This window comes from Cryptomeria japonica, chromosome 11, assembly GCF_030272615.1.
Source record: "Cryptomeria japonica chromosome 11, Sugi_1.0, whole genome shotgun sequence".
NCBI classification, from domain to species: Eukaryota; Viridiplantae; Streptophyta; class Pinopsida; order Cupressales; family Cupressaceae; genus Cryptomeria; species Cryptomeria japonica.
This window is the reverse complement of record NC_081415.1, coordinates 545,939,180-546,083,358: the sequence shown is the minus strand read 5'-3', so window position 1 is coordinate 546,083,358 and position 144,179 is coordinate 545,939,180. Positions and strand designations below refer to the sequence as shown.

General features: G+C 35.4%; 1 protein-coding gene across 3 annotated transcripts; it reads right to left on the bottom strand.

Moving 5' to 3' along the window:
- Positions 1-66,376: 66,376 nt before the first annotated feature.
- LOC131051515 (cold-responsive protein kinase 1) lies at positions 66,377-112,321 on the bottom strand. 3 transcript variants are annotated; one of them, XM_057986081.2, is made up of 8 exons: positions 111,409-111,534; positions 111,177-111,322; positions 110,896-111,011; positions 109,824-110,034; positions 109,327-109,564; positions 108,801-108,951; positions 88,487-88,530; positions 66,805-66,942 (listed from the first exon to the last, which is right to left on the bottom strand). In XM_057986081.2, the coding sequence occupies exons 2-7, from the start codon at positions 111,256-111,258 to the stop codon at positions 88,507-88,509; spliced, it is 822 nt and encodes a 273-aa protein (XP_057842064.1). In that variant the 5' UTR covers positions 111,259-111,322; positions 111,409-111,534; the 3' UTR covers positions 66,805-66,942; positions 88,487-88,506. The 3 variants fall into 3 exon arrangements, with proteins under 3 accessions (XP_057842063.1, XP_057842062.1, XP_057842064.1); XM_057986080.2 differs by lacking the exons at positions 88,487-88,530; positions 111,409-111,534 and adding an exon at positions 111,900-112,321 and having other exon boundaries at positions 66,377-66,942; XM_057986079.2 differs by lacking the exon at positions 88,487-88,530 and having other exon boundaries at positions 66,377-66,942; positions 111,409-111,533.
- Between the last annotated feature and the right edge of the window lie 31,858 nt (positions 112,322-144,179).

Genomic DNA, 144,179 nt, shown 5'->3' with positions numbered 1-144,179 from the left:
GGGAGGTTGTGATAGAATGTTGACATAATTTTTTGTATGAAGTTGAATGTTGAAATGAATCTCCTCTTCAATGGTTGAATCCTTGACTTGAATGCAACACCTAGCCTTGAAAGGAGACTTGAGAATGTTCAATGCTGGAAAAGAATGCTTGAATGCTCTCGAATGCTTGAATGTGTGATCTCATGTATCTATCTTATGCCAAAATGGAAGGGGAAATGTGACTTATATACCTGTCAATTAGGGATAATTGACTAATTTTTCATCGCAGGCTGACACTAGGGGAGTTTTCCTGCTCAATGCACAACCACCAAAGCACAATTGGAAAGGGTCCTGCCCCAAAATGGGGCAGGGAAAGGGGTTCCACACCCCTATCCTTCCCTTTTTTCTAGGACAGGATGCAATTTAGGCAATGTGGAGGGCAAGAGAGATTCAATTCTCAGGTGTCGAGCAAGTCTCTGGTCTCCTATCAGGCTTAGGGATTCGAATCGCATGCATGAGGACCCTAAAGTGGTCGACAATTGAAAGGGTCACAATTTCATGACACTATATTTAGCCCCCACTTTAGCGGGAGTATAAATGTATGCCAATACTTCGGTAAAGTACAAGGAAACAAGATTGAAAGACTTCTACCACGTCAAGGAGGCAAGATGCACCAAGGCCCCAGTGGACTTAGGATCTTACAACTTTGATTGACAAAGTAAAAGGGAAGATCGAGAAGGGAAAAACCATGACTACAAGTAGCAAGGTTCCGCTCACTATGAGTCACGAAAAAAGAGACCAAAATTATGAAGCAAATCCAAGTTCACTAAATAATTCTAAGTATCGAAAAGGAAAATATGAGTGGAGTGTATGCCCCCACATTAAAGCGATCGCACACGCCTTATCGGGAGCGATTTCTTTAAGGTAGGATACACTCAAGAGAGAGAGAAGAGAGGGAGCACGCTATCGCAAGGATTTAGCCCCCAATTGAGGAATAAACCCAAGGATAATGAACACAAAACATGAGGTAGTTTCACTTTCCTTGGGGTTAGTATGTTGTATTATATCTCATATATATCATATATGTATATGCATATAATAATCGTCATTCCCCAAAGAAAGGACACTACCTTAGAAGAAATGGAAGAGAGGATGTCATTTGATTCAACATGAAAGAGACCAAGAAAATATCTCAATGCTTTGCATCATCCCCAAGTAGACATTAAGAGAACAATAGAAGAATAGGGATACACATAGAAGATTAATCACAAAAGAGAAAGAAAGGAGAAAGAGAGAAGATCTACAGTGCTAATATTGCTAATCTAGCACAACATCCACCTCCCAATCTTGATGATCACTATTTCGGAAAGGGTAGCAACATGCCAGAGGAGCGACAATGAGCACAAAAGATGGAGCTATCACAAGATCCAAACAAGGACTATGATCATGTGGTAAGTCACTTTGTTCGATTATAGGAGCTCGGATTAGGGTTTTTGAAAATTCAGTTGATAAATTCTTGTCTACATCACTGTATTCATAATCACTATCAGAAGCATTAGGACTTATATTGCCATCATGAATAACATTTTCACTCATTTCTTCATCAAAATTTAGAGAAAGAGGAGCACGAACACGAATAGGAGTAAAACCATCACATGTTTTGTGCAACTTATGATTTGGAGATGTAGGTTGAACATCTTGCTTAGGAGAAAAGGGAATAATGCCAATTGTTGGAGTCTTGGGAGATGTAATAGTTTAATGGAGAAATACACGAGCTCTTGCATGACGTCTTTGTCGGCATTCTCTCGCACAACGATTTCATCAAGTCTTGGTAGAAGGTTCAGGAGGAGGAGGAACATTTGAAAAAGTATGAATGTTTTCCTCTTTGATAGTTGAAGGTTTAGGTTGAAGTCTTTTAGGTTGGAAAAGAGGAGAAGCATACCTCTTCTCTCTAGAAGAGTAACGAGGTGGAACTATGCCATATAAAGGAGGAATATTAAGTGTAGGAAGAAGACCAAGGTGATCATGAGGAGGAGGTATAGGTCTAACCTTAGGAGGAATAGTGTTATTCTTCTTAGGAGAAGGTATAGTCACATCCATAGGAATAGATTGAAAATATTCGTTAGGAGGGAGATTAGTTCTATCCGTGAGGGGAAGAACTTCATCTTCAAGTATGATAGGAATGTCAAGTGTTGGGGATCTAGGTTGACTTAAGGATAAGATCATATCTTTCTTCCATTTTATGATAAGATTGAAAAAGAGCATTGCTCCTTGATGGAAGAGATTGAAATTTCTTAGGCCAAAAGAAATCAATAGGAATGTGAGGGCTTCTTTCGGATGGAGGAAATAAGCTATGGTTCACAGTTATGATTTTTCCATTGTGAGGAAATTTCAAACACTTATGGATTGGAGAATCAATAGACTTCATGGAAGATAGCCAAGGATATCCCAACTTCACACGGAATTTCTCAGAAGAGGGTATGATAACAAAGTCAACATCCATAAATTTAATATGAACTTCAATAGGAAGGGTAATAGAGCCAATGGTAGGACAAGAGAATCCATAAAATAACTTCACAACTACGTTAGAGGCATCATATATTGGTTTATGTAATCGTAAAGTGAAAAGATACTCCTCAGTGATGATATTAACCATGCAAGAGGGATCAACAAGAGTGCCACGACAAGGGATATCTTTAACATTCACAACTATGTATAAAGGGCCATCGAGTGCTCTAATGGTCTCATTAGGGTCAAATGTGATACAAGAATCCTTAGGCGTAACTTGTTTTTCTACCATATTTACCATGCTCGGAGCCATAGAAGTGAATTCCTCAGAGGAGAAAGAAGTATACTCAGTCTCAATCACATTAGAGGTATGAGAAGGAAAAGTATCAGTAAAAATTTTAAGATTTTGATTAGGAGGAGCTCTTGATTTATTTCCCTTATCATTCACACCTACCATAGATATAGTATTGCTATCAATCAAATCTTGAATCTCATTTTCAATGTGAAACATTTCTTAGTATCATGACCAAGCTGACGATGAAATCAACAAAAGGAATTGTTATCAAAATAAGGGGATGAAAGTTAAGAAGGATCAACTTGTTTTATAGGAGTAAGATTGATAACATTTCTTTGCAACAACTGAGACATAATACTATGTAAAGATTCATTCAAAGGAGTAAATTGTCTTTCTCTTTTGAAAAATTTTGAAATAGAAGGCACACCTGTTGTAGCATTCACATTGTTGTTGTTGATTGTATCATTGAACTTGATGAATATTTTTGTTGGTTTGAACTTTGTAAATAGTTTTTGAACACTCTCCCCCTTATCACTCGAATCCATTGGAGTAGATTACTCCATTTGACTCACAGCCAATTGATAATTGTGGAGTGTTGCGCACAACTACGGAAAGGAAGTAAACTCAGACAAAAGAAGCTTTTCCTTGATATCTTTTTGCAAATTAGAAATGAAAATTCATTTAATATCATTATTAGGTATATGAAAAGAAATTTGAGCACACAAATGCTTGTATCTACCAATGAAATTGGTCAGTTTTTCTTTAACACCTTGTTTACAATGCAATAAATCAATAAAACTGATTTTAGGACCAATGTTATTTTGAAATCGTTGAATGAAAGAATTTGCTAATTGTTGAAAAGAATTGATGGAATAAGAAGGCAAAGAGCAATACCATTGTAAAGCCTTATCTCTTAATGTTCTTGTAAACAGTTTGCGAGCAATCTTCGATCATAAGCAAAATCGGTACACAAGGTTTGAAATATTTTGACATGTGTGAGAGGATCACCTTTTCCAGTATAAAGTTCTAATTGAGGGACCTCAACATGCTTAGGTGGCACAACTTTAACGATATCAAGAGAAAGTGGGATCACAACATCAAAGGTGGGCACACTAAACTTGGATTGACTCATAGAAGCAATTTGTTGTTGTAAGGAAGACATGGTTTAAGCAAGATTGTTAATGGTTGCTTCGGTAGAAGAATTGATGTTAGACATTGTTGATTGAGAAGGTGTTGTGATGTTATTGAAGGAAGGCATGTATTGAGAATAAGGTGGTGGGATATTATTATAAGTAGGCATAGGTGATGATTGTGTAGGAAACGAGACACTTAAAGGAGGAACAAAATTATTGAATGAATTTCCCCCTTGTGTCACATTGATTGGTTGAGGGATAATAGGAATACTTATGAAAGACATAGGTAAAGATGGAGGATTAAACAAAGAAGATGGATTTCCCCCATGACCAATGGTTGTAGGAATGACATTTTGAGTTGATGTAGCCATGATGTGTTGAAGTGAAAGTAGGAATACTAGCCATTGGAGTGGTCAAATGAATAGAAGGTTGTGAATAACCTAAGTTCTCAGCATAACTCATGATAGGCATGACATTAGAATCAACAATATGAGTAATGCCACACAATATATCAATTACATTCTTCTCACTTTGAATCACGTGTTTAAGGCCTTCAATTAATGGAAGAGCTTCACTATTAGGGTACTCTTAGGACATCCATCATTGAAAGTTATCAAATTGATTGTCCAATTTTGAAATTTGATCAATGGAAACTCTAGTCAAAGCTTCTTCTTCATCATGGGATAAATGGGCTCATGATTAGGATGTGAAGCATTAGCATTATCCTCATTAAAGAAGTCACCTAAATTAGGCTCCATGTCCTTGGTAATTAAACCTGGGGAGGCCTTAATTCTAATGCTTCATCTAACAAGGATAGTGTAGGTAGGACTCATAGTGGTAAAACTCATGCACTAGAGGGAAAATTTAAATTTTGAATTTTGAACAAAGCTTACAAAATTGAGAAATGCAAATTTTAAGAAAATAATGATTAAAAAAATTGCACTTTGTTGGAAGAAGAAAATGACGCAATTTCCAAAATAATAAATCAAAGGAAATTGGAATTTTAAAATTAGGGCCAAGGGGATACCACTTAATTTTAAAATCAGGGCAGATTAGAATTAACCTTTTAATTTTAAAAAAATTCTTGAAATTTAAAATGTTGAATTTCGGAGGTATTTTTTATGTTAGAGGGATCAAAAATTGACAAAAGTAACAAATCTTCTGGATTTAGGCGATTAAATACAGTCATAACAGTCTCCTAAAATTTCGAGAAAAAAGCCAAGGACCGTGGTAGGAATGTACATGGTCTGACCAACTTTTTTCAAAAATTTTGGGGAAGAATATTACGATGATTTTAATGCTAACCCCAAAAACTGGTGAATTTTATGATTCTGAGATAGGCGAAATTAAGGTTCAAATGTGAGAATACGACCCTATTAGGGTTTCAAAGAAAAAGAGGAATTGAATTGAAAATTTGAAAAGGGTCACACCTAAAGGGGAGGGACACCTTGGAGAATGTTTTAAAAATCTGAATTTGAATGAAATTGATTGAAATTTGTACAAAATCCAATTAATTTTGAAAATTAGGGTTTTATGGCCTAACCACTTAATTTTTGAAATTTTAAATTTTGAAAAAGGAGGGAAATTGGAAATTTGAATTGTAGGTTAGAAGATAAGTCTGAAAACAGTCACAAATCTGAAAATTAAATGGAAATTCAATTTTTGTGCAATTTCAAGATGATTTTTAAAAATTAGGGTTTTGACAATTAACCTCTTAATTTTGTGAATTTGATTTGCAAATTGAACAATGCAATGAAGAAATTGAATTTGACAAACAAAGCAATTTTTACAAAACACAAGTTCAATTTCAATTTTAAAAACTAGGGTTTTGAATGAATTAACCACTAAGTTTGCATAAAAATTAAACTTGCAAATGAAAAATATGCAATGATTTTCAGAATAAAGCATGTAAGACGTCGGGTTCACCAAAATGTAATGTTGAAAAAGGGTGAATGATGGAGATCTAGAGGAAAGCTTTTCTTCCCTCTAATGAGAGATGAAAGTTTCACTTCGGATTTCCCTTCAAACATTTTTCACGCATTACATTAGAAGAGGGTTAAAATACACTAGATTCAACCTCTGGAAAAGGAGATTGAATTTTGAGTGATATAAGAATGGTAAGTTAATCCCCTCTTCTCGAATGAGATTTGAATTGAATTGTGTACTTATAACCAAGTGAAAAAGTGACAAAGATCTAATTATAACTCAATATAGAAGCATAGGATGAAGTTGTGCACCCGGATCTGGCAATAATCTGTCGAGACGAATCTGCCCTATGAATTTGAGAAAAAGTTGTCTAGACCGTGGCAGGATGTCATGAACCATATTTATCTTTAATTATTTATTAGGAAAATAATGCTTTTTTCATTTATGAAATTGAAATGAAATGGAAATGGATTTTTTAGTGAAATAGATGATAATGAAATAAGAGTTCAAATGCAATTAAATGATCGGTATTATTTTTTATGAAATTGGGATCATCATTGCTAATGAGCAATTGAGTGCAACAGAATGCAGGAACAGGTGAATGTGAATGAAGGAGAGAACATGGTTCAAGTAGAGTTGTTTTAGCTCTTAGACTTCGTTAGAATGAATCAGAATCTCACACACCACATTAGAATTTATAATCTTCATCTAGCAAAGATGGATGATTTAAATGACTTCATTTGAGTGTTTGTTTAAATAGGAATGATGAATTTGGAATGAGTAGTTTTAATTAATAGATTGATTTAATATTTGTACATGTATTTTGATGTTTGTATGTGTATCTTATGAATTAGATTAAATATCGCACTTATATTTCCACTTCTTGATTTATGATAATGATGTTTATAAACATATATATACATATATGAATTATATGATGTCTTGAAAAGAAGAAAAGATAATTAAATTTGAATTTATTTATTACTATAGTTATATTTTTATATATAATTATATGTATTATATATACATGAGTTTGAATAAAAATTCGATCATAAACATATATATATATATACATACGTAATTATTATATATGTAAATATATTGTTGAAATTAAATTGTCTTATCTTATGATAAATCATTACTTGTATATATAAATATAAATATATGCATGATAGCGACTTAATTGAAAGCCACATATATGATATGTTGGCGGGTTTTAATGCAAGTCATAGTTGACAAAGTATGTTATAGGTTATGAGGGAAGTCGATTCTAGTAAGGTCGACTTGGCATAGACTTAAAATGCCACTAAGACTTCGGAAACCATTTGCAAGGGGGAGTAGATAAGAATATCGACCGTGCAACTTATATATATTAGGGTGGCAGACTAATTTTATAGCAAATCACATCGCATAGTGGGAGACGATGATATAACCGACAAACCCACATAGCATACTAATTGGCAAAGGATTGGGGGTCGATTACAAACACCGACTACCCCATGTAACCTTATTTGTAGCAGAAGGAAGTCGACAAGTGTATCGACTCTGCAAAATAGCAACATTGTTTATAATTGCAGCGAACTCATTGAGTTCGAATGGGAGACAAATTTGGTGTTCATAGTGTTTGAATATATCACGACTTTGTCCTACAAATAACCACACCTACGTGCTTTCACATTTACCATATAATGTGGCATGGTCAAAAAGTAACCTGGGTAACCAACCCACATGAAATCATCAATAATTATGAACTTAACGACTTTAGTAGTTTGGTGTCACGTAGTAGATAACAAATATCATTGCATGCAGAACACATAAGTGTTTGAAACCATTTAAGACTGAGATGTAAACAATATGTGGTGTCACTTATATATCAACAAATCAATCCATCACTATGAGATATTTACTCAAAAATAGGAATTAATATAGATTTTATCACTATATATATAGACTGCTGGTTTTATAGGAGAGACACGAGGGAGAAATATGTAGAAAATATAGATGAAAGAATAGAGAATAGAGATGATAGAATAAAGCATAGAGATGATAGAACAGAGAATGGAGATGAAAAGAACACAACAAAAGGAATTGTAAAACATAGAGGAAGAAAAGCATTGCAAATCTAGAAGTGTTGGGGTCAGATTTAGAAGAAGAATTAGTGTTGAACATCATAGTTTTGGTATCGAATTTCAGAGGTAGGCTCTTATTCGAGCAATGGTTTATTATATATTTATAGAATAAGAATAGAATTATCTTGAGAATTGTTTATTTTAGATCACTAATGAAGAAAGAGTTAAACTTTGAATTAGTTTATGCATTAGAAGACATGATGATTTATTTTGAGATTTCTTTTGAAGAAGAAATATAGGTATGTGCATTATGAAATGTCATCTTATTTAAATACTCGTGGTAGAAAATTTACTGAATATAGATAGTTGAATTCGTAAATCATAGAAAACACATGTTAGTATCAAATTTAATATGTTGTTTGAAGAAAGAATGTGTAATCATATTCTATTCACTTATATGTAAATATGCATACATGTGTTACACCTTCTTATTGTAATTCTTGTCTTTGATTTACTTGAAAAGATAGAAGTGAAAGATTGTTCTCTTTTCGGATATATATTTTTTTGTCCATGAAAGATTATTTTCTTGTCAGATATAAATGGTTGTAAATGAAATATTATTTCCTTCTATATCTATTTAACGAAAGATTTTCTTCTTTAACATTGTATTTTTCATCCTGCGAGAAATAGAAATCTAGAATTGAAAAATGAAAGATTGTCTTCTATATATTTATTATAAGTTTCATATGAACATTAGAAAAGCTAAGATATGCTTGTGCTTCTGGGAAAGTTACCTTCCGGGATGGGTGCTGAATGTGGAATCATAGAGAGAATAGTTTGATTTTCCAAACTATCTTTTATTGCTATGCATAACATTATACTCGGTCGAGTAACTAATTGAACATTGAAATAGATGGGTTTTTTTATGCTCTCTACCATATCCTTGATTGATCTTTCTTGTTTCTTAATGGAATTAGAAAATTTAAAATGCATGTATCATTCTAGGCAAGCACCAGATTCCATCTTGTCTATCGAATTCTTTTTGCCAAGCAATTCATGCAGGGTCGGGTATTCTTGATTAACCAAGAATTCTAGGGAACTGTAAACTTCAAGGTTGGGTGGAAAAAGCACCTGAATCATGTCCACGTCTTCATTCTAAAGATTGCATTGAAGATAGCTTGAATTGCATATCAAAGGATGCATCTCATCGTTTACTTAGTATTTATCTTGTTATATGAACTTAAGGCATTTGAAAGGCCTAAGTATTGTATGTAAATATGATTGAGATACTACTTATATATTCTTATTGAATAAAGAATCTTTATCTCTTTAAGAAATCTCTTGTTTATTGTGATATCATTGGAATGATCATTTAGACTTAAGGATGGAATAGTGGAAGTAAATAGACTTATTAAGGGAATTATGAGTTTATTTAAGAACAAAGGGTATTTTGTTTTATTATGGAATTTAGAACGTTTTACATCTTTACATGGGAATATACATGGTCCTCCGAAAAATCCACGAAATGAAAAAAAAAATTCTGCCTCTACAAATGGAGGCCAAATATAAAAGTACAACTGTGCACCTGCAACCTACATACAGAAAAGAGAGGAAAAGGGGTTGGGATTGGCGGTTGGCCTTCAGGTCAAACCCCAGTTTTGGAATTAACCAAATGATGAAAGAGAGTACTTGCAAGTAAATGTAAATGAAATACTGAAATGTAAATCATCTCAAGGGAGGTTGTGATAGAAATAGTGATTGAATTTTTTGTATGAAGTTGAATGTTGGAATGAATCTCCTCTGCAATGGTTGAATCCTTGACTTGAATGCAACACCTAGCCTTGAAAGGAGACTTGAGAATGCTCAATGCTGGAAAAGAATGCTTGAATGCTCTTGAATGCTTGAATGTGTTATCTCATGTATTTTTTTAATGCCAAAATGGAAGGGGAAATGTGACTTATATACTTGTTAATTAGGGCTAATTGACTAATTTTCCATCACAGGTCGACATTGGGGGAGTTTTCCTGCTCAATGCACAACCACCAAAGCACAATTAGAAAGGGTCCTACCCTAAAATGGGGTAGGGACAGGGGCACCATGCCCCTTTCCTATGGGGATAGGGGTGTTGTGTCCCTATCTTGCCCTTTTTTTGAAGACAGAAAGCAATTTAGGCAATGCGGAGGGCAAGAGAGACGCGGTTCTCAAGTGTCGAGCAAGTCTTTGGTCTCTGATCAAGCTTAGGGATTCGAATCACGTGCGTGAGGACCCTAATGTGATCAGCAATTACAAGGGTCACAATTTCATGACACTACAAGACCAATGTTATTTTGATTGTTGAATGAAAGTATTAGCTAATTATTGGAAAGAAGTAATAGATTAAGGAAACAAAGAACACTACCATTGCAAGGTTTTATTTCTAAAGGTTCTAGTAAATAGTTTAGCCATCATCTTTGTTTATAAGAAAAATCACTACACAAAGTTTGAAATGTCTTCACATGAGTCAAGGGGTCACCTTTTCCATTATACAACTCTAATTGAGGAACTTCCATATGCTTAGGGGGAACCGCACGAACAATGACATTGACTAGTGGGATCACTACATCAAATGTGGGTACATTGAACTTGGATTGAGTTATGGAAGCTAATTGGTGTTGTAAGGATATAATCATTTGAGCTAGGTTATTAATGGTTGCTTTGGTGGATGGATTGAAATTGAACATATTGGATTGTGATGGAGGAGTAACATTGTTGTAAGTAGGTGGAGGTTGAGAATAAGGAGGGGGAACATTATGGTATGTTGATATGGGATATGGTTGTGAAAAAAATGGAAGAAAGAATATTGATTAATAGGATTTCCCCCATGACTAACATGTGTAAAATTAACATTCTATGTGGAAGTAGTCATGATAGAAGATCTAAATGTAGGCACCCTAGGCAAGGATGTAGACATAGGAATGGAATGGTTAACTTGGCTAGTGGGTTGAGAATAACCAAAGACTTAGACACGGATTTTGATTGGCATAATAATAGTGTCAACAATATGAGCAAGGCCACACAAAAAATCCACACCTCTCTTATCATTTTACACCATTCTTTTCAATCCTTCAATAAGATGATTGCCTCACTGTGCAAGTATTGTTGATCCATACATTGTTGAATATTTTCAAATTCATTATCAATCTTCTCCAATTGAACAATTGTAACCCTAGTTAGTGATTCATCCACATCATGAAAAGTGTGAGGAGAATGGGGATAAGTGATATTATTTGTTGGGTTAGACGAAGCACCAACATTCACATGGAATAAGTTATCCAATTGAGGCTTCATATCCTTAGTTTTTAAACCTTGGGAAGCCTTAAGTATACAACTTCTTCTCATTAGAATATTGTATGTAGGACTAATGGTAACAAAACTCATGCTCAATGGAGGGAAATTATGAAAACTATGATTAAACAATGCAATTCTTTATAAAAATGATTCATTAACCAATAAATTAAATAATATGAATCGTGATATTGAATATTATATGCATCTAAATCTAAAAATAACATGTCATAACAATCAGATTTGAAAATGTAATTGAAGAATTATCCAACCCACAAGTCAATTTTAGAATAATAAATTAGGGTTTTTGTGAATTTAACCTCTAAATTTATACAAGTCAATTGCAAATATGCTTTGCAAGTGCAAAAATTAATGTTAAAGTGCATACAAATCATATCTGAGATAATAAATCAGAAACAAGCATGAAAGAAGTCGAGTTCACCAAAAATGTATTGGGTGTAATTTGGAATTAGGGTTTCAATTAAGATAATAAAATTGCTAACAAGACAAATTAGAAAACATGTTGAAAGAGGGGCGAATCCAATAGATTTAGCCACAATCCAAATAGGGAAAGGGCTAAAATTTTGATTAGATTAATTGGTTATTGTTAGTTACCCTCTTTCTTAGTTGAAATTAGAAGATAATTGTGAAATTAGGGTAAAACAATAAATAATTGAAGTGACTTGGAGAAAATAGATTGTTATGGATATCTCATGTAGCCACAAACTGAGATTTGGGCAATGGAAGATGTTTAGGACCTATTCCCAAAAGTTTGGCCTAATTTTTCGTGACTAGGTAGTACAAATTTTCCCCAGTGCTCTAAATTTTTCTCTGTCGAAAGTTGAACCTATCCATCTGTTGGATTGTGACAACAATAAAATAATAAAACAAGGAAAAAAATAAGAAAACAAATCATATCTCAGTTTTTTAGAAAGAAAACAGTTTTATCTTTTAAAAGGAAATTTTTAATTTCTTTAAAAGGAATAAAACAAGTTTTTTCTTTGTTAAGTGATGATTGTTATCTTGAAGATATTATTTATATCTTAGTTGTCTTGAAGGCAAAGTAAGAGTTGAGGATTGCAAATGTTATTGTAAATTGCAAGAGCAATAGGTGAGATTTGTAAAATTGCAAGAGTAAATTGGCCTAATTTTTCATGACTAGGTAGTACAAATTTTCCCCAGTGCTCTAAATTTTTCTCTATCGAAAGTTAAACCTGTCCATCTGTTGGATTGTGACAACAATAAAATAATAAAACAAGGAAAAAAATAAGAAAACAAATCATATCTCATTTTTTTAGAAAGAAAACAGTTTTATCTTTTAAAAGGAAATTTCTAATTTCTTTAAAAGGAATAAAACAAGTTTTTTCTTTGTTAAGTGATGATTGTTATCTTGAAGATATTATTTATATCTTAGTTGTCTTGAAGGCAAAGCAAGAGTTGAGGATTGCAGATGTTATTGTAAATTGCAAGAGCAATTGTTGAGATTTGTAAAATTGCAAGAGTAATTATGATAGCAGCGATTGTAAAGCTTGTAATTTTTTTCTTTGAGCAATAAAATTACCGATACCTTGCCCCGTGGATGTTTCCTTGATGTTTTGTCAAGGTTTTACCATGTAAATCAACTTCTTATGTGTTGTTCTCTTTTTATTTAATTCTTTGTATTATTTCTTTGCAACTAATTTGTGCTACAATATTTAATCTTCTGGGTTTATGCTTTCGCTTTCATAACAAGTGGTATCAAAGCGATTATTTTTCCAGCGACTTTATTAGGATTTGGTGTTGAGTTTTGCAACATCAAATGATGAAGGTTTCGAACGCAAAGTTCGAGGTGAAAAAATTTAATGGAAATAATATCTGAGTCATGAAAGCTTAAGATGCATGATTTGTTAGTGCAACAGGTGTAATAACCCACCATAATTAACTCAACAAAATTGACCATTCTTTTTTTTGTGTGTTTAATTTAATCATTATGTTTGATTCAATTGCATACTCTAGGCATCCATCCATTTGGATTAGGCATTCATCCATCTGAGATGAGCATCTAATCATATGGGTTAGGTATTTGTCCATAAGGGACATAAGATTTCATCTACCCAATACGGGATAGGCATCTACCCATGCAGGGTAGGCATCTACCCATACAGGATAGGAGGTGCTCTGGCCAGAGACTTAGACTCATCAGGACCATTCGGGTCCTGAGCCACTCACTAAGTACTACACTCTTCTAACAGAAGTGCACCGAGGTCACCGTCCTTAGGAGTAATTAATAACATAATACAAGCTTGAATTCCGCCTCGGAATTTGGCTTAAAGCATCAAGAAGTCAAGCGAATCCATACGGGATTCCTTCCGAGTATGCATTGAATTACTTTTTCCAATTTAATTATCTTATCTTTCAAAATAGGATTCTTACTCAACCTTTCTATACCAAGCTTAGACCCCACCCACGAACGCCTAAGTACGAGGGACAACTCCGTCCCAAGACTGCCTACATACCCGCTTCGGCACGGGATCAAGACGTAAAGTATGTAGTTCTATTTTCTACTCTATGGTTTGATGTAAACTGATTAGTGGGTACGCAACCCTTTTCTAGGGTCAATGTCCCAAACAGTTTCTTTGTGGTTGCTACCCACGATGGTAGCACTTAAACAAAGGCTCAAGATGGCCTATTGTTTGTGGCCTAACAACTACATCCTAACACCTATCATGAGCGTCGCCCTTGGCCAAATTGTCAATCACCAATATCTCTTCAAGATAAAGAAATCAATTTCATAAAAGCATTTTACTTAACCAACCCTAAAGGGGTTTTACTATGGTTTATCTCAACGGATGTAAAATCATTTAAAAATTATCTTATTAGATTATCAATCCAAGAGGGATTACCCGCCCCTTGGATTTTAACTTCCAAGTGTCCCTTATTACTCCCCGATGATTTATAGGGACAATGCCACATACGTCGTTGATGTAGCTTTATTCGGCGTTAAGTGCAGTAGTTCAACACGACGACATTACCCGTAAGCATGACCCAGAGGCACCGTATATACCGAACGCTACTAGGTTTTGGTTTCCATCTTCCTTTATTTAGTTTTCTAACTAAGAGCTATGAAAACATCATGCTTGAAAATAATCACGAAATGAAAGCGTAAAATTTAATTAATTGAAATAACTACTTGGAATATAACTTGCATAATAATGACCATCATGAAACTTGCATAATAGTAATTACATGTGTACTTGCATGAAAACGTCATTAAATGTAATTAATCCATAAGTAATTTGCATGCTATGAAATGTCAATAAGTGTAATTAATCTATAAGTAATTTGCATGCTATAAGAATAGTGCAACCTGCATGATTTAGCAAATCCAAAAATAGCGATTAAATTTAGGCATTTGATTCAAATCATATTAATGTAAATTATTTGCTTAAGGCCAACTAAGTGCCGAATGGATCTTACATGGAATGAATGATTCTAATTAAAAGAATTGATCCAATATAATTTACGAATATAAAATTTACCAAGGATACTTTAATCATGAATTCACTGCACAATAATCCCAATATTTATAAACTTTTCTAAGTTAAATTCAACAACTTAAAATTTATACTAAAGAAAGAATTCAATATTTCCTAAATTGCAATTATTAACAATTAAATTTAAAATTTAAGCAATTAACTTTAATCCCAAAGTAATTACTAAAAAAATTCTAATTTGCAAATTAAAAAGATTATATAAAAAAAACTATTTACAAAAATAAAATAAAAAAGCGAATTCCCTTTTTCTTTTATTGTTTTATTTGCAAATGGGGGAGTGGGGACCACAGGTCCCATCACCCCCCTGCGGTCCTGTATGTGCAGGCCCGTGGGGTTGAGGGGGCCTCATGGTCCCCTCCACTCCCCTGCGGCCACTAACAGTGACCGCAGGGTAGTGGGGGGTACCGCTACCCCCGGCGGTTTCAATACCCGCCGCCCCTGCACGCTGCCATCATGCCTTCGAACATTTTTTGAAGACCGTGCCGTAATCATTAATATATTTTGACATTTGAATGCAATTTAATATAATGAAAACATGACATTAATTTATATTAATATTTGCAATAAAATTTTTATATATATATATGGTTTCACATTCCCTTACTCAATGATATATATATATATATATATATATATATATATATATATATATAAAAAGAGAAGTTATTTAGGAAGTAAGAATATGGACAAAATAGATGAACAAATAATTGTTTTAAATTGATTTTCACAGTAACAGGAGGTTAACATTTACACACACACACACACACACACACACACACACACACAGCTTATTCCAGCATTCACAGGGAGGAAGTCTATTTCCAGATTTCACAGGGAAATCGTTTATTTCCAGGATTCGTCTCCACTATTCACGGGAGGATTTTAATCAACTGATAAGCACAGGGGTTCAACTAATATTCGCAGAGAGATTTTTATTCAACTCATTTCACAGAGATTTTGTTCAACTCATTCACAGAGATCTTATTCTAATTATTATTCACAGAGAGATTTGCTTAACTAATAATCATAGGAAAGAATTGTTTAATAATCTCAGAGGGATTAAAGGATGAGATTCAGATTTTTATTCGAAGAACCAGGGGATTGAAATAAAGATTCAAATCACACAGGAAAGAATTAACCAAATAAAAGAATATGATTTTCTTTTTGCTAAAAAATCTAAAAAAACAAAAAAACAAGATCATGTGCATATCTTCTTAAGGAAATAAAATAAATAAATAATTATCCTTTGCATGCACTACATGAAAGCATTATCAATATTGTTTATCTCAAAAGAAAAAAAGAAAAAAAAAAAAAAAAGATTTTAAAATCTAATAAAAGGATTTCTTTATATAAAGGAAGATCTATAACCATTTCTGATATTATGAATTCCTCATAAATAAATGTAAAGATAAACAACAACGAGAGAACCTGGTTTATCGAGCTTGATGTTGAATCCACTAGCTACCCTTATGATCCTTCCTTTCAACTTGAGGAAAATCCTTCCAACCACAACTTAAAATTCCTGCAACGAAAATAAGACTACCAAAAAGATCTACTTACAAGACTTGGGAAATTTTCTTCACAACATGATCAACTCCCTTCTTTGAAACTTGTATATAATTTTATAAGAAAATTCCCTCCATTCCACTATCTAGAAAATTTAATTAAAAAGGAGATTCTTTCCCAATTTTGGACTTCATGCAAATTGATTAGACTTAGTGGAGGAGTTACATGCAAGGTGGTGGAGAATCCTCTAGAAGCTTCTTATTCTTCCTACAACATGTGCCATAATTCAATGTGGAAAATAAATAAATAAGAATAATGTATATTTTCCATGTGTGTGTGTGTGTTATTTTTTATTCTTTTTATAATATTTATTCAATCATTTAAATAGCTTATCCAAAGATAAAAATAAAATTGTAATTTAAATCCAAAAGTGATAAAGGAGGGTTGTGACATCCACCCCCCCTTAATTTGTGCAACGTCTCGATGCACTTATTGAACGCATCCAAAAGAGTATATAGTTCATGATTAAAACAAAAAAGGAAATAGTTGCTGCATTTCCTTAGTATCTTCCCACGTGGCATTCTTTTCATCAAACTGGTCCCATTGCACTTTGCACTGATCAACCTCTCTGTTGCACAACTGGCACTAGCACCTCTCCAAGATTATGAATGGCTCTATCATTATTCCTCCCATTTCTTGGACCTGTAAGGCATCCCAATTCAAAATGTGTTTCTCATCAGGTACATACTTCTTAAGAAGAGATACATGGAAGACATCATGGATTCGGCTCAACTAGGGAGGTAAGGCCAACCGGTATGCAACTGGATTAATCCTTCCCAATATTTCAAAGGGTCCAACATAACGAGGTGCAAGCTTAGTCTTTTTCCCAAATCTTATGGAACTCTTGTGTGGCCTAACCCTTAGGAAGACTTTCTCTCCCACCTCAAACTCCCTTGGTGTCCTGTTTTTGTCTGCATAACTTTTCTGCCTATCTGAGGCTTCCTTCAATCTTTGCCTAATTTCCTTAGTTTTCCTCTCCATCTCTTTCAACATATCCGGTCCAATAATCACTCTATCTTCAAGACTATCCCAACTCAAAGGTGTTCAACATGGTCTACCATATAAAGCTTTGAAAGGTGTCATTCCCAAAGATGTTTGATATGTATTATTGTAAGCAAATTCTACTAGAGGTAGGTATTCTTCTCATTTCGTTTGTTGGTCCATGCAATACATGCGAAGTAGGTCTTCCATAATCTGATTTTTCCTTTATGTCTAACCATTGGTTTCAGGATGGTATGCGGTGCTAAAATTTAGTTGAGTTCCTAGAGTTGATTGAAGAGTGGTCCAAAACCTTGAAGTGAATATAGCATCTCTATCTGATATGATTTTCTCTGGTATTCCATGCAACCTAAATATTTCCTTAACAAAGCACCTAGCCAAGGTAGGTGCATCATCTATTAGGTTCCCTGGTATAAAGTGTGCCACATTAGTGAGTTTGTCAATTACCACCATTATTGCATCATGCCTAGAAGGTGACATGGGTAACCCTTGTACAAAATCCATGCTAATAACTTGCCACTTGTGTTGAGGTACATCGTGCAATTGTAACAATCCAGCTGGATGTCTATGTTCTACCTTTACCCTTTGACACTCCAAACATTTAGCCACATACTTGACATTGTCATTCTTGATCCCTTGCCAAAAGTATAACTTCTTTAGATTTGCATAAAGTTTGTTAACTCCTGGGTGCCCTGAATAAGGGGCCTTGTGAGCCTCTGACAAGACTACTTCCCTTAAGTTCCCTGAATTAGGAATATAGATTCTATTATTCTATCTGAGCAACCCATCTTCGTCTAATGTATACCCTTCAATCTTAGGGTCGGTTGGATCATATTCTAAAGTCAATTTGACTTGCTCATACCATGGGTCATGTCCTTGTTCATCCATTACTTTCCTTTTGAAAGAAGTTTTGAATGTTGTTATAGTCACCAAGTGTCTCCTCCTACTTAAGGCATCTACCACCCTATTTTCCTTCCCTTTAATATATTCAATTTCAAAATCATATTCACTTAGAAACTCTAACCACCTTCTTTGTCTGGCATTTAAGTGGGGTTGGGTAAAGATGTACTTTAGTCCTTGGTTATCTGACTTCAATTCAAAGGGCTTCCCTAGCAAGAAATGTCTCCATTTTTGTAGGGCATGCACAATCGTTGCCAACTCTAAGTCATGGGGTGCATAATTGACTTCATGAGTCTTTATCTTTCTGGATTCGTAAGCTACTACCCCTTCATCTTGGACAAGTACTCCTCCTAACCCTTCAATAGAAGCATCAGTTACAACTGTGAAGTGTCCATTCAGATCTGGTACCTTTAGAATGGGTGCTGAAGTTAGTTTCCCTTTCAAAATTTGGAATGCCTTATCACTTTGTTCTATCCACACAAACCTTTTACCCTTCCTTTGTAATGAGGTGATGGGGTTTGCTATCTTAGAAAATCCTTCCACAAACCTCCTATAGTAACCTGCTAGCCCCATAAAGCTTCTTACCTCTGAAACATTTTTAGGGATCGGCCATTCTACTATTGCCTTTATTTTATCCGGATCAACTGCTATTCCTTCCTTTGATATTATATGCCTAAGGTAGTGAATCTTTTCCTCGAAGAAGACACATTTTGACAATTTCCCATATAACTTATGTTCTCTCAACCTTTGCAAAACAATTTGTAGGTGTACTAAATGTTCCTGCTCATTCCTAGAGTAAATCAATATGTCATCCAGAAATATCAAAACAAATTTATCCAAGTAGTCATGGAGTACACTATTCATTAAGTTCATAAATGTGGTTGGGGCATTGGTTACACCAAAAGGAACTACTATGAATTCATAATGCCCATATCTAGTCCTGAAAGTTGTCTTCGAAATGTCTTCCTCCTTAATTCTGAGTTGATGGTACCCTGACCGGAGGTTTATCTTTGAGAAAAATGTTGCTCCTTTCATTTGGTCAAAAAGATCCTCTATACGAGGTAAGGGATACCTATTCTTTATTGTGACCTTGTTCAACATCCTATAGTCGATGCATAGCCTTAAGGTTCCATCCTTCTTCTTAACAAACAAAACTAGCGCTCCCCATGGTGATACACTTGGCCTTATTAATCCCTTAGCTAAGAGTTCCTCTAATTGCATTTTGAGCTCTTGTAATTCAGTCGTGTTCATTCGGTAAGGTGCCCTTGATACTGGTTCAGCTCCTAGTAGTACTTCAATAGAAAAGTCAAACTTCCTTTTAGGGGGTAAGCTGGGTAATTCTTCTGGAAAAACATCCTTGAATTCTTTTAAGAAAGGGGTATTTTCAAAGGTTGGTGTATTTTCCTCTTTTCCTTCATCAATTTCAACCATATAGATTTGGCCTCCTCTTCTTCTTTCCTTCTTTAATTGCATGGCTGAGATGGTTTCTATATTAATGGGTTTAAACTTCCCTTGGATTTTGACCTTCTTCCCCCCATCATCCAAACATTCAACAACTTTGTTATAGCAATCTACATTAGCTTGATGGTCGGTTAACCAACTCATTCCAATAATTACATCATATAATCCTTGGGGTGCCACATAGAGATCTACCCTTGTTTCAAACTCAGGAAATTGAACCCTTGCCCTCGGCAAACACTTAGTTACTTCCCTAGTTGCCTTATCCCCATATTCAACCATTCATGATGACTCCATTTGATTAACTTTTAATGCATATTTTCTTACTAATTCAGGGGAGATGAAACATTCAGATGATCCAATATCAATTAGAATTGAAATTGGTTGTTCAAATAGTGTACTTGTAGTTTCCATGGGGACATTCTGGTATCTTCCTCTTTGGTTCCTAATTGCTGCATGAATCCTTTGTTGGGGCCCTTGTTGGGGTTGGTTGGCCCTAATCTATCCTTGCATCCTAGGGCACTCTCTAGCAAAATGGTTTTCCCCACACATAAAGCATCCACCTGGAGGACCCCTCCTGCCTTGATTCCTAAGGGGATCATTTCTTGTTTCATTGGCCCTAGGTGGATAAGTTATCCTGTTTTGCTGGTCATTCCTATTATAGTTGCCTCTGTTATTATTGCCCCTGTTATTATTATTATTTCCATTCCTCTGATATTGATTAGGAGGTGGCCTTCTCTTGGAAGAATTATTCCTTTGACCTTTGTTGAAATTAGTGTTCCCATTGAATTCCTGCTTCCTTTTAAATGAGTGGTTCCCATTATAGTTCCACCCTGCTAGTGTTTGAATCTTCCTCTCTTGCCTTAGGGATTTTTCAAGTACTTCATTCATGTTTTTGGGTCCATGCATGTCAACCTCTGCCCCTATGTTGGTATTTAGCCCCAAAATGAACTTCCTTGCTTGGCCCTCTTCATCTTTCTGGTACATAGGTACGTATTTAAGCAACTTGGCGAACTTATCCCAATATTGTTGAATGGATATGGGCCCTTAACGTAGATTATGGAATTCCGTCACCTTCTCATCAAAGAACAATTGAGGGAGCCACCTATCTCGGAAGTGGTGAACAAATTGATCCCATGTGACCGTATCCCTACTATACCCATTTTGTTCCTTGGTGTTGGTCCACCAACTAGCTGCCTCCCCTGTGAGTTGATAGGGACCCCATAAAGCCTTGGTTGTTTCGCTAAAATCTCTTAGTTCAAAATACTTTTCCATTTCGTTTAACCAATTCTCGGCTCCTTAACCAATTTGCCTCCCATCGAACTTAGGAGGGGTGATTTTCTTTAAGTCCTTGGAGAGTTCCAATATGTTATTTTCCTTTCTATTACCCATCATATTCCCTTGATTGCTACCAGGGTTTCCATTTTTGGTACCACTTCTATTTTCAAATTCATTCTGCCTTTCCCTAAGGCCATGCATTGATTGTTCCAGGAAGTTGATTTTATCTCTTTGTTCGGTTAGAAGGTCGATTATAGCTTGGACCCCATCTTCGTTATTCCTAGGTTGTGTCGATCCTCTTCATGGTCTTCCTCATGGTTTTCTTCATGGTTTTCCTCATGGTTTTCCTCATGGTTTTCTTCCCTTTGACTCCTAGTACGTCTTCCTCTTCCTCTTCCTCTTCATCTTCCTCTTCCTCTTCCTCATCCTCTTCCTCTTCCTCTTCCTCTAGCCATTCTAGGTTTTTTACCTAAAAGTTATATTATGTAGTTAGTTCTTGGTTTAGGATTTTAAAATTTAATTTCTACCATTGCAAAACATTCCCTTAGTTGAAAAAATTGAAGTGAGCACAAGGCCTAGATTTGAACCTTTTCTCTGATACCACATGTAATAACCCACCATAATTAACTCAACAAAATTGACCATTCCTTTTTTTGTGTGTTTAATTTAATCATTATGTTTGATTCAATTGTATACTCGGGGCATCCATCCATTTGGATTAGGCATTCATCCATCCGAGATGAGCATCTAACCATACAGGTTAGGCATTTGACCATACGGGACATAAGATTTCATCTACCCATGCGGGGTAGGCATCTACCCATACGGGGTAGGCATCTACCCATACGAGATAGGAGGTGCTCTGGCCAGAGACTTAGACTCATCGGGACCATTCGGGTCCTGAGCCACTCACTAAGTACTACACTCTTCTAACAGAAGTGCACCGAAGTCACCGTCCTTAGGAGTAATTAATAACATAATACAAGCTTGAATTCCGCCTCGGAATTTGGCTTAAAGCATCAGGAAGTCAAGCGAATCCATACGGGATTCCTTCCGAGTATGCATTGAATTACTTTTTCCGATTTAATTATTTTATCTTTCAAAATAGGATTCTTACTCAACCTTTCTATACCAAGCTTAGACCCCACCCACGAACGCCTAAGTACGAGGGACAACTCCATCCCAAGACTGCCTACATACCCGCTTCGGCACGGGATCAAGGCGTAAAGTATGTAGTTTTATTTTCTACTCTATGGTTTGATGTAAACTGATTAGTGGGCACACAACCCTTTCTAGGGTCAATGTCCTAGACAGTTTCTCTGCGGTTGCTACCCACGATGGTAGCACTTAAACAAAGGCTCAGGATGGCCTATTGTTTGTGGCCTAACAACTACATCCTAACACCTATCATGAGTGTCACCCTTGGCCAAATTGTCAATCACCAATATCTCTTCAAGATAAAGAAATCAATTTCATATAAGCATTTTACTTAACCAACCCTAAAGGGGTTTTACTATGGTTTATCTCAACGGATGTAAAATCATTTAAAAATTATCTTATTAGATTATCGATACAAGAGGGATTACCCGCCCCTTGGATTTTAACTTCCAAGTGTCCCTTATTACTCCCCGATGATTTATAGGGACGATGCCACAGACGTTGTTGATGTAGCTTTATTAGGCGTTAAGTGCAGTAGTTCAACATGACGACATTACCCGTAAGCGTGACCCAGAGGCACCGTATATACCGAACGCTACTAGGTTTTGGTTTCCATCTTCCTTTATTTAGTTTTCTAACTAAGAGCTATGAAAACATCATGCTTGAAAATAATCACGAAATGAAAGTGTAAAATTTAATTAATTGAAATAACTACTTGGAATATAACTTGCATAATAATGACCATCATGAAACTTGCATAATAGTAATTACATGTGTACTTGCATGAAAACGTCATTAAATGTAATTAATCCATAAGTAATTTGCATGCTATGAAACGTCAATAAGTGTAATTAATCTATAAGTAATTTGCATGCTATAACAATAGTGCAACTTGCATGATTTAGCAAATCCAAAAATAGCGATTAAATTTAGGCATTTGATTCAAATCATATTAATGTAAATTATTTGCTTAATGCCAACTAAGTGCCGAATGGATCTTACATGGAATGAATGATTCTAATTAAAAGAATTGATCCAATATAATTTACGAATATAAAATTTACCAAGGATACTTTAATCATGAATTCACTACACAATAATCCCAATATTTATAAACTTTTCTAAGTTAAATTCAACAACTTAAAATTTATACTAAAGAAAGAATTTAATATTTCCTAAATTGCATTTATTAACAATTAAAATTAAAATTTACCAAGGATACTTTGGGAGGTTAACATTTACACACACACACACACACACACACACACACACATAGAGAGCTTATTCCAGCATTCACAGGAGGGTGTCTATTTCTAGATTTCACAGGGAAATCATTTATTTCCAAAATTCATTTCCAGTATTCACAGGAGGATTTTAATCAACTGATAATCATAGGGGTTCAACTAATATTCACAGAGAGATTTTTATTCAACTCATTTCACGGAGATTTTGTTCAACTCATTCACAGAGATCTTATTCTAATTATTATTCACAGAGAGATTTGTTTAACTAATAATCACGGGAAAGAATTGTTTAATAATCTCAGAGGGATTAAAGGATGAGATTCAGATTTTTATTCGAAGAACCAGAGGATTGAAAAAAAGATTCAAATCACACAGGAAAGAATTAAACAAATAAAAGAATATGATTTTCTTTTTGCTAAAAAATCTAAAAAAAACAAAAAAACAAGATCATGTGCATATCTTCTTAAGGAAATAAAATAAATAAATAATTATCCTTTGTATGCACTATATGAAAGCATTATCAATATTGTTTATCTCAAAAGAAAAAAAGAAAAAAAAAAAGATTTTAAAATCTAATAAAAGGATTTCTTTATATAAAGGAAGATCTATAACCATTTCTGATATTATGAATTCCTCATAAATAAATGTAAAGATAAACAACAACGAGAGAACCTGGTTTATCGAGCTTGATGTTGAATCCACTAGCTACCCTTATGATCCTTCCTTGCAACTTGAGGAAAATCCTTCCAACCACAACTTAAAATTCTTGCAATGAAAATAAGACTACCAAAAAGATCTACTTACAAGACTTGGGAAATTTTCTTCACAACATGATCAACTCCCTTCTTTGAAACTTGTATATAATTTTATAAGAAAATTCCCTCCATTCCACTATCTAGAAAATTTAATTAAAAAGGAGATTCTTTCCCAATTTTGGACTTCATGCAAATTGATTAGACTTAGTGGAGGAGTTACATGCAAGGTGGTGGAGAATCCTCTAGAAGCTTCTTATTCTTCCTACAACATGTGCCATAATTGAATGTGGAAAACAAATAAATAAGAATAATGTATATTTTCCATGTGTGTGTGTGTGTTATTTTTCGTTCTTTTTATAACATTTATTCAATCATTTAAATAGCTTATCCAAAGATAAAAATAAAATTGTAATTTAAATCCAAAAGTGATAAAGGAGGGTTGTGACAATAAGGATTGCACAATGCATTGGTAGGAAAGTTAAAGAAACCCACAGATATGTCTGATGAAGACTAGGAAGATCTGGATATGAGAGCTCTTAGCACAATTCGGTTGTGTTTAGCAGATGAGGTTCTTTTCAATATTGCTAGAGAGGTAACAACAACAGGCTTGTGGAGCAAGATGGAGAGTCTTTACATGACAAAATCCTTGACAAATCGAATCTACTTGAAGAGGAAACTGTATAGTTTGGGAATGAGGGAAGGTATAAAAATTATCGATTAATTAAATGTTTTCAATACTCTTATTTGTCAATTAACTAGTATGGGTGTAAAAATCAAAGAGGAAGACAAGGTGGTTACCCTATTGTGTTCATTGCCTAAATCATGGAATCACTTAGTCACTTGTATTAGCTTTAGCACAACTGACACCCTTGAATTTGATTCTATTGTGGGGGCTTTATTGTCAGAAGAGGTGTGGAGGATGTATAATACACAAATATCCACACCAAAAGCAATGGTGGCTAGAGGGCAGCCCATAGAAAAAGGCAAAAAGGGTAGAGGAAGATGTTGGTATTGCAGTAAATCAAGACATCTAAAGAAAAATTGTTGGAAGTGGAAAGAAGATAATAATGAATCAAAAAATGAAACAATTTTTGCTGAGACAAGTTCAGAAATGGCTGATGAAGTTTTGTTTTTTGTGATCTTACAAAATCATGATGGATGGTTGTTTGATTATGGTGCTTCTAATCACATACGTCCACATAGGAGTTGGTTTTCTACTTACCAACCTATTGATGGTGTGGTTCTTATGGGAAAAATACATCTTGTAAGATTGTTGGGATTGGAAATATTAAAATTAAAATGTTTGATGGTGTTGTAAAGATGTTAACAGGGGTTAGACATGTACCAGAACTGAAAAAGAATTTAGTTTCTCTAGGAGTTTTGGATTTTAATGGTTATAACTTCTCTAGTCAAGGTGGAGTACTAAAAGTGTCAAAGGGTAGTTTATTTGTCATGGAGGCTACAAAAGTTGGAAACCTTTAAAGGCTAAAAGGGAGTACTGAGTTAAATAAAGCAATGGTAGTATCTGATGAGCCTACTTGTTTATGGAAATTGGGTCATATGAGTGTGGAATGGCTAAAGATATTGTTAGAGAAGTTGAGGTGGAGTTTGACTTCTCTTGGCTTGCAGAAAAGGTTGTGAGTGGGCATGAACATGTATCGAGTAAATTGTTGTCAAGATGGAGATTGTTGGATTGTGGCAACAATAAAACAAGGGAAAAAGAAAAGAAAACAAATCATATCTCAAGTTTTTTAGAAAGAAAATAGTTTTATTATTTAAAAGGAAATTTCTAATTTCTTTAAAGGAATAAAACAAGTTTTTTCTATGTTAAGTGATGATTGTTATCTTGAAGATATTATTTATATCTTGGTTGCCTTGAAGGCAAAATAAGAGTTGAGGATTGCAGATGTTATTGTAAATTGAAAGAGCAATTATTGAGATTTGTAAAATTGCAAGAGTAATTATGATAGCAGCAACTGTGAAGCTTGTAATTGTTTTCTCTGAGCAATAAAATTATGGATACCTTTCCCCGTGGATGTTTTTGATTAATTAAAAACAGGTTTTAAGGGACCCGAAACCCAAATACATAAGAAAGATATTCAAAATAGCAACAAAATACAACAACAGCAAAACACCAGCAAAAAGACCAGCAACAAAGGAAAGGACAGCAAAAGGCCAGCAAGAAATTGGCCTCAAGCCCAACAAAAGACAACAATTAGAAATTCTTCATGGTTTCTTCTGCATCCTGTACCAAAAGCATCATAGCTTTTGCCGCTTCCCTCAAATCAGTGTTCTCCTGAGCAGTCTGGCTATCTTTCATCTTCATTTCCTTCTCCGTCGTAGTCTGCCTGGTTCTACGCCTAGAGGTCTGGTGTTTTAGGCTGGAAGTAGGAGCATCTTCAATAACCACAAGGTCCTTCTCCTAGTTTTTCTTTTCCAGGTGGTTCACCAACGCATTCATGTTCTGGGAGGAGACTTTTAGAACCTGGAGGCTATGATCCATAAGGCTTTTCAGGGCTTTCTCATTTCTAGCCATCTGGGCATTGACATTGTCCTTATCCTCCTCCACCTGTTCCTTCAGAATTTTGATGACGTCCTCCAGGTGTTTTAGGTTGCCTTTAATCAAGTCTTTCTCCTGCCAGTCTTCCATTTCCATTTCTTCCTCCGCTCCACTATTCTCCATCTCCTCATGCTACTTCCCAGAATCAGACATGTTGATCAACTTGTTGATCTTAACTTCCAATTCCCTCTGTTTACCCTGCATGCTGGTAATGTTTTCCACCACCCACTTCTGAAAGTTGAAGAATTCAAGGGTGCAATTGCGGGCAGTATTCAGTATGGTTTCCACAGAATCCTTGCTTTGTTTCGTCTCCTCCTCATTAGGGTTTTCACCCTTAGGCTTCAGAGCCTCTCTCTCAATTTCTGAGCCGACAATATTATGTTGATAGTTCTCGGAATTGCCCCCTTCCTCTCCTTCCCCATACTCCTCCTCCTTATTGATCTCCTTTTCAGAAATTTCTTCATTATTTTTTCCTTCTTCTTCCTCACAAAGCACATTCGTTTCTTCTTGCACATTAATCTTCCTTTTTTTATGGGAAGGGGTTTTGGTCTCCTCAGTCGAACCAGAGTCTAATCTTTTCTTAGAAGTCTGAGCATTGAGAATTAAAGGGTCATCCTTTGTTTCCCTAGTCTTATTCTTCATATATTCATAAATCAGCAGGATGAGACCCTGGTGCGCAAGAGGGTAGGAGCTGGGTTTTTTAATGTGGTCAGCCAAACTCTCATTCAAAGAAGAAGCAAGATAGAAGGGAAAAGAAATTTTCACCCCATGGCAGAAGTGGTTCAGTATGGCAAAGTGATAATTGTAAATTTTCGTAAACCTACCATCCACAGTTAAATATTCCATTAATGCCCTAAGAATTTTTTGCCAGAAAGGTTTTACCTGTTGGGGGGTGAAGTAAGAGATATTATCCTTCTTCTCCAGGTTGCTCTTCTCATCCTCCGTCTTAGGGAAGTTTTTGAAGGCCTCAGTGGTGTACTTTCTATCCCTATAAAATTTGGTCCCCTCCATCTTGAGCCCCGTTACCTCTGAGATCGGGCTTTCATCAATGTGCCAGATTTCCCCAAACAGGGTAGCCCTGTTATTGCTCAAGCTTTTTGCGAACCCCTGAGAAACAGAGCTTCTACTACCATGGAGCTTCTCCATGTAATCTGTGAACCCATGTCGGTGGAGCCTTCTCCACACCTTCCTTTCGCTCTTCCAGTGCTCACACCCGGACGGTTCATTCCTATTAAGGCTGCCTCCCATTCTGCTTTTCAGGTCACAATCACCTCTGTTACAGCTCTCGGCCCGCAAGCAACACTCTGTGTTTCTAGTTTCTCCTTGAAAAGATACTTTCACAATTTTGAAATTGTCTTTCATGTTCATACGAACCTGGTTATTATTACAATTACCTCTCGCACACATGTGTTCTTGGTAATGATGCCTAGAAGCACTCATCGACTGGCAGTTCATCCACCTCCATACTCTGTCATTGGTACTCATTTCCCAGAATTCAATCATAATATTTACTTGCTCCGTTAAGGTGATCAAAAAATAATTGTTCCTTAATCTCCCACTTAATGTGATCTTCCCCTATATATTTGATCCCCTTTTCCAAATTAACCCCTTCATTAGCAAGGATATCCGCTACCTTGTTACCCTCTCTAAAAGTGTGGGTTAAAATAATGCTAACATAGTTATTAAGGATAGTCTTAGCATTTTTAATAATATTAGCAATATTCCAGGAGACTGAACTAATCCCTTTGAGGGCTTGTATAATATTTAAGGAATCCCCTTCAAGCCAGATTTTTTTAATTTTGAATTCCTGGGCTAACTGGAGGCTCTTAAGCATGGCCATAGCTTTAGCCACATGGTTGTTTTGGATTCCAAAAGGGGAAGCAAAAGTAGCAATACACCTTCCTTGAGCATTTCTGATAACTCCACCTCCACCAGCCTTTCCAGGGTTCCCTTTAGCGGAAAATCGCGATCGAACCCTAGTTGCTCTCCCCTCTTCCAACTCCAAGGAGAGAGAAGGGAGATTCACTAGGGTTGATGGTTTTCACTTAGGGAAGAGACTTTACATTCAAAAGAGGGGTTGAAACCCACAAGATCCAATCCCACACAATGCAAGATTGGATGCTAAATGTGTTTCAAGGGTTAAGAAAGCAAGGCTACCCTCTTTTGTAAAGAATGTTGATAAGGGAATTAAGCTAGGAATACATAGAAAGTGAGAAAGATTCGCTTATAAACTGAGATAGGAATACAGTATGAAGCTGCGGACCTGGAATTAGCAGTAAAATGTCGATACGGCGCTGTCCTACAAATTTGAGCAAAAGTTGTCAGGACGATGGCGCCCGACGCCACGGTCCTCCGAAAAATCTGCGAAACGAAGGGGGATCTGTTCATCTCTGCACAAGGATCCCAGATCTTCAATTTCAGCCGCGTACCTGCAACCTACACACAGAAAAGGGAAGACGATTGGGGGGGTTAGGGATTAGGGGTTTGCCTTTAGGTCAAACCCCGGTTTTGGAATTAACCAAGAAATGAGCAAGTGCTGTAAATGTAAATGTCTGTAATGTAAAACAAGTACTAATACCTTGTTGTAAGGATGTTTGTATCCTTATGTGCGAAGGTATAGATGTTGTATGTTGTATGTTGTAGCATGTAGTATGTGATCTCCTCTTCAATGGTTGAATCCTTGTCTTGAATGCAACACTTAGCCTTGAATGGAGACTTGAAATAATCAATTGCTTGAAGGAATGCTTGAATGCTTGAATGCTTGAGTATAGTTTCCACGCCTTTTCCATCATATCGAATGAAAGAGGAAAATGTAGTTTATATACTTGTCAATTAGGGCTAATAGACTGATTTTCCCAACCTTAGGCCGACCAGGAAAGATAATTTCCAATTTGCAAACATAAAGACCCGAAATCCAAAAGAGACCGGGCCCAAAATAGGACCCAGGGACCAGGGCGCTGGGCACCATGGTCCTGGGGGACCAGGGCGCTGGGCGCCATGGTCCTGGGGGACCAGGACGTTGGGCGCTCTGGTCCCACCTCCCGGGACAGCAAGGTGCAAGAAAATGCAGTTTTTGGTGTCATAATCAGGTTTCGGGGTCTCCATTCAGGTTGCGTGTTGCATCGCCATCGTGAAGACCGAAATGCAGTCGAAATTGCAAGTGTCACAATTTTAGGACGCTACATTTAGCCCCCACTTTAGCGGGAGTATGTATGCTCATATTTCTGGTAAAGTACAAGGAAACAATATTGAAAGACTTTCACCACGTCAAGGAGGCAAGACACACCAAGCCCCCAGTGGACTAAGGATCTTACGACTTCGATTGACAAAGTAAAAGGGAAGATCACGAGGGAGAACCATGACTGTCAGTAGTAAGGTTCCCTCACTATGAGTCATGCAAGAAAGATATCAAAAATTTTCAAGGCAAGGTTAAATTTGCCAAGAAATTTTCAAGTATCTTGAAAAGATATGAACGGGATGTATGCCCCCCTACGTTAAAGCGATCGCACACGCCTCACCGGGGGTGATTTCTTTAAGGTAGTGATACATATAAGAAATGAGAAAGGAGCACGTTATCAGGATTTAGCCCCCAAGTGTGAGATAAGCCCAAGGATAATAGACACAAAACACAAAGCACAAGGTGACTTCACTTTCCTCGGGATCAGTATGATGTATGATAATTCATGTATATCATATGTATGTATGCATAATTGTTCTTCATTCCCCAATCAAGGAAAGTCACCTAGAACAAGGGAACACATGTGTCTTTTGAGTCAACATGAGAGAGATCGAGAGATCTCAATGCTTTGCATCGTCCTCAAGTAGACAACACTAAGGACAACAAATAGAAGAATGAGAATAACATATAGAAGAAGTAACACAAGAGAGGAGGAGAGAATCTACTATGCTAATGTAACTAGTCTAGCACGTCATCTACCTCCCGATCTTGCTGATCAATGTTTCGGGAAGGTAGGGAACACACTAGAGGAGGAACATCCAACACAGAAGATGGAGCTATCACAAGATCCAAACAAGGGCTATGTTCATATCCCAAGCCACGGTGTTCTTGTCTAGGAGCTAGGATAAGTGCTTTAGAAAATTCATTAGATAAATGGTTATCAATATCAACAAGTTCATATTCACTATCAGAATGAACAGGAGTAACATTTGCATCATGAATAACATTTTCATCTATAGCATCATCAAGATTTATAAAAATAGGGTCTTTAAATCGCACAAGATCAAGACCATCATGCATCTTATGTTTAGGAGATTTAGGCTCAATGTCCGGCTGAGGAGAAAATGGAATAATGCTTGTTGAAGGTGTTTTTGGAGATTGCAAAGTTTGAGAAGCAGCTGCTTGAGCTCTAAGACGACGCTTTCGCCGGCATTCACGTGCCGAACGATTTCATCTAGTCTTAGTAGGAAGTTGAGAAGATTGAGGAGGAGGAATGTTCTCATCCTTATCACTTGGGTGTTTAGGTTGTGGTCTCTTAGGCTGGATAATAGGAGAAGAAGAAGGTCTCTTCTCTCTATAAAAAGAAGGAGGAGGAACTACTCCATATAAAGGAGGAATTTTTGGTTTAGGAAGAAGACCAAGTCCATCATGACGAGGAGGTATAGGTCTACTTTTAGGAAGTTTATTAGGTATAGGCATAGTCACATCCATGGGAACGGGTTGGGAATCTTCTTGCATTAGAGGTATGAGAAGGTAATGGATCAGTGAAAATCTGAAGATTTTGATTAGGAGGAGCTACAGATGTATTGCCTTTATCATTCACTCCAGAAACAGAAATAGTATTATTATCAATCAAATCTTGAATTTTACCCTTTAAAGAAAAACATTTTTCAGTATCATGCCCAGGCTGACGATGAAATTGACAAAAGACTTTGTTATCAAAATAAGGTGAAGTAATCTTTGCAGGATCAATTTGCCTTATAGGAGGAAGAGTAAGCACATTTTGTTCCAATAACTTATTCATAATACTATGCAATGATTCATTCAAAGGAGTATACTTTCTTTCTTTCTTGAAAAATTTAGAAATAGGAGGCACACCTGATGCTGCATTCACATTGTTGTTGATGATGTTTTCATTGAATTTAATGGACTCTCTGTTCGGTTTAAACTTCCCAAATGGTTGTTGACTACTATCACCCTTATCACTCGGAGTCATAGGATGTGATTGTTCCATTTGACTCACAGTCAGTTGATAATTGTGAAGAGTTGCGCACAACTGTTGGAAAGAAGTAAACTCAGAAAACAGGAGTTTTTCTCTAATGTCTTTTTGTAAATTAGAAATAAAGATTCTTTGAATATCATTGTCAGGCACTGGAAAGGAAATTTGAGCATACAAATGCTTATATCTACCAATGAAATCAGTCACTTTTTCTTTAACACCTTGTTTACAATGCATTAAATCAATCAAAGTAACTTTAGGACTTATATTGTTTTGAAATTGTTGAATGAAAGCATTTGCAAGTTGTTCGAAAGAAGTAATAGAATAAGAAGGCAACGAGCAATACCATTGTAGGGCTTTGTCTCTTAATGTTCTAGTGAACAGTTTTGCAAGCAACCTTTGGTTATAGGCAAAATCAGTACAGATTGTTTGAAAAGTCTTAACATGTGTTAGAGGATCACCTTTACCATTATAAAGCTCCAAATGCGGGATTTCAACATGTTTAGGAGGGATAGCTCGAACAATGTCAAGAGAAAGTGGGCTCGCAACATCAAATGTGGGCACACTAAACTTAGATTGATTCATAGAGGCAATTTGTCGTTGTAAAGAAGAGACAGTTTGTGCAAGATTGTTAATGGTCGCTTCAGTCGAAGAATTCATATTAGATGTGTTAGATTGAGATGGAGGTGTTATGTTATTGAAAGAAGGTAAAGAGTAAGGTGGTGGGACTCTATGATAATTAGTCATAGGAGATGATTGGACAGGAGGAACACTACAAGGAGGAATGGAATGGTTAAACGAATTGCCCCCTTGCGTCATGTTCATTTGTGGAGATATAATAGGGACACTCATTGAAGGAATGAATGAAGAAGTCGGATTAAATGAAGGAAGAGGGTTAATTGAAGAAGAAGGGTTGCCCCCATGACTGGTGATCACAGGAGGAATATCTTGTGTAGAAGTAGCCATTATGTTTGATGTAAAGGTAGGTACGCTAGCAATAGAAGTCATCAAAGGAATAGAATGATTGACTTGAGTAGGAGGTTGTGTATAACCCAAATTTTCAGCACAACTCTTCATAGGCATCACATTCGAATCCACAATGTGTGCAATACCACGCAAAATATCAATTCCATTCTTATCACTTTGAAGCATACGTTTTAGACCCTCAATTAAAGGAAGAGCTTGACTATCGGGATACTCATGAGACATCCATTGTCAAAAATCGTCAAATTGGTTATCCAATTTCGAAAGTTGTTCTTTAGAAACCTCATGGAGAGCTTCTTCATCATTAGGAGGATTAGAGGAATTACCCATGTCCTCGTTAAAAAGGCTATTCAAATTAGGTTCCATCTCCTCAGTAGTTAAACCTCGGAAAGACTTAATTCTACGGCTTCGTCTAACGGGAATAGTGGAAGTAGGGCTTATTGTTGTAAAACTCATGCACTAGAAAGAGAGAGAAGATTTTGAATTTAGAGGTAGCAATTTTCAGTAAAATCAGCCAATCTTCTGGATTTAAGCTGTTAAATGCAATCACGACAGTCTCCCGAAATTTCGGAAAAAATGTCCAGGACCGTGGCGCTCGGAGTGCAACACGGTCCTTGCAACTTTTTTCGAAATTTGCAGGGATGAAAGGTATGATGATTTTAAAGCTAATCTAAAAAAATTGAGTGATTTTACGATCTGTAGATAGGCCAAATTAAAGTTGCAATCTCAAAATTGAACCCTACCAAGATTGTCGAAAAATGCAAAATTTGAATTTTGAAAAAGAGAGGGAAACTGAAATTTTGAATTTTATGATTTTAGAGGGAATGTCAAGAGCAATGCAAATTTTGAAATTTAAAAATTGACTCAATTTCACGCAAAATTCAATTTTGAAAGCGGAAATTAAAGTTGTTGTAATTAAGCACTTAATTTCAAAAGTCACAAATTGTAAGAATTTGAATAAAGCACTGAAATTTCGAATGAATGCAAACACACTTTTCAGATTTAGGACAGTAAGAACACAATTTTGACACAAAATTTCAATTTCAATGATTTTTGAATGATTAGAAGCGTTAATCCAAGCAATCCCTAGACCAACTTTGACTGTAATTTTGAAAGTGTTAGATTTGATAAAATCAGCCAAAATTCTGGATTTTAGCAGGAAAATATAGTAAGATCTAGCTCCCGAAATTTCGGAGAAAATGTCGGGGACGATGGCGCTCAGAGTGCACACGGTCCTCGCAACTTTTTTCCAAATTTTCAGGGATGAAAGATATTGTGATTTTATTGCGGAATCCAAAGTTACAGCTGATTTGGAGATGTTTTGATCAGTGAAATTGTCGAACAAAGGTTGAATCAAGAGGGTTTTAAAAATTAGGGTTTTAACACTTAACCACTTAATTTTCAAAATTAAAGCACAAATATGAATTGATAATTTGTAATAGAAGGGCAGATCTGAAACAAGCATTAACATTTAGACATTTCACAAGCTTAATTACTAAAAAGAAAATTTAGGGTTTTTATGCAATTAGCCTCTAAAATTTTGCAAAAGATCAAATATGGAAATGTAATCAAGGAATCCAATTTTCAGATCTAACTATGAATAATCAGAAAGGATGTTCACGTCGGGTTCACCAAAATGTAAAGCGGAAAATCGCGATCAAACCCTAGTTGCTCTCCCCTCTTCCAACTCCAAGGAGAGAGAAGGGAGATTCACTAGGGTTGATGGTTTTCACTTAGGGAAGAGACTTTACATTCAAAAGAGGGGTTGAAACCCACAAGATCCAATCCCACACAATGCAAGATTGGATGCTAAATGTGTTTCAAGGGTTAAGAAAGCAAGGCTACCCTCTTTTGTAAAGAATGTTGATAAGGGAATTAAGCTAGGAATACATAGAAAGTGAGAAAGATTCGCTTATAAACTAAGATAGGAATACAGTATGAAGCTGCGGACCTGGAATTAGCAGTAAAATGTCGATACGGCGCTGTCCTACAAATTTGAGCAAAAGTTGTCGGGACGATGGCGCCCGACGCCACGGTCCTCCGAAAAATCCGCGAAACGAAGGGGGATCTGTTCGTCTCTGCACAAGGATCCCAGATCTTCAATTTCAGCCGCGTACCTGCAACCTACACACAAAAAAGCGAAGACGATTGGGGGGGTTAGGGATTAGGGGTTTGCCTTTAGGTCAAACCCCGGTTTTGGAATTAACCAAGAAATGAGCAAGTGTTGTAAATGTAAATGTCTGTAATGTAAAACAAGTACTAATACCTTGTTGTAAGGATGTTTGTATCCTTATGTGCGAAGGTATAGATGTTGTATGTTGTATGTTGTAGCATGTAGTATGTGATCTTCTCTTCAATGGTTGAATCCTTGTCTTGAATGCAACACTTAGCCTTGAATGGAGACTTGAAATAATCAATTGCTTGAAGGAATGCTTGAATGCTTGAATGCTTGAGTATAGTTTCCACGCCTTTTCCATCATATCGAATGAAAGAGGAAAATGTAGTTTATATACTTGTCAATTAGGGCTAATAGACTGATTTTCCCGACCTTAGGCCGACCAGGAAAGATAATTTCCAATTTGCAAACATAAAGACCCGAAGTCCAAAAGAGACCGGGCCCAAAATAGGACCCAGGGACCATGGCGTTGGGCGCTCTGGTCCCACCTCCCGGGACAGCAGGGTGCAAAGGAGGTTCAGGCCAGGGTGCAAGAAAATGCAGTTTTTGGTGTCATAATCAGGTTTCGGGGTCTCCATTCAGGTTGTGTGTTGCGTCGCCATCGTGAAGACCGAAATGCAGTCGAAATTGCAAGTGTCGCAATTTTAGGACGCTACAGTTTTGGATTCCAAAAGGGGAAGCAAAAGTAGCAATACACCTTCCTTGAGCATTTCTGATAACTCCACCTCCACCAGCCTTTCCAGGGTTCCCTTTAGCAGCCCCATCAAAATTAACCTTTATCTAGTCATAATCAGGGAACCTCCAAACAATGTTTTCTCTCTTCTTCTTGTTATCCACTCTGTAGACCTTATCAATCAGTTTCCATTCAGTAATAATGTCTTTTTCCATATCATTCAAATTTATAATAGCCCATTGCTAATTATTCTTGTGAGGGATGTTGATGTTCTCCTTTATAGCCCTGCATATTTTTTCAAAGACAACCTGAGTATTACACTTTTCTTCCCTAAATATCTTGTTATTCCTTTCTTTCCAAATGCCCCAGCATATCATGGGGAGGGTCAGGGACCACAGGTTTTTAATAATTTGGCACTTGGTAGGAAAATTCCAATGCCATATTATATCCTTAATGCTTTTGTTCATGACCCAATTAATTTTCCATTTTTCCCATATTTTACACCAGATTTCCCAAGTGTAGGAGCAATGAAAAAATAGGTGATGAACTGATTCCTCCTCCTTCTGACAGAGCTCACATCTGTTAGGGAAATTGAAGCCCCTTCGGATTAAATTATCAATAGTAAGGATACTATTATAGGAAGCAAGCCAAAAGAACATGTTGACTTTTGGGATCAGGATGTTGTTCCAAACTTTATTCCAGAAAGGATTGGGGATTTGAGAAAAAGTGTTTTTATAAGCAGAAGAAACTATGAATTCACCTTTAGGGTCACTTTTCCAAAGGAAAACATCATCATAGTTATTGTTAGGGGAAAAGGACAGCAACTCTTTCTGAATAGAGGAAAGACCAGGATGGATGTCCTCAAGATTGACCCATTTATTCTCCTTCCAATAGTCACAAACCATCAGCCCAAACCTCCTTTTACATTCTTCAATGACTTGATTATTGTTTTGATCAAATAGAGCTTCATTCTTCATCCAGGGGTCTTCCCAAAACCTTATTCTGTCACCTTTTCCAAGGACCCATCCAGCTCCAACTTTTGCAACTTTTATGGCTTTGGTTACACTATTCCAGATGAAAGATCCAGTTGGGATATCTTCATCATTGAGGATCCCTTGGATAGTCTGATTCTTAATGTATTTATCAAACCAAATTTGGCTCCAGTCTTTCTTAATGTCAAAAACTCTCCATAATTGCTTGGCAAGAAGAGCTTTATTAAAAGTTTTAATAATTTTAATCCCCAACCCTCCTTTGTTCTTTGGTCTACACTCCTTGTCCCAAGCAATCAAAGGTATTCTCTTCTTTTCTTCAACTCCTAACCATAAGAATCTCTTCTAAATTCTTTCCATGGTTTTAGCAATTTTTGCCGGAATACCAAACAGATTGAGGGCATAAACAAGGAGATTTTGAAGAGTAGCTTGGAGGAGCTACATTTTCGCAGCTTGAGATAACATTGAACCTTTCCATCCTGCAAATCTCTTATTAATTTTATCAATGATCATATTCCAGAAAGAGTTTGGGGAGCCATCCCTAAAGGAAGACCCAGGTAGGTAGAAGGCAGCAAGTCCACTTTACAGCCAATAATATTGGCTATTCTCTATTGTCTTATGACTGGAGTATTGAGAAAGTACATAGCTGATTTGTCCCAGTTAACCAGTTGACCAGTTGCCAAAGCATAGGAGTTGAGAGTAGTTTTGAAGGCTTCAGCCTCCTTGACTGAAGAATATCCCATGATGATAGTATCATCAACAAACTGTTGATGAGTGCAAAACACATTGGCAGAAGAAGGTTGAAGACCTTTGATAATTTTTCTTTGTTTCAATTTATGAATCATTCTACTCATACTTTCAGCCAGAATGGTAAAAAGGATAGGTGATATGGGGTCTCCTTGTCTTAGCCCTCTAGAGTTTTTAAAAAAATTTGTAGGAGATCCATTAACCAAAATAGAGAACATAGGAGTATTGATTAGTTCTCTGATTATTTTAATAACCTTGCCATCAAAACCAAAAGCCCCCATGATTTTAAATAGAACATCCCATTCAACTCTATCATAAGCCTTAGCCAAATCCAACTTTATCAAGAAACCTTCTTTTTTTGCAGCGTTGAGAGAGTGAATGTTCTCATGAACAAGAATGATTGAATCAAGAATCTGTCTACCAGGAACAAATCCTTTGTGCTCTTCAGATATGATGAAGGGAAGCATTGCCAACATTCTTGTCGTCATCACTTCGGATATTATTTTATAGAAAGAGTTGCATAGACTAATAGGCCTGAATTTTCCCATAGAATCTGCCCCAGCAACTTTGGGGATTAAGGCAATAAAAGTGGAGTTCAACTCCTTAAGGATTCTTCTGGACCCAAAAAATTCTTTTACCGCATTAACCGTATCCTTCCCCACAATATTCCAAAATTCTTGAAAGAAAAACATAGGGAATCCATCAGGGCCCGGAGCTTTATCCCCTTGAAAGGAGAAGACAGCTTTTTTGATTTCTTCAGCAGACGGGATGGCAACAAGGGTATTATTCTGAAAAGAGTTTATAATATTAGGAATACTGCTGACTAGATTGAGTTGATGGGTCTGATCAAGCTCCTCATTACTAGACAACAGTTGCTTGAAATCTAACAGCTTCATCCCTGATTTCATCCTTATTTGTCAGAGTGTTGTTCTCAACAGTTAACTTGGTGATTCTATTAGCTACCTTATGTTTTAGGGAGGTCATGTGGAAAAACTTAGTGTTTCTGTCCCCTGTGTTCAGCCATATAGCCCTGGATCTCTGTCTCCAATATATGTCTTCCCTTGAAATTATGGTATGAATGTTGTCAAGGACCTTATCTTCCATGGCTCTGGAATACTTGGTGTAGCCCTCTTTTTGAATGGATATTTGAATCTAGTTCAGTTCCTCCTTTAGCTTTTTCTTTGAATCAAAAATATCACCAAAGACCTTTTTGTTCCAAGTCTTAATGTTGGTTTTGACATGTTTAAGTTTTTTGGCAACTTTATACATGGTAGTTCCATTAATATCAAGATTCCACCATTCAACAATAGAATTTTCAAGATTGGGGTGGGATATCCACATCTTTTCAAAGTGAAAGGGGAATCTTTGATTTTGCTTAGAGTTCTCAGCAACAAAGGAAATAGGATAATGATCTGATCCAATTCTATCAATGACAGAAAGGGAACAACTATGAGAAAGAATCCAATCATTAGAGAGAAGAGCTCTATCAAGTCTTACCTGGATAAGATCTTCCCCATCTCTTCGGTTTGACCAAGTGTAGGAGGCTCCACTAAGATCAAGATCAATGAGAGCATTGTCATTGATAAAGTCCATCAGGTTGGATCTGCTTTCAGGTTGAGCTTGACTTCCTCCAAATTTTTCTCTATCTTGTAGAGGAGTATTGAAATCTCCCATAACAATCCAACTGTTCACTAGAGAAATTTTTCCTTTTTTGCTGAACTTTTTCCCAAAATTTACTTCTAGCATGTTTGGAATTAGGGGCATAGATGTTAGTTATAACAAATTCCTTCTCATCAAAAATATTTCTATCTTTTAAGGATAGAATATTGCCATCCTCTTCAATCATGTCTCCAGAAGTTGTGCTTTTATTCCAGAATATAGCAACTCCACTAGAGGCGCCATTTGAGCTACTGCCATAGACTCCCCCATTTTTAAAAAACTTAATTTTCTCCACTTTTTCTTTGCTCATTTTAGTTTCCTGAATCAGGATAATATCCAGATTTTGATCTCGAATAAGATTCCTTAATATATCCTGTTTATTGAGACCATTTAGGCCTCTGATGTTCCATGATATTACCTTCATTTTGAGACCTGGGGGCAGGACTCCTTGATAGTTCTCTGCCTTCCATCAGCTATGCTTTGTTTACTCTCCTGGTCCCTGTGCCATTTCATGGTTTTGTGTCCTGGTGGGGATCTTGATGCCCCAAAATCTGCCTTGGATCTAGTTCTGGTTTTTACTCCATTAGGACCTCCTGTCTTCTTGGTCTTAATTTTCTTTTCATTTTCTATTGTGTTTTCTTCTTGTTGTTCTGCCCTGGATTCATCATTTGCCCTGGATTCATCTTGTATGTTACTCCGTGGATGTTTCCTTGATGTTTTGTCAAGGTTTTACCATGTAAATCAGCTTCTTATGTGTTGTTTTATTTTTATTTAATTATTTGTATTATTCCTTTGTAACTAGTTTGTGCTACAATATTTAATCTTTTGGGTTTATGCTTCTGCTTCCATAACACCATCATTGTCAACTCTATCAAAATCCTTGAGTATAGCTCCTGAGCCTATTTCCTCAACATAGAAAAGGAGAGGAAAGTGTTTTGGATAGGGGTTTACATTAGGTCAAACCCCATTTTAGGAATTAACCTTGAAATTGAAATAGTAATTGAAATGGAAATTGCAAAAAGATGCTTTCCTTTTGAGGGAAAGACTAGATCTAAAACAAAATGCTTCTAATTTAAATGTATGCATTGATGAGGTTTTATTTGGATCCTCATGCAAGGTTTTCAGGTTTCCATCTAGAATATCTTCAAAGAAGGTTGATCATGGATGCCATCTTAAATGCTTGAACTTGACTTCACTTCTCCAATGCTTGATTAATGACTGATTGCTTGCTCACTTTAATTGAGTTTGAAATTAGAATCATAGAATTGTTTGATTAGGTTTGTTAGGTTTTCAAATGAGTGGGGTAAACCTCGTTTCATACTTGACTACCAAAAAATTAATTGAATTTCTAGAGTAGTCCGACATGGGATCAAATTTTCGGCTCATCTGAGATGACTAGGCACCCTAGTCCTGGCTATCAGGACTCAGGATTGGAGGGAAGGCAATGAAGAATGTGGAAATATAGCATTGCAGATAGTGTGAGAAGAATCAGAACATGCATCATGCATCAAAATTTGAAGCACCAAGGTGAGGTCTAAGTGAGGATAAAATTGTATGCAGATAAAATTTACATTGCTACAGGTACTAAAAACTAAATGTTGTGGCCAAATAAATACAATATATCTGAATATCTTGAAATAAATTATTTTAAAATGTGCAAATATTGAGGATATCAGTATTTTCACTTTCTCACATAACATAGAAAGCTTGGTTGACTAATGATAAATTATATAAGGTGCAAGTGAATATGGAAATACTGAAGAAAAACTATGATGATGCAAAAATAAAACAAGTGGCAAAAAAGGGGAGGTTTAAATAATATTGATAGTGCATGTGAGAAAGAAGAGAGACACCAATAGAGATAGAGAGATGAAGAAAGAGTGTTTATTTTATATAAATAATATTAAATATAATTATATATATCATATGCTATAATTTTACATCATTTAAATTACTATATACATTTTAAAAATAATACTATATTATAAAATTGTATATTTTTTTTTTTATCAATAACAAAAATAGATACCTATATAGTCTTATATTGATTCTGAAAAATTTATACAAAAATTAATGTTGTGGCATTTTTACCACTGAAATGCACATATTATCAATAGTCCCTCAACCCCATTTTTATAAAAAATATATTACTAGCTACCAATGGAATCCCTTTATGATGCACTGAGTATCTAAAATATACAATCCTTATTATCGATCAGAAGTGTCCAACGCCCAACTAAAATAAATGTATATAATATATAACAAAATTTATAAATACGTATACATGCTTAATGTTTTATCGAAAACTAGTTCTTTTCTTCCTTACAACCTTGCCAATAGTCATCCTTGTTAAATTTCTCTCTTTGAGATCTTGTCCTACATAGGTTTAGTCTCCATTAGCTTCTTCGCCTCTCACTCTTGTAAATAATCCTTCAAGTGGTTCCAACCCGCATGGGCTTGATCTCTTTTATTCTCCTTGTCACCCTTCACACTCCATAATAGAAATGGCCTCAATGGTGGGGTGAATTCCACAACATAAGACAATCACCCCCTTTGTCTTTGAATGATGGTATGATGAAAGAATAAGTATCCGGTAGATTACTGAGAGGGGGGGGTGAATTAGTAAATAGAAAAATTGATACAAACTTTCCCAATCTCAATCTCAATCACACAAAGTAAACTTATCAATGAAATACCACTATAAATACTCATAAGAAAACCGGTTAATTGTTACACCAACTTAACAGTTAGCAACATTAAACTTGTAAACATCCAAATGATTTATCATATGTCAACATACTTCATTTCTCAATGCTTCTGGTTATCATGCCTTATCGGAATAGTTAAGTAGTTAATCAAATCAACAATAAGATCGTAACCACAAAAAACATTCACCACATGACACAAGTATTTTTCACATGGAAACCCAAATAGGTAAAAACCACAGTGAGATGGGACTCACAAGATAATATCTGAACTCTTTAGAAGTTTGCCCTGTTAGGAGCCAAGCCTGTTAAAGCTTTTACAAAAGTCATGTTAAGAATTGATCCTATTAGGAATCACCCGGTTAAAGGATTGACTACAAATGCCTTGTTAGAAGCAATGCCTTGTAAGGAGTAACCTCAGTAGAGGATTTGAAAATCCAATCTAATGGACTACCTTGTTAGAGGATTTAATAAGTAACCAAGCTTGTTAGAGCTTACTCGGTTAGGGGATTTCAATTCTGCAACAACAAGATTTTTCTTGATCTGTCTGAATAGATCTACACTTGCGTGATCAGATCCATTTCATGCTCCTATCTACCTTTAGTCAAATTGCAGACTCATTATCCGGTTTGGCAACCACACACTCAATTGATTTCTACCAACTCTTGCCAACTCTAAACAAAACAACTTCATCGACCTTAAAAACAAATCAACTAGGTCGGTAACACAACAAAAACCCAATTCTCTCATCGAGATTACAAACAAGTTGGTTCAAGTATGACCGTTGGAATTACATAGAAATCTCTACACATCAATTAAGAAAACCTCAACCGCTTCTTCATTACCACTTCATCGAGCTCAGTAACTCATCATACACTTTGCATTAGATGCAATATACGTTTCTCATTCCCTAGACAAACAAACGCACCAAAACATTTTGAGCTTGTCTTCATACAATGACCATACCTGTTACCATCATTACCGCTCAACATCAGGTCATAAACCAACATAACCAATACCCTAAGCTTAAATGGTTAGGGTTTAACAAAAACAGCTGGTAGGGTTTACCGGTTACATTACATAGATAGGGTTTAACCTTTTACACTAGTTACCAGTTCAACTCACAAACTTACATACCGGTTTACAATGTCCTTCACAAAGCTCTTCCTACCAGTTACAAGACAATATCAATAATATCAGCAATATCATTACCACATAATTGACATCAATGACAATATAACATATCATGAATGCGATCTCCATGCAAATGCCAACAATCTCCCCCTTTGGCATTGATGGCAATACAAATATCAACACCATTGATTGTTATGTGATTGTGAATAGGAATCCTAGTTTACATTACCAAGTATTCACCATGTTCTCTCTGTCTTCAGCCTGTCACTAGTTTTCCTTCCCAATAATCACATAATTCTTCTCCCCCTTTGACAACAATGCCAAATTGAAATTAAAACATGTAATGTCAAATTTCACTGTGCATCAACAACATACAACAAGGTGATGCTCCCCCTTTAGAATACATCCACTTCCACACCAGTCCTTGTTAAATTCTGCAAGTAGTTCAAGGACTTATGCAATCAACATCATGATAAACTAACCTCATGAAGGGGTACAACCCCTAGTTGACTTCTAAGATACTCAAATGTAGTCTTAGGTAGAGGTCTGGTAAATATATTTGCAAGTTGCTCCTTGCTAGAAACATGCTCTAGGATAACATCTTTGCTCTGAACTATTTTCCTTAAGAAATGATAATTCAATTCAATGTGCGTGGTTCATGTGTGCAAAATAGGATTCTTGGAAATATTTATTGCACTTGTATTATCACATAAAATCTTTATAGGTTCTGAAATCTTAATCTTAAAACCTTCCAAAATATGCCTCATCCAAATAGCCTATGTGCAATTCATGTTGGATATCATTGGCATATGATGAACCAGCATGTTCATATGATGATAATGTATGTTGTCATTGATGTCAATAAGTTCAAGTGAATCAGTATGAAGAGGTAGGAAGAGATACAGTGAACCGGTGTCAGGGTTTCACTAAGTGTGACTACCGATTGGTAGTCTCAACTCTATGGTTATCGATTTGGCGATCCATCTTGTGTGATGCAACCAGTGATACTTTGTGATGAGTTAGCTAATAGATGTGAATGAGATCAAGGTGCCATGTCAGCCTTGTGCGTGTGAAGGACTGAGGTATGAGAAGATCGATTGCGTTTGGAGTCTACCTCGAGAATGATCATTCTTCTTAGTGGTATGAGAAGAAAGCGTGATGGGTTACTAATTCCCATGTGCGGTGATGAATGAATGATGCAGATTGTCTTGTGATCTATTTGAAATTGTAATACTCTATGCAATGTGTTTGGACCGTCAAGAATGGATTGCCTGTATTATAAACCTAAGATGCTTAGGGTTTAGGGTTTATGCTACCGACTTGACTGTTGTCTATAAGGTTGATGATGTTTGTTATTGTAAAGTTGTTGGCAAAAGTTGTGTGTGTATCCAAGTGATGAGATACTTGCTAGACCAGTAAGAGGAAAATTGCAGAGTGTGATTGTAGAGTAGAGCAAATGAAAAGGATCTGCCCTGGCATGTAGTGTTGTTATTAGAACAGAGTTTTACCTGTTGTCTTCTAATCATTTTAACAGTTGGAAAATCCCTTTACCAAGTAGCTTTAACAGGCTTATTGTAAAACCTGTAACCAGGTGACTCAAGATCATTGAGTTCTTCAAATCCTCTAGCGAGGTAACCTTTAACAGGGTTTCAACCTTTAACAGGGTATATAGCCATCCCTTAACCGAGTGATCTCTAACAGGATCGGTTCCTAGTAGAACCTATTGTAAAGTCTTTAACCGGACTAGGCTCCTAACAGGACGAGCTTCAAAAGAGTTCAAAAACAAGCTTGTGGGTATTCATCCCCATCGTGGTTTTTCCCATTTGGGTTTCCACGTAAAAAATATGTGTGTTATGTGTTATGCATTTTTCATGTGATGTTTATGAAGTATTTGGTTGAAAGATTATGCATGCAGAGTTAATAGGTTATGGTATTTATAGTATACCACATGCATATGTTTATGGGTGAAGATGATATTAAGTATTGATCATATTTTGAAGTGTTCAAACTTATCAGTTTATGGTGTCTGATGTCTTACTGTGTTTAACCGATATTGCCATGGTTAAGTTTAGTAATGGTGATAGCCAATTTGTATTGCTTTAACCTGATAAGTTTTTGAGAAAGTTTTTGCCTATACTAATTCACCCCCCCTCTCAGTACTAGTTGGGGTATCTATTGTTCATCATTATTCATCAATTGGTATCAGAGCTCCTCTAGGTCCTTGGTGATATAAGCTTAACCGCTTGAGGTAAAAGATCTTGTTGTAATGATGAAGAGGGAAAGTCCTAAGTTCAATAGAGATTACTTTAAGATATGGAAGGACAGAATGAAGATTTACATCAAAAGTATGGGTGCTCAACATTGGAGCTATGTTGAGAATTCCTATGTGACTCCCATTGGCACTCTGACTGATGATCAAAAGAGAGAGATCTAGGAAAATGGGCAAGTCATGGAAGCCCTTATCAGCAACCTGTCAGATATTGAGTTTATTGATGTACAAGACAAGGACACACCTAAGGATGTATGGGATGCACTAGAAAAGATCTATGGTGGTGATGAGCATGTAAAGCAAGCTGAGGAAGAGAGCCTTAGAGGTAAATTTGAGGATATGAGGATGGTTGAAGGTGAGACCATTCAGCGGTATGGTATTAGGATTAAGACTATGGTTGGTGATATCAAAAGCATTGGTGGAACTATTGATGATACCACTATTGTTAGTAAAGTCCTTAGATCATTGTTACCAATCTATGCAATCAGAGTTGCTTCTATCCAAAAACTAAGGTCTATTGATAAAACCAAGGTTTCCTTAAATTCTATCATTGCAAAGTTAACTGCATATGAGTTGAATAGCTATGATGGCAGTGTTCAAAAGACTGAGTCAGCCTTTAAAGCATCTACTGTACCATCCAAAAAAGGAAAAGAAACTAGTACCAATTATGAATCCAGGCAATGCAGAGATATGGATGATGAAGAGATTCTGATGGAGTTTGAAGCTCTTCTTGCGAAAAGACTTTCAAAGGGAACTGGAAAATATAGAGGTAAACTTCCTTTGAAATGTTTTTCTTGCAACAAGATAGGACATATAGCTGTTAATTGTCCTAATAATGACAATAAGGATAAACCAGAGAGATTCAGAAAGTATAAAGGAGGAAACAAAAGAAATTGTCTAGTTGTTGTGGATGAAGGTGTCACTGATGAAGAATTAGAGGATGAAGAAAATGAAGACATAGTGTTTGTAGCAGTAAAGGAAGAAGTGTCTGACAAGAAAGCTCTTGTCTCTCGCATTGACAACTCTAATGAGTGGATAATTGATAATGGTTGTTGTCACCACATGACTGGTGACCGGAGAAATTTTTTGTCTCTGGAGGAATATGATGGAGGTGTTGTCAGATTTGGCAATGATGCACCATGCTTGGTGAAAGGTAAAGGATCCATCTCACTGAATGGAAAGAGCAGTATAGATGATTTCTACTGGGTAGAAGGTATTAAGCATAACATGTTGAGTGTTGCTCAGCTGAATGACAAAGGACTAGTTCTGGAATTCAAAGGCGGAGTCTGCAGTATAATTGGGAAGAGTGGTGAACTTATTGCCACCGGTAAGCAGACCAGAGGTAACCTATTCTAGTTGAATGCCAAGATAAGTTGGTGTCTAATGGCTAAGTTTGATGATAGTTGGATATGGCATAGGATTTGTCATATGAACTTTGACAACATTGTTAAAGCCGATAAGATCAAGGTGGTAAGAGGATTACCTTTGTTGAACAAACCTGAAAAATTATTTGTGCAGAGAATGTCAACTTGGGAAGATGTCTTCCTCAACTTTTAAAGGTAAGTCTTTCTCAGTAGAAAATTTACTTGATCTTGTGCATATTGATTTGTGTGGTCCTATGAAAACTAGAAGTATTTAGGGAGATGTGTATTTTATGATTCTTACTAATGACTACTCAAGAATGATGTGGGTCACATTCTTGAAAGACAAGTCTGAAGAATTTGGAAAGTTCAAAGCCTTCAGAGCATTAGTAGAGAAAGAAAGTGGCAAAAAGATAAAATGTCTGAGAAATGATCAAGGTGGAGAATTCACTTCTGACGAATTCAATAAGTACTGTGAAGATAATGGTATCAAGAGGCAGTTGTCTGCCCCAAGGACACCACAATAGAATGGCATAGCAGAAAGAAATAACGGGACTATAGTTGAAGTAGCTAGAACAATGTTGATCCAAGGAAAGGTTGTTCACACTTTTTGGAGAGAAGCGGTGAGCATTGCAGTCTATACTATGAACCGAGTACTCATCAAGAAAGGCAAAGATAAAACCCCTTATGAGTATTGGACCGGGAAAACTCCTACTGTGAGTTACTTTAAAGTGTTTGGTAGTAAGTGCTATATCAAGAGAGGTGAGCATTTGAGCAAATTTGATGCAAAATGTAATGAAGGAATATTTTTGGGATATTCCACTAAGAGCAAAGCTCTCAAGTGCTACAACAATAGAACTTAGAAAATTGTTGAAAGTATCAATGTCAGGGTTGATGAATCCCCTGAGGAAACATGCAGCAAAGAAGTGGAAGATGAACCGGGTATAGGCTTTTGGGAACCGGTTAAGAAAGAAACTTGTAAAGATCTTAGTGTTCCTATACCGGTAGAAGTTGCAATGAGAGAAGAAGAAGAAGTAAGTGAAGGAGAAGAAGAAAAGCTAGCAGATCAGGCTAGAATCATTCCTAGATATGTGAAGTTGCATCATGATCTGAAGCAAATCATAGGAGATAAAGATGTAGGGATACTCACAAGAAGAAAAGTAAAGGAGAATTATTGCATGATTTCTGAATTTGAACCCAAGACTTCCAGAGAAGCTCTTACAGATGAAGACTAGATTAAAGCAATGGAAGAGGAGCTAGACCAGATAGAGAAGAATGCAACATGGTCTTTGGTGCCCAGACTAGAACATAAAAATGTCATAGTACCAAATGGGTCTTCACGAATAAGCTGAATAAAGAAGGCATAATTGTAAGGGACAAGGCTAGGCTTGTATGCAAGGGATGCTCTCAGCAGGAGGGAGAAGACTGCGGAGAAACCTTTGCTCCTATGGCTAGACTAGAAAGTGTTCGAATGCTACTTGCATTTGTAGCATTTAAGGGATTTAAGGTTTATTAGATGGATGTGAAGTCTGCTTTTCTGAATGGAATTCTAGAAGAGGAAGTGTATATAGAGCAACCAGAAGGGTTTGCCTTATCAGAAGATAGTGACATGGTGTGCAGATTACACAAAGCCTTGTATGGACTGAAACAAACACCTAGGGCATGGTATGAAAGACAACACTCTCATCTTATGAAGATTGGGTTTCAGAGAACAAGTGAAGATAGAAACATCTACTTGAAATCAGAAGGTGATCAGATTCTGATCTTTGAAGTGTTTGTGGTTGACATAATATTTGGAGGGGATGATAAAATGAGTCATGTGTTTGCAGATGAAATGAAGAAATAATTTGAGATGTCTTTGATAGGAGAAATAAAGTTCTTCATTGGTTTATAAATTCAACAAATGAAAGAGGGTATCTTTATTACCTAGTCCAAGTATGTCAAACAGGTATTGAAGACTTTTGGCATGGAGGAAAGCAAACCGGTTGGTACACTGATGGTGACTGGCTATAAACTGACTAAGGAAGATGATTCAGCACTAGTGAATGAAAAGGAGTACCGGTCAATGATCAGTAAACTGCACTATATGGTGCACAACAGACCAGATATTGCTCATGCAGTAGGCATAGTAGCTCATTTTCAGAAATGTCCAAGAGAATCCCACTTGGTAGCTATCAAAAGGATTCTTAGATATCTGAAAGGAACAGTTGATTATGGATTGTGGTATCCATTTAATGGTGACTATAATCTCAAGGTATATACCGATGCCGATTGGGCAGGTAATGTGGACGATCGGAAGAGCACAACTAGTGGAGCATTCTTTCTCGGAGGAAGATTAGTATCATGGACAAGTAAGAAGTAGAGCTGTATTTCCCAATCTATAGCTAAAGCAGAATATGTGGCAGCATTTATGAACTGCACTCAAGCAATTTGGATGAAGCATGTATTGGAAGGTTTCAAAGTATCTGTATTTGAATCGGTGAATATATTTTGTGATAATACAAGTGCAATAAATATTTCCAAGAATCCGGTATTGCATGCTAGAACTAAGAATATTGAGCTTAAATATCACTTCTTGAGAGAGAAAGTTCAGAATAAGGAGGTTGTACTACAACATGTTTCCAGTAAGGAGCAGCTAGTAGACATATTCACTAAGCCCTTACCAAAGACTACATTTACCTATTTGAGAGGTGAATTAGGGGTTCTGCCCCTTCATGAAATCAATTAAAGTTGTGTGCTCCACATCAGTCAAGTACTAAAGCGATAAATTCTTCATGATTTATGTGTTGAAGGATGCTACTCCTTAGGGGGAGCAACATAGTAGATTTTGGAATCTTATGCCTCCACTTTGGCATTGTTGTCAAAGGGGGAGAAGATATCTGATGTGTGGGGAGAATATATCTGATGTGTGGGGAGAAGATATCTGATGTATGGGGAGAAGATATTTGATGTTGAAGATACACTAGTCTATGATGTCTAAAGTTGCAATGATACACTGAGTATTGCCATCAATGCCAAAGGGGTAGATTGTTGGATATCATTGGCATATGATGAACCGACATGTTGATATGATGATAATGTATGTTGTCATTGATGTCAATAAGTTCAAGTGAACCAATATGAAGAGGTAGGAAGAGATACAGTGAACCAGTGTCAAGGTTTCACTGTGTGACTACCGGTTGGTAGTCTCAGCTCTATGGTTATCAGTGGCGATCCAGCTTGTGCGATGTAACGGGTGATACTGTATGATGAGTTAGCTGAGAGATGTGAATGAGATCGAGGTGCCACATCAACCTTGTGTGCATGAAGGATTGAGGTATGAGAAGATCGATTGTGTTTGGAGTCTACCTCGGGAACGATCATTCTTCTTAGTGGTATGAGAAGAAAACGTGATGGGTTACTGATTCCCATGTGCGGTGATGAATGAACGATACAGATTGTCTTGTGATTTGTTTAAAATTGTAATACTCTATGCAATGTGTTTGGACGGTCAGGAATGGACCACCTGTGTTGTAAACCTAAGATTCTTAGGGTTTAGGGTTTATGCTACCAACCTGACTATTGTCTATAAGGTTGATGATGTTTGTTATTGTAAAGTTGTTGGCAAAACTTGTGTCTGTATCTGAGTGATGAGATACTTGCCAGACTAGTAAGAGGAAAACTGCAGAGTGTGATTGCAGAGTAGAGGAAATGAAAATGATCTGCTTTGGCATGTAGTGTTATTATCGAATCAGAGTTTTACCTGTTGTCTTCTAATCATTTCAACAGTTGGAAAATCCCTTTACTAGGTAGCTTTAATAGGCTTATTGTAAAACCTGTAACCAGGAGACTCAAGATCATTGAGTTCTTCAAATCCTTTAGCGAGGTAACCTTTAACAGGGTTTCAACCTTAAACAAGGTATATAGCCATCCCTTAACTGGGTGATCTCTAACAGGATCAGTTCCTAGCAGAACCTATTGTGTAGTCTTTAATCGAACTAGGCTCCTAATAGGGAGAGCTTCAAAAGAGTTTAAAAACAAGCTTGTGGGTATTCATCCCCACCGTGGTTTTTCCCATTTGGGTTTCCACGTGAAAAATTTGTGTGTTATGTGTTATGCATTTTTCATGTGATATTTATGAAGTATTTGGTTGAAAGATTATGCATGTAGAGTTAATAGGTTATGGTATTTCTAGTATACCACAAGCATATGTTTATGGGTGAAGTTAATATTAAGTATTGATCATATTTGAAGTGTTCAGACTTATCAGTTTATGGTGTTTGATGTCTTACTGTGTTTAACTAATATTGCCATGGTTAAGTTCAGTAATGGTGACAACCAGTTTGTATTGCTTTAACATGATAAGTTGTTGAGAAAGTTTTTGCCTGTACTGATTCCCCCCCCCCCCTCAAACCCGGTTGGGGTATTTGTTGTTTATAATTATTCATCAATTCATATAAGCTGCAACATACTCAACTTCAATAGTAGATTGTGAAGTACAACTCTGCTTTTTACTACTCCATGAAACAATCCTTCCTCCAAGAAAAAATGTTCCACCAGTTGTGCTTTTCTGGTCATCAACATTTCTTGCTCAATCAACATCTGTGTATACCTTCAAATCAAAGTTTCCTCCATATCGATACCATAATCCATAGTCAACAGTACCTTTTAGATATCTAAAAATTCTCTTGGTTGCTATCAGATGTGTTTCCTTAGGATTCTTCTGGAATTTATCAACTATGCCAACTACATGGGCTATGTCTGGTTTGCTGTGAACAACATAGTGCAATTTTCCAATCTTTGACATGTATTCCTTCTCATCAATAGACTTAGATTCATCTTCCTTAGACAACTTGCAACCTGTAACCATTGGTGTCCCAACTGGTTTACAGTCACTCATGCCAAATGTCATCAAAACCTCTTTCACATACTTAGACTATGTAATGCAAATACCATTCTTCATTTGTTGTATCTGCAAGCCTATGAACCTTTTTATTTCCCCTACTAAAGACATTTCAAACTCATTTTTCATTTCAACTACAAAATGTTGCTCATGATATCATTACCTCCAAATATGATATCATCAACAAATACTTCACTGACTAGTATTTCATCTCCTTCAGACTAAAGATATATGTTACTATCATCATTGGTTCTCAGAAATTCGCTCTTCATTGGATTTCTATGAAGCCTTTCATACCATGCTTTAGGTGCCTACTTTAATCCATATAAAGCCTTATGCAATCTGCATACCATGTCTTTCTCGTCAGTCAAAGCATAACCATCTAGCTACTCTATGTATACCTCTTCTTCCAATGTCTCATTCAAAAATGTAGATGAAACAGCCATCTGATATACCTTGATCTACTTATGGGCTGAAAATACAAGTAAAGTTCTGACACCTTCTAGTCTTGCTACTGGTGCAAAATTTTTGCCATATTCTTCTCCTTCTTCTTGCGCATAACCCTTGTAGACCAATCTTGCCTTGTTGCGAACTACAACACTATCTTCATTCAACTTGTTCCTATATACCCATTTAGTACCTATAACATTCTTATTGACCGATCGGGGTACTAGGGTCCAAGTGTTGTTCTTCTCAATTTGATCCATTTCCTCCTCCATAGCTTTAACCCAATGATCATCACCAAATGCTTCCTTAGTAGTTCTTAGTTCAATGGTGGAGATCATACAAGAATTTTCTCTGATTCTTCTTCTGGTTAGTACTCCAGCATCCTTATCTCCAATAATCTGCTCAAGATTGTGATTCAGTCTCACATATCGAGGAATAACATGATCATCATCTTCAGGTTCAACTTCTTCATTATCATCTTCTTCTTCTGAATTTATTTGTTCCAGTTGAACAAGTGCATCAAAATTTGTTTTGCCGGTTTCAGATTTCACAGTTTTTGGTTCCAAAATTAAAATGCAAGGATCTTCATCCTTTTTCTCTAAACTGGTTCCTTCTAAGACTTTAGGAAATTCATCCACTCGAACATCAGCACTCTCAAAATTTCTCTGTGTCCAATTGTTAAAACATTTGTAAGCCTTACACTTGGTGGAATAGCCAAGAAATATACCTTCATCACTCTTAGCCTCAAATTTGCTAATGTGATCACCTCTCTTAATAAAACATTTGCTTCCAAATATCTTAAAATAGCTAACGTTAGGTGATCTTCGATACTAATATTCATAAGGAGTCTTTTCCTTCTCTCTCTTTACCAGAACCCGGTTCATTGTGTAGACAATTGTGCTAACAGCTTCTCTCCAAAAGGTTTTCACTATACCTCCTTGTATCAGCATTGTCCTAGCAGCTTTGACAATTGACCGGTTGTTTCTATCTATGATACCATTCTATTGTGGTGTCCTTGGTGCAAAAAGTTGTCGTTTGATACCATTCTCTTCACAATACCTAGTGAATTCCTCAGAAGTAAATTCACCGCCTTGATCTGTCCTCAGACATATTATCTTCTTACTGCTCTTTTTCTCAGCTAAGGCCCTCAATGCCTAGAACTTACCAAAAGCTTCAGTCATATCCTTCAAGAATGTGACCCACATCATCCTTGAGCAATCATCAATGAGAATCATGAAATATTTGTCACCTTGAATGCTTTTTGTTCTTATTGGTCCACAAAGATCTATATGAACCAAATCTAACAAGTGCTCTGCTGAAAAGGATTTGCTTTTGAAAGTTGAAGAAGTCATCTTTCCTAATTGACATTCTTTGTAAAGAGCATTAACCGGTTTGTCTAACTAAGGCAAACCTCTCACTGTCTTGGACTTACTTACTTTAACAATGTTATCAAAGTTTTTATGACAAAATCTCCTATGCCAAAGCCAACTACCATCTATTTTTGCAATAAAATAGTTGCTACCTTTAGAATTAAGATGAAATAGGTCACCTTTAGTTTGTTTCCTGGTTGCAATCAATTCACCTTTGTTGTCAAATATTTTGCACATACCATTTTTAAACTCCAGTGGGTATCCTTTGTCATTGAGTTGTGCCACACTCAAAAGAATGTGCTTTAGACCTTCAACCTAGTAGACATCATCTACACTGCTCTTCCCATTAAGAGAAATAACTCCCTTACATTTAACCATGCAGGGTGAGTCATTGCCAAATCTAACAACATCGCCATCAAATTCCTTCAAGGAAAGAAATTTGCTTCGATCACCAGTCATATGATGTGAACAACCACTATCAATGATCCAATCATAAGAGTTATCCATCCTGTATACTAATGCCTTATGGTCTGATAGCTCTTCCTTAATAGCTACAAACACAATATCTTCACTAGCATCACCATCAGATTCTTCATCAGTGATACCACTATCAATAGCAATAAGACAATCTCTCTTGCCTTTACCCTTGTACTTCTTGAATTTATCTCTCTTGTGTTCATTTTCACCATTAGGATAGTTAGCCGCTATATGGCCAATCTTGTTGCATGCAAAACATTTTAAAGGTAATTTACCTCTATATTTACCAGTGCCTCTAGGCAACCACTTTGCCAACAATACTTCAAGCTCCACTAAATTGTCTTCATCATCAACATCTCTGCTGGATCTGGATTCATAACCATGACTAGTATCTCTACTTTTTCTCATATATGGGTTAAAAATAGAAGCTCTAAATGCAAACTCAGGTTTTTGTACACTACCATCATAACCGTCTAATTCAAAAGTTGTAAGCTTTCCAATGATGGAGTCAAGAGTTACCTTAGTTTTGTCAATGGACTTCAGCTCCTGAATAGCTGCAACTCGAATAGCATAGACCAATAGCAGGGTTCTCAGTACCTTACTGATCACTATGGCATCTTCCACTTTCCCTCCCACACTCTTAATTTCACCGACTATCTCTTTTATCCTTTGACCATGTTGTTGGATATTCGCACCTTCAGTCATCCTCATGTCATCAAACTTTCCTCTTAGACTCTCCTCTTTAGCAATCTTAACAAGTTCATCACTACTATAAATCTCTTCAAGTTTTTTCCATACCTCATATGCAATCTCAAGACCATGAACATCTACATATTCAACATCAAACAAGGAACTGATAATAGCCTCCAATGCTTGATGATTTTCTTGTTGTTCTTTCTTCTGATCATTAGTAAGAATCCCAATAGGTGCAATATACTTAGTATCTACATGATCCCCATACTGACTTCCCAGACTCTTGATGTAAATCTTCATTATGTCGCTCCATATCCTATAGTTTTCTCTATTAAACTTTGGACCTTCCTTCTTCATCATAATCTAGCAGATCTTTTCCTCGAGTTATTGGGCTTAGATCTCAGAGGACCTGAGATGCTCTAATACCAATTGATGGTATGATGAAAGAACAAGTATCTGGTAGAACCTGAGAGGGGGGGTGAATCAGTAAATAGAAAAACTGATACAAACTTTCCCAATCTCAATCTCAATCACACAAAGTAAACTTATCAATGAAATACCACTATAAATACTCATAAGAAAACTGGTTGACTATTACAACAGCTTAACAGTAAGCAACATTAAACTTGTAAACATCCAAATGATTTATCATATGTCAACATACTTCATTTCTCAATGCTTCTGGTTATCATGCCTTATCAGAATAGTTAAGTAGTTAATCAAATCAACCATAAGATCATAACCACAAAAACATTCACCACATGACACAAGTATTTTTGACGTGGAAACCCAAATAGGTAAGAACCATGGTGAGATGAGACTCACAAGATAATATATGAACTCTTTTGAAGTTCTCCCTGTTAGGAGCCAATCCTATTAAAGCTTTTACAAAAGTCCTGTTAAGAACTGATCCTATTAGGAAGCACCCGGTTAAGGGATTGACTAAAATGCCTTGTTAGAAGAAATACCCTATAAGGAGTAACCTCAATAGGGGATTTGAAAATCCAATCTAATGGACTACCTTGTTAGAATATTTAATAAGTAACCAAGCTTGTTAGAGCTTACTTGGTTAGGGGATTTCAATTTTGCTATAATTGTTAGAAAACAACAGGAGTTTGCTTGATCTGTCTGAATAGCACTACACTTGCTTGATCAGATCCATTTCATGCTCCTATCTATCTTTGCTCAAACTACAGACTCATTATCCGATTTGGCAACCACACACTCAATTGATTTCTGCCAACTCTTGCCAACTCTAAACAAAACAACTTCATCGATCTTAAAAACAAATCAACTAGGTTGGTAACACAACAAAAACCTAATTCTCTCATCGAGATTACAAACAAGTCAGTTCAAGTATGACCGTTGAAATTACATAGCAATCTCTACACATCAATTAAGAAAACCTCAACCGCTCTTTGATTACCACTTCATCAAGCTCAGTAACTCATCACACGCTTTTCATTAGATGCAATACACTTTGCTCATTCCCTAGACAAACAAACACACCAAAACATTTTGAACTTATCTTCATACAATGACCATATGTGTCACCATCATTACCGCTCAACATCAGATCATAAACCAACATAACCAATTCAACAACCTTAATCAGTTAGGGTTTAACAAAAACAACTGGTAGGGTTTACCGGTTACATTACATAGATAGGGTTTAACCTTTTACACCGTTATCGGTTCAACTCACAAAATTACATACTGGTTTAGAATGTGCTTCACAAAGCTCTTCCTACCAGTTACAAGACAATATCAATAATATCAACAATAACATTACCAGATAATTGACATCAATGACAACATAACATATCATTAATGCAATCTTCATGCAAATACCAACATTGAAAACCCCTCTTAAAATAGTAATAGTGAGGATAACTTCTAGTCCATAACACCATTGTTCTTTAACACACTCGTTCATAATCCAACATGCATTTTCTTTGCTCCCTAATTCCAAACATAATTCCAAGACTATGGATACACTATTTACATTAGTTTTGTATTTATGTCTTGAGGTCATAAAATCATCTCCCAACAATTTGAGAATCTGCATAAACATGGGGTCATCTATGGAAAAGATGTTTCTCGGCCTCTCATATGTTATATTCCCCCCAAAAGTAATTTATTGCTTCTTCATTCGTAGACTGAAAACTACCTCTATATCTCCATGCTTTTCACCTGACCACAACTTACTGTTTCAGGAGAAAAGAATAATAATAGTCATCACCGTCACATTCTCCAATAAGTACCCTTCTCACACTTCACAAGTCTTAATGCTTCTATTGTATCCAAACTCTCAGACCAAGCTATGTCTTGCCTACAAAATGTACCAACTCATCATAAATGCTAGCTCCTCAAAAGTATTCCAAAACTTCACAATCATCATTATTGTTTAATATAGCTGCCCATTTTGATAAAATATCCACCACCCCATTTCCACTCTTGTACATGTGAGAGATTTTAAAATCATTAAAGATGGTAAGATTGGATTTAATTAATTTATATATTCATTATTTTTCCATATTTGTGACTCTCCATTTATTAGATTGTTGATCATGATTCATAAGTCCCCTTCCAAATGAAAATTTTTCATCGACAATTTACTCTCCATGTTTATGGTGAGCAATACCAATTTGACCTCCACTTAATTGTTAGTTATGTTCTCAAGCTTCTTGGCTCCAATAGCTAAGATAATCCCCATACAATACTGATCCATGCAACCCACCCCTGAAGGCCCGAGGTTCCCTTTCAAAGCTCCAACAAAATTAATTTTGACCCATCCTACCTCTGGTTTTACCTAGTCGACATTTATGTCCTTATAGGAGGTATAAAATTATATACTTAATATTTAATATTTATATGTATTTTTTATTTTATTTAATTATGATTAGCCATTTCATGCCAATAATTCAAGGAATTTTTATAAGCCATTTCATTCCAATAATCCAAGGATGAGACTTGTTTATGGGGAGTTATGCTCAAGGCACCACGTCATTTGATTAAGGACTATTGGAAATTTGAGTTGTTGAGTTGTGTTGTCATTAATGTCAACTTGTTTGGTGTTGTCATTGATGTCACTATGTGTTGTAGATGGTTCCGAAGTGAGTGTTTTGATATTGTTGAGTGATTTGGTAGTGATGTTGAGGTGTTTCCAGATGGTTGGTGTACTGGAAGTTTCAATAGGTAGGAAAGAGTATTTAATGTCCTAGTGGAAGAATATTTTGCGTTCCTCCAGATGGTGAAGATTATGGATTGAAGTTTTGGATATAATGTTTATGATATGTGTATGTTGCACTATTAGGTTTACAGGTCCTTTGTTGCTTAGATAGTAGAGTTAGTGTTGTTTCTGATAGTGAGATGTCAATCAAAACTAGTATGGAGAATTCTTGGAGGTTCTTTGGTGTGTGGATTCAAGTGTTGCAGCTTGGAGGACATGTTCATTTGGTTTATGTAATGTTCCAGTTCAATTTTCTAGTGTTGATTTGATTGCCAAGTTCAAAGTTATGTTGTTTTGTGTTTAGTGTTGTTAGCTGGTTTGGTTTTTGGTTGTTTAAGGTGGTGTATCTTATTTGGATCATATTCTTTTGGTCTGGATATGCATTGAAGGTTGAGTTTGGATGTTGATATGGATCACACTGTGGCATGTACAGATTTGTAGTGTTTATTTTGCATCGAAGAATGTTTTGGGGCGAACTGGTTAACGTGTCTTACTGCTTATCTACATGTTTTGTTTGGTGTTAACTTTGGAGGATGTGTTAGAGTGCACAAATCATTGGAATTGCTTGAAATGGATGTTTCATGATGTGTTTGGGGCCCCTTGATCTCCCGGAGTAGATTACATTTGGTTTTATTGGTCTGGGTGGCTTAATTTATGTAATATTATTTATTTTGTTTGTGGTTGACCTAGTTGAGGTTTTTAATGAATAACCTTGTGTGTGTGTGTGTGTGTGTGTGTGTGTGTGTGTGTGTGTGTGTGTGTGTGTGTGTGTGTGTGTGTGTGTGTGTGTGTGCGTGTGTGTGTGTGCATGTGTGTGTGCCTATGTGTGTGTGTGAATTGAATTATGGAATGTACGCTAATTGATGTGAAGTAGATGTGAATGATATGCAAGCAAATTTGGTGCAAAAGTTAGTTTGTGAAGATCTTTGATGATGATATCTTTGGTGTGATATTTTTTGAGATGGTGATTGATGTTAGATATGTTTGCCATGATATTGGTCGCTTGACACAGTGGTTCAAGGATAATTTCATGATCAAGACATCTTGTTCATTTCAATTCATCTATTCTTTGTACGTACCAAAAGAAGGTCTATTTTTTTTGGTAGCTTGGACAGACCCTTGTATCTTGCCCCATGGTTCTGCGCCTTAGTCTTCAAGTCCTATCAAGTGCAATGAGCTCCTTGGCCTTGAACCTAAAATATTGTAATCAGTTATTCATATTGTGAGTATGATTCTCACTGTGGTTTTTGCTTGTTTAAGGTTTTTCATGTAAATTTGCTATTCATGTGCTTGTTGTTCTTTTTTCTTTCATGTTTTATAATTGCATAAATAAGTTAATTGTGGTTTAAAGTTTGATAGATAAAAAGTAAAGTAATTTAAGCTTTGTACCAATTCACCCCCCCTCCTCTCAGTCCCATGGGATGTTCAACGATTAGTATTAGAGTTTGGTTCCTCAAGTAGAGAATCTTAACCGCTTGAGGAAGATCAAGAATGATGTAGGAAGTTAATTACAAAGTATTGAATTTCAATGGCACAGATTGCTCCTATTGGAAGGAGAGGATGGAATATCATCTGGAATATTTTTCGACTAGAATATAAGATATTATCCATACTGGATATAGTAATCCGACACATGGTCCCAAGACTCTGAATAAGGTTAAGACACATGCATATAATGTGAAGGTTAGAGTTGCTATTATTGGCTTCTAGAGTGATCTAGTATTTTCTAAAGTTATGGGGTTGAAGTTTGCTAAATATGTCTGATAAGAAAATTGAAAGTTATCTACATCGAGTAAATGAGATTGTGAGTGCAATTAGAGGTATTTGTAGAAAACTAGAATAAAGTGAAGTGGTGAGGAAAGTAAGGTTAACACTATCAAAATGCTACAAAAGCTAAGAAGTATGTCATTGAAGAAATTCATGATATGGACAAATACACTTTGGATCAGCTCTATGGCTCACTCTTTGTTTTTGAGATTGTTGAGGTAGATGATTTGCAAATGGTGAATAAAGAAGTAGCATTCAAAGATATCAAGAAGATTAAAGATGAATCGAAAGCAAGAAATGCCATGGATGAGATAGAAGCAAACTTTTTGAGAAGACCACTGAAATGCTCTGAAAAGTACAAAGGTAACTTACCTTTTAAATGTTTCAATTGTGGAAGAATTGGTCATTATGCTTCTAGATGTACTTATAGGGAATATTGTGGTAGAAGACTTGCTGGTGATAGTAAGGGAAAGGACAATTATAGATGGAATAATAGAAATAAGAGAATAGATGATAGAGATAGGCCTAAAAAGAATTTCTATTCATTGGAGACTTATTCATCTGAAGATGAAGATGTTGATGATTTAAATAAAGAGATATTGTTTTTATCTATTGAGGAGAAGAATAGTGAAAAGTCTGACAATCTAAAAGGTGTGGATAATAGTGAAAAATTGGTGAATGTGAAGACTGCACTGCATGCAAAAGTAGAGCCTAAAGAATGTGTAATCAATTTCAGACATTCTAACAATATGACAGGTGATAAAGGAAATTTCATTGATTTTGAAAAGTATGATGGTGCATTTGTGAAGTTTGCAGGTGAGGAAGTTGCACCTATTTGTGGTAAATGTACTATTTCCATTGATGGCAAGCATAAGATTGATGGTGTTTATTATGTTAAGGATTTGAGACATAATATTTTGAGTGTGAGTCAGTTTTGTAGTAAGGGTTACAAGCTCATGTTTCATGGGTCTAGATGTGAGGTTAGAAATGGAAGTTCTGGGAGATTAGTTGCAAAAGGTATAGAACTAATGAAAATATTTATTATGTGAAGAATAATAGTAGAAACAATTGTATGTTGGAATAGAGTAGTGAATATTGGTTATGGCACAAAAAAATGGGATATATCAATTTTCACAATATGGTGAAGATCATTTCTACTCATGTAAGAGAATTACCGAAGATCATCAAACTTGTTGATACTATGTACAGGGAATGTCAGTTAGGAAAGAAAACAAGTAGGAGATTCAAGAACAAATAGTATTCTTTTTCAAAACCCTTGGAATTGATTCATATGAATCTTTGTGGACCTACAAGAATAAGAGGATTGAATGGTGAAATATATTTTAGTATTCAAGTCTATGATTGAAAATAAAGTAGATGCTAAGATCAAATGTTCAAGGTTTTATAGAGGAGAGTTTACCTCAAATGAATTTGATATGATCTATAAAGAGCGTGATATTAGAAGACATTTTTCTGCTCCTAGGACCCCTCAACAAAATGAATTTGTTGAAAGAAATAATAGAAGTATTGTTGAAATGGATAGAACTATGTTGAAGGATTCCAACCTACCTAATGTGTATTGGAAAGAAGTTGTGCATACTCCTATTTACATTATAAATAGGGTACAAATAAGTGTGAATAACACAAAAACACCTTATAAGCTATGGAGTGGAAAACCTCCTACAGTCAAGTACTTTAGAATCTTTGGAAGCAAGTGCTACAAAAGGAGAGATGAGGAATATCTAGGGAAGTTTGATGCAAGGTCAGATGAAGGAATAGTCTTGAGATACTCTATAAGAAGTAAGGCATACTGGTGTTACAACAAGAGGATAAACAAGATTGTAGAGAGTGCAAATGTTAAAGTCAATGAAGAATGGAATCAGACCGAGACTATACCTGAATCTGAGACTAAAATAGAAGTTATCCCTATTGCTCCAATAGATTTTGATTAGACATTTGCTCCAATAGTAAGAATGGAGTTTATTAGGATGTTTCTTGCATTTGTTGCAGATAAGAACTTTAAGGTATATCAGATTGATGTCAAATTTGCATTCTTGAATGGATTACTTGGAGAAGTATACATTAAACAACCAGATGGTTTCGAGCTATTAGAAGATCAAGATATAGTTTCTAGACTCAAGAAGGCACTTTATGGAATCAAACAAGCTCCTAGAGCTTGGTATGCAAAGCTGGATAGGTATTTATTGTAGCAAAATTTTAGAGAAGGTACTATAGATGAAAATCTTTATTTCAAAGTTAAAGGTGATAAAAATTTTATTGTTGTTGTGTATGTTAATGATATCATATTTGGAGGAGATGATGATGTTTGTAAGAAGTTTGCAGAAGAGATACAAAAGGAATTTGAAATGTATATGATAGGTGAGCTATCATTTTGTCTTGGCCTTCAAGTTACGCAATCAAAAAAAGGAAATTTCATTTCTCAAACCAAGTATATCAAGGAGATGATGAAGAAGTTTAGGATGGAGAATTCTAAAGCAGTTGCAACCCCTATGTCTACTGGTTTTGATTTAAACAAGGATGATGGATTTGTGGATGTGGCCCAAAAATGGTATAGATCTATAATTGGAGGATTGTTGTATTTGACTGCTTCAAGATTGGATATCATGTAGGTTGTCTATTTGGTTGTTAGCTATCAAGCTTTTCCTAAGAAATATCATGATCAAGCAATCAAAAGGATATTCAAATACTTGAAAGGAACTCCATATTTTGGTCTATGGTATAAAAGGATGATGATTTCACTTTGAGAGCATACATAGATGTTGTTTGGGCTGGATATGTTGATGACGAGAGGAGTATAAGTGGTTGTCCATTTTTGTTGGGAGACAAATTAGTCTCTTGGTTGAGTAAGAAACATGATTCAATGTCATTATTTATTGCAGCTCGGCAAAATATATTGCAACAACATCTTGTTGTACTCACGTCATGTGGAATAAAAAAACTCTTAAAGATATCAAGGTGAAGTATGATGAGGCAATTCCCATTATGTGTGATAATACAAGTGCAATTGACATTTATAAGAATCTGGTGATGCATTCAAGGACTAAACACATTTCAATCTGATATCATTTCTTGAGAGAGAAGGTTGCAAAGAAGGAAGTGAGATTGGAGTATGTACCTACTAAGGAACAAATTGCAAATATCTTCATTAAGGCTTTGGCGAATGAGACTTTTGAGTATCTCCAATAGAAGTTAGGGGTTATTGTCCCTCCTTCAAACTAAATACATTCAAGTGGTCCACGTGGCTAGGGGGAGATCTAAAGTTCATTTTTTGTCTTTGAGATTGATGTGGCTGTTTCTCTTAGAGGGAGCAGTGTAGTTTGTGATTGTAGGTAGAGTATTTTAGGGATTTGAGTTGTTCTCGAAAGAGGGAAAGAGAGTCATGATAAAAGGGAGAGAATTTAGTTATTTGATGTTATGTGTCCTTTGTCATTGATGTCAAAGGGGGGGAGAAATTGGGAGAGAGAGATAGAAAGTTTTGTTTGCTATTGATAGTATAAGTGTTGCCATCAATGACAAAGGGGGAGAGTGTTGGAAACTTGAGTTGTTGAGTTGTGTTGTCATTGAGGTCAACCCATCTGTTGTTGTCATTGTTGTCGCTATGTGTTTTAGATGATCCATAAGCAAGTGTTTTGATATTGTTGAGTGAACTGCTAGTGATGTTGAGGTGTTTCTAGATGGTTGGTGTAGTGGAGGTTTCAATATGCAGGAAACAATATTTATATTCAGGAAAGAGTATTTAATGTCCCAGTGGAAGAATACTTTACATTCCTTCAGATTGTGAAGATTATGGATTGTGGTTTTGGATATAATGTTTATGATCTGTGCACGTTGCACTATCAAGTTTATAGGTCCTCTATTGCTCAGATGTTAGAGTTAGATGTTGATGTTTTTGATAGTGAGATGCTTGTTAGAACTAGTGTAGAGAATGCTTTGCGGTTCTCGAATGTTTGGATTCAAGTGATGCGAGTTGGACGACATGTTCATTTGGTTTGTGTACTCTTCCAATTTAGTTTTCTAGTGTTGGTTTGATCGACAAGTGAAGTTACGTTGTTAGTGTTTAGTGTTGTCAACCCATTTGTTTTTCGCCTGTTTGAGGTAGTGTATCTTATTTGGATCATACTCTTTTGTCTGGATATGCATTGAAGGTTGTCTTTGAATGTTGATATGGATCTCACCATGGCAAGTGGAGATCCGTAGTGTGTATTTTGCATTGGAGGATGTTTTTGGGCCGACTGGTTAACATGCCTTATTTCTTATCTATACATTTCATTTGGTGTCGACTTTGGAGGATGTGTTAGCATGCGTGGATTGTTAGAATCACTTAAAATGGATGTGTTGTGATGTGTTTGGGTCCCTTTTATCTCCTGGAGTGGACTGCGTTTGGTTTTATTGATCTAAGTGGCCTAATTAATGTAGTATTGTTTATTTTCTCTATGGTCAACCTAGTTGAGGTTTTTAATGAATAATCTTGTATATATATGTGTGTGATTGTATGAGTTGAAGTATGTAATGTGTGTGAACTAATGTGAAGTAGATGCGAATGATATGCAAGTAGGTTTCGTGCAAAAGTAAATTTGTGAAGAGCTTTGATGATGGTATCTTGAGTGTGACAATGTTTTGAGATAGTGATTGATGTCAGATGTGTTCACCATGATATTGGTCACTAGACATTTTTATGATCAAAATATCTTATTCATTTCAATTCATTTATTCCTTGTACCTACTGAAAGAAGGTGTGTTCCTTTTGGCAGCTTGTATAGACCCTTGTATCTTGCCCTAAGGTTGTATGCCTTAGTCTTACAAGTCCAATCAGGTGTAGTGAGCTTCTTGGCTTGAGCCAAAAACATTGTAATCAGTTGTTCATATTGTGAGTGTGATTCTGATCTTGGTTTTTCCCTATTTAGGGTTTGCCACATAAATCTAGTGTTCATGTGTTTGTTGTGCTTTGTGCTTTCATTTTTATAATTGCAATAGTACGTTAATTGTGGTTTAAAGTTTGATAGATCATAAGTAATATAAGAGTCAAATTGATTGAACGCTCCCCCTCCCCCCTCTCAGTCTTGTGGTGTGTTTAACAAGGACTCTATAGTTCACCTTTAAGACCTCTCCACCATACCCATTGCTCTTAAGGAGACAAATAGATAGAGACAAAGGAATAGAGAGAGAGAGAGAGAGAGAGAGAGAGAGAGAGAGAGAGAGAGAGAGAGAGAGAGAGAGAGAGAGAGAGAGAGAACTGTAACTAGGAAATTGGGAAAACATCAAAGCATACAATTAGGCAACCACAAACCAAAAGGGTTATGAAAATAACTCCTAATACACACAATAAAGGTATGAAGACAAGATGCTCAAAAATAAATGCAAACCATAAGACATCAAAGCATCCCCTCCATGTCTCTTCATTGGCTTTCTTTCTCCTCCAAATTGGGCTTGTGTGGATCTCACCTACAAGTGCAAAAGCATGAAGCAAGATTGATTTTAATAGCACGAGGATACTTGAAAATGTGGTTTATTCTAAATGATTGATGAAAGAGACCAATTTATAGAGAAATTGGTGAAATCATGAAATTAGCATGGAAGACTCAAAAGAGGTAATTTTATTTGAAATTAGAAAATTGAATTGAAAAGAGAAGGCTTATGACACCTTCTATGTCATGACTATGACAAATTTCCCATGTAAGGTGTGAGGAGAAGTTGCTATGTCAAGAGTTATGACATGTTTCTATTTTAAAACTTATGACGAATGAGAGAATCATGCTTCCAACTTATGACAAAGGAAGCACAAAAATAGGAGCAACTAGAAGAGGATAATTAGGTAGAAATTACGAATTAGATGACATTAATTAATAAATTATCATTTATTAATTAATTCATAAAAGACTAATTAGCCAATTAAATGAAGTATTTAATTGTGACACAAGACATAGGGTAAATGAATAAATTCATTTATCCTAAGAGAAATATTAGTAAAGGATTAATAATTAAAGAATTATTAAACCCTAAGAGAGAGACATAAATCAAGATGATGTTGTGAAATATTTAACATGATCAGGATAATGATTTAATGATTGAATTGATTGATCAATATAATGATTGACAAATTAACTAAACTTTATTGAAATCAATGCTCAAGATTGATCTTAATGATTGAAATGACAAGGACAATTAACGAAGATGAATGATTGATGGAAAATCGATTGATGATTGATAAATGAAAATTGATTGATAATGGTTGGTGACATGAAATTGAGAATTGATTGGAATTGATTAGGATTAAAAATGATGATTATATGAAATTGATAGCTAACCATGATCATGAAATGACAATTGAGATTGACATTGATAAGACCTAAATTGAAACGATTAAATAGGATCGAATAGGAAGAGAAAGCAGAAGAATGACACGATGTTGACAAATGATAAATATTAAATGTGCAACATAGAGTAAGTGTTAGTAAAATACAAAAAACTAAAATAAGGTAATGCAGACATGTTAAAGTATGGCATCGCAAGCGTTGACCATTTTTAGATGCCTACAGTAACCATCATAGTTTTGTGATTACAAGTACCTTCTTATTTCTATATAACTTTTAATCTAGTTTTTGGATGTAATGAACATTCCAAGTTGAAGATTTCCAATTCTAAATTCTAAAATATCAACAATTTAGTACCACATTTATACATAGCATTCATGTTTGGAAAAAGAAAAAATATGGAGGAGTGTGTACAAAATTGTCAAAAATTGACCTCATTCATTACTCCATTATATACTAAAAATGATAAACTCAACTAATAACCAATACAATTATCCTTGATGTATCCATCACTCTCCAAAATCTAATTGCTAATTTAATTTATAATACTATATTTTATTATTACTTTAAATATATTTGAAAAACATTTAAAAGTACAGCTGACAACGATCACATCATAAATAAAAAAATATGTTGATTATAAAAAATTGCACTAAAACCCGAGTTAGAATGTTACAACAAGTCACGACAACTCAATATAAATCACTAACTTCTCTTCCAAACACCAGTACACCAGAAATCTCATGAGGTTCCCTTTACAATCAAGGTAAAATGATTCCTGATTACCATTACAAACAAATTAAGAGACGGGTTCTTGTGAAGGATGCGACAGACTACTGAAAATGGAGGTCAATGTGCCTCTTCTTTAAGTTGAAGTGAATGTGGATGTGGATGTGGATGTGGATGCATCTTCGAGCCTTGATGTTAGGGATGAGGAGTCACGCGATTGAAGTACTTTTAAATCTGTTGATATGAAACCGGGCCGCGAGATAGACTTCTCAGTAAAGGTGTGGCCTTCTGTCAACATTTTTACAACTTGAGACATGGTCGGTCTGGCTCTGGGCAAAGCTTGAGTGCACAAAAGAGCGACTTTGATGAACAGCAACGCTTCTTCCTTCGAGTACTCCTCTAACTGTGGATCCACCAACTCTAGCAATCTATTTTCCTCATATAATTGCCATGTCTGTAAAACAATTGTACCAGGACGACAATACATAAATTCTTTAATTCTAGATCATGAAAACCTTATCAGAGAAGAAGCACAAGTAATCTTCAAATGCGGACTTAACGAATCTGGGATAAGTATTTATCGTCTAAATTCGTCTTGCAAGTACAGGTTTTAATTGTAGGTATGTTGTCATTTAATTATAGAAATGAGATTGATATAGGGGTTTTAGACCTCGTTACCAATCCTGTACATTATTTTACAAAAAAATACTAACACCAGGGATGGGTGTTTTGTCTAAATGAGCAACAAGCAAAACATAAATTTTGGCACTTGCACTTGACTGATATAAACATTCAAGCATTCAATGCCAATACTGATAGGTGGTTTTAGAAGCATGTTGTGTAGGTTGTCTTATAAGGCTGCTAATCCTATCGATTTCCTTCATTTGCACTATTTATTTACTTATCTAAAAGTAAATGAAACTGGCATGAGTACTTAACCCAGTTTGCTAAGAAGCATTTGAAGGGATGCAGCTTGTTATAGAAAAGTTGGTAAATCTTCCTATTTCAAAAATAAGGAATATAAGTATCACATATTAATATTTGATGAAACACAGAGAAATTTACTGTTAGTATTGATAAATTTTGGTAAATTGAGTTTATATATATTTTATTATAAAAAATAGAATGTTTTCTAGAGACTTGTTTCATTAAAAAATATATTTTTAAGCAATCATATGAAAAGATAATTAGTTATAAACCAAATCTATTAATTCTCTCTTCGATGCATGATATACAGGGGTAAGGATATAATAGTATTAATAAATTTAAAGATTATATGTATTATTTTGAATAGTATCATACTATTAATTGTGAGTTGAAAGTTATTAGCTTAATCAATATTATTAACAATTGAATGAAACATATTTATTAGATCCAAAAACAACAAAAAATGACAACATATAATTACAGGTCTATTTTTTTGGGAGGGTCTTTTATGACACCTCAACAAAGGCATGCTGATATGGCATTATATTTGATGATGTGAATTTTAAACCTTGTAGTGAACTTGCCAAATAAGCTGCTATAAAAATTTAACTCATTCAAAATTGTCACACATGATTTTGAGAGGCATGAAATTAGGAAGCATAAATTACATGAAGTTAGGGTGCAAAACTTCTAAATCCTCTCCCCTAAATTATTTTTGTTATCATGAGAAATATGAAACTTATAAATATCCTCTCGAGTGAAAAATGGCATGATAATATTATAATTGCCATTAACTCTTATGCCTGATTTGAATGCAGGTCTTGAAATGATGATCTTTCCTAAAAAGACTACAAGTTAGAATAAAAATATTATTATGTGTGCCATGTCGTTTTTTACTGATGCTTTGTGCATGTCTCAAATATGGGTTTGGCATGTTGATTGCTTGATTGGTAACTCCACTCACTCCATATCTTTATTTAGGTTGAAAGTCTTGCTAAAATGGTCAAGTAGTAAAATGTTCTGTTATAAGCTCAATTTTAGCCGAGTTTGAATCCATTCCTAGTATAAGTGAAACATTAAGTAAAAAAAATCCATAATTAAGTGTGATGAATATTTGTTTGTTAAAGTTCCTTCAAACTGATCTTGACCCTTAGATTCCCTGTCTCAACATTTTGTTTCTTGACAAAAATATTCAGATTCACAAATGCATGTGAACAAGAGCCTAGAATTTCATGTTTATTTTATGGGCCTCATTATATTTTAACTTGCTGGGTACGTAGGATCTCACCCTTGAATTCAGCTGGAATGGGTCCAAATCTAGGCTTGGTACCCCTTAAATGGATGTTTTTCGTCATACTATGCATGTGTTTCATCTAATCCTAACTTGTTTACTTATATATCGTTCCTAGAATACAAGGATTCATAGTTATTGATTACGATCAACTCTAACTTTTAGAGCACAGATATTCTGCTCTATTGGCCAATAGAGTATCAGTGCTTCCAATTGTTACTATAGTAAACAAAAAGTAAAGATAAACACACATAGGATTAGGCAATCTCAATGTGGCATACTTCCCCTTATTCAGTGTGTTCCACATATCAATACATTACATATTACAAATGACTCTGAATAATTGGGTACAACGACCTAGCGATTAGTTATAAGATAGCAAAAGTGGTTATTTAAGTACATACTAGAAACTTAAGTATTCTGACTAGGTGATAAGGGTATGCTTTAGAACTAGGAATTTAGAAATCGATACATGCAATTAATTGTTTTAGAACACTACCTTAATCTTACCATGAATCAACTGTATGCAGTGAATCATTGTCAATTAGAACTGGTATGAAATGAAGAGGTAAATAATCTCCCAATCTATGTGGTACATTCACGTTGATGATCATGGGTCCTAAACTCTAAAAAAAATTCCACGTCCAATAGCTCTACTTTGCAATTGTATTTGATGCAGATCAACTCTAAAATGCTGCAAATCTTGGGTACTACAAGATTGGTAATCGGGAGTCCATTGGTGTCCATTATAAACAAACTCTCTATCCTTTCCAGGTGAAAGCAAAGCATACGCTGTTATAGTGGATTACTTATACTGTAAGTCATAAGTATACATGAACTCAACCAGTCTCTGCAATATTAGATTAGCCATGCTTCATCCTAGTCAAGAATCTATAAAAAGCCTATCACATTAAAAATTAAAAATGTTTGATCATTCAATCAAGCTATATTGATAGATCCCTTAACCATCATCGCTGTGCTCTCTACATGAGTCAATGACTCATCGAACTGGCAAAGTTGACACATAGAAAGCTGCTCATGGGAGAAAAACTGTATCATTAATTATTTCAATGTACCATAATCTGCAAATAACCAGCTGTCACTATTTGGGATATCACCAACAATCTCTCTCTTCATGACAACTCTGCGTCAGTTCTAATCCTGAATTTTCTAACCTATGCATGTGTCCCATAGCCACGTCTGAAAATCAATTCAATAATGTAGATCATAATATGGTGTATCAACACAATATCAAAGGATCTCAATGAAGAAAAATTCGTTGTACAGTGTACTAAATTATGACAATGTGCATGTATGTGATATAAACTCTAATCTCTCTCAATCAATGAAGCTAGATGATTTGAGATTTCTAACAACATAAGTATTCCAAGCAATGATATCTCCCGCAAATGATTCAACTAACCATGTGCAATGGATCAAAACGAAATCTGACAGTGTTAGAACTTAACCATAGTAATATAGAAATAAATAGAAGTACATAGACAGCTAAAAGGATACAATAACATTGTAAATTGTTTTTGCCTCAAGATTAGGCTTTTCCTATGTAAATATCCCTGGAGAAACACAACTGGAAATATAGTCATATCAACTAGTCTATAAGCCTAATGACTGTTCTTTCTCATATCCAAAATCTTCTATGGGTTCCCAAATTTTAGATTACTCAAAATTCGATGTACTTGTGTATATCCAGGACACCATCTAACAATCAGGCCTTTCTGTATTTAGAATTTACAGTTTTCTGCACGTTCTAAATTTTTAGATCACATTGAATTCAGTATACTCCTTGTGCATATCCAAGCTGCCATCTAACAATCAGGCCTTCTCATATCACAAATTTCAGATTGCTCAGCCTTTGATATACTTCTTGTGTGTATTCTAGACGCCATCTAATGGTTTGGTCTTCTTATATTTAAAATTTTCTGCATGTTTTCAGTTTACTCAACTTTCAATATATTCCTTGTCTATATCTAACACATCATCGGATGATTAGGTCCTTTGCATTTCTAATTTTTTGTTTTGTTTCCAAAATTTCATATTTCTACTCAATAGTCTATGTTATTTCACTAAAGCCAAGATACACATCAATATGGCTATTTATAAAATTTCAGGTTATTGACAGAGGCACACTTTTGCTTCAAAATGACCAAGCAATATATTGTTTAAAAAAGAAAGTTACTGTCAAAATCTGCAATCAATTGTCTTCTGATATTTTTTTGGCTTTCAATTTTCCGCCATAAAAATTGACTCTCATTTCTCATTGTTGTTAATCTACTACAACTTACAAACTATTGATCATAATTGTGGTAGATTTTATTTGTATAAATTTCTTTGATGAACAGTCCAATTCATTCCCCACATTCCACAAGAAAGCCTGATTTGGCTACACAAAAAAAGACTGAAGAAAAGCTGCATTTTGACTTCTTCTTGTACAGAAAAGATAAGCATGTTCCAACAATTCATGGGACAACAATTGACCACTAGTTGGATTTCTTCAATCAGCACGAATTCCCAACTTGCTTTTAGGTTGGACTCCAAGATATTCAGCCCCCATTTTGACTGATTAGTCAATGAGGGCAAGTTCAATGCTTATATTTACAATTTAGAGGTGCATTTCAAAATGCAATTGCATCTCACAGAACCACAACAAATCACAATAATGAAGGTTTATTTGAACAATCGGGTAGTCCCCTAGTGGCAATCTCATGTCCAACTTCTAGAGGTGACAGATCAACAAGAAATCGGTACTTAGATAGATTTCAAGGCAACTATTAGGGCACAATTTTATCCTGACAACTATAGAGAAGAGCTATTGGCACAATGGCTTCATCTTCACCAAGAATTGGTCAACTAGTTCGACAATAGATAGAGTAGTTAAATTGCCTGTCCATCAAGTTAAAGGTATAGGATGTTGACGAGGTACCTTCATCATGCACTAGAATACAGCCTTGCATGGTAGCCTTGGTCACTTGCACAACACCATAAAACTTTGCATGCAGCTTCTAACATCATGCGTAACCCAAATAATTCTAGGAACCATGCCGTGAAAATGTGCACAAGTCCCTACATCATGCATCACCCATGCAGCCCCAAAAACTATGTCATGCAGCCACACACAACTTCTTGCTTGATGCATAACTCGTATTGCTCTATGAATCATGTAGTGTAGTACAAAAGACATTCTAACTTTTGTGCAACCCTTTTATCATGTGCCTCTCACACAATGCCAAGGATCATGCCGCACAACTTGTAAAACAACTCTAACCGAGTTTTGTATCACATTTACACCTATATATGTGTTGCAGCATGTAGGCATACAATCCACATGTGCGACACCTCAAAACATGTGCAACATTTTAGTTCATGCAAGTAATCATTGGGTACAACTTCTAGATTTGTATCATGACAAGACACCTATTAGCATGACAAGCAATCAGGAGTTACGTCATTGGAAGATGAAGTCACACACAGGTGTTCAATTGTCACAACTGTAACTTTCATAAGTTTGTAAATCTGAGTACATATTTGTAACAGTAGCTAGAGATAGACATAGGATAGTAGGAGAAAGTACCAGCCGTACATCTCCCTCAAGAGTATGACATATATAGAATGCATAAATTAATAAAACATATGTTCCAGTTTTAGTATTCTTCTTCATTGTCTATATCCTTGTCTCTTTATTGCTTTGGCACACCTACAACACATCCAGATTTTCATTTGGAGCACTGCCCCCTGGATAACCTAGGATCTAAATCATACCTTGCATCAGATTTGTCTCTAGGTTGTTTTCTCACCTTCAGTTGCATTTAGCCTGCTTTGAAGGTGGAAGGTACACAACCAAAGACAAGTTAATATTTTTTTCTCCAACAAAGAGTTATTCTTCATCTTCGACACCTGCCCTCCTCTCATACAGCTTGATCATTATCCAAGAAGGGCATTCTTCTTTAAATAGATCCATTAGGGGCTGAACCCCCTAATACGGAAAGGAAATGAAGTGTTGTGCTTACAACAAGCACACATGACGTTCTATCAATGAATTTCAGGGCCTCAAATCAAATATGGCAGACATTTCTTGCCAAGCAGACTTCACAATGTAAACATTTTGATTTATTTAGGTAACAATTCCAACACTTCTAATCCTTAGCTCGTTCTCACAAACAAAGACTATTTTGTCAACACTAGGGAAGTTCTATTCACTCATAACTGTCAAGTCAATAATAGATTTGTAGAGCTTATCCTTGGCAATGGCAGCCAAAAGAAATTGATTTAATGGAAGTTGGTAGATGATCTGCAGTTGCCAATTTCAACACACCTGCAACCCGCTTAATTGTGTCTTGTAAGAGTTCCATCAAATTTGCTACTAAGGCATTTCGGGGTACAGTGATTGTGATGCCACTCCCTTGAATTCCTATAATTAAAAACTTGAAACACCTTATCAATATGACCACAAGGTCATATTTGATGACTTGCAGAAGACCTATCAAGTATATAAGGATGGTAAAGTGCATAAAACCATTCCATCCTCTATTAGTTCTTCATTCTCTAGTAGGTCAGTAATCAAAAAGGATAATTTGCATAAATATTTTACTCTTTGCATCATTTAGGATGCCAAGGTAAATAACGCTGGCAAGCTTCGTCCTAAAGCAATCAAATCTCTTGTTGATGCATATTCTGATATATTTGATGAGCTTAAATGGATTACTTCTTTGATGGTCATTCAATATCTGTTGAACTAGAATCGCATTCTCAATTGCCCCATTGACTACCTTACTGCACTATACCCATTGACAGTACCAAAACGAGAAGACAAATCAAGAAGATCCTCAAATAGGGCAGGATCCAAATCAACACCTCTTTGCAGATCTCCTTCATCATTTCAAAGAAGATAATAAGTTAAAATTAGTCACAAATTATTATTCTCTCAACAAAATCATTGTGAGGAATTGATATCCACTTCCTAGGATTGATGATCATTTCAGCAGTATTCAACTAGCTTGAAGGTACCTATTAATTCACTAAGCTTGAATTGACTTCTGGATATCATCAAATCCACATGGGCCCCTTTGATGTGTGGAAGACATCTTTTAAGACCTTATTTGGACTCTACTTGTTGTTGGTCATTCCTTTTTGGCCTCATCAATGCCCTCACTATATTCATGTGTATCATATATGATGTTTCTTAATAACATCTTGGCCATTTTTTGTCTAACTTGATGACATCTTGGTCTAGAGAAAGAAATATGATGATTACTTGGTCAATACGCCAATAATTGTGGATCTTTATCTTCATCGTCATCTCCAAGCAAAGATGTAGAAATTCTTGTTTGGTCAAACCTTGCTTAAGTACTTGGGGTTCCTCATTCATGTGCATGGAATACATGCAGACCTACATATGTCATAAAGTAAAGGTCCTTCATGAGTGGTCCATTTCATCCAACATTTCAGCTCAAAAGAGCTTTCTATGAGGGATGGACTTCTTTTGACAGCTCATTCATAACTACTTGCCTTTTGTCTGTCATCTTTGTCAATTCAGCAGTCAAATGAATCTTAGTTGGAGCTCATAGGCCACTCAAGTTTTTTGTCATTTCAAAGGGGCTTTTTTCTCTACTCCGTGTCTTGCTCTCTTTTGCAAATGAAAGAAGACGATATTTAAGCAGGGCGGGTATTTATTGGTGTATCAGTCTGCAGCATTGTCACAAGCCAAGTTCAATTACAGAGCACATGACAGAATTTTATGCTTTGATCCAAGTAATCAAGTAGTGTCGTTATACTCTTAAAATAGGTGTCATTCTGGATATTAATCACCAATCCTTTTATTTTTTTAACTCTCAATCTAAGGGGCAATTGACAAGAACCAACCAACCAAACACCAGAAGGAGCCAAGCCCCTACCATTTATAGGCTTCAACAACATCAATTTTTGAAGTGGGCATCTTACATTTAACAATTTCTTTTGGTGATAAAATATACAAGGGGTAGAAAAGGTAGCAGATCTTCTTAGTCATCCTCCTCATCTAGATATCATCTTGGATACTTGATGTGCAACATATAATGAGTGGGAATCTCTTTAGTCCATTAATACTTAGTTTGGCCTAATTGTTCAAGCTTTACAATATCCACTGTTGTGAACCAATTATCTTCCCTTGACCACAGTTTTTGGGATGGTTGGTTATATAAATTCACTCAAATTTGCATTCCCACTGGTGTTTGCTAAATTTTATGAAGGGAAGATTGCCTATTCTCCCATAATTTTAAAACTCAAGCTTGATGAAAAATTGACAACTCAAAATTATGACTCAAACATAAAACTTGCCAAAAATCAACAAAACTGAGCAAAACACTAATAATATATATTTAAACATACAAAATACTAATAGAAGTATAAGACATGATTTTAAATAACACATAGAAAACCTAGTGAAAAGTCGTTCAAATTGGAGACAAGAATAAAAAAATATGGCTGATTAATAAGGGGGGCTTGACTAGGGCTAGCAGGTTTTTTAATGAACAGTTCGCCCTACGATTCTGTGGTACTAATTAATTTGGCAGCTCACCCTAGGGGTGGGTGGGAGGAGGCTATGGAGCGCATCCTTAGAATAGTAGGGCACTGCTCGAATTAAAGGGCTCGATTCTAGAACTATTTTAGTAGGAGGGGGCCTCCCTGCAAATCTTTGGGGGCTTATTAATTAACCTGCAGAGGTATCTCAAACTTAGGGAATTATAGTTGTAGATTAGTTGTTCCGGGGCCCTGCCACTACTAGAATCCCCCCCCACCCGATGCTTCCTTCCCTCTCTCTATAAGCTACAGCAGTGTTATCTACCCAGTGCCAATTTTTTTTTAAAATAGAAAAGAAAATTGGCTAGCTGGCAGTTTTCTAGACAGTACTCACAGGAATCTATATAAAACTCAGTGAAAACTCACTAGAATCTCACCAAGCAAATCTAGCTTGCAAATTGGACAAGTACTCATAGAGTTAAGCTATAGCCTCTCCATGCTTCTAATGTACTGCTACATTATATGCCATAGAAACTTAAGATGAATGACAAAATCAGACAGTAGAGGGGCGATAATGAGAGATGACAAAGGTTTTGTGATCATCAATTTTAAGGGAACTTTGACCCATCTTAAACCTGGCCTCTAAGGTAATTGCTGCAATACACTTGGATTGTATCCTTGGCCACAATTGAGAAACATGGTCAAGTTGAATTAGCTTAGGTTTTTGACCAATAAAATGTGTAGCTTGCTACCAAGCGATAATATAGAAAAAGAAAGATGTACACCAACATTATCTTAGGCATAAAAATGTATGGAAAGTATGCTTTATACATTTAACGAATCACGACCAAAATCTATCCAATTACATGTATTCTTACCAGTTGAGTTTAATTGTTAGAAATGTTATCTTGAAAGAGACGCTTGTATAAAAATATAAAAGTCATAATCCAAGATCAGGACTTCAGAGAAATGATTGTTAGTCCCTGTCTAGAACAGAGACTATATTTTTTTATTAAATCATGTTTCTTTGCATTGGTTATCGGGCCAAGAGAAAAAAGTAAATTTTCTTAATGTCTGTTTTTGTCTAATTTTGCAGGCAAAATAATTGGTAAAATGAAAATTTCTTATTGGCAGTGGTATTTCTCCTGGGCAGGAAAATAAATACAGGAATTTAATTTTTTTTTTGAGTGCTTGACCCTTTGCAGCTGTAGGAAAATTGTTTGTGAGACTCAATACACTACATGTAACGATCCAATGTGGCCCAGTAGGCAGCATGCCTGTCTAAAACCTATATAAGTATCATTATCTTCCTAGTGTATGTGTACACAACATTGTGACACTGCTGAAAAGCAGTGTGGACTCTGGGCAGCATTGTGATACTGGTGCTTCTCATACCCTCTTCTAGCATTTTTATAAATGCTTGTTTGCTGCACAGCCCCGGTTCTGGTATTTCTAGAATCTTGTTTGTTGTGTCTAACATGGACTTTAAGTGGCCAGGAGTTTCAAAGGGGTTCATAAAATTTTTGAAGCACAGCATGAAAACCAAACTGACATGTTTGATGACATTTGCTAATTTGTAAGATGTGAATCTTAACTTCTTTGAGAGAGAGTGTTGACATTTTCGATGGGATACAGAATTACCTGTACACATTTGAATGCAGCTGACATCTTCCTAATTATGTACATGGTGGGGAGGGGTAGGGTTTATTCTATTAAAACAAGTTTAATTATTTTTAGTGACTGCTGACCGTTCATTCATTTAAGTTTGTAATTTTAGAGTGTACAATAATATGCTTGATTTGTATCTTTGTTTACCAATATCCACCTCAATTTGATTCAAAAATTGTATTCTTGGTTTCAATCTCCATTCTTCATTATGGCTTTCAGGCATTTTGAATACAGGATGAACATTCATAATTTCATTGTAGCTGAAGTGCTGACTTCTGGTATTGTTCACCTATGAGGAATTGTAATATCATCATTAATGCGGTTATAATGGCAAGATGCAAACAACTAATAGATGCATTGCGTACACCCTCAAGAAGGGCTCTGTAATTTGGAAACTATACCACTGTTTTTTATAGTGTTTTCTGGAATTGACTTGTAGTAAATAATGTTTTTCATTTATGGAATATAGATGCCTGCTAGTTTTTTTCTAATGAAACTGCAATCTCAATCTGATATAATAGATCATATTATAGAGATCTCAGAAGCCAAAATTTGTAGAGACCCTTGTATGATTGTATTGTTATTTTTGACTGATAAGGTGCACCCAAGAAAGTATAAAAATAGCATACCCATTGCTAACATACCTAAGAAAATTGAAAAACATGTTGGAAACCCAAATTAGGACCTTCCATTTGCTCTCACGGCTCAGAAGGTTTTTGAAAGCTCTTACATACCAAACAAACCTTGTATTGCCTGGTGGCTGCTAATAACTGTTACATTTGCAGCTCCTTTTTATCTTATGCAGGAGATGTAAGCACTAATTTGGCTTCAATGCTGCTTGGCAATGATCTGTTTGAGTATAGCTTCAATGCTGTTCATTAACAGGCCAAAATTATCTAATTCCTTTGTTTTTCGTGAAGTGGTTCTTCAAGGGGATTTTCTTTGTGGGTGTGTTGAACTTTACAAAGTATGTCCTTATTTCTAGGACTTTTTCTTATTAAAGTAGTGATATCTAACATTCCCTTGTATATCCAGTACCCAGCTAAGTAAAATCCATGGAGCTTTAGGCCATTTCTGCTGTGCACTTTTTGGGCACCTTATGGACTTCTATGGTTGGGGATATGTTGTATTTTTCCATCATTGTGTATCTTTTTCATTATTCATTATTTAATTTTTAGTTTATTAACAGGGGTTCTGTTGGGGCCCCATCCAGTAAATGTAAAATATTAGAAAAGATTACAACAGTAATACCAAGATGACAACCGCTGTCAATCCAAAACACTAGAAGCACAAACTTCATACATTGCGTGATAAACTAACCAGGGTAATGGGAAACAGCTATTAAAGACAGTCACCTTTTGAAACCAAAAGAAAGCCCAAAGCAATAAATAACAAGAGCAAAAACAAGCAAGCTTCCTCCACTATAGGGATAGCAGACATGAAATCCATAAAAGACAAAAAATTTAGTATAACAAAACTCCTACACAAGAACATCAACTGAGGAGAAGGACGAAGAACCACAAACACTACTGCCACCTTACAGTTCTACAGCAACTCACTTTCCAACTCCACTACCGCCTTGGCCCCATTACCAACACGAATAAAGGATGCGATCTCTACTTTATAGCTGACACCAGTTGCTAGCAGCGAAATCCTGACACCATTAACCAATTCCGCACGCTTGGTAGTGTTGACGTGCTTTTTAGGACATCGTCTAACACAGAATAAAGTTGCCTAACGGCCACTTCACTCTCTCTTGATCAAAGTGTGATTGCATGCTAAGATTGCAAGAAGTTCAAACAATCAACTCCAAGGTTCCTTCAATGCGTGGACGCGACTCAGTCGGCTAATGTGTTTGCTGGTAATCCAAGGGGCCTTACGTTTGCATCATTCCTTCACTTCTTTGTTGTGGCTGGAACTCCATCATCGGATATGACAATTTTGCGATGCTGCTGCTTCAAACGGACTAAAATAAACTGAAAGTAGAAGGGAAAGGGTTTAGAAGGATCTAAATCTACTCCTAAGAGCAGTGATAACAATGAATAGTGTTCTGGTGGACAAATTCCCAATAAACCAAGCTCTGTTTTGCCAAGATCAACTACAACTCCGCAAGAACCAGTGCAATCTTCTGGAGATGCTAGAGGATTTTCAAATCGAGAAAGTACAATTGAATACCCAAAAATGACGCAATCCAAACGACCATCTACAATCGAACTTAGCACAAATTTAGGGGGTTCAGGCTAACTTTACACTGCAACTTACAATCAGCAAGATGCAAAAAGTATGAACCATGGAAATTCATCAAACACCATTACATTCTCCATTGAAATCAAAGCACTTTACTACTTCTAATCTAAGTGAGGAAGGTGAAACCATGCAAGCTTTGAAAAAATAATTTAAATAGACACCATCAAAGAACAATGTTTCACTGTTATTATCTCAAAACTTATCGCAACAATTTCATACAAAGCTCCCTCCTTTACAAATGAAGGGGTCACCCCCTTATGGAGGCCTCGAGCCATGAAAAACCCTAATTAGGGTTTGCCCTAAAGATTCCCCACTCAAGGTGCAACAAGGTGGGAATCGGCAATTAATAACCCATTATGCCCATGTACAATTAATTTAAAAGAGCCTAAAATAGCGCCCACTAGCACATTAAATGTGCCCTCATGCAAAAATCGCCTGTGATGCCATAAATGCACCATCATCTTCTGAATGTGAGGGTTGTATGCAGAACGAATATGTCATAATGCCATAAATGTGACGGTTGCATGCAGAGAGATGCTTCATTAATTCAACATCCGTTGACTCGATTGCCACTTGGCGAGAAAACCTTGGACAAAGAAAACTTTAGGAGAGAAGAATTGATCTATGAAGAATTTTTCTTGAAGTTTCTCGAACTCTCCTTGCTCTGGAGGGGATTTTCAACAATTTTTCAACATCTCCTATTTTTTAGGAATTTCCACAATTTTAGGGTTTTGGTCCAGGAGAGAGAATTCTCTTACGTATCCATATCTTCAAAAATTTCTAAATTTGGAGGTCATTTGACCCCTGAAAATGGATTTTTCAAATTCTTCCCTAGGGGGGAAATTTCTTGTTCAGTTCATCCCTGATTCCTTCCTTGCCTTAGAAATTTTATCTTCAATTCATCCTTGGGTGTGATTTCTTGTTGTGGAGGAATTCTCCTTTGGAAAGGAATTTGTTCCTTACGCCGAGGAAGGAAATTCTTCATGCCTTAGCCAATTTTCATGATTTGCAAGAACTATGTCCTGAAGGAAGAAATTTCAAACACTTAGTCAATTTTTTACCTTTCCTGGAATTCTGTCCTGAAGGAAGGAATTTCCGACACACAACCAATTTTTTCACTTTCTTGGAATTTCTTCTTCTTGGGTGCAATTTTGACTTGGTGGAGGATTCAATGAAATTTGTGAATCCTCCATGCCTCCTTCAGTTTGGCGCCTGTCCTTCATCTTGGACAAAATTTTGACTTGGTGGAGGATTCAGTGAATTTGTGAATCCTCCATGCCTCCTTCTATCTAGTGCTCCTTCTCTCACTTGGGCGCTAAAATGCCTTGGTCAAGGACCCTTGCAATTTGCCTGTTTCTCCATGCATTCTTCATTCTGGCGCCCTCCACAAGGCTGGGGCGGGAATTCCTCCTGAGGAAGGAATTCATTGTTTTGTGAATTCTCCATGTCCTATTTTCAACATCCCTATTTTTTTAGGGATCCTCCTAAAATTTAGGAGCCAAGTTCATTGGATGGGGAATTTCATCCCGATTCCGAATCTATAAAATTTTCCATACTTCGTCGAGATCTGGTGTCTAAAAATAGCAAATTCGAAAATTCGTCTGAGGGGAATTTTGCTTTTTATTCCTCCTTGACTCCTTGGATTCCATGCCTTAGGCAAAATTTCAATTTTTTAGCTTGGGTGAAATTTTCACCATGCCAAGGATTCATGGATTTTCCTTCTCTCCTTGGGATCTTCAATTCAGTGCCTGACTCGAGACTTGGGCGCATTTTTGCTCTGTCCATGGATTCGCGAATTTTCCTCCTCTCCTTGGGATCTTCAATTCAGCGCCCGACTCCAGACTTGGGCGGAATTTTGCCAGTGCCAGGGATTCATGGATTTTCCTTCTATCCTTGGGAATCTCATTTTGGCCCCTGACTGCATATTTGGGCGGAATTTCCACTATGCCATGGATTCATGGAATTTTCCATCTGTCCTTGCCTTCCTCATTTTGGCGCCCAACTGCATACTTGGGCGGAATTTCCACTATGCCATGGATTCATGGAATTTTCCATCTGTCCTTGCCTTCCTCATTTTGGCGAATTTCTGGGCTTTCCATTTTAGGCATAGGCTTCTAGCACTTGATCAATTTCTGGCTTTCTCTGTCTGTTGTCTGACTTATCGGAATTAGAAATGTTTGTGAACGTTTGATCCTTGTTGCCTTATCTGACTAACCTTGCCAGTACTGACTTTCCAAAAATAGAAACATTCAAAATGTCAGCATTAGACCCCTAGACAGGGTTCAGGAATGACTTACTATAAATAGAAACTTACTAAAAATAGAAATTACTAAAAATAGTAAGTTTGATTTTTGGCAAAATGACGACATTCCGGGACTTGGAAAAATCCCTAAAAACTAGGGACTTTCTAAAAATAGAAAGTTGCTCCGTTTGGGCTCAAATTTTACTGAGAGGTCTCTTGAAGGGTCCTGATTCCAGTCGAATGTTCAGTTTTCCCAAAACCCTAACAGAAACCACTAAAATCTAGGATAAAAGGCATTAACCCAAAAAACAAGACAAAATAGGCCCTAAGCTTAACCGAATTTGCTCAAACGAAAGGCAGACTTGACCAATATGACCCCCAAACACTTGCAAAGAAGAGAGACTGACGAGACTGCTGCGAAAAGACCCCAAAAACGCAAGCCAAAAGACCGAGAGGGCCTAAAAAGTAGGGGATCCCCATTTGCAATGAGGCGATGTGTGAAAACGTCACAACTGGTAGCTCTTTGCATCACATTATTCCCAAATATTGGGGAGATAAAATCACTCACTATCTCTAGGAGCCCATTGAGAATGGGTGACCTAGAGGTGAGTCCCCACCTTCACGTCTTGACAATAATCCTGCAAGAAATGCATATGATGGTAGACAAAGAGCATCACTTTTTTCATTCCATTTCAATCGTCTTCATGCATCATAACAGTTGTGGACTGGAATTTAACTATAGGGGGGACCGACAATTCTCTTGATATAAGCAGATTATACATCCTCTCCTAGATAATCCCATATGAGACCTTAGCTTTTAAATGAGCAAAGAATTCACCTCTAATTTACCCTTTACTCTTTTTGTTCCTGTTACTAGATAGGAGCAATCAAAATCCTTCTTTGGGTAACAATACGTGCCATCCCTTGAAGAAAGGGTCACAAGGGCCCTTCTTTCAATCTCTAGCCATGACTAGCACACACTAATGCCACCAAAAAAACAGACTCCACATGTAGAAAAGCAACCCATAGCCACCTACTCATAGCTGAACACACAACTATAATATGCGATACTACATTCTGTTGATTCAAGTAGCATCGATCAGATAAAACTGTATACCTATCTATTTACATCAAATGAAGAAAGATGGTAATGCAGATGTATATTTCATATGAATGATTTATATATCGAACCTCTTCATTATCAAATTGCAATTAAATACATGTCCAAAACATTACCGATATATAATCGGGTTATATTACAATTGACCCGAATTAGTTATCGGGCTTGTTTGCTTTGATACCGATTCATTATCGTGTGTGTTTATATCGATCTGTTATCATTTACAATGGCACCGATTAGTTATCATAGACACCGAATGGATCGGTTGACATTTGGAAGAGTCACGACCAAGTGACATCTTGGTTGGACATGTCTTTCGGACATGTCTAAAAGACATGTCCAATCAAGGTGCCACTTGATCGTGACTACCTTACTATATATGCATCATTCAAAAGAAAGGGGATGACATTGAAACCGATACATGTTCATCCTCCATACCTACAACAAAAGAAAGATCTTCAATATTATTACTATTCTTGTTACAATATTGAAGACAACAATATTATTGTCATAGTCATAATACCAAAATCTTAAATACACCATCTTGCATATAACTTGTTTATTAAATTGGAAATTGCAATAACATTTACATGGTATCAGAGCCAGGCTATCGAACCCGAGGCTATTCAATTTTGTGGAAAATTTAAGAACTAGTTTATATCAAGCATCCTATTTCTCTAATGGCCAATGCTATGAGATTCGAAGATAGACTTGGTGTGGGTGATGATTTCTCCGCATGGAAGTTCAAAATCAAGATGATTCTAAGGGAGAGCAAAGTTGAAACTTTTATCAAGACTGAATCTTCGGAACCAGAGACCGAACCTGACAAAGCATCATGGATAGAAGGAAATGAAAAAGCAATCAAGATTATTGTTGATGGGGTGAGAAATAACATAATGCCCATTATAAAGAAACATGAAACAACTTTTGAAATGTTCAAAGCACTTGTGAACACATTTGAGATATCAAATGCAAGTCGAACTCTAGCCTTGAAGCGAGCAATCAATCATATAACCATGAACAAAGGAGAGACAGTAAACACCTACTTCATGAGGATCTCAACTCTAAGAGATGAACTATCAACCCTAGGATATGAGATCCAAAGCAAAGAGTTAACACTCATTGCTCTAGATGGGTTACCTAGTGCATGGGAAACATTTGTTCAGGGCATTAGTGCAAGGGACAAATATCCTGAGTTTGAAAGACTAAGAGATGACTGTCTCCAAGAGGAATCTAGACTGAATAAGAAAGGAATGAAACATAAGAATATAGATGAAGACCTACAAGTCCTAAACACTAACTCCACCAAGCAAAACAAGAAAAGGCAATTTAGGAAGAGAAAAGGTCGTCAAAGCAAGAACACTTCAAAGAAGGACTTATCTCACATCCAATATTACAGATGTGATCAGTTTGGACACTATGTTGCAAAGTGCTCGGAAAGAACCAAGCAACATGCTACATTTGCCAAAGCAAGAAAGACTAAAGGGGAAGATGACTCCAGAAAATATGTACTCTACTCAGCACTCACAAGCCAAGCTTATAACAAGATCAACTCATGGGTGATTGATAGTGGTTCATCCAGGCACATCACAGGGTTTAGAGAAGTACTTGACTCCATGACAGAGGAGAGTGATGAGGAAGTAACCATCAGAGAGGACTCCACACATCCAGTCAGAGGAATGGGAACCTACACCATCAAATTGAAGACAGGCATATCCTTGTAGCTCAAAGGAGTATTATATGTCCCCGGCATCAAAAGGAATCTAGTCTCTATATCGGCACTGGAAGATAACGGATACAGAGTGACTTTCATGAACAACAGAGGATTGGCTTGGCCAAAGAACTCTTCCATCAAGAAGGCAAAGACCATTGGATAGAGACATGGCTATTTGTATGAGCTATGCACAAAACCCAACCTAGTCTTAATCCATGAAGCCACTAATGCAAATGAAGTTTGGCATAGAAGATTAGGCCATCTGAATTTTAGGGCTTTATCTTCAATGGGAAACCTTGTCACAGGTCTATCCAAGTTAAAGCAAGATCATTCAGGGGCATGCAAAGGATGTACCCTAGGTAAAAATACCAAGGGTACATTCCAAAATAGTACTAGGAAAACTAGTAAAGTTCTAGAGTTAGTTCATTATGATGTATGCGGACCTATGTCCGTACCCTCTCTAGGGGGATTCTTGTATTATGTAATATTTGTTGATGACTACTCTAGGAAGACTTGGATCTACTTTCTGAAATGTAAAGAATCAAAAGAGATCCTCTCTAGGTTTAAAGAATTTAAATCACTAACTGAAAACTACTCAGGAAACAAAGTTAAAACCCTAAGAACTGACAATGGGGGAGAATACACATCAGATTCGTTTAAAATTTTTTGTAAAGATAATGGGATTAAGAGGGAGCTTACTATACCTTATAACCCCCAACAAAATGGGGTAGCTGAAAGGAAAAATAGGACTATAGTCGAAGCTGCCAAGGCCATGATTCTAGATCAAAACCTTAACACAAATCTCTGGGCAGAAGCATCTAGCACCGTTGTATATATACAGAACAGATGCCCACACTCCCATCTTGAAGATAAAACTCCTGAGGAAGTATTCACTAAAATTAAGCCAGATATCAGCCACCTTAGGATATTTGGGTGTGCTGTCTATATCCATGTACCTAAAGAAAAAAGACTAAAACTAGAGCCTTCTGGAAAAAGAGGAATGCTTGTAGGATATAGTGAAACCTCCAAAGCTTACAGAATCTATGTACCTGGTCAAAGAAATATTGAACTAAGTAGGGATGTAATCTTTGAGGACTTAGCCTTCAAAAGAGCTCAGAGCTCCATAAAACCTGAAATCATGTCCCTACTTCTAACTTAGATGAAGATCCTGCTCCCGAGTTTTAGAGGGAGAATCTAGATGAAACTAAAAATGAAAATGAACACTCGCCTAGAAATATCAAGAAAAGATCACTATGGGCCACCAAAACAGCAGAAGAAGCTCAGAGGTTTGCTGCTCCTTCAGGAACCTTCAGAGAAAGCAAAAAGCCTAATAAATTTACTAGCTATGTTGCTCTTATGAATGATCTATCTAAAAATGAACCTGACAATGTAACTGATGCCCTTAAACATCAAGTATGGAAGGATGCTATGTCTGAAGAGTATCAATCCATAATGAAAAATGATGTATGGGAGATTGTTCCTAGGCCAACTAAGAAATCTGTTGTTTCTTCTAAATGGCTTTTTAAGATCAAACATGCAGCAGATGGCAGTATTGAAAAACATAAGGCAAGATTTGTAGCCAGAGGGTTCTCTCAAAAGGAAGGAATAGACTATGAAGAAACATTTGCTCTCGTAGCCAGATATACCTCAGTAAGGACTGTGCTAGCCATTGCAGCAGCAAAGGGATGGAAGGTACATCAAATGGATGTAAAGACAACTTTTCTTAATGGAGAGATCTCTGAAGAAGTATACCTAGAGCAACCTGAAGGGTTTGAGATTCATCATGCAGAGTCTCATGTGTGTAGACTCAAGAAAGCTCTATATGGGCTTAAACAGGCTCCCAGGGCCTGGTATGAAAGAATTGACACATATCTATCAAAACTAAGCTTCTCTAAAAATAATGCAGATCCTAATCTCTACTACAAACAGAACAAAGGTGATATGCTAATATTGATTTTATATGTTGATGATTTATTAATCACAGGGGAAGATCATCTTATAGATCAATGCAAGAAAGATCTATCCAAAGAATTTGATATGAAGGACTTGGGATTCCTTCATTATTTCCTAGGGTTGGAAGTATGGCAGAATTGTGATAACATTGTTCTAAACCAAGGCAAATATACCTTGGACATCCTGAAGAGATTTGGAATGCTAAACTGCAGACCCATGACCGCTCCAATGGAAACCAATCTTCATAAACTTAAAGAAGCAGCAGCAAAATCACCTTCTACTAACCCCACTCTATATCGGCAGATGATTGGGTCTCTTATGTACCTGGTAAATACAAGGCCAGATATCTACTATGCAGTGAATGCTTTGAGTCAGTTTATGTGTGAGCCAAAGGAGATACACCTGGTTGCAGTAAAACACATTATGAGATATTTACAAGGCACCTTAAATCTTGGTCTCAAGTATGAGAAAGTTGATCTTAATCTACACGAATTCACAGATTCAGATTGGGCCGGAAGTGTGACTGACAGGAAAAGCACCTTTGGGTGTTGCTTCAGTTTGAGATCAGCCATGATATCCTGGATCAGCAGAAAGCAGTCTTTTGTAGCGCAAAGTTCCACCGAGGCCGAATACATTCAGCCTCCATGGCTGCCTGAGAAGCCATTTGGCTTAGAAAGTTACTTGTGGGATTGTTTGGTGATCCTATGAAACCTACTATTATCCATTGCGACAATCAAAACTGCATAAAACTTTCAGTGAATCTAGTGTTCCATGACAGATCCAAGCATATTGAGATTCCATACCATTACGTGCGAGATATGGTAGACAAAAATGTGATCCAATTGGAGTATGTGAATACAGGAGACCAGACTGCAGCTATTCTGACCAAACCCCTTTCCAGAGTGAAGGTTGATCACTTCAGAAAAGGTTTGGGTATGATAGAAAGGTAACCTGTTTTGTAACCTATACTTGCATATCAATAAGATGTTTAATGTGTAAACTTCTTTGTCGTGGGTGTAACCCCCTGTGTTCATATTCAAGAAGTGACGGCTTCTCAAATATTGTACACTTGTATGGGAACATCATAAGGTGACAATCTTATGATGTTCAAACCAGTTATCGTGATAGGATCTCTGGTATGTCATGGTTGTACCATGATTGTGTTGTGATATTACATTTGAAATAGAATGCTAGTGCACTTATCACAACTTGGATATGTTGAAAATTTAATTATTTTCATATGATTATCCTTAAGTATTGCATGTGTAGGCAATACTGATATCACGTGCTTAGGTGATATCATGTCATTACAATATGACTAACCCCTTGTATCACGTGTTTAGGTGATACTTCATATTTGAATGGTATAATCCTATGTAGAGTAAGATTATGAAACCTCATAAGGAATCCTGACCATCATAAGAAATGAGATGATAGATATGGTAACTTTATCGTCCCTAGCTAAGAGGGAGTGTTGATTCAAGTAGCATCGATCAGATAAAACCGTATACATACCTATTTACATCAAATGAAGAAAGACGGTAATGTAGATGTATATTTCATATGAATGATTTATATATCGAACCTCTTCATTATCGAATTGCAATTAAATACATGTCCAAAACATTACCAATATATAATCGGGTTATATTACAATTGACCCGAATTAGTTATCGGGCTTGTTTGCTTTGATACCGATTCATTATCGGGTGTGTTTATATCGATTTGTTATCATTTACAATGGCACCGATTAGTTATCATAGACACCGAATGGATTGGTTGACATTTGGAAGAGTCACGACCAAGTGACATCTTGGTCGGACATGTCTAAAAGACATGTCCGATCAAGGTGCCACTTGATCGTGACTACCTTACTATATATGCATCATTCAAAAGATAGGGGATGACATTGAAATCGATACATGTTCATCCTCCATACCTGCAGCAAAAGAAAGATCTTCAATATTATTACTATTCTTGTTACAATATTGAAGACAACAATATTATTGTCATAGTCATAATACCAAAATCTTAAATACACCATCTTGCATATAACTTGTTCATTAAATTGGAAATTGCAATAACATTTACACATTATACATTGGTTAAAAAAGCCATTGCATGCGTAGCCTTACAGCAAAAAATAATGAAGATATATGAAAAGTAACAACTCAAATAAAAAATGAGTCGATCACAAGAAAGATCATTTATTAGGGAATCTAAATTCACATAGCTTGGAGACTGACTATATGATGTAAAGGTGATGATAGACTGACAATTATTAATAAAATCTCATCATTTCTTAAAAAGCTCAAAGTCTCACCAGTCTTTTGTCCTTTTCATTTATATTCTCCAAATTTTCCCATCCTGTTGAGCAAATAGGAAACAGATTGGTTATAGGATCAATCATAATCCCATGATTCGTTAAAGGGTCCCCTGCTTTATTACCTACACTAAGAACATGAATAAAAAGAAATATTAATTAATTCCTTCTTAAGCTGCATAGCTCCATTCAAAGTTCAAACCCATAATAACTATTTTTGATTCACCTTCCAGTAGAATAATGGAGAAAACTCTCACATTAACCAATTGCAGAGCTTCAACCCCGCAATCCATTCCACCTCATTATTCGTTTAGTCCCAAAGCAAAAGGAATCACCATTTATGAAGCTGCCTTCCTCATCTCGAAAGACCACCCTAGCACATGCCTTACCTGGGATATTTTGCCACACTGTCTAATTTCATCTTTAAAACCCACTTGGGGGAGGTTTCTAATTCACATTTTTCTCTTGCCCAACTAACAATGATTATTTATTATCTTTTTTGTATTTTACAAAATGGTCTCGTTGATAAATCCCTAGAGATTCTACAACAAATCAATGCATTTATATAAAGAAGGCTTGTCAATCTTTACTAGTATCCTTGAATATGTGCCAAACGTGGAACTTAGCAACAGGTTTATATCCTTGAATCAGAAAAATCATTCTTTGATTTGACTCTTAAAACTGGAACATTTTGGAGAGAGCTCAACAACAATATATCCTCCATCTTCAGTAGACTTTGTTTCACCTAGTGATCTTAATAGAAACCCAAGTTTACATTATCTTCCCCAACTCTTTCTCTTCAATTTCTATCCATTAATGTTCATTTCAATCATGTTTCACCTAGCAATCTAATTAGAAATCCATGTTTACATTATCTTCCCCAACTCTTTTCCCTCAGTTTCTATCCATTATTGTTCATTTCAATCCTGTATGTGACCTCAATACATTTTGATAGTGATGCCTAGCTTGTCTTGCTCTGTTTTTGACCTAAACAAAATAGAATATTTCTTTCTTTATCATGGAAGTCTTTTAATCCATAAAACACAATTCAAATGTGATTTTTTTCTGCATTCCCTTGTTTGAGAACTGTGTTACAATCAACAATATCAGAGTTTTATGGCAGCTTTCCTTGTTGCTTGAAAGCTGCCTTACAATATTTTTATTAAATAATTTGCATTCAATTGTAGTAAAAAGAATACCATGTGACTATATTTTTGTTGTTCAAATGCTAGCAAGATCAGTGCTTTTATGATTCAATGATAATTTGGTTCTACCTAAATATTCAGAAATGTTCATAGGCTAATGTTGTTTTCCATCATATTTACATTATGATACCATGAATTCAAGCATTAGAGAAAATATCTTCAAGTGGAGTGTGGTTAAATTGCTAGGCCACTTGGTTCTCTTGTTGGAGACCATGGTTCAAATCCCCCTGAGAGCACCTTAATGCTAAATGGCATGCTGAACGAATATCTTAGTGCGTATTTCATAACTGGTTTGCAACAGGGTAGTGTTGGAAGGATGCTGCAAGAAGGTGGCCAAGGAGTGCTGGAAGGATGCGGCAAGAAGGCACCTAGATGATGCTGGTTATGCAGCAGGTTATATGAGGGAGCAATAGTTCCATTGGTTTCATGTACAAGGATGTAGGCCCTTTCAAATAAATTTATGCTCCCCCAAGTTTTCGGGATGGAACGGTAGGGGTTGGCAGGACGTGGTTCCAGTATGGGGGGTACTTTTTGGCCATTTTTAGGGAATGGTTATTAAAAAAATAAGGAAATTTCAATAATTCATATGATAACATTGGTATAGCATTTTTCATAGACATTATAGAACCTTTGTGAGCATAAGTAATTGAATAGGAATTATGATGTTATTTATATAATATATTTACATATGATCATGAGTTAATGAAGACACTATATACTTGAGGGGGATTTAGTATTAAAGTTTTCTTAAAGCCTTCAAGAGTGCATGTTTTGTTGTCGAAGTCATTAACAAAGAGGAATGGTCAAGTAAAAAGATAACTGATTATGTTCTAGTTTGACCTTAGATGGATTGTTCTATAAGTTGTCTGTGCAAATACATTTTTGTATTATGAAAATGGCATTTCCTACCAACTTTGACTTAACTTGTATTAAACAATCTAATTGACTATGGCATGCCAACTTTGTCTATGGCAGTCCTTGCATACTAAACAAGTTTTCCAATGTATGAAACAAGATAATCCTTGATCATGATTTTGATTGTGAAGATGTAGAGATTTGTAATTGGGGATATGTATTTTGTAGATTTTGTGATTATGATTCATCATTGGTCTATTATTTGGTTAGACTTATAGTTTGATAGGGGTTTGCGGGCAATGCCCCCAATAGGGTCAAGGGTTAGTGCCCCTCATGGAGGTTGGGGGCAGCACCCCTAATACGATCGAGGGGCAGTGTCATTGTCGCATTCCCTATTGTGATACAAGGGTGGGGTCGAGAGGTGGGGCCTCCGCCACCGAGCATAAATTAACACCTTTGAAACCATAGACCTTCATGGCAAACACCATTTTCATATTTTTTTTAATAAATCCTAGTGGACATGTTATAAACCAAACAAGCATTGACAAAGTTTTTTTTAGATGTAACTAAAACCGTCCTTAGGTATGTTAGGGGACGGCTAGTTGTCCTTGGAACAAATGGGGGACATCTGGAAGTCCCTTGGCCGTTGTGGGGATGGCTAGCCGTCCCCCAGCATATCCTGCAATTTTTTTGAAGTCCTTGGGATATCTCCTAAATTTGGTAGGGGATGTGGATACGATATTTCCTAGGCGTCCCTGTGTCCTCAATATGTCTCCTAAAGGAGATGAGAGTAAAAAGACAGGGAACACATCCTTGGGAAGCATTGAAAAAAATCATCTCATGTTCATTACGTTTGGTCAAAAGTGTTTACCCATAATCTAAAAATTGGCTTTTCTAGAAGTTGAATCAGCACATCTTCTTGGCATGTCAAAAAAATTGGTGTACATGTATACAAGTCGATCACAACATTTATTCTCAGGCATAATCAACTCTTTTCCATAAGGGAACCCAAAATAAAATGCATTGCTCAGTTCTAGGTAACATGGAGGCGATACCAGAATACAATGTAAAAACCAGAAACTGGGTACGTGGAACTCATAGTAAGGTTTTGTCTTGTAGGGGATTGGATGGCACAAAATTTTGGTTACTTCCAAAAAAGCATCATTTTTTTAAGCTTATTCAGTGTACCAAAAAAATATTTTCAATGAAGTTATCTTCATCAATATTTTCTTTGTTTTAAACTTTTTTTGGACCAGTTAGGAGTTGAACCTAAGACCTCCCATTTGCTGCTGGGGTGCTCTACCACTAAGCTACTGTCCATCTTAGTGACCAGCCCCTCTTTGGTTCAGGTGTGGCTCATTTTCCAAGACCCCCTGAGCCACACCATAGGTTCTTGGGGATCTTAGCTTGGCCTGGTTCTGCTGACTTTGACTCTGCTACCATGTTAAACATCTCATGGAATAGCTGGGAGTTGAACCCAAGACCTCTCATTTCCTACTGGGGTGCTCTACCACCAAGCTACTGGCTCTCTTGGTGACCAGTCCCGTCTTTGGTTCAGGTATGGCTTATTTCCAACACTTTATGATTAGATTTGTTGACATTTTGTTTTTATTTTTTTATGGAGGCTGGCTTCTGTTTAGCATTAGCTTATTACCAATTGTTTGTGTTTTGCACTGTTAGTTTTCTTAGCCATATTTGCCAGCAAGGAAAACATCATGGGCAATTTCTTGCAAGTTACCAAGGAAAGTGTCAATCCATAAAGTTTGTACAGATTAGTTGGCCACTGAGCATTTCAAGGCAGCACTTTTAAGATGCACTTTATATGTATAGCAACCTATATGATTTACACGAGAAAGCACATCAGGTATTCTTGCAAAAACTTTAACGAGTTTTTAACATTTCAAACAATGGGAGCTACTCTTGTTCTTTCAATTAGGTGAGGAGAATTGCTTTCAGGATTTATGGGGGAAGCACTTTTAGTTGTTACTGCCGCCATTAGTTGTTAGATTGCATATATTTTGAAGTATACCACAAATGCTTATTATGGGAATCTTCACCAAAATTGGAATGCAGTTAACATTAGGACATAGCTTGCCAAAGGGCTTCATATTTGAGATTTCTCTATGGTGTTTGACCGGGAAAAATGGGTTATTTTGATTAAACTAGTTTGAAATCTGCAATGAGTTGTTGACTACTTTCTTCTTTCTATGATTTAGTGCTACTTATTTTTTAAGAGATTGTAATTTACTGCATGTGCCTCTAGCTCAACCCAACTCATGGCAGTTGCATTGCTTTGAAGGAACTGAGGTATTGACTTATGTTACCCCGAGTTCCCAGGATGGGGACGGTAGGGGATGGCGGGACAAGTTTCCGGGATGGCAAATTTTTTTGCCAAATTTGGCAACGACGAGGGGATGGCTATATAAAATATAGGGAAAATTTAAAATATATAGGGAAATTTAAATGTTCATATGAAAAATAGATAAAGCATGTATATATAAATTATATTCATATGAAAACATGGATAAAGCAGGTATATGTACATTATAGACCCTTAACATGCCACATTTGTGTTCAGAATTCATTGTCAATACTCAATATGCATTCTAGTGCAGGAGCACCTCATCAACAAGCTATTCATGACCCTAAGGATGAAGACTAGGATCATTAGGGTGTCTTAGTGTGTCTTGTGTTTCATGTATTCAATAAACCCCACCATGTAAGCCCATGTCACCAATTAGGCAATTTGAGAAGCCAATTGGGACAATGTGGTCAATAGGGATAGTAGATGGTTTAGATTTGTGTTTGATAGGTTTTAGACATGTTTCATGAGTGTTTGGTTGATCCATGTATATGGATTCCAACCTTAGCCAATATGACAACTTTTTGTGCAAAATTGCAAAAATGCAACTTTTGAGTCCAAAAGTGCAACTTTTTGAAAATCAGTTGGGGGAAGCCTTTCAACAACTCCAACCTACTCCAAATTTGGTGGGCAACCATTGGAGAGTTGTATAAGCCTCGTGAGCACGATTCCCAAGGTTGTTACTGTTATAATTGGAGTTTGTGAAGCAATAATACACAAAATACTTCAGTTTTCCCAAAAAATTCTGTGTTTGCAGGAGTTGCACGTGCCTGTACGGATTGATTTGAATCCCACCATCCATGGAGTAGATAGGGAGATGAAATAGTTTTCTTTTGGTGGAGGTTTGAGGTCTTAACTATTCTGGAGTAGAGAGAACCCTCCATTCTTCTGACTGTAACCCGGAAATTGAGGGTTTGGAGAGGGTTTTGAACAAAAATGGCCTTATCTTGCATTTCAGTCCATTAGAAGACTCTTCCTTTAGAGGGATGCAGGATAAGCCTTTGTACTTTAGTGTTTTCATGTCTTGTTGCAGGGGAAACTTTGTCGTGTGGAGAAAGGAGCAAGATTAGGTATGCATCTCTATGTGACTACCTAGGACAAGATTTAGGACAGTCATCATAAGTTGTCATAGCGGTGGATTCCAGGCGTGCAACCCTGGAATTAGAGGTTTCTCACTATCCCCCACATGTCCATAAAGTTGATTTTTCATTTGGTGTACCGGTAAAAGTAGTTGCTTTGGAAAATAGGGCTAATTGCCCCTATTAAGTCTCTTAGCCTCCAAAGGGAACATACCTTGTAATTGCAGATCTAGCCAAACCATTTTGGGGATCAGTACAACTTCCAAAAGGGTGTCTGAAATGATAATTTGTTTGTATGGGTGTGTGGAACAGTTTTGAGTTAAGGTCCATTTTATCGCCAAATAGGGCTACAAGCCTAGGGGGTAGATTTCCAAAGGAGGTATAAGGAATTGGTGCCCAAAACCAAAACCAGGGTTTGAAAGAGTTCTTAGATGTCAGGTATTGACCAAATTCCTCTAAGGGTAAGAGTCACCGGTAAGGCATTTTTGAGAAGTTGGAGCCTTTTACTCATCTTGAGTGGCCCAAGCCTAGCGAATGTGTGGGTAGTTTCATCCAAAGTGTGGAGTCCTTCCTTGCAGGACCCTTGTGATTAGTTGAGGGGTCACTAGCCTAACCTTTTTTGGGCTTGTCCTTAGGAGTTTGGGTAGGGCTTTGCATCACATTCATAATTGAAAATTCCTTGTCAATATGCCAACAATTGTTTGCATGTAGTTCATTGTTTCTTTCTGGTTGGAAGATATTTTGATAGTCTTCCATTACAATTACGACCTGCAACCACTTCTTTATGCACTACAAAGTTTTGGGTGTTTGTGAAATTCATTACCAAGCTGTCATACATATTTCTAAGTGCTTTTGGCTATGATTCAGATTTGTTTACCATTCATATCAGTGAAAAGTCCAATAATGCAGACCTGCAACCACTTTTTTACACACTATTGAGTTCTAAGCGTTTGTGAAATTTATTACCAGGCTGCTGCTCAATATTTCTAAGTGCTTTTGGAATTGATTTAGACATGTTTAATTGTCATATTAGTGAAAATCCAGTTTTACAGACCTATAATAAAATTAAAAAATGTTTTTTTTGAGCATTTGAGTCTTTTTTTTTTGTGTTGAGAAAAGGGGGACCGCTGGGCCTCCTCGGGACAGCTAGGGGACGTGGTGCAGAGCACCTAGCTCAAAGTTGTCTTTTCTTGCATTTTAGAATTTGTGTGATTTCAAGTTATTTTATGTTGTAATAAGGTGGAAGAAATCCTATGATGCTTTTTGAAGCCATAGTTTGGTTATCCACACTTTTGTTGTGCTCAGGATCCAAAATTGTCATTATCCTAAAATATTGTCAAAATGTCAATTTTTGGTTTGTACTAGGTGGATGCTTGGAAACTTGCTAGAATGTTTGGAAATGGTTTAAATCCATTGTAGGATGTCATTTGAGTGATTTTTAAGGCCTTGAAAGCCTTGGAGTGTGTTTTTGCACTCATAGGTAAAAGTTGTCAAAATTGTCATGACAACTTTTGCATTTTTAGGCAAAAGTTGTCCATGAAGGAAATGGCGTTGGAAGTTGGTTGGAACCAAATTAAAATAGTGTATAAAACCTTCTAAACATCTCCAATACGAGGTTAATCAACTTTTGGTTTGCATTCAATTCATTTGCCAAGGGTTTCCTATGCTTTTTCTCACATTTTGACTGTTTTTGCTTTGAATTTCTAATTTTGTACGACCTATACGGTCTGGTACGGTGCTCATAGTAGCATAGGAAGTTAGAAATTTGTTTTACCTTTCCAACAAGTATAATATGAAGGTCTGAAGTGCTTTGAATCAAAAGTTATCACTATTTTTGTAATAGTTGCTCACAAGCCCTTGAAATTTGGGGTTTTGATTGTAAAAATGCATTTTACCTGAGCATCCATGAATGGCACAAGTTGAAATCCATTGGATGGCTTGGGTAGGCTCTGTAAATATTTTTAGAGTAGGCGTTTTGTGTTTTTGCAGGCTATGAAGACGAGAATGGGTGAGATGAACAACACACAAGCTTGTAGCTAGTGTGTGGGGGCAGCAGAGATTGCTCATTTTCAGAGCCATGGAGAACTGATACCTTAGCAACCCATAGTGTTTTGGAAAGGTCTATGGGTGTACCAAAAGTATCCAAGATTGTTCTGGTTGTAGATTTTGACTGGTGAAGAGTTTGGAGCACATCTTCCAAAACTGTCTGGAAGCCCTAAACCCCTTAAAAATAGCTCGTTTTGAGTTACCCTAGTTGTACGACAAACCCAAATGGTAAACTTTGTGATCTTGTTTAACTTCCAAATGGGTATCTGAATATGTAAAAATATCTGGGGGTTGTTAGGAAATTTTGGGGGAAAAGACCAAAAAACAGTCCCAGAAGGGCTAGTCATTTAGGCCTAATAGCAGCCGGTAGAAGCAAGTTGAAAGCCTAGGGCTTGGGAGGAAGGTGTAGACCTTTATAATAAATAAAATAACCTTGAAAATACCTGCAAAACATAACCACAAACTTTAAACATGGTTAGAGTGAAGATCCTTGGCGGAGGTCTTTGGAGCCTAGCTGGAGTTTTGGGAAACTAGTAGGAGACCATCTAAAAATCAGAGATTTGGGTCAAAACCAACAAGAAACCTCAAGAGGCTATACCTAGGAGGCAAGCCAATAGATTTTAGGCCCTAGAGGTCTAAGGAGTGTACCCTAACAAGTTACCTTGGAGGAGCTTGAGTAGAAGGGTGAGTTGAGGAGTTGGGGTGAGTAAGGGTGAACTGGAGAGCTAGGCACAAGATCTCTGCATCAGAGTGGTATCAAAGCCATTCTTTGAAAGATTTGGTGTATGTCAGATTGTGAAGAATCAGAAGCAAGTTCAATGCCTCCAAAGGCAATGACTCCAAAAGCCATCCGACAGATGGTGGCAGAGATGATAGAAGGATTGAAGGATACAGAAGGAACCAGAGAGGCAAAGAAGGAGAAGGGAAAGGTTAAGACAGAATGGGGTGATGAGACTGATGAAGAAGTAGAAGATGGAGAGGAACCAACAGCAGTAGCTATGCCTACCAAAAGTTATTCCTAGATGCAGTCAAATCCATTTCTAAGGACAATCTGGATGGATTACCCACATATGGAGGAAACTCCAATGGAGAAGAGTTGCTAGATTGGATAGAAGCTCTCAATAATCACTTTGATTACAAAGAGGTAGCAGAAGAAAAAAGAGTTAATGTGGCCAAATCAAGAATGAGAGGATCAGCATTGGTTTGGTGGAATATGATGCAAGAAGAAAGGATACAAGAAGGCAAAAAGAAGATAACTTCATGGGAGCGTATGAAGATCAGACTTAAGGCACAATTCCTTCCAGGAGATTATGAAGTTCAAATTCATAAGAGACTGCAAAATCTGAAACAAAGGGAGCTAGATGTCAATGCTTACACGGAAGAATTCCATAAGCTAAGCCTCAGAGCTAAGAAGCATGAGAATGAGGTGGAGAAATTGGCTAGATACATGAATGGATTGAGACAAAATATACAAGATGAAATCAGTATCCTTACTCCTGATACCATTCATAAGTGTTTTCAGTTAGCATTAAGGGCAGAAGACAAAATCAAGAGAAGTGAACAAAATCAAAAGTTTAGAGGTGGCAGATCCTTTAGAGGAAGGGGCACTTTTAATAGAGGACAACAAACATCAAGGAATGAAGAAAACTCAAGGCAAGAAGGTGGTGGAGACTCTTCAAGGGGGCCATTTAGAGGATCCTTCAGAGGAAGAAACAATTCTAGGGGCAGATTTGGAAGCTCAGGAAGAGGAAATTCAGTTTTCATTGGTAGATGTTACAATTGTAATCAAGTTGGCCACACAATGGGAAGGTGTCCGGAGAAGGCAACCAACTCTTCACACTCATATATGGGTGAGAGAAGAACACAATTAGTGCAGGAAGAAGACAATCAAAGTGTGTCTTCCCCTCTCAGCAAGGCAGGCCCAGTGACAGATGGTGAAAGTTTAATGCTAAGAAGGTCTTTGTTGAAGATTCCTCAAGCTCAAGAGCCACCACAAAGGAAGAGTTTGTTTAAAACAACTTGTAAGTCTTAAGGAAAGATTTGCAAAGTGATTGTAGACTCAGGTTCAACTGAGAACATAGTTTCAACTGAAATGGTGGATAAACTCAAGTTAAAGAGGCTGCCACATCTCACTCCCTACAAGGTGTCATGGCTCAACCGGGGCCAACATGTCTTAGTTGATGAGCAAGCATGGATAGACTATGAGATTGGTGAGTATAAGGACAAGATTTTATGTGATATATTGCCTATGGATGCTTGCCATTTGTTGTTGGGACGTCCATGGCAATTTGATGTAAAGGCTCAGCATGATGGAGAGAAGAATAGCTATATCATTATCAAGAATGGTAAGAGGTATCAAATGGATCCATTACCTGATCCAAAAGAGGAAAAACAAGTGGGATCAAGTGTGATGATGATGAGTGGAAAAGAGTTTCTTAAGGTGATGAAACAAGAAGGAGATCAAGGGTATGCTATTGTGCTCAAACCTAGTGAAGAAGGTAAGGCAGATCCAATGGAAGAAGTGCCACAAGAGGTGAAGGTTCTACTCAAACAATATGCAGAAGTAATAGGAGAAGATCTACCCGATTCTTTGCCACCAATGAGGGATGTAAATCACCAAATAGATCTGATTCCATGGGGCAAGTTTGCCTAACAAGGCTGCCTACAAAATGACACCCAGTCAAAATGAAGAAATTGCCAAACAAGTGCAGGAGCTCTTGGACAAAGGATTCATCAAAAAGAGTTTGAGTCCATGTGCTGTACCTACTGTCTTAGCACCCAAGAAAGGGGTAAAATGGAGAATGTGTACAGATTCCAGAGCAATCAATAAGATCACTATAAGGTATTGGTTCCCTATGCCAAGGATAGAAGACTTGTTGGACAATCTTGGGGGTGCAAGCTACTTCACAAAGGTGGATTTAAAATCAAGTTATCATCAGATAAGAATCAGACCAAGGGATGAATGGAAGACAGCCTTTAGGACCAATACCGGCCTCTATGAGTGGTTGGTCATGCCATTTGGCCTTACCAATGCACCTAGCACCTTTCAAAGGCTCATGAATAAATTTGTGATTGTATATCTTGATGATATTCTAATCTTTAGTAGGTCCAAAGAAGAACATCTCAAGGATGTGGAGATGGTCTTGAAGAAGCTAAAAAAGGCACAACTCAAAATCAACCTTGAAAAGTGTGAGTTTCTCAAGACTAAACTTGTATATCTTGGTTTTGTCATTTCACAAGGTTGTCTAAAAATGGATCCAAGTAAGGTTGAGGAAATCCTTAGTTGGCCTACACCTAAGAATATCAGTGATGTTAGGAGCTTTCATGGGTTAGCATCCTTTTATAGGAAGTTTGTAAGAAACTTTAGTAATGTGTGTGCTCCTATGCTCAATACTATCAAAGGGGGAGTCAAGTGTCAGTTTAGGTGGACAGAGGAGGCCCAAAAGGGATTTGAGTTGTTGAAAAAGAAGATAGCTGAGTTATCTACCCTTAGGTTACCTGATTTCAATCAGTTATTTACAGTTGAGTGTGATGTTATTCAAAGAGCAATAGGGGTTGTTTTGAGTCAAGAGGGTCTTCCCATAGCCTTTTTCTCTGAAAAGTTGAATGAAGCAAAACAAAGTACTCTGTGTATGACTTGGAGTTGTATGCCATGGTGCAAGCCTTGAAGAAGTGGTGTCATTACTTGCTGCCCAAAGAGTTTGTGGTCTATACTGACAACCATGCCCTTAGTTTTCTCAATGGACAAGAGAAGTTGAATCAGAAGCACCTCAAGTGGGTAGAATACCTACAATCTTATACCTTCACTATAAAGCATAAGAAGGGCACCTCAAATAAAGTTGTTGATGCACTTAGTAGGAGAGTCATGACCATACAAGAGGTTAAATTGCACAATGTGGGGTTGGAGGAGTTGAAAGACCTCTACAAAGAAGACAAAGATTTTGCTGATATATATGCTACATGTTCTGATTTTTCTAACACTTCTCATGTTTCCTACTCAGAGTATATGATACAGGAAGGTTTGTTGTTTAAAGGACATCTCCTTTGTATACCCCAATGCTCTATGAGACAAAACATCATTCAAGAGAAACATCAAGGGGGTCTAGGAGGTCATTTTGGCAATGATAAAACAATGGAGCAAGTTAGTCGGTTCTACTATTGGCCCAAGTTGCAATCAGAAGTAAGGAGATTTGTTGAACAATGTGCCATATGTTAGAGAGCAAAAGGATCAGTAAGTAATGCAGGTTTATATCAGCCCTTAGTCATACCCCAAAGGCCTTGGGAATGTTTGAGCATGGACTTTGTGTTGGGTTTACCAAGAACACCAAGAGGATTTGATAGTGTTTATGTGGTGGTAGATAGATTCAGCAAAATGGCTCACTTCATCCCTTGTAAGAGTACCAACGATGCCACCTATATTGCAGGCCTTTTCTTCAAAGAAATAGTAAGAATCCATGGACTTCCAGTTAGCATTGTGAGTGATAGGGATGTTAAGTTTTTGAGTCACTTTTGGAGAACCTTATGGAAGAAGTTGGGTACTAGACTCTCATTTTCATCTGCCTACCATCCACAATCAGATGGTCAATAGGTCCTTGGGTAATCTCCTAAGGTGTCTCACTAAGCAGCATGGTCAGACTTGGGACTTGGTGATCAGCCAAGCAGAGTATGCATACAATGATTCAGTCAACCGGAGTACAGGCAAAAGTCCTTTTGAAATTGTTTATGGAATGCATCCTAGAGGTGTCTTAAAACTTAATGATATCAGTACAATGACCCACAAGAGTGCTCAAGGAGAGATTTTTGCTGAAGGTATTAAGGAAATTCATGACGAAGTACGGCAGTCCTTGCAACACAAATCAGAAAAATATAAGGAACAAGCTGATCAATCAAGAAGGAACTTGCAATTTAAGATTGGAGACTTAGTTTTGGCTTATCTCAGAAAGGAAAGACTTCCAAAAGGACAGCCAACCAAGTTGATGATGAAGAAGATTGGGCCACTCAAGATTGTGCATAAGTTTGGCCAAAATGCCTATGAGGTTGAACTACCTCCTTCTTTGGCCATATCTCCTATTTTCAATATTTGTAACTTGTATCCCTATAAAGGAGAATCTCAGACCTCTCAGATGGATACCACATTGCAATCTGAAGAGGATTGGGTGAAGGATTTACCAGTTAGTCAGCCGGTTCAGTTGGAAAGCATCTTGGATACCAAAGTGATCAAGAAGATAAGAAAGGGCATCTACAAACATTATCTTGTGAAGTGGGCAGGTCTACCTGATTCAGAGGCTATGTGGATGTTAGAAGCTGACATAATTCATCATGGAGTGCAACTAGCAGACCTGATAACTCAAGGGACTTGAGTTCCTTGCCCTAGGGGAGTATAGTGCAGAGCACCTAGCTCAAAGTTGTCTTTTCTTGCATTTTAGAATTTTTGTGTGATTTCAAGTTATTTTATGTTGTAATAAGGTGGAAGAAATCCTATGATGCTTTTTGAAGCCATAGTCTGGTTGTCCACACTTTTGTTGTGCTCGGGATCCAAAATTGTCATTATCCTAAAATATTGTCAAAATGTCAATTTTTGGTTTGTACCAGGTGGATGCTTGGAAACTTGCTAGAATGTTTGGAAATGGTTTAAATCCATTGTAGGATGCCATTTGAGTGTTTTTTAAGGCCTTGAGAGCCTTGGAGTGTGTTTATGCACTCATAGGTAAAAGTTGTCAAAATTGTCATGACAACTTTTGCATTTTTAGGCAAAAGTTGTCCATGAAGGAAATGGCGTTGGAAGTTGGTTGAAACCAACTTGAAATTGTGTATAAAACCTTCTAAACATCTCCAATACGAGGTTAATCAACTTTTGGTTTGCATTCAAATCATTTGTCAAGGGTTTCCTATGCTTTTTCTCACATTTGGACTGTTTTTGCTTTGAATTTCTGATTTTGTACGACCTGTACGGTCTGGTACGGTGCTCATAGTAGCATAGGAAGTTAGAAATTTGTTTTACCTTTCCAACAAGTATAATATGAAGGTCTCAAGTGCTTTGAATCAAAAGTTATCACTGTTTTTGTAATAGTTGCTCACAAACCCTTGAAATTTGGGGTTTTGATTGTAAAAATGCATTTTACCTGAGCATCCATGAATGGCACAAGTTGAAATCCATTGGATGGCTTGGGTAGGCTCTGTAAATATTTTTAGAGTAGGCGTTTTGTGTTTTTGCAGGCTATGAAGACGAGAATGGGTGAGATGAACAACACACAAGCTTGTAGCTAGTGTGTGGGGGCAGCAGAGATTGCTCATTTTCAGAGCCATGGAGAACTGATACCTTAGCAACCCATAGTGTTTTGGAAAGGTCTATGGGTGTACCAAAAGTATCCAAGATTTTTCTAGTTGTAGATTTTGACTGGTGAAGAGTTTGGAGCACATCTTCCAAAACTACCTGGAAGCCCTAAACCCCTTAAAAATAGCTCGTTTTGAGTTACCCTAGTTGTACGACAAACCCAGATGGTAAACTTTGTGATCTTGTTTAACTTCCAAATGGGTATCTAAATATGTAAAAATATCTGGGGGTTGTTAGGAAATTTTGGTGGCTAGTCATTTAGGCCTAATAGCAGCCGGTAGAAGCAAGTTGAAAGCCTAAGGCTTGGGAGGAAGGTGCAGACCTTTATAATGAATAAAATGACCTTAAAAATACCTGCAAAACATAACCACAAACTTTAAACATGGTTAGAGTGAAGATCCTTGGCGGAGGATTTTGGAGCCTAGCTGGAGTTTTGGGAAACTAGTAGGAGACCATCTCAAAATCAGAGATTTGGGTCAAAACCAACAAGAAACCTCAAGAGGCTATACCTAGGAGGCAAGCCAATAGATTTTAGGCCTTGGAGGTCTAAGGAGTGTACCCTAACAAGTTACCTTGGAGGAGCTTGAGTAGAAGGGTGAGTTGAGGAGTTGGGGTGAGTAAGGGTGAATTGGAGAGCTAGGCACAAGATCTTTGTATCAGGACGTCACAGACGTCTGCAACCATATTGAGGATGGGGGTACATCCCCTTTGAAAATCACTGCCATCCCCAAGTTTTCGGGACGTTTCCCACAGATTTTGCAATTTTGGGGACGGCGGGGGGACATCCCCTGGCTGTTCCCAAGTCCCCGAAACGTCCCTTGTACGGGGACGGGGGATTTTATCCCAGTGACGTGTCCCTAGGTAACGTAGCTGTTTATATATTTTATATTGAATTTATATGCTTCTATAGCCACAGAACTTGAACTCTTCTTGCCTGCACTCATCAGATGCAAGGTTTCGTTGTGACGTATTCACACATCGCCCCATTGCAAATGGGGACCCCTACTTTTTTTGCTTTCTGGGGTTTGCTTTCTAGGTGTTTAGGGTTTGTCTGTTAGCCTTTGCATTTTGATTGTCGCCGGGGGATCAATAGGATGGTAGGCTTTGCTTGAGCCAGGGGAGTCAGTAGGTGCTCCAGGTTAGGGTTTCTTTGAGAATCTTCTTTAGGGCCTGGTTTTGCACTTGTTGCTAATTGTGTCTTTCTTTGTGAGTGGGTATCATCCTTGAAGGTCTGAGTTAGGTCAAGTTGGTGAGTGATGAAGTCTGAAATGTAATCCTAATCTTCAAATGCCTTGAAATTTGACTAAGTCTGGAATGTCCTGATCCTGAAATTTGGCTAAGTCTGGAATGCCCTGATCCTGAAATTTGGCTAAGTCTTGTATGTCCTGATCCTGAAATTTGACTAAGTCTGGAAAACTGAAGAATCCTCCAAAAACTAGATTTTGCAATATAACTCCTGGAGGTCTGAAACCACTCTCAAACATCCTGAAAGTATAGATGGAATATAACTTAAAGTATAAGAAAGAAGTTCTTATACTTAAATGTTATATTCCATAAAATGATCCTGACGGAGAGTCTAAAATGTCAAATTTCGCTCCTGACCCTTCCAAAGGGTCCAGAGCGAAATTCTCCATAAGACATTTTAGTTTGACCCAAACTTAGAACCAACTCGTTCCCAGGCATCTTTGAGGGCAAAACACTTGTTTGGATGGAAAAATGTGAAAATGAAGTCAAGATTTTGGCCAAGATTAGGAATTTCGCTCCTGACCCTTCCAAAGGGTCCAGAGCGAAAATCCTTATACACCTCAATTTATCACTTATCAAGACCAAGTTCCTAGTTTCCAAGGCACGTGTGGAGGTGTTTTTGAATGTTCTTGCCTTGAGAGAGAGTTGGATGATTTCAAAGATCAAGATTTTGCTTAAAAAGTGATTTTCGCTCCTGACCCTTCTAAAGGGTCTAGAGCGAAAATCAACCTAGGACTCATTTCTTGCCTTATTTGACCAAATTTTGATTTGCAAGGCATTTTGAAGGGAAAAGCGGACATGTTTGGACTTTGGAAATGTTTGAAAACCTTGAAAAAATGATGGATTCTAGCCTGGAAGAAGAATTTCGCTCCTGACCCTTCCAAAGGGTCCAGAGCGAAATTCATCATAAACTTCATTTGCCACCTTGTTTGAGCTTGAAACCTTGTTCCTAACTTGGAAAATGGTCTAACTTTGCCTTGTGAAGTGGTTTGAAACTTGAACACTGAGCGAAATTCCTAAAAACACCTTTTTCTTGCAAGGTCAAAACAATCTTTTTTGGTTTTTATGGTTTGAATGAATGTGAGGAAGTATGTTTTGCCCTTTGAAGATAATTGAGATAGTCAAGAGGAAGCAACCAAGTCTAGAAAATGATTTTCGCACCTGACCCTTCCAGAGGGTCCAGGGCGAAAATCCTAAAACCTGTCTTTTCTTCCAAAGTTTGGGCAAAGCTAAGCTTAGGCATGGGTATAAGAAGACGTTTGAATTGCCTTAAAGTCGAATTGGATTGCTAAGGATGAGAATTTCGATGCCAAGACAAAAAATCGCTCCTGACCCTTCTAGAGGGTCCAAAGCGAAATTTCCAATTCCTCCTATTTTCCTTGCATTTCAAGATAAAATTTTGGTTTTCAAGGCTTGGATGGGAGAGAGGCATGATGTTCTATGCCTTAGAAGTGATTTGAAGTTAAAAAGCATGAAGGAATAGGCCTAAAACTCAAAATTCGCTCTTGACCCTTCCAGAGGGTCCAGGGCGAAAATCATAAAATCAACATATTCCTTTTAAGTTTGTGCTAAGGCAAGGATACACCAAGGTGGAAATGACCTTTAAGACCATTGATGAGTAATTGTTTGTTTCAAAAGTTGATGATTCTAGGTCAAAGAGGGAAAATCTCTCCTGACCCTTCCAAAGGGTCCAGGGCAAAAATCTAAAAAAACCCTATTTTACCTTGCAAGAGCAAGCCAAACTTGGGTGGAGTGAATGAGGAAGCACATTGCCTAGCTATGAGTGAAAAATTCAACAAAAGCTGATGAAGGAGTAAGCCTAAGGAGGAAAAATTGCTCCTGACCCTTCCAGAAGGTCCAGGGCGAAAAACCCTAAAATCACCTTTTTCCTCTTAATTTGAATGAAACTAAGCCTGGAATTCAGTGAAAGAGCCTATTTGAAATGCCTTGAAGAAGTTTTGGACCTTCAAAAGTGAGAATTTTGAGCCCAATTGTAAATTTCGCTCCTGACCCTTCCAAAGGGTCCAGAGCGAAATTCCCTAAAATGCAACTTCTCCTTCAAAGTTTTGATGAGCTAACCCAATGATGGAAGGAAATGGACCCTGGAGATTGCCTTGGAGGAGCTTAATGATCAAGCTAAGGTGAATTTTGGCCTAGAATGAAAAAATCGCTCCTGACCCTTCCAGAAGGCCCAGGGCGAAATCCACATTTTCACTTAATTTCCTCATGTGAAATACCAAAATTTGAAATGCAAGACTTTAATTAAGTATAAACTCACCTTCCAGGAGATTTTGGAGTCAAGGAATGGGATATTCGGGACCAAATTGAAAAAATCGCTCCTGACCCTTCCAGAGGGTCCAGGGCGAAATCATCAGGAAGCTTCATTAAGCCTCAATCAAACCTTGATATTCCCCAATTTGCACTAAATTACCCAAATTCAAGATATTTGGGAGGTTGAATTAAATTCGCATTAATTAAGGCATTGGCAATTTAATTAATTAATTTTTTAGGCCTTGAAATAATTGAAAATCCACCTTGAAGGCATCAAAATTAATTTTAAAATTTTAAAAAATACAAAGTGAGCGCTCAAAATCATTATTGTGCCTTTACAAACAAGTTGGCCATCTTTTGAGAGGTATTTTATTTTATTTTTTGCCCTATTTGCCAAGTTGGCCTTGAGGGAAATTAGGGTGAGCGCCCTATATAAAGGAGGAGTGTTGTTTCAAATTTCAAATCATTCATTCATTCCTTCTAAGTGCGATTTTGAGGAGCAGATTGAGGAGCGAAATCCAGCAGATTGGAAGCGAATTTTTGCTGAGTGTTGGAGGCTGAAGAAGGTGAAGCTCTTTTGAAGGCTAATGGAGGCGTAATTCATCCAAAGGAGGACCACAATTCAACCCTTGTCCAGCAAAATCTGGTCTTCTTTCTTCATTTTCCAAGGTTTTATAGTTAAGCATTCAAGGGAAGGTATGAAGAATCATTTTGAAGTTCTTATTCAAGGCTTGTTTTGATTTTCATAGTAATTTTTTTTAAAAAAAAAAAAAGGGTCTAAGTCTTGAGAATTTGATTTCATTCATAATTAATTGAAAAATGAAGAATTTTGGATTTATCATGACATTTTCAAATTAATATCTTGAATCTTTCCCTTGAAAAGTCTTAATTTCTATGCTTTAAGGTATGATGCTCAAGGACTAACTTTAATCTTTTGTGTAGGCATCAAATGGCGACCCCTGGAGTCGGAAGATCAACTACTTGGCGGACCCTCATCAAAGAAGATCAAGTCAGGACAAGGACGATCTCCTCCAGTCCAGTTTCATTAAGGACGACCTTCTCCATCTATCTTCCAATCCAGCATTTGAAGGAAAGCATCACCAAATTGAGAATCAACCAAGTATTAGACAAGGTGGCATCCTAGTCATCATTCCTCCAGTCAGGTTGGTCCACCTCAGCATGTCCAGATTCAATGTACCTGACTCATTAAATGTGGCACAAACTTCGATGTACCTACCCCGGCTATCTATTGGTCGAATATTCCAGAGAAGACATGTGTCCAAATAATGCAATTATTTCATTGGTCAGAATTAAGTTTGTTGTAACAAACCCTAATTAGGGTTTCATTGTAAAATCTTGGCCATTGATCTCAAATTGATCCAAGCCATTGAATGGTATTGTGGGCACTATATAAGCCCTGGCTCTTCATTTGTAAAGGAATATAGTTAGTGAATAGGAGTCAACAATAGTTAGTCAATAATAGCTAATAGTTAATAGTTAGTAATAGAGGCCAGAATAGTAGAATAGCAATTAGAGTAGATTAAGAAGAGAAGGCAAGAAATTGTTGCCATTGATTGTAAATAAACTCCATTTTCATTTAAGTTATGGTGAAGTGTGTCGTTTCTTGCAATATGCATGGTTTCTTGTTGAATCTTCAATTCTAGATGGTAGATAATTAGACTGAATGAAGAAAATTGTTGAATGCACCTGTGTGGAATCCGTCTAATCCAAACCACTAGCCTCTTGCTAATGGTAAGTGCGCCTTGCATGGTCAACTGGAATAAAGTGAGCTTAATCTTAAGTCGTTACACGTCTATTGTTCATGCATTATCTTGAATGGTGATCAGTGTCTGATGGTGTACGATTTGAACATATTGGAAGCACCCCTTAGAAGATCGCATTGAGCTGGTGTCTAATTGTTCAAGCCTAATGGTGAGACCCAGCCCAGTAGGACTCCACCTAGTCATTCATCCATCTTCTCGCATCCTAGATAGTAGAGTAGACTTCCTAAACCCTGCATCTTTTGCCATTTGTTTGTCTTCCAGTTAGTGAATAGGACTTGTGATTCCAGCAAATCAGACGTTTACGTGGTCAAGTGTAAGTCCCCTTGTGATTCCAGCAAAATCACATCATACCACAGAGAGCTTATCCACGAGTAGAGATCCTACAAAACAGAACCTTGGAGCTTCTCCGATTGATCCTTCTGCGATATCTTCAGCATTCGGAAGCTTTACTCGAGAGGATAAGGTACCTTTAGGTATTTTATTCTGTGTTTGGTCGTGTACAAAATACACATCAACAGGTTTCCATATCCATAAAGTAAGAAATTATCGTTTGAAGAAAATGGTCATTCATTGCCCCTTACAGCTAAGCATTGGATATCCCTCAAGTCAAAGAGCAAAGACATACCAATGTTCTTGTCAAGCATTTTCTTGAATCTACAAGTAAGAAACTGAATTATGTTGCCGACCCATTCAAATCATGAGTAATAGTGAGTCATTGGAAGATTCTGTCAGCAAAAGACCCTCTTCCACATCTACCCCACACCATAAAAGGAAACTGTATGATTAGAAAATAAGTTAAAATTTCTTTTGTGTCTGTAGTCACCCATACTTTTTGAAGCACAAATTTAAACTTAGATTGCCCAGGCATCATAAAGGCCAGAGTGCTTACGATATATCCCATTCTCGGTATCTAGGACTAGCATCTTAAGCCATATTTGACTGCTCAATATATCCTATTTAAAAACAAACAGCACATTCCTTTCTAATACTAAGTGTGCACAATCTTCTTTTTTTATCACTTCTCAAGGCATCACATGGACTTTCCACATGGAGGATAATTTAGAAAAGAAAATTTAGATGCTAAAATTCACAAGCAGCAAAGAATCACATAATGGAAAACATCTTTTCATTACCATTTTCAAAAGCACTTTCTCTTCAAGTGATAGGCTTGTGTTTATATTGCTTCTGCCACTGATAATTTCAATTACAAGTACCCCAAAGCTATAGACATCTGCCTTTCTTGTTAATCGCCCACGCATGGCATATTCTGGAGCCAGATAACCACTAGCCAGGAGACAATCACAAAAGACAAAATCATCTGTTAGTCTTTATGCTCGTTCTATGACATTGATAGAATAAGTTTTCTTTCATGCATTTTGCTTAACCATATTTAAAAACTAAGCTCCTCACCATATGACATTTTTTCTGTAAGTAATTTAGTATCTCATATTTTTTACGAAATTGAAGTACGATAGAATGAGAATTAGAGACCTATAACCTTTTGAGTTCTACTACATGCATTAATTGGATTCATTTTTTATAGCAGCCGTATTGTAATTTTAATAATTAACTAAGAAAGACGACCCCTTTAATATATTGCCAAGATATTATTTTTGAGGCTTCATTTCTATGTAAGAGTAAAGTCTAAACAAGACTTACAGTGTTCCAGCAACTCGTGTACTGATATGTGTAATATTATCTGGGAAAAGTTTAGCCAGACCAAAATCTGCAATCTTAGGATTGAGATCCCCATCAAGGAGCACGTTGCTAGCTTTAATATCTCGGTGCACGATATAAGGTGTAACTTCCTCGTGAAGATATGCAAAACCACGGGCAGTTCCAACGCAGATTTTGCACCTTGTTTGCCAATCCAGGTTTATTGTACCATTACTGGAACCTGATGTTGCAACCAATGTCATTTTCATTTAAATCTTCCTTACATTGGCAAATAAGATTTTCATTTTCTTTCTTAACTTTTAAAGTATGATTTTAATCTCTCTCCAACAATCATCGAGAGAGACTAAGCCAAACCCTGCATATCATTTTTTAAATTGATCTATTTTCACACACTCATGATAGCACACCATCTGCTTTTAAGTTTAAAGAAAGGAGACAATCAACACAATCAACATTATTTCTCAAGATCTTAGTTATACCAAATAAGGCATGTGAAATGCTATTGTTCTCCATGTATTGATACACCAAAATTCGATGATCTTCTTCTATGCAACATCCATGCAGCGTGACAATATTTTCATGTTTGATTGCAGAGATTGTAGCTATCTCAGTTAAAAACTCACGGACGCCTTGTCTTGATTCAGCAGAAAGCTGCTTTACTGCAACCATTGCACCGTCCTTCAAGACTCCCTGCAATTCAAGGGGAGTTAAATGGAATAAATAAAGATAAAACTGTATTTCCTGCAAGAATTCCTTCATCGTCTATGAAATGTAACAGAGTTCCCAAAAGCAGAATTTATATTTCGACCTACAAATGTATGCTCTTGATTCATAACCCTTCTACTGTATTTTATGGTCAATGTTCGATTTCATATGGCAGCTACATGAATTTGTAAATTTGATTTATGTTGAATACTTTCGATGTTACGTTTATCGGTCCTTGCCTGTTTCTTAAAACTTTGACGAGGGCTAGGATGGAAAAAAAAACAATGTTTTGAAGTTCTAAAATAAAATTCAATCCAATTTTTTTATTGACCAGACAGTTTTAGTAGTTAAACTTTTATTTTTCTAATTTACAAAAATTAATAATCAGAAATGTGGCCATAAAACCTTAAACAACTTCTAATGTTCATATTTCTCACTGCACAGTCAAAGACTCTCGTTGGTTCATATTCCGCGATGCATTAAAATTATAGTCCAAGTTTCAATTTTTAAGTTTGATGTTCTCAGTTTTCCTGTTACCCTGCCTACAGAACTTTTTACAGTCGGTACGGCATAACTAGGTTTTGGAATTTCACACCTAGTGCTGCCTATCCACACCGTGCATAACAGCATGGCAAACAAGTCCATATACTAAGATCATTTGAATATCCTTGGATTGGGTGAGCCCTTAAAATTATAGGCAAATCTATTTATATTTCCGCCTAGATCACAACAGAATACAACATTGATAAGCTATCTGTCTGTAAAATGCCAATATCTATTTGCACAAATTAGGTACATTCTGAGCACTCAACATTTTCTTAGATAACATTCTAGGTTGTAATATACCTTGTACACAGTTCCAAATCCCCCAGCACCAATCTTGTTTTCTGGATGAAAATTCTTTGTTGCCAGTATGAGATCCTTATAGGAGAATAAATGAACATCTCGAACGACAGAGAAATCTGCTTGAACGCGCAATCAAAGAAAGTGCTAGATATTAGTATGTACTCAAAGGAAGAATATATGTGCTAAGACTGCATTAGAAAAGTAACAGTCCAGAACAGTACAACAGAAAATTCCACATAATTTCGCTCAACGGGAATAAAAACATGCAACAAAGTTCATACCTTCTCCATTTTCCCCAACAGTCTTTTGGGATTGTTTGTCCCTTTTGAACATACCACCAAAACAATTCAAAGATGCAAACATGTCTCCAACCAGCCCTTAAAGTCACCAGGAAAGGATGTTGTTCTAAGTATCCTTAAATTGGAGACTGCCAAAGAATATAATGAAAAAATCAATAGAAGTTCATAATTAATTAGAATCCAAGTATGCATATCGATAAGGGAGAGTGAGTACGTTTCCAGCGTTCGGATACAGAGGCACAATCACAGAATAATTTTAGAGATCTCATTACCAGAGAAAACCTGGTATTCATTAAGAAACAAAATTGAATTCTACGTCCTGTTAGGCCAATCATAAGCCCACAAGTTTTGCTAACGGTGGGACCTTTCATGACTAACGGCGCTTAAGCTAATCACCTAAGAAAGTTAAATTTGGTGGTCCGATGGCTGTATTTAAGTATATCAATTATAAATTACAATAAAAATTTAGAAGATTGTATTGTTTTATTGAGAAGAATTAACAAGATTGAATTTTATTATATTTTGAAGAAGATAATGCCTCACAATTTTTAAATATATATTTTACTATTAGAAAATAACTTTGAATAGATCATTGTTAGAAAACTCTGTGTGACAGGTAAAGTCGATTGTCAAATGTAGAACACCCTCTTTCAGTAATGAAAATATATATTATAATTTGTATATTATTTTTAACAGTAATCTTACATTGGCCCAAGAATCTATGATACCATCTCAACCCTTGTCTCTACTTTCTCGATTACTAATGTCGACCAGGATGAATATATATTAGTCTTCATTCAGTTTTGAGACGCCAACTCATATATATAATGCCATCTAATCTCATTCTCTGGAAGCTGTAGAATTGGTCTTTGGTCATCATTTGCTACAGTTCACGACTTGGAGCCCTAATTACTGACCAAAATGACCAACGAAAGAATCCCATGAAAAACACATTGATCTAGAAGAGAACTTTCTTCGTGCCCACGTACTTTCAAAACTCCCTAGGTTTCTTATTTGACCGTAAGCACGAAGGCAAAACAAGAAACTAATTTCATATACAAAGGGACTTCGACCATGCAAACACACACAGTTCAAATGAGACTAAGATCTGATAAAACAAAGAGACTCAAAGATTTTTCAACCAATACAAACAAAAGCACGAGCAGAGACTACGGGTTCATAAAGGAGCATGTGGTAAATGATCACTACTACCTTAATATTAAAAGGTTAATATAAATAAAAGCAGCCTGACTGCAAAAAACAAAGGAGACTCATAGGGTGATATTAACATAAACAAATACCTAGTGTCCATTGTAGAATGAAACAAGGTAGCCACTACAAACCATAGAATTTGGTCAAGGCAGTGTATGAAGAAAACTTCTCCACGTGGTTTACAATAGACCTAAATTCATGAAACTTGACCAAGTCAAAGTCTTTATAAACTAAGATTATATTAAAAAATAGTGATTGAGAATTATTAAGGGAAGGGATCAAGTAGTTGAGCATGTTCCAATAGTATATTGCAATTAGTGTTGATGATGACTATTCATAATTGAATGAAATGTATTCCTTAGATCCAAAAAGTAACAAATCATTTGATGCCATATCAACGCATCAATAAAATATGACTTAGTGTATTTGTATCAATCACTTTTTTGGAGGGTCTTTTTGGACACCTTGACAACAAACATGTTGACGTGGCATCATATTTGATGGCGTGGCCTTGAAACCTTAGTCACAACCAGGCGACTTGCCAAGTAAGTTGTTGTAAAGAAATTGTGAGCGATTTGAAATTTATGTGTAGAATTTTGAGAAGCACAATGTTAGGGTGCTCAACTATTGGATCCTCTCCCCTACATCAAAAAAGCATAGGACCAAACTCAAGCACTATTTAAACATGTTATAACATACTCTTAGATGCATTTTATGAAATTAAATATTTCCAAGTGTAAAATTTCAATGAAGTTTTTAGTTATTTTGAACACAAAGATATCATAACAATATAACAAATTGAAATTATGACATCGAGAAGCATAATTATAGAGACAATAAGAAATGAAGTGTAATGGTATGCATGTTTTAGCAAAAACTATTAGAGAGTCCACATACAAAAATAATAAAAACTAAAACATGCTAACAAATAAAAATAATTAAAACGAAAACACAACTAACGCATTTGAAAACAAAAGTACATCCACACAAATAATCAAAAATAGAAGTACTAACTCAAAACATTATTTAGACAAATATTTTCATATGGAAAAATAAAAACTCCTAAAACATAAATTATTATTTTTTCCATTTATCTTTTTAAAATTTGAGAATATTTTTATGACTTGTTGTATTATTGTTGAAAAATAAATTAGCTCTTCAAAGTATAAATAATTAAAACGAGTTAATAAATATTTTTAAAACTAATATATGCTAACAAATAAAAATAATTAAAACTAAAACATAACTATACTTTTTTTTTTAAATTGCATCAACAAAAATAAAATATAAAATATTAACTCAAATCATTGTTTAGACAAATGTTTTCATATAGAAAAATAAAATCTCTTTAAAACAATTATTTTTTTCATTTTTCTTTTTTAAAATTTGAAAAATATTTTTATGATTTAATTATATTATTGTTAAAAAATAAATAGCTCTTCAAAGTGTCATTAAAAAAATAAAAAATTAGCTAGATGATAAATGTGACAATATAAAGTAAGAGGACTTCTAGAAAGTTTTATTTACCTATATTGAATATTAGATTAAAACTTAAAGATTATTTATGTTCATAATTATTTTTAATTATATATATATATAGACACACACACACACACACACACACACACACACACACACACACACACACACACACACACACACACAACAAACACTTCAATAAATGTAAACCAGGATACCTATCTTTAGAAAAATCTATGTTCTAGGTACTTATTTTATTTTAATAATTAAAAAATCAATAGAATATAGGCACTTGAGAATGATGTCTCTAGTGTCTTTTACATAATTTTTTTTAAAGATAGGTATGTTAGTTATAAGATCATGTCATATCAAAAGATTAGAATTAAGATTATTAAAAGAGAATTTTTTTTAATTTCTTCAATAATAAATTAAGGCATATTGTGAAGTAACAACAAAAGGGATATTTAATTAATTAAATGAACAATCATTTTGGTTTATCACCAATAAACAATCTGCAATATAATAATTTTCAAGCAAGAGTTTGAGTATATATTTACCATAGAATTTCTAGACATTTGCACTCAATTTTTCTTAATATTTATGATTGCATTTGTTTTCCCATTTTAAAGTTGAGGTGGAGAATTAAAGACATTTTGGGAAGGATTAGGAGATATATTTGTTTTTAGGAAAAGAAAGGAAAAATTTGGAAAAAGAGCCAATGCCAATCTTTTGAAAGAAATTACACAATTTTGGGGTGTATGCTTTAATTGTTAAATAAAGGAAATCAAATATTACACAAAAATAAGAAACTAATTGTAATTATTATTCAAATCAAAATACTCTTTAATGACTTGTCAAGGAGAACAATGCAAAGAAGTGAAGTTCCATATAACACTAAATTATTGAACCGTTTTCTTGAATAAATGATAAGCTTTCTTATGATTGTTGATGGCTAATTATTTCTCTTGATATTTGATATGTTTATTCCAATAGATCTTGAAAAAAGAATAGAGCTAAAATCATGTTATAGTGAGAACTTTTCAATTTGAGAAATGACATACTTGCTACCAAACTTTCGAAATGAATTGACTTAGAAAGGAGGATCTAATTCAAAAGAATGACAAAGAAGAATTTTTCTAAGCAGATCAATTTATGCCATTTTCCTTTAGTTGTGGTTATAATAATCTTATGCCTTAATAATATTTTTCATGGTTCATCACTTTTAACAACACTAACAATCAACATGACAATTAAAAATAATTATTAAACTTTAGGATGTATAGTTCTTAGTCCGCGTTGGACCTACTTTGGATGTAATAAGGCAAAGACGTGGCTATAAAACAAATAGTACCATACCACTTAATCGAAAGGAATTTTTGAATGAATTTAGATAAATCTTCATCTTTTATTGGATGGCCTCTAGTGAGAAGGAAAATACACATGTGGCAAGAAAGATTCTATTTGTGCCTAGATTTTTCTAGCCAATGAAAGGAAATCATGATACCAGTTTGATATTTTGATGTTAAAAGATGATTAAATCAATAGCTTCAAAATACTAAGATATATAGATTCATGATAATTTAGATCTCACTAAGTGCAAAATAAGAGCATATGTCTATAAATGTCTAAGAATAAACCTATAAATCAAACGAGCTAGTCTTCTAATGTGAATAACGAGACAACTTGGTGGCTTTATACTAGGCCTCGTTGATCTTTTAACCTTAGTGTTTTAATAATTTTGGAATCTAACCATAGGAGATTGACACTTTGACTACTTTATCAACATACTAAGGTTGTAGATAGTTATAAATACATAATATCATGAACAAATTTCCTAGTGGGAGATAAAGATCACTTTTGAGGGGCTAAAAAAGATACCACTTAATACCCACACACAACTGCAAGGATCTCATTTTTTAGACAAGTGTGTATCCTATTGTCAAATCTTAATGTGATTGACATCACAAAATAGACAAGAATATGTGCTCACTTTATTTAGCACCTTTATTGAAAAGGTATTTGAGACAATATTGTCTCAGATAATGGGATCCACAAAGCATCCCAATTTGATGGTATTTGTCTATATCAAACAACTAGTTGATAAAGCTCCTCAAGCATCATCATGTCCCACTCTATTCATATTGCTAATAATGTTATTAACAACATAGGTTCTCCATCTTCAATATAGACCTTAAGTAGGAAACCAATTAATAGTCATAAGATAGAATCCCATTCATGGAAGGGAATAATAAGTTGGTCTATGAATATACTCATTCACACTCTGAGTAACTATAGACTTAAAGCTTGTCTTAATAAAATAAAAAAAATCATCTATATCTAGAGTAAAATAGATTCCAGATACAATAGCATAATCTTCAAACTCGTTGTGAGAGGATTATGCTACTGAAGAAACCAAATTTATAAAGTTTTAGCACAATCTCTATTGGCCTTTTGGTGGAATTGATTATAAGTTGCATTGATGTTTTGTCATTGATGCCAACACTAGTTGTTTGGATGCTTTACCGGCACCCTTTTGGTCCCGGTAGGTTGAGTAGTTTCTGGTTGGTTTAGATATGGCATGATTCGGTAGGCTCCAGTATGGTTTGGTTATGGAATTGGCTTATTCATGATACGCATGTTCATATTCAGTAAGTTGGTTTTGGTCTGGTGATCGGATGCTATCCTATTTGCTTAGAAGCTTGGCTTCTGGTTTCGGCGAGGGTTTTCACCCGCATAGCTTTTGATGAAGATCTTTAATTATATGCATAAGTGGTGTTGGTGCAGCTTCTCGTGGAGTTTCAGGATGTTGATGATGATCATGTTCAAGACTTGGTGAATGGAGATCATTGTTGTAGCGTGTGGACCTATATTGGGTCCCGGTTGATCTAGGTTATGGACTAGTTTAATGTAACATGTCGATTGGACTTCTTGATGTGTTTCCAGGATGTCTTATGTGTTGGATATTATTTGTTTGGTCTAAGGCCGACATGTTTTGTAATTATGTAATTGGTTTATTGTCTAGTAGTCGACTTGATTGTTTATGATCGAGGGTTTGTATATATAGATGTAAGATCTCATTGTAGATTAGATCATGGTATGGGATATGGATATGTAATGTGTGAATAATGTAATATCATTCAGGCAAAGGATTTGGTCGATCATTGGAGATCGAATTGGGTTTATGTAAGAGGATTTAGTCCTCCAGTATTGAGCTTAACCGAAATTGTACTCAGGCATAGGAGATGTTATCTTTGCAGTTCAAACACTTATTTGGATTGTAGTTTGGATTTCTATGTTGTCAGTGAGACTCCTTTTGTGATGAGCAGTGCGCTCTAGGCTGTTGGCCTTCCTACAAGTGTAGGCCCCTCAATTGTAATTCACATACTTATTGCATAAATATTATCTAACTGTGGGTAGGCTTCTCACCGTGGTTTTTCCCTTTACTGAGTTTTCCACGTATAAATCTCAGTGTCATGTGGATGATATTTATTCTTTGATTATTATTTATGCTTAATTGGTTTAACTATTATTTCGGTATTTGGTTTAAGCATTTTGGTATTAATGTTTTAGGTTTTAGGTTCTGGTATTAAAGTTTAATTGCTAATGGTTCTGGTAATCTGTGACAACTGATTCACCCCCCCCCCTTCTCAGTTGTCTTTCGGTTATTTGAACTATCTAACAATTGGTATCAGAGCTTTGGTTTTCTCTACAGAAAGCTTAACCGCTTGAGGAAGATCCTATGGTGACTAATAGTTCAAGTTCATCCAGTTCATCTAGAGCTATCTTTCGAAGGGATATTCCTAGGCTTAATGGAACAAATTACATAGTATGGAAGATTCGAATGGAGACTCATCTGAGATGTCTTGGCAAGGAGATTTGGGAGATCATACAGAATGGTGTCACACCTTATAATCCGGCATCTAGAAATCCTCCTTTGGCAAAACTAGATAAGGAGCTTGAGAATGATTGTAGAGAAAGAGAATCCCTCTTGTGTGCACTTTCTGATCAGCAAATAATGGGATTAACCGACAAATCATCTGGAAAGGCTATATGGGATAAGTTGGAGACTCTTAATGAAAGTGACCCTACAGTGAAGATTGCTAAACTTGATGGTTACCGGGTGAGATATGAAAACCTGAAGATGGAAGAAGATGAAAGGATTACTGCATTCATGGAAAGGGTAAATGAGATTGTTATGGGAATTAAATGTTGTGGTGGAACTCTAAGTGAAGATGAAATTGTTTCTAAAGTCTTGAGAGCCCTACCACCAACTTACAAGATGAAGGCTACTGCTATTAATGAGTTGAGAACAATGGCTAATACATATGTCAACAGAGATACCTTGGTTGGGAAACTATCTGCTTTTGAGCTTGAAGAATTTGAGCAACTTAAAGCCCTATTTGCCAGAAGAGTACCTAAAGGACCGGTAGGAAGTAAGTATGAAGGAAAAGCACCTTTTAAATGTTTTTCATGTAATAAGATTGGTCATTTTGCATCTAGATGTCCTGAAAGGAATTCAAGATTTGAAGAAAGAGTTAGAAGATCTTTTAAGCCTAACCCTAGATATCTAAACAAGTATAAGTATAGGAAAAACAGAGACAAATCATGCTACATAGTAGATGAGGAAGGCATTACTGATTTTGATGATGAACCAGTAGAAGACTCTGCTAGTGGTTCCGGCAATGGGAAGGAATGGGTGTTCCTGGCTATCAAGGAAGATGTTCTGGCACTGGAAGAAAATGTACCTGAAGAGAAGGCACTTGTTGCTAAAATTGAAGACAAGGATGAATGAGTAATTGATAGTGGTTGTTCACATCATATGACTGGAGATAAAGGGAAGTTTCTATCTTTGCAAGAATTTGATGGTGGTCTAGTTAGATTTGGAGATGACAAAGCATGTATGATCAAAGGAAAAGGAACTATATCATTGGATGGTAAGAACAATACTGACAATGTTTATTATGTTGAAGGTTTAAGGAATAATATTTTGAGTGTAGGACAATTGGTGGATAAGGGGATTTCAATTACAGTTCAAGGATGGAAAATGCAAAATCATTAATAGATCTGGTTTGGAGATTGTAACCAATACACAAACAAAAGGTAATATATTTCATTTGAATTCCGATGAGAAGACATGTTTGATTACACAAATTGATGAGAGTTGGCTATGGCATAAAAGGTCGTGTCATGTGAATTTTGATTGCATTGTGAAGATCAGTCCAACTAAGGCAGTTAGAGATATACCTAAGATTATGAAGCCCTATAATCTGGTATGTAAAGAATGTCAAATGGGGAAACAGGTCAGAACCTCTTTTAGGAGTATACAAGATAAATCTAATGATGTTCTTGATCTTATTCATATTGATTTCTATGGCTCTGCTAGAGTTAAAAAATTTCAAGGTGATAGATATTTCATGCTAATCATTGATGATTATTCTAGAATGATGTGGATTACTTTTTTAAAATAAAAATATGAGGCATTTGAAAAGTTTAAAATCTTTAAGGCTAAAGTGGAAACTGAGACGGGATTGAAGATTAAATGTTTGAGGTTAGATCATGGTGGAGAATTCACATCCGGTGAGTTTAATAACTTTTGTGAGAAGCATGGTATAAGAAGACAATTTTCTGCTCCCCGGACACCTCAGTAGAATGGAGTTGTGGAAAGGAAGAACAGAACTATCTTGGATGTTGCTAGAACAATGATGATGGAAGCTAGTCTACCTCATATCTACTGGAGAGAAGCAGTGAGCACAACGGTTTATACATTCAACAGAGTACATATCAAAGGAGAAACCGGTAAGACTCCTTATGAATTATGGTTTGGCAATACACCTACAGTTAAGTATTTCAGAATCTTTGGTAGTAAATGTTATATCAGGAGAGATGAATCATTGGCAAATTTGATCCTAGATGTGATGAAGGTATATTTCTTGGTTATTCTGATGAAAGCAAGGCATATAGATGTTATAACAAGAGATTGCAGAGAATTGTGGAGAGTGCTAATGTCAAAGTGGATGAGCTGAATAGAGGTCAAATAAGAGTTTATGAGAAGGAACTGGCAATGGAAATGATTATATATGAACCAATAGCACCTTTACCAAAACAGAGTGTTGAACCAGTTACTCTGGCAGTATCAAAAAATTCTACAGTAACTGAAGAACCGGGAAGAGGAACGGAGAGTCAGAAGACTCCTAGGTATGTGAGATTGAATCATTCAGAAGATCAAGTCATTGGGGATAAGAACAATGGAGTGATGACAAGAAGAAGACTGGCAACTAATAAGGTATGTTTAATTTCACAAGTTGAACCAGTATTAGTAATTGAGGCACGTACAGATGAATATTGGTTGAAAGCTATGGAAGAAGAATTAGATCAGATTGAGAAAAATAACACATGGACTTTGGTTCCTCGACCTAAAAATAAGAATGTTATTGGAACTAAATGGGTTTTTAGGAATAAATTGAATGAGGATGGTCAAGTTATAAGGAACAAAGCTAGATTGGTTTGCAAAGGATATTCTTAGAAGGAAGGAATTGATTATGGAGAGACTTTTGCACCTGTAGCTAGGATTGAAGCTGTAAGATTATTTCTTGCCTATGTTTCCCATAAAAACTACAAGGTTTATCAGATGGATGTTAAGTGTGCATTTTTGAATGGAGATCTTGATGAGGAAGTTTATATTGAGCAACCTGATGGTTTTTCACTATCAGATGATACAAACATGGTTTGCAGATTAAGGAAAGCTTTATATGGATTGAAACAAGCACCTAGAGCTTGGTATGCAAGGTTGGATAAATATCTTTTGAATCTTGGTTTTACTAAGGGTAATGCTGACAGTAATTTATATTATAAAATCACTGATGATGATATACTGATTATTGAAGTATTGTTGATGACATTATTTTTGGAGGTGAAGTTAAGTTATGCATAGAATTTTCTAAGAATATGGAGAAAGAATTTGGAGTGTCTATGATTGGTGAGATGAATTTTTTCTTAGGTTTGCAAATTACTCAGACTGACACAGGTATTTTCATTTGTCAAACTAAGTATGCTAAGGAATTGTTGAAGAAATTTGGTATGGGAGATTCTAAACCGGTAAGTACTCCTATGGTTACAAGTGATAAATTGACAAGAAAAGATGTTTTTGCACCGGTAAATCCTACAAGATACAAATCTATGATTGGATGTCTACTTTATTTGACTCAGACTAGACCCGGCATAATGAATGTTGTTTGTATTGTATCAAGATTTCAGAGTGATCCTAGAGAAAATCATGAGAATGCAGTGAAAAATATTTTTAGATACTTGCAAGGCACATCAGAAATATGGTTTGTGGCACCCTAAGGATTATGACTTTACTTTATGTGCATATACAGATGTTGGTTGGGCTAGAGATGTTGATGACTAGAAAAGTACTTCCAGTGGAGCTTTCTTTCTTGGAAAGAAGTTGGTTTCATGGATCAGCAAGAAACAAACATGTACTTCTTTATCTACTGTTGAAGCTGAGTATGTTGCTACTGCTACTAACTGTACACAGGTTTTATGGATGAAGCAAATGTTGAAGGATATAAAGGTGGATTGTAATGGACCGGTAGTTATTCATTGTGATAACTTTGTTGCTATTGATATATCAAAGAATCTGACATTTCATTCTAAGACAATGCACATATCTATCAACTACAACTTTTTGAAGGAAAAGGTGGAAGCAAATGAAGTTAGACTAGTTTATGTGAACACTAAAGAGCATATTGTAGATATTTTCACTAAACCTTTGCCTAAGGAATCATTTGAGTATTTCAGAGGCAGATTGGGGATTTTTGCTCCTCTGGCAGAGACTTGATTGATGCGGTTTGGCATCAGTCTGGTATGCACTATCAAAGATATTTTTCATTCTGGCACTGATGTGGGGATGCTACTGCTCAGGGGGAGTAGTCAGCTTTATGTTTCAGTGGTTTATGTTTTTGCTTTGATATTTTTCTCAGATTTTTGGCATTGATGTCAAAGGGGGAGAGATATTGATGTGAAAAAGAAAAAGGAGTTGTATACATCAGAGGGAGAGATATATGTATAATTCAATTATTTACAGAGATATTATTCATAGGGGGAGTTTGGTCTTTGTTTTAGAACTTCATTGCTATATCTTTGAGTGGGAGATTGTTGCTTGGCTTCCATAGGGGGGGACTTGTTTGGCATTTCTTGGTACTTAGATGTTTTTCACATCTAGTGTTGCCATCAATGCCAAAGGGGGAAATTGTTGGCCATTTGGTGGAATTGATTATGTGTTGCATTGATGTTTTATCATTGATACCAACTCTAGTTGTTTGGATGCTTTATCGACCCCCTTGTGGTCCCGATAGGTTGAGTAGTTTCTGGTTGGTTTGGATTCGACATGATCCGGTAGGCTCCAGTATGGTTTGGTTATGGGATTGGCTTATTCATGATACTCATGTTCATATTCAGTAAGTTGGTTTTGGTCTGGTGATCGGATGCTATCCTGTTTGCTTAGAAGCTTGGCTTTTGGTTCAGGCGAGGGTTTCACTGGCAGAGCTTTTGATGAAGATCTTTTATGATATGCATAAGTGGTATTGGTGCAACTTCTGGTGGAGTTTCAAGATGCTGATGGTGATCATGTTCGAGACTTGGCAGATGGAGATCATTTTTGTAGCGTGTGGACCTATATTTGGTCATGGTTGATCTGGGTTATGGACCGGTTTAATGTAACGTGTGGACCAATATTGGGTCCCAGTCGATCTAGGTTATGGACCGGTTTAATGTAACATGTGGATTGGACCTCTCGATGTGTTTTAGGGATGTCTTATGTGTTGGATATTATTTGTTTGGTCTAAGGCCGACATGTTTTGTAATTATGTAATTGGTTTATTGTCTGGTAGTTGACCTGATTGTTTATGGTCGAGGGTTTGTATATATAGATGTAAGATCTCATTGTAGATTAGACCATGGTATGGGATATGGATATGTAATGTGTGAATAATGTAATATCATTCAGGCAGAGGATTTGGTCGATCATTGGAGATCGAATTGGGTTTATGTAAGAGGATTTAGTCCTCCGGTATTGAGCTTAACCAGAACTGTACTCAGGCATAGGAGATGCTATCTTTGCAGTTCAAACACTTCTCCGGATTGTAGTCTGGATTTCTATGTAGTCAGTGAGACTCCTTTTGTGATGAGCAGTGCGCTCTAGGTTGTTGGCCTTCCTGCAAGTGGGGGCCCCTCAATTGTAATTCACATACTTACTACAGAAGTATTATCTGACTGTGGGTAGGCTTCCCACCATGGTTTTTCCCTTTATCATTTTTTCCACGTATAAATATCGGTGTCATGTGGATGGTATTTATTCTGTGATTATTATTTATGCTTAATTGATTTAACTGCTATTCCGGTATTTGGTTTAAGCATTCTGGTATTAATGTTTTAGGTTTCGGTATTAAAGTTTTAATTGCTAATGGTTTCGGTAATCTGTGACAACTAATTCACCCCCCTTCTCAGTTGTCTTCCGATTATTTGAACTGACTAACAATCTCTTGACATTATTAGGTCATGAAATTGTAGTGAACCTATTTATTTGCACATCCATAGTGAACTATTCCTTAGTATGATAAATACATGACCTTATTATAGGCCAAAATGACTTTAAAAAATTCTTCAATTTCAAAATCACATAAGTCTATTTCATATGCATGTTTGATAACATTTTTAAGATTAATAATTATCCAATACCCATGTATCTCTAAAAATATTTATAATTGGTGTTGGGAGTTGAAGTAGTAGATTATTCTTTTCATTCCTTGGAACAAAATATCCAATTTCAATCATTGTCATTGCCAATTGTCATTTTATGCTTGTCTATGGAAGAGAAGCAAGAACTCATCCATCATTAAAGTTGTCCACTCTTCAACTTGCACAATAGTTGGAAATGATAGATAATGGTGTAATGATAGTGAGGTTGGCCATGTTGATGGATTTAGAGGAGACAAGAAGAAAATATATGAACACCCTTGAAGCTCATTAGGCATGAGCTAGGAGATCTTTTGACAATAAATTATTTCACAAGACCTTCAAGGAAGGAAATTTAGTCTTGACATGGGATGAAGATAGAGGAAACATTGGAAGACATACATTTTTCTATGTCATTTGAATTGACCCATACATCATAACCAACTACAAATAGGCTAATGCTTTCTAGCTTTCAAGTCAAAATGGAGAGTAATTTCCTATCCCAATCAATAGGATACACCTCAAACCATATTTTTGAGGTCATTTTATAATCCATGTCGGTGTCTCAAGCCAATTTTGTCTTCAAAATTTGATTAAAAATTTAATAGTCTTATTGAGTAAAAAGAGACCAGTCAAGATTCTTTCTATCCCATCCTATCTAAAGAGGGAATCATATATTTTTTCTTGGATATCCAAAATTGGTCAGTTGATTAAAGTCTTTTTGATTTGATCATGGATAGTTATTTTAGTCTAGGGGGTAGAAACAATAAATTATTAATATAAAAATGAACCACTTTAATTCATGATAATCTGATAGCTAACGATAAGTATAATAATTATGGAATGTATCACAAAGATGAAATGAGTAAGATTATAGTTAATAGGTTGTTAGGGGCTAAAGATGATCTTGTATTGAACACTCCAAATGAAATAGACAACTTTATAGTTGAGATTGATGTAAAATTTTCACTAGGTAATGTCAAGAGATAAACTAAAGAGTGGATGGAATACAAAGCTATCCTTCTCATAAAATTTGATGAAAGATCCCAAACGAGGAGTATTGCTAATGATTGCATTTAGAGATCTCTAGATTAGATGGGTTTGGAAGGAATTGAGAATTGTAAGGGATCATCTTAGGTTAGACCCTCCTCAACAACACCTATTAGTGTAGTTTTTTTTCCAAAAACTCATTCAAGCATTCATATTCCAAGTGTCATGCATACTATTCAATATTCCAAGAATATCATTACCTATGTCTTCATCCTTTCAAGCATGTTTTCTCTATTACTTAGTTATTGTTGGTATAAATGTACCAATATCTACCTTTTTAATTACTATTGTAAGTTTTATTTCTAGTGTTTTAAATGTACATTTATTTATTTTTAAATCATCATTTTTCCTACCTACTAAAATTTATCGATTTCTACTATTGATTTCAAACCCTTAAAAGTTCCACACCCTTTAGTTTCCTACCTGCAATATTAAGAACTTTGTGTTATGATTCACTAATATTAGTTAGTTCCCCTAGTTCAATAATGTCAAGTCCATTTATTTCTACATCTATAGTTGACATTTTTTAAGTATTTTGTTAATGTCTCCAACTTCTACAAAATATATTCATGTGTTGGATTTCACTTGCATGATTCCTACCTCACTAGACATCCCAATTATATTTAACTCTCACTTGTACTACTTACAATATCTACTATTAGTATGGTCGTCCATATTATTACTACTCAAAATAATTGGAACACCATTTTAGAATAAAGTATAATATTGAGGGTGTTGGATATAAATTAGATAATATGGACGGCCTAACAATCCTAGATTTATCATAATATAGACATTAAAATTAAAGAAGTGTCAATTGAAGTAAACTACAATAAAGGGAAATGAAAAGTGAAGATGTCACTCAACAGAAAATGAAGGTCATTAGGTTAATAAGTTGTAGAGTCTAAATATGAACATTTTAGGGGTTTCAATGTGTAGAAAGGTGAATAGAAGAAATAGTATCCCTTATCAAGGCCATGTCAAATAATGTTAGGTTGATAAGTTGTAGAGTCTAAATATGAACATTTTAGGGGTTTCAATGTGTAGAAAGGTGAATAGAAGAAATAGTATCCCTTATCAAGGCCATGTCAAATAATGTGAAGGATCAAGTCTACTTCTTGGTCTAGGAAAAATAAAGGGTTGAATAAATATGCAATCATTGAAATGATAGATAACTTAAAAGAATAAATAATTCTAAAATAAAATAATCTATATATATGTCAAATAAATCTAGTGTTCATTGGTAAGGTCTTGGGAAAGCTCATATAAAATGAACAAAAGGTAAATAATTGGTAGAAAAGGTAGAATTTATTGAGAAGGTGAAGTAATACAAATGACCAATGAATGTGCCTATTATGATTAATAGAGAAACTCAAAATTTTAAAGTAATCACAAAGAAGAGCACCGTCAATTGATTTAGAAAAAAACTAGTGAAGCTAACAAAAGATATCAATAGGGAAATTTATAGTTTATAAGCATTAAATATGTCATTATCCTACAAAAAAAATAGATAACTGGAAAATGAGGAGATGTTGAGGTCATGCTTAGTAATTTCAATGAAATATTTGTAAGGAAAATAGTCTATTAGTAGAGATGGAGAGGAGACCATGACTAAATTCATTATGAAGAGAAGAGATCAAGTGGAGGGAATATATAATGTAGTCATTATTATTCATGAACATGCTTACAAACCATATCCACAAAGGTAAAGAAATTAATCAAATCCATGGTGTCTGTAAGTTTAATCAACGAGGGAATTGTCTTCCATAAATTACTTAACAAGTAAGATTGATCAAGCTTCTAAATCTCTTCTTTAAATCATCATTAGGAATCTATATATATCCAAGAGGTTCAAGGAAGAAATATCTAACAATTTGCTAATATTTGTTGCTAGATTTACAAGTCCTTTAGTCATATTTTGTGATATCATTTAAGGTTTATGTTCACTTTTGACCATGTTCATTGGTTTTCTAATAATTTTCTATAAAGGCCTCAAGTTTTAAATTTATTAAAAAAATTAGAAATTTTCATTCATTTTAATATTATACTAATACTTTTAATAAAATCTATTTAAATTTTCATAATGTCGAGTTTGAGTGTGGAAGATTGAGATATAAAAACATGTGGTTGAACTATAAGTGAAAGAAAAACCTACTAGTTCAAGAAAGCCCAACTAATAAATTGTTTGGGGACAAACCTAAATCCTACAAAAAAAAAATATAGAAAAATACTCTAAGGACTCGTATCTTAAAATATTAAAAATTTAAGTTTAGATAATCAACAAGGCAATATTTAGAGTTTATAAGGGAGACAAGAAACACTATTTGAATTATTATAAGTTTTAGTCTCTTATATTTACAAAAACAACCATCAAATTGACATATAAATAGGCCATTTAAATAATGTAATCACCATTCATGACATTCTACTTCCCATGAATAGAACAACCTATTGGTCCAACCACAACTCAACTAGCTCTTGCCATGAGAATAGAGGTGAGTAGTTAGGTGCCCCTAGCAAGGGTGAGATTAAATGTACTACATCACAATTTGACATGAAGACACTAAAACCATGTATACACTAATTTCCACATTTACCAAGTCTTAATTTATTAAAATTATTCATATTTTCTAATTCCATTACATTATCGTAACTAAATTGATTTAAATTGAATCATTTCCCACATTATCCATAATATAAATTAATACAATTATAAATTCCACCAAATGAGTTCACTATCCAATCAAAATAGCTTGTTGAGATTTTTCTTCTAGAACATCATCTTTGATAGCAATTAGTCTCTCCATCGTAAGTCAATCTTTAATTTTTCCTATATTTGCAATGTTGAACACCTAGGATGAATATTACCTTAGTGGAGATGGTTTTTCTTCCTTTGATAAAACTCAAAAAAATGGGTAGCGATTTATAACCTTGTATGTGCATTTTTGAAGGGACGTGGCAAAGTGTTTATCAAACATTTTATAAATAATATTTTTTCTTCACCTTTGATTCTATTTTTTATGAGACTAGTTGTAGCATTAACATTTTAATGACTTCACCATCACACCGCAAGGTCAACCCCAATTGTAGAGGTTTCTTTAGTAATATTATCATCATCCATCTTGTTACTGGCATATCTATCTTTAGAAAAATATAAATAAAGTACACAAAAAGAGATCATATTTATTCATTATTCCACATTTTAAAAAATTAATATTATCATATTGTAACTAATATTAAATCATTATTATATTATGATTTTGTAATTAATATCAAACTATTATTTTTTTGGTTAGTAATAGTGAGTTTATTTAATTGATATAAGGTTTTAAGCCTGGCCCGAACCAAGTGGGGTTACAATAGGGGAGCCACCTACCCAAAGTCACAAAAACTATTAAAAACACCCATGAACAAGTGACAAAGGCTCAAAGTTGCACCCTTGCAGTTCCTTTAGTATGAGAGTGTAAGAGCATATTAAAATTTCCTTCCTTCTTTGATTTCTTGTCCTCTTCCTTGACACTATAGTCCATCCTTCCTAAAAAAAAGTTGTTTTTAGGTTCTCTTCCACATTTTCTCGAATGACAAAATTTCCCCCCATATCTATCCTATCTGAGGGTTTTGTCTTGATCACCTTATCCTTCACCTTACCATAATCAATCATAGCACAATCTTGTGAATCACTAACTTGTGTCATCCTACTTGAGACCTTTAAATATTGTGAAATATTTCCATTACATTTTCCCTTTTTTGTCCTTGTCTTTAAGGCTTCTTATTGACTCGTAATTTCTTTCTCCACTAAATCAAGGTGGGAAGATATCTCATTCCACCACAATGCAAGCTTATTTGATTTGCACTTGGTACACTGTGCTACCAAATGCCTTATTTGGAAGCATCTACAACATCTAAAGGGAATCCCTTCAAAATCAATGGGTTGCAACCAACATCCCTTAACAGCTTTAAGTGAAACCTCCTCCAAAAATTCTATGTAAAATCCATTTCCACCAATATCTAAGCATATGTTGTATGGAGCAAATTTAAAGAATCCTCATCTACCATAAAAAATTTACCCAACGAATTGCCTATAACCTCAAAACACGATTCAAACCAAAATTAAAACGAATAGTTTGGAAATCTTACCCATATTGGTACCTTATCAAATGATTCAGTTGCAAGGTTGAACTTTGGGTACCATAGCTTTAACATTGGCAAGTGTAAATCCTTCCAACTCCATTGATAGTCACTGGGAATCATGTTCTTGTCTTACATACTGTCAAAAACTACCACAAAAAACCCTCGAACACCCAAATAGATTTCTACATCCCCCTCCAAAACGGGGGCCCAAGATTCTTTAATCCACTAATGCAAACATTAGAGGCTTGGCCAAAGCCCTCTGAACTTCCCAATCAAGCCTCTCTTTGAAAAAAACCTCTCGTATTCGACCATTTCATTTTCCATTTCCTCATCTAGAGTTATTGTGGCAACTCTACTAGAATGTTGTTCAACATGAGGTTTCACCATACTGCCCTCCACAACATTGCCTCGGGTATTTCATTTTCCTTCACCAAAAAAACCTTGCTTTTTCCACACTCCCACTTTCGATTCACAAGGGTTATGCCCTTTTGATCTAATCCTCTCTGCGCACTTGGGCATTCACTTTTATTTTGTGATTTTTTCCATCTCTCTGGTTTACAGAAGGGTTTTCTACCTCCACCATGGCCAATGAAAAATGCCCCCCTCCATCAATCCATTCCCCCCTTTCTTGGCACTGCCAAAGGAATATACCATCTTGTGAGGAAACAAATGGTCATTCTAGTCACAGACCTTCAACCTTGTCCATTGATAAGCACCGACATCGTTCCTTTGCGCCTATAAAGAAACTCCAGCCACGAAAGAGATATTCAGAACACCATATATCACCGTGTTTAATTAATAAATTCTTATTAAACTATTTACAAAAGCAGAAAAAACTTTTACTACCAAATTATTAATATTATTATATAATTGTTTCTATTAAACTATTGACCAAAGCAAAAAATGGGTTAAGACTATATTATCATTATATTTATATTTCATATTCATTCTTATCATTATCCTTGAGAAAAAGAAAAAAAAAATTACTTTCAATCTCTCATAATTAATATTATTTATAAATTTGTTTTTTGATCAATCACAGTCGGAGCTATGAACAAGTGAGACCATTACCTATGTGTGGGACACATGGGCCTCAAGTAGAATCAAACCTAAGACCTCACATGTAGGAGGCTCGTAGCTAACCGCTACGTAGTGGGGTCATCCCCAATATTATTTATAATTTATTATACTACTATTTTGTTATATTATATAATTAAAACCAGGTAGAAATATATTTTAGCATTTATATATTTATTAAGAATACTAACATACTAATCTTGTAATAAAAATAATAAAATATTAAAATGATTTTTTGTTTTTCCAAGTAACTATATTATTGTGATATGTGGGGTATTATCTTTATGGACTCAACCTTTTTTCATTATTAACTTTGTAGAATTATTGTATTTTAATTTATTTTTATTTTTATTTGTTTTGTTTCTTACATTAATCTTTTAGTGTCTATTGTTCCTTTCTTGTCCTTTTTTACGAGTGATGCCATTAAAAATGGAGATTTTTAGATCAACATGAATTCATATTAAAGATAAAGAGCCCAACCATAAGCACAACTTGAATCCAACCTATTTAATAGCATACACAACTTGAATCCAACCTATTTAATAGCATATCAAAGAAGATTAGCAACAAAAGCAAATGTTAAACATAAACAAATATGTAAACTTTACTTCCCCATGATGCTCCCAATGCTATTTGCTCTTCGTTGTCCTCCTCCTCTCCATGGTCTTGTTGTTACAAGGATGACAAATGAAGATTGGAAGATGGTTGAAGTATTGAATGTGGATTGCTCTCACAATTGCATAACAAGGATTGGATAGATGGATGAAGATTTTGACATTGTAAGGGGAAGATGACAATGGACTCTATGGAAATTATAACCTAATGATGATATGATAAAAGTGGATTGGTGAATAAATGACCAACATAAAGATGTAAAATGAAGTGGATTTGTGAAGGGAGGAGGCTCCAATTTATAGAAATTTGAATTGAAAATGGACAATGGAGATCAAAAGATGACAAAGGGCTAGGATTGAATGTGAGAGGAGAGGACAAGTGGGAGATCCAAGAGATTTAGCCATAAAGCCATTCCTTGACTCCACACGCCTCAAGGACATGAGGAAGAGGGACAAAGGACATTGGAAAGAGGAACAAGGAATTAAAAATGGTCATGAGGAGAATTCCTTGGGAAGATGGTCATGAGGAGAATAAATGGATTAAGAAATTAAAAATTCCTTGGGAATTGGAGCATGGGGAAAATAAAGGAATTCAAAATTCCTTGGATAGAAAAAAGTGGGTAGCATTTAAGGTTGTGAGATGAAATGGGAAAGTCATTTATGGTATGTGGTTGACTCATTCATGCAAATGATTAGTGAGGGTGATTAGATGAAATGATGAGGGATTAAGATGCAAGTGGACAAGTTAGGAGGATGTGATAGGTGGAGAGAGAATAAGTGAAGAATTTTAAATTGAGAGAAATGATAATGATGGTTAAGTCTGGATTAATTAGGTTAAATGACATAGATTAGGAGGAGGATTTGTAGGAACTAGGATATTAGTTTAATTAATTGATAAATGAATGGAAGAGGGTAATTAATTAAATGTGATTTAATTAATTTAGGAATAATAAATGGCTAACATGATTAATAAACTTAATTATGCGACATGGGGTAATTTAATTAATTTTATGTGTCTACAAAGAGTTTAATTCGTACTGTACAATAGTTCATCTTCATTTTGAAAAATGTCACTAAATATGATCTAAAATGTTGATACTAAAACTAAACATGTAGTTAAATTTAAGAGAATTAATTTTTACTATTTTTAGTTGTAAAAAGATTATAAATTTGAATCAAAATGATGAAAAACAAGATAAAAAATAAGGTCAACCACTAAGATCAAGACAAATAGATCTAAATTAGAACCTAATTGTTCAAAAATACAGAATATGAAAAAATATGTATTAAATAAAATTATTAAAGACATCACAAAATCATATCCCAAAGCCATGTAAACTAAACAAAATAAAAAATAAAATAAATATATGACAAAATAAAAGTTTTCACGGGAGAAAAGCCATTTGGCAGCCGTTGTTTGACTAAACGTCATTTAATTTTAATTAAGAAAATGGGGGTAAAGTGGGGGCTTCACGTAATAGTATATAAATTAAATTTCCGCATCTTCTTTTTAGGGATATAATGGTACCAACTTTAGCATCTATATAAGTTAATCTTTTTTTAATTACATTACAAACATTCTGAATTATTATAAATAGTGTGTGTTTATATATATATAATTATTTATTAATTATTTAATTAATGTGATCAAATGTTTTCTTAGTATTAATTAATTAATTCTAATAGTTGTTTTGATTAGCATTTTTTTCTATAATTCAATCTTAATTAAATAAATCTAATTTTCATTTAAATAAATTTATCATTCATATATCAATCGTTCATTAATTAAATAAATATTTTTTTTAATTAGTTTTTAAAATCTGACCTCAAATCATTAATTCGCTAAAGTGAATTATTTAAACTAATTTTGTTTTTTGTTTTTGTTTTTGTTTTTGTTCTTTGATCGATGAAATATTTAAACTGTTATTCATTTGTGAATCCAAACTATAATTACTCAAGACATCTTTCTCAAGCCTCGTGATTTCCCATTACTTCAAAAGAATATTTTTTAGATCTCCAAAACAAAATTTTATTTGTAAAAGAAAACTTTGAAATCCTTACCTCTTATTTCCTCAAAGAAAATCTTGGCCATACACAATACTCCAAAAAATGACTTGTTTGATTTCAAAAAATATTAATTTTTGTATTAAAAAAAAGAAACACTTATTAATTAAATTGAAAATCAAAATATAGTTGTTTTGTAATTTTCAATTTAATTAATAAATAAAGAAAAAGTATAAACAATGGTATTAGAACCAACCACAAAGTGCTTCTTAAGGACTTATGCATTTAATCTTTTCAATCAATCCTTTATCCTTCAAGTTTATAATAGCTCATCATATAAATTATTTCCAAGAATTATTTCAATACAAAGTTATGTTGTTATTTTGAGTACCTTACATCCAATCTTTCACACAACAAAACAATCCATATTGAGTGCATTCAACTTTGGTGCAACAAGGGATTATGGATGAGAGATTTGTTCATGTCTTTTATTCATTTTTTATCACTTGTTAGGATCTATTGTATATGTACCTATTTTAATAGACCTATAACACATTTTTTTCCAGATTGGCAAGGTTTTGTCCCCAACCCTAAATCTTTTTTTTTTAATCATTTTTGTGAGAATTTGCCAAGATCTAGAAGCAATGGAAAGCACAAATAAGAGAGAACAAAATGTGACAAGAATAAATTGTATTCCTATCAATGATGCAAAATGTGATCAACATCAAGAGTTGTTGTTATTGCATACAATGTAGGATAAGTCTGCTTATAAAGACAAGGCTAAGAGACAAGAGAGCACACAATGATGACATGTGGCTCAATGAGATGCAAGGGTAGGTAGGGGTAAATAGGAGAAATAGTAGAATATTCCACATGAGGTGGATCACCCACCGAAGGTGGAATTATCACTCCACATTAAGTGGATATGATAAAGTAACAACAAGATCACACCATAAAAGGTGGAAATTCTCCTACGTACACACTCCCAATGTATGCACATCTCCCTAAGTGTCTCATATGCAAACTACAATGTTATGCATGTACCTAAGTAAAGTGTAATTATATCCAAGATGAATAAATAATTACACCAACAATTTTGGGTTGTCTATTTATTTATTTTTAAACCCTAAAGATTACTAGCTTATTATTTATCATCATTTTAACTCTATCTATAGGATTTTACTTCTTCTTTTTTTTGTGGGTTACCGTTTTTAGCACTTCAGTTCCACTTTGATGTTTGCATTTATGAATTAGTGTATCTTCTTTAGGAATTAGTATATCTAAGGTAATTTATTAGTAAACATAAAACAAATCTTTTAACATATATATTTTGAAACTAACATTTTAGTTTCTCTATCAACATATGTTGGTATATGAAGTTAATTTTCTTTATCCAAAATTTATTATACAATTGGCACTTTACTATTTTAAGGTTATGTTTGACCATGTGACATGTGTACGTCACACAATTGATTGAGTCACCCTTTTTATCTTTGAGAATTTTTATTTGAAGATGATTTAATAATTCAAATGCCTTATAGGAGTTTGTCATTTTGTTTTTGTTACAAATTGTGGATTGTTGCAATAGAGGATTTTTCTGAGATAATAAAAAATGTTACAAATCTTTGCCTATAGTTTTTCATAGTATATTACCAAGTTTTCCATGTGAATTTGTGTGTTCTTCATGTATTAATTTTTATTTTGTATTTTGTATAGTTAAAATTATCTACAATTGGTATTAGAGCTAATGGTTTTATGTAAATTTTATTTTTGATCTTATCTTTGTGAAGCACTAGATTTTAGGTCCAGAGTTTTGATGGTTCTAATTTTCTTTAAAGACACGAAATATTGGAGCTTTATTGGTGAAGCATGGATATGCCTTGGTTCTCAAAAGGACAACAACAAAACCTTCAACTATGACTTAGGAAGAATGGGATGAAAATGATAGCATGGCTAGAGCAAAAATCTAGTTATCTTTCCTAAATTTAGTTCTATCCAATGTTATAGAGGAGAAAAAAATATATGACGTGGAATAACATCCAAAAGCTATAAGAGACCAAGTCATTGGTAAACAAAATTTTGTCACACAAGTAGTCGTATAACTTGAGAATAAGTGATGGTTTACCAATCACAAATAATCTTTAATTATTTCAATACATTAATGAGCAAGTTGGATTTAGTAGAGGTGGAAATTGAAGAAGAGGATAAGGTAGCTAGATATAATTGTGCTCCTTGCCTAAAACTTGGATCAACTGGTTATGACACTAAGATTGAGTAGAAAACATGTATTTAAATATGTGTTGGCCAAAATTATCGAAAGATTCAAGGTGGAAAAATTCAACGGCCTTCTTCCAATGAAGCCCTAATTTCAAGGGATATAACTTAATAAAAATAAATATTAAGAATGTACAAACTCTAGGTCCAAATCTAAGGAGTGAAAAATAGTCAAATTCTAGAATTGTGATAAAGCACGACATGTTAAAAAGGAATATAGACTGCTGAAATCAAACAAAAAAATCCTAGATCGCATCCATCTAAAGGAAACACAACGAAAGTTAAGACACCATTGGAAGATAAAGAGGTATTGTCTACAAATTTGAGAGGTTCATTATTTTATATTTGGATTCTTGATTCCAAAGCCTTTTTTTACATGAATTCTCACAAGGAATGGTTTTCTTCTTAGGAATCATGTGATGGAGGTATGGTTTATATAGAAGATAACAACTCATGTGAATATATTGGTGAAGGAGAGGTCAAAATGAAGATGTTTGATGGGTGTATTAAGGATTATTTAGCATGTCAAACATGTACTAGGATTTAACAATAATTAGTTGTCACTTGGAGTTTTTGATGAACAAGGTTATTGACTCAATACAGAAAATAGTTGTCTAAAGGTAATAAAAGGAGTGTTGTTGGTGCTAAAAGGAGAAAATGTTGCCACTCTCTATATCCTAGTTGGAGAAACTACTAGTGGAGAGGCTACAATGGTGTATTATGTAGAAATGGACCCAATATCAACCTAGAATCAATGGATAAGCCATATGAGTGAGTGTTGTCTCAAGGTACTACTAGATAGAAACCTTCTCTTTGGTGTCAAATCTAGATATTTAAATTTATGTGAACATTGTTTGTTTGGAAAATGAAATAGATTTGAGTTTTATTTGGAAGCAAAGAAATTATAAAATGAATTCATTCAAATACTTGGGAAGCACCTGTTACATATGTTGGGATGTCATTGTGTTTTTTCATTTATAGATGATTATACTCATTAGATGTGGATTTATCTTCTCAAGAAGATTTTTGAATTATTTTCTCATTTTATGAAGTTTAAAGCTTTGGTAGAGAACTAGAAGGGTAAGAAAATACTTGTGCCTCTTACTGTTGTTGTGGCCTCCCCTGCCCCCTAGATCCTACTCCCCCTCTTGCTACTCGTGCAGCCTCCTTTGGGCCTGAGGTTTTTACTCATGTTGCTTATTATCTACAACAACCTTTGATGGTTGGTTTACAGTGTGCTCCAAGTGTTGACAAACCCTCTAAGAGGATTTCTACCCTTGATCCCACTTGTAATGACGTTCCTAACAATATTATTACCTAGATTGTTGTTTGTCATAGGCAAAAAGGTAATTCTCCCCCCAAACTCTTCATCGAGTTGTGGGTGATTCTTCCACTCTTGAGTTGGGATCCTATCTTTCTACTAGTGTGTTGTTGATGGTTTGTCTGGCCTTTGATTTGTTAATAGTGGTCTTGTGACCTATTGTTAATGGCCTATTCAACCTAAGTTTGTATGAGGTCGACACCCTTACTTTTTTGCCTATTCTTTTATGCTGCCTATGGGATTTTTGTATACATGGCCAACACCCTTATTTTGCTACTTTTAATATCAAAAAAATAAAGTGAAATTTATATTAGTTCATAATTAATCATTTCTACAATGAGCATGAAATTTATAAGCAATTGATAATTGCTAGAACACCACAATAAAATGGTATTGCTGAACACATGAATCAACGATCATAAAGTGAGTTAGATATATGCTAAGCACTGCTAAAATGGATCAATTTTTTGGGTTGAGGCTATTTATATAGCATATTTCTTGATTGATAGATCACCCACCACAACTCTAGATCATAAAATTCTAGAAGAAGTATGGAAGGTAATCTTGTTCATTATTCATTTCTTTATGTTTTTGGTTATAATGCTTATGATCATATTCTCAAAGACAATAGAAATAAGCTAAACCTAAGTCTATAAAATATATTTTTCTTGGATATGTAGATGGTATAAAGGGTGTAACGCCCCACCAAGAAACCCTAGAGGAAAGGACCAACTTAACCAAATAAAAGTGAAATATATATATATATATATATATATATATATATATATATATATATATATATATATATATATATATATATATATATATATATATATATATATATAACTATCAAATGCATGTTTTAAGCATTAGAAGGATATGAATGAAACTATAATGCACATGTGGAAGACACCTACTAACTTTCCCCTAAGGTTTCTCAACATCAATACAATCCTTAACAACAATAGCTAATGAGATTAAACTATTCAAGGATTACACTGCTACACGAAAGTATATATTTCTAAATATCCATTAAAGTATTCCATTTAAACCAATTATTGAATTACACATTTGCATTGCATCATATAAATATTTTCTAAACTACATTCATTAAAAATAATAATAATAACAATTAACATAACATACAAGGTATTGAATAACGAACATAATTGTGTTACATTACAAGATCGATGTTTCCAATATCTGACATGAAACCTATCATCTAAATCTCATTTTATATACATCAAGTTTGCATCATGAATACATCATTGTTACATCATATGAACTTCATAAATACATCATTTACATAATTGACATGAAGGCATGAATATACATAAGCTACATCAGATACACATAAGTACAATAACAAAATGCATAAAGTCTCCATCTGACTCACTGAGCTAACCATATCCAAGAGTAACATTCTGGGACATGAGTGAAGCCAATCCATGCATAGACAGGAATGAAATCCTCGATGGAAGAAGGCAACTACCTCTCGGCCATGTGGAACCCGAAGTTCCACCCCCTATACTAGGAGATAACATGAGGCCCTCAAGCATACAAGCAAGACATTACAACACATGGTCTAAACATACTTCCACCAGGTAAAGACTCAATCAGAACTCGTATAGATAAAACACCAACAGGGAATAACTCCAAAAGATACATACACAAAATAAAATAGGTCAACAACGCTCACAAGGGAAGAGTGTCAACACATAGCTTGATATGGGTTATCCTGGCAAGTCTCCATAGGCCCTGATCCCCATCTTGGGTTATCTTGACATCCTCTCCCGACCCTTGCCCCCCATTCAAGTCTCATGTGGAACCAACATACCTTTCAAGAGGACAAGGTAGTTGATCACGACATTCCAAGCCTTCCCACCTCACCTTGAGCCTAAACGAGCACTCAAGATATGAGCAGGGAAATCATTTCTTGATTAATGTGTATTTCTACCCAATCCCCTAGATTCATTATTAGGTTATCACTTATTAAGGAAACTTCCAATGGGTTTTCCTAGCAGCTACTTTGGGCCTCGATCCGCACTTGGAATCCACTCCCCCTTATGACACTAAACATACTCAAAATAAAACTCCATGGCACAAACTGATTACCAGCCACAGTGAGATCCAGTACAACCACTTTACAACACTTGGCCATATGCAACATATTTACTGGAAGAGAACACAAAAAGGTAACACAGATGACTAGGATAGGTCAACTCACATTTACAAAACCACAGATGGATGATGATGAAATTAAATTGACGGGCACAGATAGATATAAACACACATCCTTCATCAAGCGTTCTCATAAAAATTACTATAAAATAATTTTCAAAAGAAAACTACAACTAGTATCAAATAAAACATTAAAACATCAAGGCATGCACATTCCCATTTTCCTCATAAATCCAATATAACCCTCAAACAATATTTTGATGAAGTAGTCATAATCCACCAAACTAGTAAATTTCTAACATGATTTTTTTTTCAAGACATTGAATAAACTAGTTCTAAAGGAAATAAATAAATTTCCAAAGACAATTTCCACAAGATTTTCTATTATATTTTATTTAAGAAATAAACTAAACCTATTCATACAAAAACTTTATACAAAGTATTAATACCAAACAATTTTACAAAATTATTTATAAAAAATATTTATACCAAACTATATTACAAAATTATATATATTAGTTGTCCAATGTTGAACAAAATATATATTAATCGGCCGAACTAATTAACAATCGGCATTCACAGAAAGCACACAACAATCATTAGGGACAAACCATGGAGGGCACCCATGGTCGTGGGAAGGCTCCCCACAATGTGGGGCTTCCACTATTGTGGGTTGAGCCGCCCACAGTCATGGGATCGACTCCCTACTACCAAAAAAAATAAAACAAACAATTTAAAAAAAAATTAACAATAAAGTTTCATAAATAAAATCTGCAGATCAAAATCACAACCACCAAATAAAATCCTCAGATTTCAAAATTATCATTTAATAATTAAATTCTCTATAATGAAATATTAATCAAAAACAACTAACCATAACAAATTACAAACACAAAATAATTTCTTTTCTTTCCATAAATCATACTCAAAATAAATTTGTTAAACTAGAAAGACAATAATTTGGAAGCATGGAAATCCCAATACAACCCTGGCAATGCCAGGATTATAAACTTGAACCCCCATTACAAAAATCAAAATCATACATAGGGAATTTCCAAATTAACACCACTTCCCAGAAAATCCATAAACACAAGAATTTAATTTTTTTTTCAAAGAAAATTTTCATTAACCAAAACACACAACGAGGGATTTTAAACCCCTATCTTAAAACACAATCTTGGAATGAATTTGCTGGCGAAGCTCCAAAATCCAGCCCCAACAACACACAACAACCAAAAAGCAAACTTCAAAGAACCTCTGCAAATATTTTCCAAAAAAAATTTCCCCAAAACCAAAATTCGATTTTCTAGAAAATTCACCCAAAGACCTGCATTCAATCCCCCCCCCCCCCCAAAAAAAAGCACTAGACAACCCCCATATTTCATGCTCTTTCCCCCAAAAAACATAGTTTGTTACATTCCCCATTATAACTTCCAAAAACACGGAATTTCCCTGACAAAATCTTAATTACACCACAGACCCCAAAAATAACCTTTCCATTTTTATTTTTATTTTCAATAAATTTAATTTGAATACATCACAATTATATCATACATTAATTTATTTCCTTAACTAAATCAACTTAATTTCAAAAAAATACTTTTATATTATTTTAATTATACAAAACACTAATATTAGTTTGCTCAATTAATAAATCAATAAAAGCTTTCATTTTACTTTATTAACTTAAGCACTAATATTAAATTAATTTATTAAAAACTTCAACATTAATTTACTAATAATTATAAATATATTAACATTACAATGTGTGTGTGTGTGTGTCTTTGCGCGCGCGCGCACACACACACACACATACATACCCTTGTTTTATTTATGAATGATAATTTTTTATTTAGATAATATTCTTGTTAAGGTTCTTCCCCACTAAATCTAATAAAAAACATAATAATAACATTACACTCAACACTTTATTATGATTAAAAAATGCCTATAAACATTAGTGATATACAAAAATACGATCTAATTAAGAGTAAAAATTATGTAACATAAATACTTTGATAATATGTAGACATAATAACTTAAAAATTATTTAAAGATTCGCTCTTCTAAGATGAAATGGATAAGAACAATGAAAATTCAAAAAAAAAAAAATTCCGCTCCAAAGCTAAGAAACAACACATGCAATGAAAAGTAGAAGTCAACAATGTATTGCGCAAATCCATCCCCAAACCACAATCAAGCCCACTAAACCATTTCTACGATCTGTTTCAAGTGAATCTTCATTAAAACCATAACCCTCCACGTCTTTTCATAGGGCTACCTGAAAAGAAAAACAAAAGCTCATTTGAAGTGACCCCCTACATCATAACCAACTACAAATAAGCTAATGCTTTCTAGCTTTCAAGTCAAATTGTAAAGGATCATCTTAGGTTAGACCCTACTCAACAACACCTATTAGTATAGTTTTTTTTCCAAAAACTCATTCAAGAATTCATATTTCAAGTGTCATACATACTATTCAATATTCCAAGAATATCATTACCTATGTCTTCATCCTTTCAAGCATGTTTTCTCTATTACTTAGTTATTGTTGGTATAAATGTACCGATATCTACCTTTTTAATTACTATTGTAAGTTTTATTTCTAGTTTTTTAAATGTACATTTATTTATTTTTAAATCACCATTTTTCCTACCTACTAAATGTTATCGATTTCTACTATTGATTTGAAACCCTTAAAAGTTCCACACCCTTTAGTTTTCCTACCTACAATATTAAGACCTATGTGTTATGATTCACTAATATTAGTTAGCTCCCCTAGTTCAATAATGTCAAGTCCATTTGTTTCTACATCTATAGTTGACATTTTTTAAGTATTTTGTTAATGTCTCCAAGTTCTACAGAAGATATTCATGTGTTAGATTTCACTTGCATGATTCCGACCTCACTAGACATCCCAATTATATTTAACTCTCACTTGTACTACTTACAATTTCTACTATTAGTATGGTCGTCCATATTATTACTACTCAAAAGACATAAATTAGATAAATTAGATAATATGGATGGCCTAACAATCCTAAATTCATCATAATATAGACATTAAAATTAAAGAAGTGTCAATTGAAGTAAACTACAATAAAGGGAAATGAAAAGTGAAGATGTCACTCAATGGAAAATGAAGATCATTAGGTTAATAAGTTGTAGAGTCTAAATATGAACATTTTAGGGGTTTCAATATGTAGAAAGGTGAATAGAAGAAATAGTATCCCTTATCAAGGCCATGTCAAATAATGTGAAAAATAAAGAGTTGAATAAATATGCAATCATTGAAATGATAGATAGCTTAAAAGAATAAATAATTCTAAAATAAAATAATCTATATCAACCATTAGAATATGTCAAATAAATTTAGTGCTCATTGGTAAGGTCTTGGGAAAGCTCATATAAAATGAACAAAAGGTAAATAATTGGTAGAAAAGGTAGAATTTATTGAGAAGGTGAAGTAATACAAATGATCAATGAATGTGCCTATTATGATTAATAGAGAAACTCAAAATTTGAAAGTATTTCTTGAGCATACTCATTAAGAAGAACACTGTCAATTGGTTTAGAAAAAAAACTAGTGAAGTTAACAAAAGATATCAATAGGGAAATTCCTAGTTTATAAGCATTGAATATGTAATTATCCTACAAAAAATGGATAATTGGAAAATGAGGAGATGTTGAGGTCATGCTTAGTAATTTCAATGAAATATTTGTAAGGAAAGTAGTCTATGAGTAGAGATGGAGAGGAGACGATGACTAAATTCATTATGAAGAGAAGAGATAAAGTGGGGGGAATTTTTAATGTAGTTATTATTGTTCATGAACATGCTTACAAACCATATCCACGAAGGTAAAGAAATTAATCAAATCTATGGTGTATGTAAGTTTAATTAACAAGGGAATCATCTTCCATTAATTACTTAACAAGTAAGATTGATCAAGCTTCTAAATCTCTTCTTTAAATCATCATTAGGAATCTATATATATTCAAGAGGTTCAAGGAAGAAATATCTAACAATTTGCTAATATTTGTTGCTAGATTTACAAGTCCTTTAGTCATATTTTGTGATATCATTTAATGTTTATGTTGACTTTTGATCATGTTCATTGGTTTTCTAATAATTTTCTATAGAAGCCTCAAGTTTTAAATTTATTATAAAATTTAGAAATTTTCATTCATTTTAATATTATACTAATACTTTTCATAAAATCTATTTAAATTTTCATAATGTCTAGTTTGAGTGTGGAAGATTGAGATATAAAAACATGCGGTTGAACTATAAGTGAAAGAAAACCTACTAGTTCAAGAAAACCCAACTAATAAATTGTTTGGGGACAAACCTAAATCCTACAAAAATATATATATAGAAAAATACTCTAAGGACTCGTATCTTAAAAATATTAAAAATTTAAGGTTAGATAATCAACAAGGCAATATTTAGAGATTATAAGGGAGACAAGAAACACTATTTGAATTATAATAAGATTTAGTCTCTTATATTTACAAAAACAACCATCGAATTGACATATAAATAGGCCATTTAAATAATGTAATCACCATTCATGACATTCTACTTTCCATGAATAGAACAACCTATTGGTTCAACCACAACTAAACTAGCTCTTGGCATGAGAATAGAGGTGAGTAGTTAGGTACCCCTAGCAAGGGCCAGATTAAATGTACTACATCACAATTTGACATGAAGACACTAAAACCATGTATACACTAATTTACACATTTACCAAGTCTTAATTTATTAAAATTATTCATATTTTCTTAATTCCATTACATTATCGTAACTAAATTGATTTAAATTGAACCATTTCTCACATTATCCATAAATAAATTAATACAATTATAAATTCCACCAAATGAGTTCACTATCCAATCAAAATAGCTTGTTGAGATTTTTCTTCTAGAACATCATCTTTGATAGCAATTAGTCTCTCCATCGTAAGTCAATCTTTAATTTTTCCTGTATTTGCAATGTTGAACACTTAGGATGAATATTACCTTAATGGAGATGGTTTTTCTTCCTTTGATAAAACTCAAAAAAATGGGTAACGATTAATAACCTTGTATGTGCATTTTTGAAGGGACATGGGAAAGTGTTTATCAAACATTTTATAAATAATATTTTTACTTCACCTTTGATTCTATTTTCTATGAGACTAGTTGTAGAATTAACATTTTAATGACTTCACCATCACACCGCAAGGTCAACCCCAATTGTAGAGGTTTCTTTAGTAATATTATCATCATCCATCTTGTTACTAGCATATCTATCTTTAGAAAAATATAAATAAAGTACACAAAAAGAGATCATATTTATTCATTAATCCACTTAAAAAATTATTATATTATCATATTGTAATTAATATTAAATCATTATTATGTTATGATTTTGTAATTAGTATCAAACTATTATTTTTTTGGTTAGTAATAGTGAGTTTATTTTATTGATATAAGGTTTTAGGCCTGGCCCAAACCAAGTGGGATTACAATAGGGGAGCCACCTACCCAAAGTCACAGAAAACTATTAAAAACACCCATGAACAAGTGACAAAGGCTCAAAGTTGCACCCTTGCAGTTCCTTTAGTATGAGAGTGTGAGAGCATATTTAAATTTCCTTCCTTCTTTGATTTCCTCTCCTCTTCCTTGACACTATAGTCCGCCCTTCCTCAAAAAAATATGTTTTTAGGTTCTCTTCCACGTTTTCTCGGATGACAAAATTTCCCCCCATTTCTATCCTATCTGAGGGTTTCATTTTGATCACTTTATCCTTCACATTACCACAATCAATCATAGCACAATCTTGTGAATCACTAACTTGTGTCATCCTACCCAAGACCTTTGAATATTGTGGAGTATTTTCCTTACATTTTCCCTTTTCTGTC

Bases quoted from the DNA above. Each gene is read 5' to 3' on its own strand.
- LOC131051515 (XM_057986080.2), bottom strand. From the start codon at position 111,258: ATGTTTGCATCTTTGAATTGTTTTGGTGGTATGTTCAAAAGGGACAAA. The intron at 111,012-111,176 runs GTATGAACTTTG...GCGTTCAAGCAG, and splicing joins TGTTGGGGAAAATGGAGAAG to ATTTCTCTGTCGTTCGAGAT. The intron at 109,565-109,823 runs GTATAACTAAGA...TTGCAACATCAG, and splicing joins CATTTCACATGCCTTATTTG to GTTCCAGTAATGGTACAATA.